This window comes from Salarias fasciatus, chromosome 14, assembly GCF_902148845.1.
Source record: "Salarias fasciatus chromosome 14, fSalaFa1.1, whole genome shotgun sequence".
In the NCBI taxonomy this organism is placed as follows: Eukaryota; Metazoa; Chordata; class Actinopteri; order Blenniiformes; family Blenniidae; genus Salarias; species Salarias fasciatus.
The window spans coordinates 9,699,587-9,827,355 of NC_043758.1; the positions used below are offsets into that span (position 1 = coordinate 9,699,587).

The window sequence follows — 127,769 nt, forward strand, 5'->3', positions numbered from 1 at the left end:
AAAAAAAATAACTCTCACTTCTATTTTCAAATTGACTTGTAAGAACATCTCTGATTTTGGATTGAATATCATTCATCCATCTTTGATACCTCTTTATCCAGTGCAGAGTCACAGGACAGTTAAATATCAGCTGTTGAAAATTTTTGTGTATCCATCCATCCATCCATCCATCCATCCATCCTTCCTTCCATGGAGATGATCCATGCAGTCTTTGGTTGCAGATAGGACACATCCTACACACAAGACAGTTTCACAGATTCACATTCCGCTACAGGGATAATTTCAGAGATTCTACCTCTAGTTCATGTTTTTGGACTTGTTAAAACATGCAAACTCCACATAGAAAGGTCCAACCCAGACTTGGAACTGGGATATTCAATAGATGGTGTCCACTACAAAACCACTTTATGGCCTTAGCATTGTCTAAAGTGTTAAGTATCTGCTGTTGATGCTGTGAATTGTAGCTTTTGTGTTGTGTTCCCAGATATCGAGGTTTATTTTAGTTCTCAGAGTTCAGATCTTCTGCTTCATTGATGATTTTGGCTCCTGGCCAGTGCACCAGACTCGCATGCATTTACATTTGAGTAGTTCTGTGTGTGTGTGTGTGTGTGTGTGTGTGTGTGTGAGTGAGTGAGGACAGGGGGCAAGTGGCAGAGTAGAAGCATCTCTGGGAAAACAGCGACTCCAAACAGCAGAAATCACTGGAGTGCAGACTGATGGAGACCCGGAGCGGGACCCCGCATTCCTGTGTAGTGGTCCGCCTCTGCTGTGCACCGAGCCTGCTAAGGAGGCGGCAGAGGAAAACTGATGACGAAGGTGAGATAAAAGAGGCAGAGAGGATTCTCTTTGGGTGACTCACTGGGATATGAATAGGATGAGTAAGACAGTGGAAGTCCCTCAGTGTGACTTTCCTGCACTATGATGGTCTTCTCAGGCCCTTCTCTGTGCATCTGCAGGATGTCCATCAATTCCTGCTTCATGACTCATCATGGTGCGTCGGTCCCAAAAATCACTGAGAGTCCTGGAACCGCAAAACTCATCTTCCCCCTTTATGACAGATAAATGCTCTGTCTATAAGCACAAAGTAGGTGCATCCCCAGAAAACAGTATCAAGGTTTATTGTTTGGTAAGTCATTTATACACTTAGAAATATATAATAATCTTAAACACTTTTCAAAATTTTTTAATTGTAATAATTAAGGTCACCAATGAAAAAGAATACTAAATATTATGCAATATGTTATTACTTTGAGAAATGTAATACACATAACCTGCAAGCTTAAATGTCAACAAACCAAACAAAAACATTAACTAACTCCTTGATAGTATTTTAATGCATTTTATAATTGATCGCATTGAAGAATTTCCATATTTTACAGAATATTCTAAAAAAACACATGAACAGATGAGAATACAATTTAGTGCCAGCTAATCTGTATTTAATTTCCCATTTTATTTACTAATTTATTTACAAAATGTCTGATAATAATGTACATTCCTTTTTCACTTTTTGCTCATGATTGCATATTCATGCAAATTTAACAGTGCACTGAATTTTCTTTAGTGAAGACATTAATTTATTCATACATAAATCCCAGACATGTATTTGTGAATTTTTCACATTCATTATTTTTGTCAGAGTTCAGAACAAATGACTGCACTGACTGAGGCACAGAATTGGTCAAAATGCATAATAACTTACAATGTACATATATTTCATCTTCCCAGTGAACTGAGAACTCATTTCATCTGAAGATGATTTGCTTATTACAGTAAGCGAGGTGGTGCATTCATTAAAACTGTAACCAGAAGCTGCTTCTTCTTTATGTTCCTTCATTAGAAAGTCATGAAGCCACTTATTGAACAGAATATTCGCCTGTCATGTTTCTCAGGGGATTTTCTCTGATAGAAAACTCCAGTAATGAAGTGGCTTTCAAAGGTCTCCCTGGGGGAACACCATGTGAGTGTAAGAAAAATCAGACGATCGAGGGGGAGGTGGGGGATGCCCTGCATAATTTTTTTTCTCTGAATTTTTGAGAAGATAAGAGAAAAAATGAAATCAGCTGAGACTCCATCTGCAGACAACAGGAAGAGAGAGAACCAGACAAAACAGCTTAGATATTTGTGAAAAGGTTTCCTGTTGCCTGGATTGAGATTTAAGTCAACAGAACATGATGTGGGTCTAATTATTCTTTCTTCTGTTGAGGAAAGAGTTTCTCATCAAACCTTTTGACAATGGTGTTCTCCTGAACTGTCGCCCATTGATGGTGGATGACGTGTCTTTATATCAGCTGATGACTCTCCTTTTCCCAGCCCATGATATGATTTTTCCTTTCGCAAAAGTATGTTGAAAAAAAAACCTTCTTGCCTGAACAGAAGAAAAGAGAACACTTCTAAATGAATTAAAGGCATAATGAAGCTAACTGAACTAGTAGGACTTGGGTTGGGTCGCTATAGGAGAGGTTGTGTAAAGTGAAGGCCAAAAACACATCGCCGATTCCTCACCGACAGCCTGTCCAGGTCTATGAAATTAAAAATGTTGCATTTTTCTGAAATTAATTTTTTGCTTATCAGACAAATTAAAATACCTCCAGAAGCTCTGGTACCAAAGCAGTGTGACAGCAGTGAGACAGCTGTTACAGCTGATAAAGACTGACCAGACAACAGCATTTGACAAGAGAGGAGTTCTGCTTTTTAGTGGCTTGGATTATAATTTTATTGTTGAACATATTTTTTTCAAGGAGGAATTTACACAACCCATTCAAAACACTGACGAACTATACTTTCACAAAACTCTTGGACAATGTGATCTTTCTCAGACGCTGGTTGAATAAACCCTTTTCTGTTTCACAGAAACAACTGGGTTGCTTTAATAGTTCTTCAGTTGCTTTTGAATACTTGTTTCTCTTAATGACACAGAGAGATAAACTCCATGTATGAACCTTTTTCATGCATGACCCTTTTAGGTTTTTCTTAATTCGTTCTCCTTCCCAGGCAGACGCTCTGCAGGAACAGGCCAGTGGGCGGGTTTATTATGATTTATGCCACTATTACATACAATCACCATGGAGAAGCAATGTTCAGCCGCCGTGCCATTATCAAAGTGTCCCTTTGTCACAGTCCTTGTTGTTGTGACGGAGTTTAGCAGAAATTCAAATTTCTCTCCCACTCTTCCCCCCCGCGCCCCCTCGCCATACCAGCGCCTGCTCAAGAGCCCCCCATCCTCTGGAGCGGCTCGGACAATGGCCGCCTCTCATTCCGGGTAGACTACCCCCAAAACAACTTGCTCCTGGGTTTTTCCTCAGTGGCTTGGAAAGAATGACTTCTTTTCCTCTCCTTCCTTCCTTCTGGCTTTCCTCGGCCCATGAGCACAGCACTGTGAGGCCTGGCGAGATAAACAGAAGTCCTGAGCAATCATCAATCACGGAGGAATGGCGTACAGGGAGCACGGTCAGGGCACTCGCGCATCAGGAAGGGAAATCTTAAAGGAGCAGGGTTCAAGGCTAAAAGTGTGCATCCTGTCAGTGGAGACGAAGCTGATTATCTTTTTTAAAATCTATATTAAATCTTACATGTTATGTATTCAACTGTAATTCTGCTAAAGCAAGCAGCTTGACATCTCACAAAAGGGAGTTTATTTTGAGTTTTACTGAAAGTTTGACGAGAAGCGAGGAGCCACTTAGGTTCAGTATGAATCTGCATCTCGTGATTTTGATTTATCATTTAAACGCTAATCAGAATGAAACTGCCAGTTTGATGCAGTTTCGTTTGGCAAACAGAGGGTTTGATCTTCCCACTAAGCTTTTTCTTTATCACAATAATCTCTTCCTGCAGCTCATCCGACGACCTCATGAACCGTCCTTCATGTCAGGGCCGCAGAGTATGAAGAGTCAAGGGATCCGGCCAAACGAATGGGCCATGTTCCACGTTAAACAGCAAAACAAAGTCCTTCACCTCTTAGCTACAGCAAAAGAAAACCCAGAACGTTGCTGTCTACTCATACATCCACTCTGTGTGTTGCAGCTTTATTGATTGTACTCACCAGAGGTAGATACACACCTAATAGAGAAAAAAAATAAGGGAAACAACAGGGCAGGAGACTTGTAACACCAATGTCAATAGTGAGGAAAACTCTTACGCTATGTTAACTCTTCCATCCCAGGCTGGTTTATTCTCCCTCTGAAGATCCAGGGCAGACTTCGGACCCTTAGAGGTGTTGAGCTGCAGACCAACCGCTTAACTTTTTGCTGAAAAGGGCTCCAGAGCACATTGAAGACATTTAAAAATGGAGCCAAAAGAATTATCCTGAAAAAAAAAATGGTATTGACACACAAGCACACACACAGCATGCCACAGCATACAGCAATTAGCCTCATTTTATGTGTGTGTGTGTGTGTGTGTGTGTGTGTGTGTGTGTGTGTGTGTGTGTGTGTGTGTGTGTGTGTGTGTGTGTGTGTGTGTGTGTGTGTGTGTTTTAAAGCTTGACATCCCTGGGAAGTCTTCTTCCACAGCTTACATTTTTTTGATTTGTGCCATAAGCTAACATCCTGCTGAGAACAGTTCAAGCGCCAAAAAAAATTATCCAGATGTTGAGTCATAGTCTTATTTCTAAATATCATAGCTCTTGACTTGATTTCTTAATAACAAAAAGTTGGAGTTCTTCAGAAAATAAGGGGGGATCGTGTAGAAGTGTGTAGGTTTTGCCCTCTCAGCAGGTTCAGTCCAATCCCTGGGAACCGTGTGGAGGAGGGGATGGTGCTTTTCCTGCTTCTGTTTGCTTCATTCCCAAACCCAGTGGCCCCTGATATTCCCAAACGCCCTGTCCAGGATGTATCATATTAAATAAAGGGTGAAAAGGGGACATTCCTGCAATTTGTCCTAAAGGAATTTCAAGAGAGTTCTTGAAAATAGACTGAAATATTTCCCCTGGTTTCGTTATGTGTATTAATACGCAGTCCCCATGCTCCCTGTGCCCCACCTGGGCCGGCTGCCCTTGAGGGGCAGAACAATGTGCTTTTTTTGAGAACGCCTACGCCTCTGCTCTCAGCATAAACCATTTGGAGGGTGCTTCACTCAGAAGGAAATAAAAGCATCAACAATATAGTTTACACCCTCCTCCGCATTGATTTATGTCCTTGTGTTGTTAGGAAGTTTTCTTTAGATAAACATGAATATCGACAAATCTGATGAACAGGAACTTATGTGAACAACACGGAGCCTCTCTGCTGTAAAGCATATTGTAGAGAGTCAAACAATTGCAATTGTGCCCTGCTGTGAGGCAGCAGTACAGTAAACCAGACAGGAAGTTTTGTCGAGTTTCTCACACACATGATTACCCCTGCATTCAGAAAACGTGAGGAAAATGCTGAACTTCTGAGAGGAAAGAAAATGGGTTTTGACCGAAATAGATAAGTATTTTTTTTTTTTTTAACAAAAATGAGAATCAAGATCCTGCATTCACTGTATATTAATGATGTCATTCAGCTGCATCATGTATAACAGCAGTTTCAAACACGAGGTCTGTGAAGTCACCACAATTACAAAGAGTAGAACTACTGCGGCAGACAGGTTTATTTATCAAGTAATTCATATAGTCTGAACATTTTCAGGATGTTCCGATGTGCGTCTTCTGCAATACAACATGACATTTTGGGGTCCGATCCTATTTTGGTAAAACTGGTCTCTATGTGTGGTCCCTCACCTATAGTTTGTTCAAAACACCTGACGTGCACAAATGAGTATTTTGTCACAAAATCGTGTGGATCACTGGCCCTCTTTGTGCACCACAGCAAAAGTTACGATAACACGAGGGTTTTCATGTTCACTAAGAGTTTGGCACAGAAAACAGATGGACGAGGTTCCCTCAAGCTCTCTCACGGCCTTTTTTATTTTGTTGCCTCCAAATAAAAATAAATGGAAAGCCATATCTAAATAGCCCAGCTTGAAATTGAGCTCTAAGATGACTGAGGATACAGCTAAAATAAATGGGAGTCTAGAAGTTCAACTATTATTCTTGGAGTATGGTAATAACCTTGATAAAATGTTCCAATAAAACACATAAGGGACACTGTACTGGGCATCGACCTCACTTCATCAAACCTCTGCAGGATAAAAGCAATTGAAATCAGAGCAGGACTGCTGCATCCGAGTGGAAATCACGGCCCAGCTGTTTATGCGCTGCTGTCCGGAGTCAGACCTTTGGCAGCGGTGACTTTGGCGTTATTGCTCTTTCCGACGCGGCTCTGCCCGGCGCTCAGAGGCGATCCACTTGGCAGCGACAGCAGATGGCAGACATGTTTTCCAACGGTGAAGGTTACAGAGATCCCTCCGCATGACACGTCCCGATATCCTTTGATCCGTTTCCAACTGCATAGAGTCTGATAGTTCACACGGGATCAAATAATCCCAAGATTTAACGTCTGCTGTAGCAACACAGACGGTCTCGGGTTTTTAGTGCCGTCTGTACAAAGTCTGCGGAAGCGTCATGTTGTGTGTAACGCATGTCGGCCCCCTCAGGTAGTCCTATCACTGCCTGGTTAACCTGACCGGTACTTTTACACTGCAGCTGCAGACAGTGAAGCAGCCCTGAGAGAAAGATTCAATCAGCAGAGTTCACAGCTGTCTTATTGCTATCAGGACTATTTTAGGACTACATGTGGCAGCAGAGCGAGTTACGGCTCGGCTGAAGGCGGGAGAGTTAGGGGAGGCACCTCTGGGGGAGGTGGCGTGAAAGAGAGTGTCTAATACGCTCAGGGTGTAAAATGGTGGTTGATACAATAGAGGAAACAATAAGTGTAAAAGGTCCAACAGTTGCATTTAATTAAATACATTTCAGATAACTAATGGGCTTCTTATGAACCCCAACAGCTGTTAACAATATCTTTTGTTTAAATGAAAATACAGGAAGTCTCGCTTTCAGCCAGAAAAGAACTAATTATTGTGTATCAAAATAAGTGTGGCCTGTGAGTTTAGAGGCAGTTGGGCAAGTTTCACTGTCACTGAATGAGAGTTGGCAGCCTTGCTTCTTGTATTTTTTTTTTTAATGGTCATTGTTTTTGAATTAGCTTCAATGGGAAGACAGACTTTATCCACCCGGAAGTATAAGGATTTTTCCTTGAATGGTTCTTCTCTCCTTGTTGAGGGGAGCAGGATCTGGGAGACCTGCAGGGTGATACACCACACCTCCTGGACCTTCTCTGAAACTCTCCTGCTGCATGCTCCACATGCTTTGTCCCATGCTAAGAAGTAATTCTTGGATGAGTGCCAGGCTTCCTGATGTTTTTCACATTATAAAATATAATTAACATCTGCCGGGATCCTTTAAAGCAAAACTCATGTTGTGTCAGTATGATTACTAGCTGTTACCTTTTGTGCCCCAAAGCCTATTTCACATTTTTTATTGTATCTTTCTGTGTGTTTTAATAAAATAAACACAATTTGTTCCCTCCATCTATGGTATGTCCCTAAAGATCATCTGCATGGTAAGCTATTTATATCTAATTTTCCCGCTGCCCTCTCCTGCCCTGAGAATATATTTGCTCTGTACATCCCACGGAGATGTACAGGGCGGCTCTCTTACAGCTTGGCAAACACTGTGATCCAAACCCCGACATTCAAAACCAGTGCAGCAACCAAAGTGCAGGAGGTCTGCCTCGCCAATATGATATGATGCTTTCTGGCTCACATTTTGTTTTTACATAGTTTGTTCAGGGAATCAGCCTCGCTGTTCTGTAGATAGCTGAATATTATCTTCTTGATGGAGAACAAAGTCTGTAGTCTGTTGATAAATGAAATGTGTGCGCTCAAGCAGAAACATTAGATAGTGCCGTTGAATGGCAAAATTCCTCCTGGACTATTTTTGATATGATTCTTGAGACTTAACCAGGTTAATTCTTGGCCTTGAGTTTGGGGGGGATTTGGGTTTGAATCCTGGTTGAAGCAGGAAGAGCATTAAAGTAACAAGCTCAGCTTCCAGCGGATGACTTGCATGTGGCAACCCCCGTAAAGAGGGGCAGTGAAATAGACATCCTCTTCCTTAGGTCGTAAATACAAGCCTGCGAGATAAATCTCAGACAGTTATGGCCTCATGCAGATGACACACAGCAGCCTTTTTACATTTCTTAAAAAAAAAAATCTGGTCATTTTTTGCATTGGTGTGAGCCTACAGTCTGTTTAACAGTGTTCACAAAGCTGGTTGACATGTTATTCCATGACAGCTTGGAGAACCATTAAAAATGATGACTTACAGATTTCAGCTGGACTGACCAGTGGTGTTGTTCTGCAGCCACTATATGACAAGAAGAGACAAAACTTTATTTTTAAAACAAAAACATTTTTGATTTTTAAAATGCATTTCTGTTTACAAAATGGACCATGAGCATCACTAATGACCAAATTGAGGAAACAACATGAAAAAATGCACAAAAGCTCAAAGGATCAAGACCCATGTGGGAAAATAGTTAATTAATAAGTGTGTAGTAGAATCTAATATTAAAGCAATAGTGTGTAAGCTGGTAATTGAATGGAGAATTAAAGCTCCTCCAGCTCTTTGTAAATGTGACTCTGGAAAAGTCAGCAAGCTTCTCCGCACTGCAGGGAAGCTCGTGTGGCACAGATCATATAATGAACTGTGTAAATTAAGTTAGTCAACACCAGACGACCTGCTGGACTGATAAACATGCAAGTCTGCTGGCCAAACCTCTTCAGCTCATTTCAAGCTCGCTTAGCAGTTGCTCATGTGTTTTTTTTTTTTTGCCTGTAATGATTTTCTGCAGCAGCGGCAAAACTTAATCTGATCCTCATGTCCTGAAGAGTTCACCATAGAATAAGAGAACATTTTAGTGTCACCAGTTAACTTCAAATGCTTGGTTTTGGACCGAGGCGAGAAAACCTGCAGAGGAGAACATAAAAACTGCGCTGAGAGGCCACGGAGGTGATTATCCCCGATACCAACATGCGACAGTGAAAAATGAAGAAATTGTTTGTAATGACACATTTCTGATAACTTTCGGTATCACGTTTCATTTTAGGAAGGCTTTAGGTGATTATCAGATGCTGAACTCAAGCTACATGCTGTTTACCCATGATGCCATTTGTGGTATAAATCTTAGTTGATCACCCACAAAAAGCCCTTTTTACAGAAACTTACTAAATCAGGCCCTAAATAGTCCAAATAATGAAAAGCGTGTCATTTATTTTTTAAAGTGACTTCAGGGTGGCCGACCGCAGCCTCTTTAAGCTGAGAAGAGAAAGCATTAAATTAACCAACAAAACCAAAATGAAGACATTAAAACACAAACTGAACAATTAAAATGTTTATTTCCACACAGTAGTCCTCATTAAGCAGACTGTAGCCTTATTATTATTATTTTTTTTAATTACTCCTGGGTGTGTCCTGAAGTTTAACCCTCTGAACTGCATCCACTGGAGTTAAGACGTGTTGCAGCTGGTTGAGGTTTGAGGTTGATTCTCCATTAGAAACAACAGTTTATACCATGGAAAAAAAAATAAAAAATAAAAAACAATGTGACAGGTCACCAGGCACACACAGTTAATTCACATCATATGATCTGGATGCTAAATTTATAAGGAGCCACTCCTCCTCCTCCTCCTCCTCCTCCTCCTCCCACAGCCCTCATACCTACATCCAAGCTTCATTTACTAAAAAGTGAAATTATCCCCCAAACCACTGAAGGTTTTCTGCAGAGAGAAGTCAAGTCCCAGCCCTGTCGGAGGGGACATGTATGTGTTTGAGTGTCGTGGCTGTAAATACTGTGTGTACAGTGTCTGTCTCTGGACCTCCGCCCTCCTGCTCATCTAAAGATCCTCCTTTGTTTTGCCCGCTGCAAATAATACACTCCACGTTAAGTTCACCGAAACTCCACACTCATATTTATACAATTAAAAAAGGCGGAGCGTCCAGCAGCAGGGGAGAAGTCATTGGAAGGAAATCTAACATGGATAAATGAAATGAGAGGTATTCCGATCTGAGTGAGAACTTCTGCTCCTGCAGAATGAATCCGACTCTTTTTACAGTGGAGGACTTCTGTCTGCCCCTCCTGCATCATCCCTCCCTCTCTCTCTCTCTCTCTCTCTCTCTCTCTCTCTCTCTCTCTCTCTCTCTCTCTCTCTCTCTCTCTCTCTCTCTCTCTCTCTCTCATAGTTGTTTCCAGGAGGTTTAGTTCCTGTCAGACTCCCTCCACACGCACACACACTCACTCACACACACCCCTCTGCAGCAGCAGCTCCGGACGGTCAGCATGGCTTTACGGGACGTTTCCTCCGCGCTGCTCGGACTCCTCCTCCTCCTTCACACCTGGGGAGGTGAGTACTGGACGCATCTCACACGCGCTTTGGCTGATGGACAAGCAGAAATCCGGCTGGAGTTATGTTTATGAATGCAACGAGTTAGTAAACTGCAGGACTGCTCAGATTTACAGACTTTCTCTCCTCTTTGCATCTTGTCCAGTTGTAGAAAACATTTGACACTTTCCTCCTTGCATTTGAACTTTATCCTGCACGGAAACTTTGCTGCAGATCCTCTATCAGCTGCAGAGATGTGACACTGCACAGTCTCCTTTTGCTTACATTAGCATTTGCTGTAATATGCAGCGAGCTGACTGCTTGGTTTCCCAACCCTCAGCTCATATAATCACACATAGAAAATGCAGTTACACCTCCATTAACTTGCAGTGTGTTGGTATTTATTGAGCAGATGTGGGATTTTCTCTCCTGCTTTATTGATCTGAATGCATTTTCTTTGCACTGCTGGTTTGTTGTTTTTGCCTCCTGTAATACATATAAATGCAGGAATGGAAAGTCCAAACATTCACTTGGATATTTGTGGCTCGGTGTTTGGTCTCTTGTTATGAATGAAGCTGCCAGATTTGTGGGACACCTATCCTGTAAAAGTTCAAATTAAAACTTCCACTGTGGGGCCAGATTGATGGGCTCTTTTCCCTGGTGTATAAAGTGAGTGTGAATACTTTTCGACATTATTTTTAGCTCCTTGACACCCAAAGCAGCCAGGTTGTAGTAAGGGAGCTCTCCTGCGTTCTGTCAGCTCTTCTGTGTGTTGCCAGCAGTGATCAAGTGGCTCAGTGCTGCCCGGGCAGCGCTGAATAGCTTGACTGTGCTTCTCGCACAGTCAAACACATTCCTACAGTGAGATTTACTCACATCGCTCGGGTTTACGTGGACATATAGCGTGTCTGTGTGAAGCTGGGGGATAGAGACTTGTTCACCTGTGCATTTTCATATTCATTGTTGGCTGCAGTCCAAACTTTTGAGTCTGTTACATGAGGCTCCTATTAAAAGTAGTTCAGATGAACATTTATTTATAGAAAGCATATCAGTGTGGATGTATATGCAGGAGAGAAGGGCACACCAACACACCCTTCACTGTCACTATAGACATGTTTATCATGCTGGTGTGTCTTCACCTGTTTGTTTGAATCAGTGTGTGCTCCCTCCCTCCCTCCCTCCCACTCCTTCCTCTCTGGGAGCCCGACTTCCCTCCTGTCTTGCCTTCAAACTCTCACCACGCCTTGAGCGTCCCCATCCCGGTGTGTGGAAGCCGCCCTGCCTCTTCGCCTCATTGTGCTGACCTCCTGGTGGAGCTCGGGCCATTGTCTGATCTCTGTGAACTCTCTGCTCTTCACATCATGAACTGGGCTCCCCGGCTCTCGCTCCTCCTCGCTGTGGTCTGAGTACAGACCTGTTCACTGTGTGGAGCGGTAAACTGTTCAGTGTGAGAGGACTGTGCTTGTATCTCATTCAGAAAGGTGCTATAGGGCCTCTCTGGATTCTGTGCAGAGAGGATGATCAATTTTGAGACGACAAATAGTTTGAAGTGTAGTAGTTCCCCCAATTATTAAGTCATAGAGCAGTGCATCTACAATTTAAGACGTGTGACCACACCTGATTGAACTGATAAAATCAACTGTTTTCATTGTTGTTGTCCTGAATCTGAAAAAGTACAAACTTCTTTTCTTCAAGCTTAAAATTTGTGACATTTTCATCAACTTAATTTCCTAAAACAGTCGCAGATAAAATAACTGTAGCTTTACTAATCAATTTACAATCAGTTTATAACTGAATCAGCTCGACAATAAACAGTTTGCTGTGAAGAAAATATTCAAATCTGATTCAAAATCTTCACATTCATTACTAATTAATATCAGTTTCAACAATCAGTTTTAAGTTCCATGGACATTTTAATTGTAGAATTAATGTATGTTTTAGCACAAAGTCATCATTAAGTGTTTTGTGTCTTTCACTAATGGAATGCAGGATGCAATAATTTCTTAAATTACCCAAAAATTTCACCCAACTGTGGAAAAAAGCAATCTAAAGACTGTCTCCTATGTTTCAATGTAGTTGTTAATTTGTTTTTTTATATTTCCTTGGTTGTGTTATATTACATTTTGCTTTTTACTACGTCATAAGAAACATCATTGTGGTGTCGTATTGTATTTTATTATCATATTTATTATCATTGCGAGTGTAAAATGTTTCTGTGGTGTTGCTCTTCCTGTATCGTATCAAACTGTACCGTGCCCTGTGCTTTGCATTTTATGAAATCGTTTTGGATGGTATTGTTTTAAATGGTATAATACAGTATTGTATATTTTATATATTCCGGTATGGTCCAGCGTAGCTGGGTATTAAATCAAAAAGTATCATATTGCTTTGTTTTGAAATGAGCTGCAGATCATTTTGACATCGGAGATCAAATCGCTCTTCGGATAACATTTGGCTGGTTAAACTGCCTCTAATCAGTTTAACTGCATCTCTCTGGTTATTAGCTGTTTGTGAAAGCGTTTTTGCGGTCAGCAGCCCTCAAACTGTTTAATGGTTATTATGTCAAGCATTCAGTGATGTTGGTGGACACCCACTCTGGCTCTGTGAAGACGCTCTGTGTGAACAGATGCACATGCATGTGCTCGTGCAGACCGAATGAGGCTGTTTGTGTCGGTGCCAAAAGGACCGGCCCCCCGATGGCATCAGGGGAAATTCAAATTCACTGCTGGACTTTAGCGTTGACCCTTCATAAGGATACTATTCACTTCCTGTGACGTCACCTAATGAAGCCGGGTCATAGGGCAGCCACATTAGACCTCGCTCTTTCAAAGGTCATCATTTTCTGGCTTAATGTGCTCGAAACAACTTGTGCTCTTCAGAAGAAGAGGGCCGGTCACACACAATAAACGTCCTTGTTGTGTCTTTGGCCACAGCAGTTGGTTCTGTGTAATCTGGCAGAGGATCAGCAGAGCGGAGCATGTTTCAGATGGAAGTCACCAAATTCAAATCTCTCTTCCGGTTCACGCTACACAACTGTGACTATTTCATTTCAGTGCTTATGAGCAGCAGCATTTGTTCAGGAGATGTTTGGTGAAGAGATTGTACCTCAGGGCTGACGTGCTTCAGTCCCCTCTGGATGTCCAGATCCTAGTGATTCCGTTCGTTTGCTTTAATTGTTGGATTTGCTCTAGTATCATGCTGCGTTGATAAATGACGCGCTCAACATTGTGTATATCACAATGTTGTCGCATGAATTTGTAAGATTTTAGCACAGTTATCTTCTTTGACTCCTTTATTTGCAAACTGTTCTTGATGTCTTGAGAGCAGGTCTTTGTCTGGGGAAAGTTTGTCATGGGCACATGGTTCCTTATCTGAGGCTGTTCAGCTGCTCTGTTTATGTGTTCCCATGCAACCGAGTCCTCGGGACACCGCAGAAAAGAAGCCCTTCTCCACTGCTTTTGATCTGGGCTGCGACGGTGCAACATCTGTCTGGAGATGTCTCAGAATGTTTTTGCTGAATTAATGGTTGTTAAGATTAGTGAAATATACTCCAGATCTCCAGCAAAAATACCGGAAAGGAAACAGCTCAGAGGTTAATTTTAGTAGGAATAACAGCATTGTGACGGGAGTGTTGGAGCCAAGTGGAAAGTAAGACACTGGATGTGTTTACCTAAGAAGACAAAAAGGTCTTAACATAAATAAACTGATCTCAGCGTATGTGGCTTTACATTGGAGTGTTTTAATCTGACACAGATGGTCCAACAGCTACCAGAAAAGTGTCCAATTAAAGCTAAACTTTTTCTCATGTATGATGAAAACGTTCTTGGAGCTCATCTGCTGATATCTATTAATAAATGACTCCTGATAAAAGTTAAGTCAACTTTACATGTAAATACAACCAAGACTGACCAAAATGCTTTGCTAAATAGAGACAAACACAGCATAATCTATGAATAAATATAGAGAGTAAAACCACAACAATAATAGAAATGATGCGTATCATGGTGTTTGTGCTCAAGAGAGTATTTAAGTCTTGAGTAGAGTCGTGAATGAATGAAGAGACCGGGATGCTCTAATGTGAGCGGGGAAGCGGTTCCTCAGACTGGGTGCAGACAGAAAAGGAACCGTCGCCTCTATTTCTGAGTCTGGATCTGGGAACTTCACGAACCGTCTGATTGGCTGACCCTGGGGATAAAACTAGAATATGGACGAGTGAAAACTCTGACAAAAAAGACGATCCCAACCCGTTTAATGCTCTAAATACAAGTAATAAAATCATAAAAGTAATTCTAAAGGAGACAGGAAGTCAGTGGAGTGATATGCTCCTGTTTCTGGCAGCAGCGTTTTGTACCAGCTGGAGTCGACAGAGAGGCGTCTGATCAAGTCTAATGTCCAGGGAGTAGCAGCAGAAGTAGCAGTAGTCTAACTGAGATGTTGTAACGGTGTACGTCTGACTCTCTGAGTGGCTGTGGGAGAGATGGGGCTTTTTTTTTTTGTGGCCAATAGCCTCAACTGAAAGAATCTGGTTTTGACAACAGAACTGATTTGTTTGTCAAATTTAAAAGTACTATCAAAAATATTGTTGCTTCCTGCTTTTACCCAGGATTGAAATTCATGTCTGTCCTGTAGTACCATTTTGTACCACTTGATGGTGCAGGGTGTTACTTTCATAACTGAATTCCACAACAGAAGAAGCAGCAGTAGCAGATGGTATTAAGGCTGGTAGATAAAAGATTAAATTTGACCATCAAGGACAGACTGGAAGCTTCAGCGCCTCACTGGGACCACTTCAAGTCCAAAATTGCACACCTGACTTTCTACGTAGTGTGTTTTCAGTAACACTGTACCGGTACAGTCCGGGCAGCCAGTAACACTCAGTTCTTGGAAGGAGTGTGTATTCAGAATAGGAATCAGACATGTTCTGTTTTCAATAATTTCCTCAGACTTTCTCCGCTGCGGTGTTTCCCCGCCGCGCCGGGTAATGGGCTGAAGCCGTACACTTGGGAGCTTGAATTGTTGGAGGAAAAGGTTTCCTTTTACTGTTTGATCTTCCCATTGATGTGAACAACATCCATTATCACCATTACCTGGGTCAATACAGCAAACCAGCCATGGAGAGTGTGGAGGGCCTGTTACCGTGCGAGGAAAGGACCTTGTGCTGCTGTCATCGGGTTGGCCTGTGTGCGTCTACCGACCGGCGGCAAATGGTTGTGTAATTTATCGTAGCGAGGAAGCCTTTTGTGGTCAGTCTTGGCTGAACGACGTGTCAACGGTGTTTGTTGTCACAGTGAGCACTTTAGTTGATGTTTACAGTGGGAAGGAAGGAAGGAAGGAAGCTAAAGTTGCAGTTTTTTCTTATCAGAAGAGGGTAAAACACAACCGTTTGTCAACTTTTTTTTCAAAACGGAAGAATCGATTTTAGATTTTTGAATGGGGAAAATACTTAAGGACAGTGAGTGTCAAACAAATGGTGTGTCTGAATGCCCCTGTTCATCCGTTGTTAATGTTTATAGCGTATTGTTCTCAGCGCATGTGTGTGTGATTTAATCACCAAAATAAACAACAGCACCCATTAGTGGCCCAACATGGAAACTCCATTATTTTCAGTGTTTCTGCCATTTCTGTGTAAAGGAACATCATTTTAAAAACGTCGCTGTGAAAATGTGAAACAATGCCAAAACAAAGCGTTTTTCACTTGAAACTTTGCCCCATAAACGGGACCTGAGTGTAACAGCTCAGTTTTAGGAGTCTTTTCCAGAGACTTTTCCCGTTTCAAAGCTTTTTGCAACACCTTTCACCGCAGCTGGGTTTTTATGAGAAGCTCCCTGTAAGTGACGGTTCTCCAGACTTAGAACAGTATCGGCTTCATCTGCAGATGTGCGGTACAGTACTGCTTCTTTTTTTTTTTTCTTTTCTAATCTATAAGTCATGTTGAACGACTTCAATATACTCAGCCTTATTCCAGGCTGCAGGGTGAATCCATTCATATCAGGCCGTTCACAGATCTGAGGGGTCGGCTCTCATCGGCGCGGAGCTGCTCGCTGCCGCTTTAACGGCCTTTGAAGTTCCCTGATCACACGGACAGCTGTGTACACCTGGTGCTCTGAGAGCCCTGACAACACACTGCCACACACATATAAACACGTACACACACACACGCACGCACGCACGCACACCGTGCTGCCACTTAATGGCGTGTTGTCATCATGTGTTATTTTGGTTAAGGAGAGCTTCCCGTTTCACTGCAGGAGACACACTGTGGAGCCCGGCTGTCTCAACTCACCGTTACTTACACAACACACACACGCACACACACACGCACACACACACATGCGTGCAGTCCGAAGGTGTTTAATTATTGATCGTCATCACTAATCGTCATGCCTCGCTCTCCGTTCAGCTAATCGTCACGGCACCGGCACAGCGGCAGGACCGATCAATCCCGTTTAAAAGTGACTTGATAAAATGAAGACTGTTTGTAAACTAGATAATGAAAGTTGTTTGTCTTTAGGCTTCAGGAGGATCCGTCTGCTAATGTCCTAACATGGAAATTATAAAGTCTTCTCACTAACATCCACAGTCTTATCAGAATGTGAGACTCAGATAAATTTAATTGACAGATTTGATTTCAGCCAGATTCCATCTGATGGCGATGTTAAGAAGTTTACCTCAGAGTATGATAGTTGCAGCTGAAGTATTTCTCCTCTTTTTAATCTCCTGTTTTCCTTTCAAAAAGCAATCTATGTCAACTAACAAGATAATGGAATATTTTCCAGAAGCGCCAGTATCGTCTGAAATGCCTCTCCGAAAAGAGCGGCTGGAAGGTTGACTTCAGACCTTCAGAGAAACTACTTCAAAAAGAAAAATAGTTTTTGAACATCAAGGCTCAGCTGCTGGGACAGTTTGCGTTTTACCACCACATGTCTGTCCTTTCAAAGTAATTCACTTCTTCACTCCCAACAGTTGTGGAATATTTCTCTCCTGCAACCGGTGTGGCGTGAGATGCCGTCTGATTATCAAATCATCAAATAAATGCAAGTAACGACATTATTTGTCAGCATTCACATTGCTGTGCTATAGGTAAATGTAACATGAGTCCAGAGGTGCACTCACCTTCAGGATCCAATAAAACTAAAGTCTCAGGGCAGAGTTTTATGGACGTTACCTGAAACTGAGCAAACACAGAAAAAAAACACCTTTTATCCTTTATGTGCATTTTGAAAGGTAACAGCATCTGTAAACTGTAGTATTACGAAAGTATCTAACATGACTTATTTCTTTCATTTCCTTTGGCCACCTCAGCTCCTTTCCGTCATGTTCATGGAGGTCAGGAGGTTTATGGCACCTGGGAAACCAAGTGATGAAGGGTTTGAAGCATCGACAGGGCTGCATTTCATTTTTCCCTCATCTATTTGCTCTCTATCTGTGTGACATGCAGCGAGCAGACCACACATCACCTCCTCCATGGCAGCTTTATGCGGTGCTTTTATCTGTCATTTGTAAGTCAGGGACTGTTTAATGAAGTTGGCAGGGAAACTGTGAGAGTGAAATTGAGAGCAGCGAGGATTTATGTCTTTCTCTTGATTATCAAAACAGTTTTACGGCCAAATTATTCACTCAAGCATTGATATGAATAATTATTAATTCGTCTTTTATGATGCTGTGCCTCCTGTGTTCTGTGTGCAGCGAATCCAGTGTAATGAACCCAGCTTTGCTCTGTGGGACGGTTTTCTGAGTTACACTGAGGTCACGGCTGGAATAATAAACCCGGGTAACAGAACCATGTCGTATTAGGCCTGAAATAAACTACAGCCCCCCTCCTGCAGGGGTTTTTTTTTTCTGTATACAGACTGAGAAAACTCTCATCAGCCAAAAACATCAAGATTACTGAGGAGGTCAGTGACGAGACTTCTGTGGTTACGTCAAGAAGTGGAGAAGAAAAGCAGAGAGGGGAAAAAATAAAGATTAAAATACAAAAAGTAGATTATGTTTTACGAACATAATCCAGTACCCATAATGCACCAGTCGTACAGCAAATATGTCATGACTGTTGGGAGTTTTGATCAAATACTCTCCTCAGCTGTTTACGCAAGAATATAGGTGAAGGAGAGGAACGGTGGCGTTTTGTTGTGTTGTGGAAACACGCGGAGCGGAAAGTCATTGATTAAAAGCCTGACAGCTGTTATCTGGCGTGATCAGTCCACAGGAGGCAAGCAGCTTCGCAAACAAAGACAAATGACACTTTGGCATAATTTTATGAGAGGAGAGGAGAAAATATCCAACAATCTCTTTGTTTTTATTGGACATTTAAACATGAAGCTTACAAAATACTTGAAAAAAGAAGAAGAAGAAAAAAAATACAACCTTTGGGTCCCACACTTGTATAGTGGTTTGCATTTTGGCTTACAGCAAGAAGTCTGTGGTCTGATTCCGGGTTGGACTTGATTGCCTTTCTGTGTGGAGTTTGCATGTTCTTTCTGTGCATATGTGTTTTTTTTCTAGGTTCTTCGGTTTTCTCAAACAGTGGCCTTAACTTTTGAAAACATATATTGTTGTTTGTAATGTGATGTCAATCAGTGAATGTAATCAAGATGTAATAAATCAAACACAAGTCTGCGTGCTTGAAAATTTCCCTCTCAGATGGTAATATGCTGATGAAACCAGAAACATAAAGCTCAAAGCTGCAGGAATATAAAATTAGCCTAGTTGCCATTGAAATAATAATAAGAACAAATGTTACAGAATGAAGAAGGGATAAATCGGAGATGCTATTGCAGCTCACACAATGAACAATGTGTGTTTCTTTTTTAAACCAGCCACGCCACAACTCACACAATCTTTCTGGAAAGTGCTCCAGCTTGTGCTTTTTGTTTGCTCTGGGTGAGAGTTGGTGCCCCTCAGACCAGCCAGCTGTTCTTTCTTGTCAGTCACAGTGACTCCAGTGTCAGAACCGTGAATTTACAGAGTCCTCCAGCTTCGAGAAATAATTAACATTCTTATGCTTTGCAGGGGTTTCGCAAAAATGTTGAAATCAACACCATTCTGTCCGTCAGAGAGGATCTGGGAGGCTTGATGAATGGCCCATGTGTGTAATGTTATAAACTCTTCTGGGTCCAGAAAACATTGACAAAACTCCTCCTTTACCTAATTTGTGACAAAAAAAAAACAGTCTCAACATGAATCAGTCTGAAGAACGTCATCTTCACTATATTTCTCCACTTACTTTGAGATGTATATCAGACTTTCTAAAGTCTCGTTTTTGGTTGAGTAACCTGAAACTGGATGTGGAAATGATCAAGGTGTGTGAAAACAGCTGGAAACAGCTGCTTGAAAGTCCTGCACATCTGCGGTTCACACAGTGAATCCACCCTTTGTCTCCACATCACTGTAACACAATCGAACCGTGTTTTGTTCTCAGACGGTTTGAGCAACATAAGGTGGTGTAATCAAATGAAATTCATGTCACGGGCTTTTAAAATTGAGAAACTAGAGTCAAAAAGTGCATACCGGGTCAGTATTATTTAAATATTTCCACACTGCGTTCCTCATCCACGGCTTTGTCACATCCTGCCTGGATTACTGTATCTCCTTCCTCCTCAGCCTCCCTCAAAAGTTCCTCCATGAACTGCTGCTGCTCTTTTATCTTTTGATCCTACAAACATTTTATGTTTTTTTTTCCTTTTTTTGTTTTGCATAGTGGCTGTTGAAAGTTGCTTTTATATGTATTGTTATAATAATAATTATTATTGTGTACTTTAATGAATGAATGAAGCAATGTCAATCAGATAGTGAGCAGATCCATGGGAATTGAACTGATTGAGTTGGAGATCCTTCAGGAAAGCAGAGAAAAGAGATCCCAGACTACACAAGGCAGGCATGAAGTCTTGGTCATTAAAAAATAACTTGGAGAGTGAAGAGGAGAGAGAAGAAAAGAAAGTTTTTGCTGCCGTTGAAAACAATATTCCTTCCTCGGAGCCATGTAAACCTTTAAGGAATTTTGATGTTATATTGGAAAGAGGTAAAGTTGATATTTTCAAGCCAAATTTTCAGTTGAACTAACTTTGGAAAATGATATAGATTTAGTCTGAGGTTATTCCTAACGTGTACCTCAGCACAGATGCTTTAAAATAGTGATAGAATCATGGCACACGTGGAAACGGTATCAAAATCACGACATCATCTGTTTCTTTCTGTTTGATAAGCACACAAAAGCACATACAGTAGTTTTTGTGTTTGTCCAATAGACATATTGATCCTAGAGAGATGTTCAATAAGTGTAAAATGTGAATCTAAAACCTAAAATGTATCTTTAGTGAGGATATTATCGGATTTGGCTCTAAAGTGTCTCATTGAAGGAGAAAAGCTTTCTATATGAGCGTCTGCTGATGTGCGTTGGCCTCCAGACAGCAAGTCTGACTCTGGAAAGCATCAGTACAGCTTTAAAATACTAATATACAAAGCAGGAGGTTAATATGAAGCAAATACCTAAAGAACTGTAGTCTGATGTTGATAAAACAGGACTGAAGTGAGTATGAGAAGGCGGCGGACATTAGTCTTCCCAGTGTGTGTGATGTGGTTCACAGACTTCCACCTGCTGAACTGTTGGAGAACTGCTGGCTTTAAAGTGTCTGCGTGATTGATTTTTATCCAGCATGTTCTATAGCATGTATGAGAACAGTTTACAGTGCCCCCCCCCCCCCCCAAAAAAAAACACATCTGCTTTAGATTTGTGATGTGAAGGTGAAGGATTTTTAACTCGCCTCTCAATAATGTTTCTTAAATTCGATGTTTAAAGACTTCACAGAGCCATCCTGAGAGAGAGAGAGTCTGATTAGTATTCAGTTCATCATTAGAAAGCAGAACGTTCTGTGAATACACATCATTGATCAGGCTGGGGAGGAATGTAGGCTTTACTCATACAGGGACGTCTCCACCATCACAGGAGGAGAATTTCTCTCTTTTTCTTCTGGATCAGGATTTATGAGCTCCTTCACCTCGTTATCGGTTCTGAGGTCAAACACACACACACAGAGCCTCTCTGTCCCCGTGCAGAGTGTTACTAATATGTGAAAAGCCTCACTGCAGGCCTGCAGGGCCTCTGCTGCTGCTGCTGCTGCTGCTGCTGCTGCTGGTTTCCTTCAGTTTTGGACATTATTTAGATGGTATCCATAATGATCCATTCCCAACAGTACTGGGAATGGATCAGCCTCATTCTGCTTCATGCTGTTCTTCAAACTTCAAAACATTTGAATAGTTTCATTTTGAGATATTTCAGTTTGTGTGTCATAAACTTTGTTCCTTTTTGAGATGTGTAGAAAAGTAGTCAGTTTGTAAAAGTATGTTGCACTTCATTATGGATTGAAAGGCTTCCACGGTGTGCTTGTTCCACTGCAGCAAGGCCGTGCAGGTACAACAGATGCAGAATTTAAAAAGCACATGGAAGAAGAGGCCCGGAAACAGAAATCCATCCGGTTTAGTTCAATTTATAACTGGCAATTTAAAAACATTATTTATGAGGGTGGCCATAAGCAAACACCACATATCTGGTCTGGTACTGATAAGTGCAGGCACCTTGCCATCATGCCACATCTTCCCACGAGAATTTTTCTTTTGTTTTCCTCAGGTTCCTTTGACTCTGCTCATAATGCACTATATTTCACTCTCTTTGGTTCACTTCCTGTGGCTTTGTTGAATAGTCTGGTGGCATTGCTCACTGTGAGCAAACTGGACCTGAAAACACTTTCAGGTGAACTAAAACCCCCACGGTTTGAAGTGGACTTGTTTGATCCATACCGAAGTGCAGACAAACAGAAATGCAGAGGACTATCTTAACCTCCTAGGGAAACTCTCGCTGTGGAGCAGCGTCGACGTCACACCGATCGCTCTGGCACTTTATGCTGGATTTCTATTGGCTGTATGGAGCCGTGGCTCAAAGCGAGACGGTGATCTTGAACTTTTATCTCAGACCGTCTTTGGCCATGACCCTGACATCAACCATCTGTGAATCTGTCTTAATTTCCAATGTAAGATCATCATTTTTTCGCCCTAACAAAAACACAGTATGGATTGATGATCTTTTGTCTGGAACAGGCCAAAACAGTGCAGAGTGTGTGTTTGCCTTCAGCGAGCGGCCGCGTGCGTGCCTTTGTGTATGTGAATCTCCATGTGATTTGTGTTTTCAGACAGTTGCCATGGTGGAAAATTATTGCTGAAAGGAATGCAAGCTTGTCTAGACTGAGGGGTAATATCATTTTAGGCTAAAATTAAACCATGTTAGAGATGACATAATCATGTGGGTAACTGCAGCCGGTCAGCTGCTGGACTATTGTTAAAGAAAAACAATATGTAACTAATAAACGCGTCATTTGTCCTCGGGTGCTTCTTGCTCGTGTGTGTGACCATGGAGATGTGGCTCAAGGGAAAGGTCAAGTGGGGATGATTAAGCTGTGATAGCTGGTCTTCGACATGGGCTTAGCTCCGTACGTCTCTGCGTTCGATATCTTCATATCCAAGGATCAGCAAGACTTAAAGCAGCTGATGCTTCAGGCTGGTGGAGCTCGAATCTCTGCCAAGCCTCTGTCATATTACAGCGCGTGGCGGTGACAGCCGTCAGAGCTCAGCAAAACGCCGCATCTGAGAAAGCTTCCCTCATCTGACAGTGAGAGCAGCTTAACAGAGTCTCACCAGGAAGAAGAACAGCCGTGTGCTGAACAGTGGTTCTAAAGTGTGGGTCAGAGTCCAGGAAGAATGTAAAAAGAAGAAGAAGGGTTTGGATCAGGAGATATCTTTTCCCAGCAAATACTGAGATCAAGTGAAACTGAAGTTGTCTGATTACTGATTTTGATTGATCCAGGAGTCCAGAGCTGGTTGGAGACAGTGTTTCCTGTTTGTGCACCATGAAGCAATCACAACGAAAATAAATAGAGGATGAAGTATCCTATAAGTGCTGATCTTCACACACTTTGAAAACTCTCAGCCTCTAAAGCTTCATCATTTGCGTTTTATCTATTTCCTCAAATTTCACCCAGTGCCGGTGTAGACGTGACCGCAAACAAGCCCAGGAACGTTCGGACTTCCTGGGTACGAAGCCCGAGCTGCTCACACTCTGGCTGATCTTTTGGACTAAACTGTCCTTCAGGTCCTCGGGGAGCTGCAGCACACTGTCAGGATCTCTGTCTTTTCTTTGTCAGTTGAAGACCCTGCTTAATAATGGATGTTGTTTTTGTGAAATAATGCTCCGTGCTGATCTAATGCACATTAGGATCCTTTTAACCTAATGCAGCCTCTCAGCAGCCGGCCCTGACACCGGGCCGCTGACTCCACACAGCAGGCTGCTGTGTTTGCTGCTTCATAGAGCTGAGTTACAGAGGATCAGTAGCAGAGGGTAACTTTTATCATTTACTCTTATGTCAGGTGTTGAGAAATTTAGTTTTTTTGTCCACTTCAAGTTTCTTTTCTTTTGATGAAACCATTTTTTTTCTGTGATCTGATTAAGTCTCATTCATTAGGGGAAAACTCTTAGTAAAGCATGTGAGAAGTAGATGAGTTCAGATGAAAAACTGTTCCTGTTTGTATTCGTTTTTGCGAGAACTTGAGATGACGCCGGTGTTGTGAAGTGTCGTGTTTGTTTGGGTCACGCTGGTTCCAGATTCCCAGTAAATCCACTTCCATTGTGTTGGAGATTTACTAATGTGCCGGCAGTTTCTAAAAAAGGTCTAGATATGTATTAGAGGATGCTGTGGCGCCATAAAAATCAATTATTCATTCATTAATTTATTCAGATATCGACAGGTGTGGGATGTATCGCTGTGAATGAGTAGAAAACAACTTTGGGAGTCATTACTGCTCCAAAAAAGGAGAGCGGATCGCACCCTGTGAGCCAGTGACTAAAGACCTTTCAGTGTGTGTGTGTGTGTGTGTGTGTGTGTGTCAGTGTGTATTTTCAGTCTATCTTTAGCCATAATATGCCAGCAGCAAGCAATGCACGCCTCATACTTGTGAAGTCGTGTCATGAGACGATCCCCGCCCCCCAGCCCCCGATCCTCCAACCGCCCCCCCCCCCCGATCTGTTTTTGTATCGTCACAATCTGCGCTGCGCAAAAATATGATGCCTGATGGCCTTTCCCATACTTCCAAGCAGCTTGTGTTATTTTATTCCCGACTGCTCAGGCAGTGGTATGGAGACCATTTTGTGTCCTCAGGACGTGGGAAAGAGGATGGAGGGGGCAGGCGTACCATCATGGGAGCAGGCATAAGGAAATGGCCCACACAGTAGTCCACCGTGTGGGCCGTTACACACACACACTCGCACACACACACACACACACACACACACACACACACACACACACACAGTCTTGTATTTCTATCCTTGTGGGGACCGTCCATTGACTCCCATTCATGTCTAGCCCCTAACCCTGACCCTTACCCTAACCCTAACCCACACCACAACAAAGCCTAACCCTAAAGAAATGTTTTTGCACTTTTACTTTTTTCAGTAACAACAACATGGTCAAGAAAACACTGTTTCTCCTACTTAGGACCGGAAAAAGGTCCCCACAAGGCACGTCGTTTCACGTTTTGCTATCCTTGTGGGGACATTTGGCCCCAACAAGGATAGAAATACGAGAACACACACACACACACACACACACACACACACACACACACACTGCAGTCCATGGAGGCATAGATCTGATAGAATGTGAGAGTAATTTTGTGTTTTTCTTTCCCTTTTAATATTATGGGAGACAGACGTGGGAAAATGACCTCATCCCACAGGAAGTCAGAGGTCATGCATAGGACACATTTTAAAAAAAAAAAAAAAAGTTTGTGTGAAAATAGCAGACTGTGGAAACTATGTGTAAAGCGTTTTGAACGTCTTGCAGCAGAACGGCTCTGGACGGGCCAGGAGGAGAGTGAACTGTGGGCGGAGTGAGGACCAGAGAGCTGCTTATCAACGAGCGGATTAGCCTCCGGTCAGAGAGACCTGAAGGCCGCCGTATCTTCACAGCTGCAGTCTGAGAGCTGAGGAAGGGGTTTAACTGCTCGTCCAGCACATCCTCCCCATGGATGCTTAAAGCAAAAGTTTGAGGTCCTTCCTGTAATGTGAGGGGAAGTATGAACCCGAGAGAATGACTGCAGGTTTTCTGAATGAACACTTCAGTGTGATAATGCACAGATGCAACTACAAGTATACATATGATTTGTTGTTCTGTCAAGTATTTCTACACTCATGACAGTTAAACTAAAAACTAAGATGCATTTTAATTTATATTCAGTTTCCTCTTGGTACTCTGGTCACTTCTCACAATCCAAGAACGTGAGTTTGAGGTGTGTTGTTATGTAACCTGCTGGACTCCAGGGATCAGCTCGCTCCTGAGTGACCTGCAGTTGTGTGAATTTCTGTCTGGACCCTGCTCAGAGCTCCTGCAGTGCTGAGATTTGTTGTCCATTAGAGCCCCTTTTCACTCACCCACCAGTTTGTTCAGCCGTTTTCTCTTCTTCCCCGAGGAATACCAGCGGATCCCTCGTAGAAACACTGATGCCACGACAGTGTCATAAAACTTTAGAATTCTCCTACAGACAGAGCAGTTTCTCTGCTGGTGGTCCAGATCTGTTTTGTTGTACCTCTTAGATGTGTGTGCAAATTCTGAGTACAACTTAAGTTTAAGTTGTATTCCAATGACGGGAATGTGTCTTCTCACATCCTTTTTTCTTTTGAGGACTCTTCAGTGTAGTTTTCCTGCTGGAATAATAAAAAAAACTCTGATTGTGACTCATGTGGGAAGACTGAGCTGCTCTCTGTCCTCACCTGCTCTCAGGCTTTGTGGTGAGTGAACTGGCTGCAGCCCAGCGTTCAGTGAGAGAGAGAAGCATCGATCTACAGCCAGAAAAGTGCGAACCCCAAAATGTCAAACTGCTTCTTCAAATCTCCTTTGACCACAGTTAAAGACTTGAAACAAGGCTGGTGTGCTCACTGATTTCTATAGGGAAGGAGTGGTTTCAGTGTATTTGGTATTCAGAGGAATTAAGTGCTCTCAGTAGGGTATGTCCACATGTTTCTGCTGGTTGGAACTGCACAGGTTGCTCAGGTGGGCTTTCACCATTTCTCCCAGAACCACCTCCATACGTCTTCTCACCTCTGTAAGCCTGTTTGTGTCGTCCTGGTGATTGTGGCATGTGTTTAGGTGAGAAGTGACGTCTGAGGAGGCCCATCCTGGGCTTTATTACCGTGCTGTTGTATCAGTTGTAAACCAGCAGAGACCCCCCCCCCCCAACCCCTGTGAAAGATGGGGCACCGGGCCGGGTGTAGCCTCGGCTGATCTCTGCAACAGGTGGTCCGTTGAAAAGGAATATTACGTCAGATCACCAGGAGCAATCACAGAGCAATGTGACTCCCCCCCCCCCCCCCCCCCCCCCCCCCCCCGGGTGTGTGGTCCACTGTGATCCTCCACACTGTATTTACATTCTTCGCCTCCTCTGCCTTTTGGAAACCGTTAATTCTGATGGCATGTTGAGTGTATACTGCCGGCACCCGGCTCCAGAAACCCCAGGGTGTGTGTTTGTGTGTGTTTGTGTGTATGTGTGTGTCCGTCTCTCAGGGAAAGTTGCTGTCAGGTCAGTGCGACAAGTTGACCTTGTTTTCTCTGAGGCATCGTGGGAATGCGCCGTGTGGTCGCCGCAGCTGTCGCTGTCCGTCTCTTTGTGTCGATGCATATAGAGCCAATAAAAAAATCACCTGAGCCCCTCACAGAACGCACAGGCACTGCAGGGAAGTGAGACACATTATGAATGACGTGTTACAGAGTAGACTGACATCGTTGATGAACATTTGATTGAAACCAAGCGGAGGCTGACACACCCACTCTTAACAAAATCTCGATATCCGATAAAGCTGCTTTTTGCAAATTGAATTCTGGCATCCAGAGAGCGGGCAAAGCTTTCCTCTCCCTGAGGACTCCAGGTTGGGAACGACTGGTCTGTTTCACATCAGCTGGTGGTAAAAGGAGTAGTCCTGGTTAGCCAGGCGGTTAACATGCCTATCAACGTGAGAGCAGTGCGGTGGCGTTAAAGCGAGCGTCCGTTTTCCACCACGCCTCTTTCTCTCACCACAGTTCCTTCTCATTAAAATCGCCTGTAAAAACGGGAATGGCTGTAAAGAGATGGTAAAAAACACATTTTACTGCAAAACCCAGAATAACTGACATTTTATCATTTTCACCACAAATGATTTGATTCCCAAATGCAATCAGAGAGAAACCGTTATTATTTCAGGTGTTCTGTTCTCCATGAAATTGTGAATTTGAGATTTTTCCCCTACATAATTTGATTTTATTTGATTTTAAATGTTTATTTTTAATAAAAACCTGTTTTTTCTGTTCTACACTTGTTGACTCATTGCTGCAGGTCTTGCATCAAACGTGAATTGTTTGAATAGTGTGAAACCACTGGCAGGATGTTTATTGCCGGGCCTGTGCGCTCTCGAACAGGAAGGAGAAAAACAATGAACTGCTTGTTAAAATATTACTGTACGGCTTTTAACTGTTACAAATGTTTGGCGATGCCCTGAAATTTGAGTGTTTATGTGAAATGTACATAAATGATCAACATCCTGTTGACTAACTTTGTCCATTTTCCATTTTGATCTACTCACACCTAAATCTAAGACCATTACTCCTCTGGGATCCAGTTTCTAGAAGCTGTTTGTGTTTGGTGCTGTTCCCACTGCTGATGGAGGGTTGTATACTATCTGTGCAGCCAGCATTTCGGGAACGGAGCCATCCGCCCAGCCCAAGGTCGCAGCAGCAACGCTAATTTTAGAGACGTCTCCCCTTGATGTTGCCTAAATTAGGTCACTAGAGTCCTCATTAATATATCGGAGTCTGGTTAGCTTTTAGGATTTAACTGTGATAAAAAGAAGCATGCATATTGATGAACAAGGAGTAAAAAAATCACTTGGGTCAAAGGGCGTGGTATTGGGGTTGGAAAACATCCCAAATGAGCAGCATTAAAGAAAAGCATGAATCCTCTGTAGAAGCATATGATTGTTAGCAGGATTTGCAGAAAGATTGCAGCACATGGTCCATGTTTATTATTCTGTGCTGCAGAAAGCTCGACTTTTATTTGCCTGGTTTATTCATGGCATTATAAACTCTGCAGAGTTTATGGAGAAATGTTCCGGCGGTGCCAGCGGCAGTGTGGGGGGATTCATGAGTCACCGGGAGTCTCCTTCCTTAAGTCCCGTGTGACGTTCGCTCCAGTGTGTGTTAAAAGGCCTCGGGGCGCGTCACGGGACTAATGTGATTGATGAGCGTGCGACAAGGCCTTCAGTGTCCCCGATTTCAGGACTTTCTCATAGCATTCTTTCGCACCATTTAGCTGAGTGGCGTTGACCCAAAATAAGTGAAGTTACTGTTCCGACGGTGGATCGTTGGAGGGGCGACTGCAATCTGTCTGCATCTGTCCGTCCCTCCAATTACGCCTGTGAAGACTCTCAGTCTTTGTGTAGATTAGACATCTTGAAGAATGAAGTCGAGGGCAATCGTAACCATTAGATGAGCATCTAACGAGCAGATGAACATCCAATATCACGCCAAATGTTCCCCTTCTGACACACTTCCAAGCTTTTGAGAATGGGCGTGATAAAACCAGAAAAATGTTTGATGAGTTTTATGCTCATGTCAGATAGATTGCACTTTCAGTTTTTCCCACAAAAACAGCTCTTTCCGGCATTATTTGGTGGAATGATTGGATAGAGCGCTAAGCCCCACAGCCACAAAATGAAATGGGGTTGGATGTGTTGATGCTTGATCACAAAGTCAGAGCTATGGGGGGAAAAAGCAACGCAGGCACTATGATTAATAAAAAAAAAAAAAAAAGTGTTTTCAGATGTGAGTCACATTGCATGTTGTACATGAACCTGCTGTCGGCATAGCCTCCTCTCATCGATGGTGTGTGTGTGTGTGTGTGTGTGTGTGTTAATACATGTCATCTGTCAGACTCGATCCTCGGCGCGTCCCGTTAGTAGATCAACTTTCACGTGTGTGTGCAATATCAAGTTAGCACCTGCTTTTAGAAACGCAAACCTTAATCATCAATCAATAATCAGTAATTAACATTTAGAGCCAGGCTGAATGATGACTGAAAACATTGAACTTTATTTATATCCATGTAGGATTTACGCATCCATAACCAGGTCAGGGTGAAAGAGTTCATCTTATTTATATGTTTTATGAAACATATAATTTGCTTGATGCAATAAAGGCAGATTGAAATCAGAAACTGTCCTTTTTTTTTTTATGGCACACGACAAAAACAACAAAGGCTTCCTGCCGCCTGTCTGAATCAAGTGAGAGGATAAAGTCAGGGAAGTTGTGACATCTCAGTTGTCTCTGCTTCTCCTCTCAGTGAGTGTATTTATCTTCAGCCTGGTGAGATACTGTAAGTGTGTGTCTGAGGGGTTAGCATGTGATAAAAGTCAACGGTTGCAGCAAAAACGGCCTCTTTTTCTTTCCACATCGCTGGCTGCCACCCTAGTTTCTCACCCCACCCTGCGACTCACTTCTCTATTTTTTTCTCACTCTTTTTTTTTATCAGTTTTCTCATGTTGACTCTCCGTTCTATTCACTTTCCACAGACCCATTCACATGCGCACAAAAGGGCGAAGTGACTGGGACTCTGTTTTCCCATGCTCCCCGTCTCTCGATTGCGTCTCACCATGTCCTAAAGCGGGGCGGCTATTTCTGGTGCCAGCTGGGTCACTGCACAGTAATTCTGCTGTATCATGTAAGCAAACAAGCTTGATAGGCCATTGTTATTCTTAGATGTGACGCGGCTGGAAACATGTCACCGAGCCGTCACTTGGGTTTACCGTCGCACTCCAGGGGAATTTTTCTGTTTGTTTGTTTTTTGTTTCGTCCGTGGCATGCTTCCTGTGTTTCTGCCAGGAAATAAAATTAAAATATCAATTCCAATTAATGGAAATACAGCCCCTGTTATTTATAATCGGAGTGCGATCGTGCTGTCATGTGTTGCCCTTATGTTTGTCAGCTGTGCTGTCATCAGACAGGTTGATGATGGCAAATAAAATTAACACACACACGCACACACATGCACACACTCCAGTGGTGCTATCCTTGTGGGGCTTTCTCTTGATGTGATACATTCAGTTCCAGTACTGGCCCTGGAGGGTTTGTTTGAGACACTCTCAGGATTTCTTCAGTGTTTCATTGTTTTAGTCTGTGCAGAACTGAATCCCACTGATTCTCTAAACTAAGGGCTTCGAAAGCGGTGAATGAGACGCAGCAGAGCTGTGAGGGTGTCATGTGCTTGTTTGGTCTCGAGACATCTACAAACCGTGTAATTTTGTGTGTGGAGGCTCAGGTTCAGGTCAGCGGTTATTAGATACAGCTTCAACGTGCGGACATGTGTGCGTCATCTGTTTCCTGACTGACAGGCCGAAGGATCTGAGGTTCGGAGTCTGTTCTGGCCTCAGCGATCGTCCTGCCAGTCGACGTCATTATTACCTGTCAGATTGAGAAATGCTTCCTTGGGGTTTTTTGCTTCGGCAGCAGTGCGCCTGATGTCCGTCTGTATATATCAAGGATATTTAACAGCATGTGGCTCAGTGGACGGCCCGGAGTGCTCTCCATCAAAACCAGAGTAAAGCTTATAGATACAGCAGCACAGTATGGCAAAAACCTTGAAAACATATTTAATCCAGCCTCTTTTCTCTGTCCATGAAGAAATTAGAGTGGTATAAAAACATTTTGATAATGGAAAAGTTCCTTCTGATACATAATTGAAGATTTTTTTTCAAAAATTGAAAAAAAAAATGGTGAGAAAGTCTGTATTATGACAATATTGGTAAAATATAGATGCAATATGATGGCCGTCTGCAAAAAAAAAAAAAAAAAAAAACTGTTAATATACATTTTAAAACCCATTTCACGTTATTCAGAACTTGACATTTGTGATCTTTGTGCATGTCTGTGCCACAGAAAGTCACAAATCTCTGAGGAATTAAAGCAAATAATTGAATCTAGTTTTAAACATTATAAAACACAATCAGATAAGGGAATGGATTCCATCCAGAAAACCAAAGGCTTGAAACATGTTTTCAGCTTTGGTAAATACGTCACATGACACTGTGGTTTGATTCGACTTGCTCAGCTTAAACTGATGAATCTACCATAAATCACATGTATCGCCTTTACTGGCATATTGTCGGAATATACAAATTATATATGAAGAGTTTTACTAATAAACCTTTTGATAATTTCAGAGACTTTTTTTGATGAAGGGTTGATAAACAACATAATCCTGAGGATTTCACTTCTGTGGCCGTATTATTTCATTCTGATATCTATATTCAGGGACTCATAACCAGCGTAACGAGGGACATGATGGCATCGCTCTATTAATTTTTTAACCAAAATCATGATATTTTCCACTGAGCCTGACTGATGTTTTCTCCCAAACCGAATGGCACACCGGATGCAGCCCCTCCCGCTGCCGTCAGGGCTCCTGCACTTTGTTTCCTCTCAAAATGCAGGCGGAAACAAGCGAACTCTGAGAGTTTAAATGTAATTTCAAGAGGACGGGGTTGTCTCGCTGGGCCCTGCGCAGTGTAATCCGAACTCTCCCACAGAACCCAATCAAAATGATTTAATGCCGCTCTTATTCGACTCTGCAGCTCGGAGAGGTGCTTGGTGAATTTATAGTGGTTTCATATACGGCGACACTTTTACACCGAGGAGAAAGAAACGCCTCATTCATGCAGTATTTACACTCATCATCTGCGTCTGGGTTTTATAAAGAGAGTAAAGAATCCGCACGTTGGTGTAGTCATTATATTGCTTTGTGTCTGTGTGTAGGTATATGAGTGTGTGTGTGGCACACAGTTTTTCCTTTGACAAGTCGTATTTTTCTGTTGAATGTTGATGTTTTGCACAGTTAATAGTAAGGTCTTATTGGTGAGAGCTGTTGGAATCCACCAGCAATAAACGCTTCTTCTGCTGTGAATCTGGAATCGATTGTCTTCAAATGTTTTCATAGATTACCCTCTATTGTTTTTTCTGTCCCTGAGACAAGGCGACCCCTGACCCCAGCGGTGTTTCACACTTTCTGGATCAGTTTTTAGCAAAAGACTGTACTGAAACCTGTAGAGGGCCGTCTCCTGGTGGTCCTGGCAGCCGTACGTTCTGCAGACGATCATCATTGTTTTGACACTGAGTCGAAAAGAGCACGAGACCATCGTGCGGTCTGAGCCCGGCTCCCATCTGGGCTTCTTGCCAGAGCGCGCAGAGCCGGGAGGGCAGATTGACGGCGGCTGTCAATAAAAGCATCCGGGTGAGAAACCGAGCAGATTTCTGTCCTTTCAGTGACCGCATGTCGCTTCTCATCCGTCTGCCGTACCTGTCAGGAGGACGGCGGCTGCGGCTGAAATACGCCGCCATAAACATTTAAAAATAACACTTCCTTGATAGAAGACGGACTCTACATTCTACATCACCTGGTAACTGTTTTCTTTATTTAGAGCGGCTTGTCTGTACATGTTTCTCAAACCGGGAGCTGTAAAGTAAGTGAGAATAAAGTCCCCCAGCTGGCAGGAAGCTTTGTTATCATTGTTCTCCACAGACTCTGATTGTTTCTCTAACAGAGAAATCAAAGCCACAATCAGGACGTACAATGACTCTGATATGAAGACCCCCTTCCACATTATCTTATCCTGTCTGCGCTTTTATGAGCACCGTTTGTTTCGTCTTATCTATGAGGGGACCTAATTTTATACCTGGAAGCAACCCGGCGTCTGCGCAGCTGAACTGTGGAGGATTCACCTGCAGCCTCGGCCTCTCGCAGCTCTTTGAAGCTGGATCGGTGCAGAAACAATCACTCTGATGTGTGTGTGCAGGTGAGCATGTGACCCGGAGTCAGCCAGCGCCATCAATCATAGGAAAATATTCCTTTCAACCGGTCGGTGTCTCCCGCGTGTCTCTGTGTGTGAGAGAACACCGAGTCTGGTTCTTGGAAGGATTTTCTTCCCAACGCTGAACGTCAAGCCCATTTTATCGTACTGTATTCAAATATCTCGTTTTTGTGTTTGTTTCCCAATTTTCTCACTTATTTTTGAGACGGTAAACACGGGCCAGTGTTCTAAAAAGCTAGTATTGAGATGCTTGTCTAACTCAAGTGGGCGCTATTACACACATAATGAAATATATTGTTTCTCCCACCTTTTTCTCCTGGGTGTTTTCAAAGCTGCATCAGACTAAAATCATGTCACAGTTTTACAGTAAAGATAGACGTCGCTGTCAAACAGTGTTTTGAGACTTTTCACTGCCAGGAAGAGAAGCATCATCAGTACTGATCCAGTCATCTCTTTTTAAAGGAATCAAGCAGAAAGTTGGTGACAACTTCCTTAAGTCAGTGTTTTCAAACCAGAGACAACAAAGAAAACCACTGAAACACTTTGAAGAACCCAGTGCAGGTCCAGGACTCGATCTAATGCTTTTATCTTGAAGTGTAAGTGTGTATGCACGCATACGTTCCTCTTCACTGTCATATCCTGGCCAGTCAGAGACCGCAGTGGGACTGTGGTGGTTCTTCAGTGCAGCTCCAGGGGAAAAGGGTTGGGAAGCAACGGCTCGAAGATGATTTAGCTGATTCTGATCTCGACCGAGGCCTCGGAGTCACACCCAGCCATTGTGTAACCTGCGGTTTCCTCTTTCCAGAGCTTGTTGTTCAGCTTTTGTTTTGCATCCTGTGTGCCGAAATAAGCAACACCTCATGATTTCTGAAGAAGTGACTGTGCTTCTTGGTTCTTTGTCTTCTTACAAACGAAACTCGCGTTTGAATCTATTAGCTATTGATTGCCAGAGAGGTTGACTTTTCCTGTCATGCTGCTCTCTGAGGGTCCCACTTAGCCCTTTTTTTTTTTTTTTTTGTCATACTGTTTTAAAACTGTTATCCAACATTCACTGACTCCCATATCTACTCTCTCATCAAGGATCGATCTGTGGCCCCGCAGGCCGTCCTTCCTGATAGATTAATCACTGGTCCGGTCACTAATCAGACGCGATTGATATCCCTCTGAGAACAAACCCTGACGCTTTGGGACGGGAGGCGGGTCGTGTGGGTTACTCTCCTCTAAATCCCGGTTGCCACTGCAGCTGCATCCGCAGGTGGGGGATGGGACGCCGCGAGTGAGTCAGCGATGTCCTCCCATCGCTAATGGCCAGGAAATGTCTATGTTGGGGAAACTAATTGGATTTCTTTAACAGGAAAGCATCCGTCCAGCTCCATTAGAGAGTAGTAAACAGCGCAGCGCAGCACAGAGAGGGGCAGGTGGGACGGAGCAGAGGGTGAGAACTTCAGGGAGGGAGTCTGACCAGGATGTGTGTTTGTTGTTGTGGATTAGCTCAGTGTGTATGCACACGGTGGTCGGACGGAGCAGCAGGAGTGAAGCAGGGCTGCGTCTGGATAAGGAGCTCATCAGCAGGAGAGATGATTCATTTTCTCTGCCAGACTTCACATCTGATGAGCTTTTCCTGGTTAACCGTGGGTTTGGATGGTGAAATCAGTGAAGAGATGTTCCAGTTTTGTCTCACACTTCTCTGTATATCTTTTAAAAAGCATTCCATTTTACTAGTTTTCTTTTTTGTTTGTTTTCAGCTTAAAACGATAAAGTGAAGTTGTTTTTTTTTTAAACTATTTTGAGCACATCTGGCTGGATTTCTGATGTGAACTCACTTATTCATATACATTGACAACATTAATGGAGAACTACAATATATGAACTGTTAAGAACGAATACAGACCACTACGCCACTGTGCATCCTGTATTTAACTTTCTTCAATGAATTTCACCGCTGAATGAACCGAATTTATTAATGTATTTGTAACAAAAATGCAGTGTGATAGTTTAACATGCAGTGAGAGAAGCTGATGAGAGAGTTTTTAAACTCAGTAAAAGCCTGTTTTAAAATTCCCATCATTCGGAGTAGAGACATGAGCATCATTCGGTGGGTTTACAGTGAATCTGAGAAAGGTCAGCGCAGGACGCAGACGGGCCACATTTACATTGTCTTTAGCATTTTTCACATAAATAGCTGCAGCGTCTCGGTCCAGAGCTGAGCTGACAGACACAACGGCCGCCACCAGCGGCCTCCAGGCTACGTCTACATCTGCTTGTACGTCTACAGAAACACTGCGAAGCGCAGTAGAGGGTCCTGCCTCGTAAGCGAGTCTCATCGAGAGACCCCGAGAGGGGAAAACCAGTCGTTCCTTAGAGACGGAACATGAAGGAACAGTGGAGCTACTATGCTGCCTGTAAATTGAGCCTTTCTTCCTGCGAGAGGGTGACATGTCGGAATGCAGCACATTAATGTGGACATGGGTGGGCTTCTCATTCCTGCCATAGCATCTCGCTCTTCCCTTTGACCCGCCACGGCTCGCTCCCTTTTTTTCCTTTTCTCGCGTGTTGATGTTACAGTGCTGTTTATTCAGTGTGTTACAAGTAAAGATAACTTTCAGACACAGATTTTGATGCTGAGCCTCCGTCTCTGTCTTTTTGCAGGTTCAGATCAATAAGGATTTATTGGCAGGCGTGTTGCAGATACAGCGTACGGGCGGGGATAGTACAGTATGTGGGGTCCAGGAATGTTTGAGATACTTTGGAAATATTATCTTCATTACGTAGATCTGTGACAGATTTGTTTTTCAACTTCAAGTAGTTTGTATTTTGCACAAAGCGATGCAGAGGAATAGTTTGTATTCTACAGTTGACCTGAGGTACTCATACAGCCAATGAGGAAAAACAAAACAGTGTTTATGTTCTTAGGAGATATATAATGATGTTTTATATTTATTCGGATGCTGGAGAGGAACAAATGAGAGCCAGTGACACTAGCAACAGCGAGCAGTGCAACCTGAAACCGAAACAGCACAACAGGAAGTGCAGAGCGGCGAGCTGCACCCTCCACAGGGAAACTGACCTTTTCAGACCACCGAGGCTCATCTTAGCTGAGAGGGAGCAGGTGGGACAAATTCAGGCTCTCAGTTTCAGTAGTCGGACTGTCGGTGAACCAGCAAACATATTTCTGTCAAAAAGTCCAAATGTTTTGAAGCTTGACTGCAAATCGGAAACCTCTGAGCATTACCTGTGTGTCTGAAGCTGCAGCATTAAGCCTGCTGTCTTTTTCCTCCTCCAGGCTGGGCGGACGTGCAGGTGAACATGGAGGACAAGGTGGAGGTCAGCCTGGGACAGACGGCTCAGATCACCTGCATGTTCACGTCAGATGACGGCATCGGCGCCATGATCATCCAGTGGTTCTACGTGAGTTTCCTCGGACTCTGTTCCACACACGAACACGCTTCGAGATGTCTGAGCAGCCTGACCTCCGTCCCGCAGGTGAAACGGTCGAATGAAAAGGAGAGGATCTACTACCGGGACGCCACCACCAGCGTCGCGGACCGAGGAACGCCGTTCACGGACCGGATCAGCATGAACGGCTCCGTGGCCACCGGGGAGATGGTACTGACCATCAGGAACGTGCTGCTGGAGGACGAGCTGGAGTTCATCTGCCTCGTCAAAAGTCTCACCGACGGGACGGCCGAGGGACGCACCAAGCTCCAAGTGTTTGGTGAGATTCCAGCGGCCTCGGTCACTGAGAGGAAACCGCAAAGTCTACAGTCCGGATTCAGAAACACAGTATTTACTGCACAACAGGTGCTCCAACTTACCCTCAGAGAGCCTGAGGACTCTGACAAAACAGTATAGAGAAGCCAAACACTGGTAAAAGAAATGCTCCCAATAACGTAGAGCAGCTTTCGCTCTTTCACCACACACACATCCTCCTCTCAGTGAACTGACTCTGTTCAGAGCTGTTAGGACTCCTATATGTTGCTCTTTCACTGTCATCAAGCTCCTCTACCGTCGCGTTTCATTTGCTGCACAGAAACGCCGAACGCTCCGACCATCGAGGCGGCGCAGAACGGGATCTCCGTGAATGAGGACGTTCTGTCCAAGGTGAACAAGCTTTGCATCGCGGAGATTTCACTGCATCAAACAGCTGTCAGGTTCATTTTACTCCTGAAGACTTTCTCTGGCGATTTCTCCAGATTGGCACTTGTGAGGTGAAGAACGGCCACCCCAAGCCAAACATCACCTGGTACCGAAACTCCACTCCAGTCCGCAGCGTCCCAGGCGGTAAAACGGCTCAACAGATAGCATTCACGCACACGTTCATCGTTCCACAGTGTTGAGTTCAGGGATCAATCCCGCTTCTCACTGCTTCATTGTGCTGTACCTCCTGTGTTTGTGTCCTCCAGAGCTGCACGTAAAGTCCACAGTCACGTCCGAGTCCAGCGGTCTGTTCTCGGTAATGAGCGAGCTGAGGATGAAAGTGGTGAAGGAGGACAAAGACGCCCAGTTTTACTGCGAGGTCACCTACTTTGTTCCCGGAGCGACTCTGATGACTGAAACCAGCCGCATCAACGTCACCGTGTACTGTGAGTTCAAACGTCAGATCCAAGACTCTCTTGGTTTTCTGCCAGTGTGTGTTGATTTTGTCGTGAAATAGTTATATTTTGAGATCCTCTTTTTCCTTATTTAACTCATCTATATATGAGGATCCTGTTTGTAGTTACTGGTGTGTGTTTTGTTTTTATGTCTGTTAAAAAAAAAAAGTTCAAAATTCATAAAATCATTAAAAAAAAAAAAAAATCAGTGGCGTGGCTCTTGTCTCTGTTGCAGACCCCCACGATGCAGTGAACATCTGGGTGGCATCACCTGCCGGCAAAGTTAAGGAAGGGGACCGGCTGGAGCTCCAGTGCGAGGGCAACGGGAACACTCAGTCCTCAATTTTCACAATCCGACATGTTGAAGTAAGAGAATCATCCAGTGGCTCAGCTGGAGCCGACTCTGGGGGACCGATCGCATCTCAGCTGTGTCGTTGGTGTGAAGCTGAAACGTTTGGTGTTTTTGTAACGAGGCTGTGACGCGGATGTTCGTAGGACGGCCGCTCCTGGGAGAGCGATCGGCTGGAGCTGCAGAACGTGTCCCGTCTGGACAGCGGCGTCTACGAGTGCGAACCTTTCGACCCGGAATTTCTCGCCGACAGCATAGTCACCAAAAACACCTCGGTGTTTGTCCATTGTGAGGATTCCTTCTTTATTTGATTTCAACTGTTACAGCATACATGTCTCACTTTGTCCATGTCCTCTATAACTTCATTTTTTTTTCTTTTTTTTGTAGATCTGGACTCTGCTGTCGTGACCCCTGGAGCCATGATGGAGGTGACCAAGGGGGGTCAGCTGCAGGCCTCATGCAACGCGTTGTCTTCTCTGCAGACCAACACCGTCTGGTTTAAGGTGACCGGCTCACGATGAATGCAGCCATCTTTGATTGTTCTGATCCACTGAAATGTCGAACTGTGTTTCAAATGTCCTGTCTGTGCCGGCCTGCAGGACGGAGTCGAGGTTTCAACGGGACACAGGCTGATCATAGACGACGTCTCGTTCGACACGTCCGGGCTTTACGAGTGCGTCGTGACTGTTCCTGAAATCGAGGGAATGTCAACCAGCAGCACGCTGACTGTCAAGGTGGTCGGTGAGTGCGCAGACACACACCGCTGAGTTGTTGAAAGCATCACAGATCTGCTCACGGTCGGTGTTTTCTTGCTCGTCTGCCTGCAGGCGCTCCAGAAATCGCAGAGGAAGACACTGATCTGGAGACCTACGACAAGTCGGTGCAGCTGAAGTGCCATGCCATCGGTTACCCTGCTCCCGAAATGACCTGGACCACGTCCGATGGGAAGGTATGACGGAGGGAAGCGATATTTCTGCGGCGCACTGTAGCAACAGAACGATTTAAAACAGGGACTTTTCAACAAAAGCAAGGAGAGCAAGACACTTCTTTGACTGTTTGCTCACGGCAGGTCACCAAGACGACTCAGACGGAGACCGAGAGCGGCTTTGAGAGCGTGATCACCGTCCAGGTCTCCTCCAACATCACTGCGGTCTGCCACGCCTCCAACGAATACGGCAGCGACCTGGTGACCTTCACCATCACAGCCAGTGAGATCTGCTGTCGCGCTTCCTGCGCTTCCTGTTTGTGTCTCCTGGTCTTCTGTGTGTGTGTGTGTGTGTGTCGCCGTCTGTCCTCCTCACGTCCCCCTTCCCCTTCTGGTCTGTGTCAGCGCCTTGTTTGTTTTCGCTCCGTCTGAAAGCCCGAAGCTCCGCCGCGCGCCCCGGAGCGCCGCTTCTGACTCCTGACATCTCGATGTTGTTGATACTGTGAAGCAGTGTTGGCTGTTCAATGTTTTCCCCTCCTCAGTGTTGTTACAGCGAGTGTGTTCCTGTCTGTGCCTCTGCCTGTTTTTAGTAACACACACCACCACAACAGCAACCACCACAACCACCACAACCACCACAACCATTACCCCCTCCGCAGGTAAGACACTCTGCACGACGCACCTCAGACTGTTTCACTTCGTCCAGCTACGTTAACCAGTTCTGTCATTCCTTCATTAGTCAGAGAGGTTGATGGAATACAGGGATTGTCTCTGCAGACGGTTCAAAAATAGGTGCTTTGAAAAATGGTGCAACATGGAAAAATAAGCCTCAATTAGAGATGAAAAAGTTTAGGGTTTTATGGGTATAATCTCAGACCGCAAAGTGATTCATCGACTCACTTGATGTTTTATTTTCTGTTGTCACCATGTGATTAAAGCATTAAAAAAAAAAAAGAAAAACTCAATGAGTATTTACAGCAGATTAGTATCAATAAAATGTTTTTGATCAGATCGATAAGTTTAGGTGTCTGTGTAAGTGATAAAAAGCAAAAAAAAAAAAAAAAAAGAGCAAAAGTACTTAAAAGTACTTAATGAAAATATAATGAATGAGTAATAATGGTTACAAAAGCTAAAATCGGTGACTTGCTCATTCACGCTCACTCTGCTTTCATTGGACTGAGTATTGGACTGAGTCACTGTGGTGAAGCAGCCAAAGAAACGTAAACAAATACATTTCATTCATTTACAGATTAACACAAAGTTCTTCTTGAAAATTTACAACTTTACACGAGGACGTTATGAATCCATCTTCAATATGTCGATCGATAAATGTTTGTGGACGTCAACTTGGTTTTTAAAATTCATGAATGAAGCTGTTCAGAGGGTACAAATGAAAACTTTCTCTTTAAATATGAACAAATTCAGCAGATTTGCAAATCACACATTATGTTTTGTGACTTTTGTGTGTCTGTATTTGCAGATTTTGTTTGAATTAATTCAGTTTTTTTTAGAATTACAGCATAGTCTGCTCTGAACTTTTTACACTGATATAAAATGATGTCTGCAAAACATTTATTGAGTCATTAGTGATCTACTCAAATACAGTAAATCTAATGAATACAGGATTATGTGTTACGTCTTGTGTTCAACCACACGCACACACACCCACACATCAGTGTGTTGCAGCTGATACTTTGAATGCACTCCGAGCGGATCTCCTGACTCCCATTACGACTGCTGTCTTGTGTTGCTTTTCTTGTGTGTTTCTGCCTCGACGTCACGCCGGGAAGTGTGTGTCCCCTCAGAGGAAAGCTGTCCTGTCTTCATGTGTTTTTCCCCAAACAGTGTTTTTCAATGAGATAAAACAGAGTGGCTTGATGATAGCTCTTTTTGCTGCGTTCAGACTGATTCGACTGGAAACATTGCTCCAACTTACAGAAAAAATGACTCGTTTGTTTTGTTTCCTTGGGTCAAAGTCAGGGCTGTTCCACACACACACGAAGAGAAAGAGAGAGAGAGTGTCCATGTGGGATACACAGATAAATATCAATATGAAGTCGTGTTTTAGGTTTTTTTTTGTTTTTTTTTTTTAGTATCCGTGAAATGAATGTAAACTATTGTTTTTGCTGATGTGTACCTGAGACCTGCTGAGACTCGCACGCCCCGTCATCCACTGATAATTGTGCACGTTTGGTTTTTCTCAGTCGTAACAGAAATCGTTATCCCACCAAAGAAAGTCAAGAAAGGTTTGTATGCTTACGCTGCCGCAGATTCTCTCCCACCTTCCCGTTTAAAAAAAAAAAACGGCGCTGAGCTTCTTTGGGTTCCTTCACCAAAGACCCCCCCCCCCCCTCACCCCCTGCCACTCCCCCCTCCTCCCCTCCACCACCACCACCACCACCACTGCGCTCTCGCCTCCCAGCATTCATCACACACTCCTCCCGATGAACGCCGGACTGCGGCTGGACCGTTCATCGCCTCCGCCTCCTCCTCTGCATGCTGTCATGCTGTTTGAACGCTCTGCACCTTCCTCTCTCTCTCTCTTGGTCCAGGTCACGTGAATGACACACTCTCCAGTAGATGCACTGTAGACGAGAAACGCTCTCCACCTCCAGCTGAAGCACTTCTCCACTCTCCACGCCGCCTCCTGCTCCCTTCTCCTGATTCTCACCGGGGGGTGTCTGATTCCTCTGCTTGTGCTTCTTCTCCACCAGAGAGCAACGGCGTGATCATTGCCGTCATCATCATCTGCATCCTGCTCCTGGCCGTCGTGGGAGCCGTGCTCTACTTCCTCTACAAGAAGGGAAAGATCTGCGGCCGATCTGGGAAGCAGGACCTGTGAGTGTGATCCGTTTGGGTTGGGTTTGAGTCTTTGCTTCCACGTGAGAACTTCTGGATCACAGCAGCGAAACGCTGCTCCACTGAATCTGTCCTGCTCCTGCAGCACCAAAGGGAAGTCCAGCAAAGATAACATCGTGGTGGAGATGAAGAGCGACAACACAGAGGAAGCCATTCTCCTCGGGGTCAACGGAGAAAAGCAGCCTCCCAACGACCAGGTAGAAAAATGACCAAATATTCCATCTTTGCTTCAGCGCCATCAGCTCCAGACCGTTACTGAGGTGTGTGTTCTCTCTGCAGTAAGGCCCGTCGTGTTCCTGGACGTGCAGACTTGAGGAGGTGACTGCAGACCGACGCAGCGGCCTCCGCCCCCACCTCCACCCCTCAGGCTCAGACCCGTCGATGCCTTCAAGCCCCCACCGCAGCTCCTTATTCCAGCGTTACTGTCCTGCAGAAGCTCCGCCCACCTCTCAGCTTCTGCCCAGCGTCACTCAGCATCGCAGCGTGTTTCTGTTGCCGTGCAGCTCCAGAGCTACGCCTCATACCTCTGCTCAGAAATGCTCCACCTCCAACCCAGGACTGCTTTGGACTGTACCGTATTTACTGTAAGCCTTTCATCGCCCGTAGAACCAACCTTTAGAGCACAAAGCTGACCAGGGACTCTTTTATATCCAGCTAAAGCATCACCAAGGGCGACCACTGAAGAGCAGCCTGAAACACTACAAGTGTACATATTATAGTCTATGTATATACATATTTCTTTATTTAAAATAACACAATAGAAAAAAAAAAAACGATCAAAAATAAATAGTGTATTTCTTTGTTCGTTTGGGCGCTCTTTAAGGGGAGTTTAGGTAGATGTCTCGTTTTTATTTTGTCTTTGTTTATTGTTGAGCTGAAGTCTGTACACTGAAATTTTGGGGCTCCACCGATGTTTCCGCATCACCTCCACGGCTTGATTCACTCCGAAAACAACAGATCGGGGGTCTGCAGCCTTCTGCAGTCAAAAGAAATCCTCAATGTCTGCAGAAAATATATAAAGAGAAATTTGGTCCGACAAAGCAACGCTGCAGTTTATGTTGCAGTTCAGTAAAGTTGAGAAGAACTACAGTTCAGAATCACAAAAGTTTTATTTTTCCAAAACAGCCAAAACAAAAATAACAATCATTGTTGTCTTATACGCAGTACAGAAAGACAGTCTTAAAGCATGCAATGAAAATGTTATTTTTTCCTAAGAAGAAAAATGCATCGACTTAAAAAAACAAATGCTAAGATTTATCACACTTTTTCATTCACATCATGACTTATGAAGCAAAGCAAAGTAGCTGAAATGTCTCACGATGATATAAACCAGCTCACGTTTCTTATTAGTGGGTGAAAAATCAGACGATTGTTGAATTGAGCCGAGATCGAAGGATCAAAAATCGACCTTGCTGTGAACACCCGGTTGAAATACCAGGACGGTAAGGTGAGCGCGGCGCGGCGCGCCACGTTGCTGCAGAGCTGGAGGTTGCAGACCCCCGTTTCAGATCATCTAACAACAAATTCTTCCTACTGACCGTTTTTCTTCTCACTACTTTCACCACTGAGCTTCACTCTCTTCTGTTTTTTATCCAGTAAGGTGGGAAACTTGGCGAGACGGGTGACATCGAATGGCTAACACTGTTCTAGTTCTCATTCATTTTTCATTCGTTCACCGTGTGTGTGTGTGTGTGGTTGCGGTTGTGTGTGTGTGTGTGTGTGTATGTATGTGTGTGTGAGATACAGTTCAAGCATTGCCAGCAGTCATGTCACAGACTTGCAGATGCCTTAGAAATTGCGATCAAAGATCCGAAGCCATGAAAAAAAAAAAAACTCCGTTTTCTACTGTTAGTCACAGTGATGTTTAATGTTCAGTGCACTGATTTCTTTGTTGTTGTGTTTGTTTAATGTGAAACGGCTGTTTTATTTTTTGAGACTGTGTGTTAATGAAAGTATATTTCAGTTTGTTTTGTTGTTTTTTTTTTTTTTTTTTCAAGAGGAAGGCCGAGGGTCAAACAGATTATTGGTCCATGGTAAATATGGCTCACGGCATGAAGTTGCCCTCGTTCTATGGGAAGGAGACTCGTTCCTGTGAAACAAACCAATGAATGAAACCCTGTGTTGACTGAAACTTGAAAAAATCCGTTTTCTCCCAGCCAGACACAGACTCCCCCTCAGCCTTAGGTTGACCGCCGCTCCTCATTTACATGCAGGCAGAACAGCTCTTTGCGTTCCAGCGCGAGACGCCTGAGGAGGGAACGGCTGTGACGCCGCCGTCGCGTTCAAGCTGAAGACAATCAAGCTGCTCCTGCAGCCTCAGCTCCTCTCTTCACCCCGTCCTGCCCTCAATCAGTTCTTCCTTTATGTCTCCTCTGGTGTTTTAAAGAGCCGCCACTTTGTGGAGGATCTTTGAATGTTTCAAACCTTCAAAATGCCTTCAAACAGCTTTGGGGATGTAAAATTTATTTGTGATTGATGACATTCGGAACGATTCATCAACAAACTCTTTGTTTGAAGTTTTTAAAAATCCTGCCAAATAAAGATTGACCGTGAAAAAAAAAAAAAAAAACAAGCTGTTGTCTGTATTCACTTAATATTGTAGTATAGTGATTAATGGAGTCACGTTAGTGCGATCACGTGACACGGCAGCCATCCTCACTGGTGTGTGTGTGTGTGTGTGTGTGTTTGAATGTGATCATGTGACATGCGTGATACGATCAAATGCACGATAAAAGTTAAGTCCTTGTACAGCATGGAGTGCATTAGTGGTCCTAACGAGCCCTTTGAAGGATGCTCTGGGTCTTGAATTCATTTTCTCCCGAGTTATTTTTGCTCCTCTGAGGTTTCGTCCGACGGAATGAGGCTGAAATGGTTTGACACATCAGAATGACAAATTTAAGATAAATAATTAATTATTTAATTTGCACACACACAAAAAGCATGGTGGAAAATTAATAATCCCACTAATTTCCACATTAACACGACTTCTTGATGGAGCAGTGTGAGTTTAGCCTGTGAAAACCAAAATGTTTGTGAATGTTTTGGTCGATCTCTGCCTGATTACTCTACAGCGTGTCTGTGATCGATCTCATGCAGCGAACCTTATGTTTATTTAGGGTAAAGATTTCTCCAGCTCAAGGTTGGGAACCACGGAGCAGGAGATGATTTATGTACGTTTTCTGGGTTTTCTTCCAACATGACCATCTCTGCTTCAAAAAACCCCACAACTTTCTTCTTCTCCTTGACGTGCTTTTCGAAAACTTGCTCACATTTACAGTGTTTATGAAAATGGAAATAAGAGAAGAGGATAATTTTAATTGTTGAAACATCGACGTCAGAGACTCAAAAAACAAAACAAAACAAAAGGAACCATTAAAACTTGAGTTACTTCATTCAGGGTTACAGAAAATTATAGTTTGTCAAAAAAAAAACCTGTTGTAATAGTTAATAAATGCACATTAAAGATTGAACAATTTCTATAAAATGATTTCACAAACAAGTATATACCAATGGTTGGGTGGACAGAAATGTTCAATTTGCACACTTATTTATTATTCTAAGTGATTAGAAAGTTATTTTCTTAGGAACGGGTGATAAGAAGTGATGAAAGATGACGTTAAATGAGCAAAATATCTCCTTTCATTGATCATCTCAGAGTGCAGGAAGCAGGAGATGGTTATGGTGCGTAGTCTGATATCTCTGATAGGTCAGAGGTCAAACTGGCGCTCTGTAACCTTCAGTTCTGTACAGCTTTGACATGTAGTTTTGTTGCAAAAACTGTGTTTTATGTTGATTACATTGAATTCAAGTTTTTAGCTGCTCACATTTCTGCACTGATTTGACCTTTTTATGTCTCTGTTGGTGACTTTTCTGTTTGTTTGCTGATCGCTCTACAGAGATACAGTACAGGCCATTTAGAACATCTTTCTTTCAGTTAGGTTTTCACATCTGTCAAACTGAGGTACGATTCCACTGAGCTGGACTCCACTGAACCATTCAAAGCACCAAACTAAAAAGTCTGCAGAGAATCAAGATTTATGTATTGAAAAGGGGATTTGAACTGATACTAAGATAAATTGCTCCTGATAGAAAGTCTTGGAGGAAGTTCCTGAAAATGAAGTGAGCTGCTGTATTGTTTCCCATCATCCTCTCTGCTGCAGGCATGAATGAATGTGTGTCTCCAGCAGCCCCTTTCTGCAGGCAGCAGACATGTTTATTAGGTTACCTCAGAGTTTTACAGCGCGGTGATTTGATCTACTTGACGGAGAGTTAAATCACATTTCGCTTGATAATGCAGTTATGAAATGCATTTCAATGCAAAGACTATGAGCTGCAAACAAAAATAGAAAAAAAGAGAAACAAAAAAATAATCTAATCTGCTTGATACTTCGACTTCAACATGCACAGCTTAGATTACTTTTCTGAAAGTCGGCTGTAATTACCTGTGAGAGGCTCACATGCGGTTTTAAATGGAGGTTTAATGATCTCTCAGAGCGGGTCCCATCAGTCCATCGTCTTCACTGCCTCATGCAGCTCAGGATGGTCAGAGGGAGCTGATCCCAGCGACTGACCAGGCCAAGTCAGTCACCAGTTAACCTCGGCTCAGGACTGCAGGTCAATCAGAAAGGCCCACGAGTCCAGAGTCCAACCGGAGATAGTCTCACTTCTCCACTGTGCTCCTTTCTGGCAAGATGGATTTAGAATATAATAAAAAAATAAATAAAAAATAAAAAATCAGCTGCATTAAAGTAGAAAAGTAGAGAGATAACAGTGAAAGAAGTAGATTTTAGACTTCCTGTTTCAAAACAGAATGCAGTAAAGTGCAGACGTAACTAAAACGTGGATACACACAGAGGAGACAGCGATGGCTTTTGCTTATTTTATTAACAGCAATGTGCATACTTCCAAAGTGATATGAGCCTGAAAAACCACCGAGAATTGAACGAATGCCTTTTACTGATGGGAAGCGGCGCAGCTGGGTGAAACAAGGGCTCCCTCTTCTGGCAGAAACCTGAAGTACTCCAACAGGGGGGGATCTGGGGGCAGTAAGGACTGGGAAGGGGTGGGGGGGGGGGGGGGGGGGGGGGGGGTTAAATGAAGCTGAAGAAGCAGAGCGGGGAGATCGGATCGCTCTCCACATCAATACCTACAAACTGTCTTTAAAAACAAGGCCGTCCTCCTAAACGTGACGAGGAAGTCTAAACATATGGCACTGCTCACAGAATTATTCACATCAGTAAACAAAACCTTTGGAACAAAAATACATGTACAGGAATGCAAAATGAAACAAAAACAGCCATCGCCTTTTTTTTCTTCTTCTTCCTCCAAATCACTGAGCTTTACACATCTTTTTTTTTTTCTTTAGAGTGACAGTATCGAAGCACAAATTGGTATCCTGTGCAAAAACAAAACGTCAAAGGTAAATAATACGCCACAATGACAGGCTGTCCTTGAAACGTCAGCAAAACATCGGTACAGTATTGAGGATTGAGGACCTCTTCGTCCATTACCCATCATTCAACAAGGTTTCTCAAGGCAACTAGGAACAGAAAAGTGAGAGGCTGGCCAGACAGCGAGGAGAGAGCTTCCAGTCAACACACAGCGAAGAAGCGAGCCGGGCCGATTAGCTGCTGACATCCTCCCTGGAAAAAAACCAAAACATTCTTCATATGCTGGGAGAGGCTTCCAGTCCGTGTACCTAACAGCTCCTGGACCACGAATTCATCCCGTTGCTTTCATAGTACCTGGAAATTAAGCTGCTGTCTCTCGTCCTGCAAACACTGGAAATAATACAAATCAAAAAAAAAAAAATGTGCAAGTTATGTGAAATAAAGTTACTAGGCTACTTGTGTGACTTCATTAAGCGGATACTTTTGGCTGCTCGTCACCTGGAGGAGCAGACGACTGCAAACCGAGCCGCCGCCTCCCCCGTGTGACAGCCACTCGTCTGTTCAAACCGTTTTTTTTTTCTCTTTTATTTTCCTGAGTTAGTTCTTACAGTTGGCCCAAACACTGATTTTTTTTTTTTCAATGTAGGCTTGGGGGCGGGCCAGTAAAACCCATGAGCCTACAGTTTAAAGAGCCTCAGCAGCCCGAGAGGGAGCTGCTGCGAAAGCCTGGATCTATTAGCAGGTGGCTGGTCTCCAAGCACTAAGCGGTTTGTTTGCTTCATTATTGTGACGATGCAGAGAAGATACAGTACTGTGCAAAAGGTTTCAGGCCAGAGTGGGAACATTCTGCAACAGCAGAACGCTCTTAGAGAGTGAGATGAGAGTTATTTTCTTTCACTTTGTATTTAGGGCGAACATCCTCTGAACCTCTAGGTAAACTTTTTTTCAGGGAACTTTTCAGGAAAATTACGGAAAACTCTCTTCATGATCATCTTATTTTTCACATTGGAAATGCAAGTGGGGTTATTCATACTCTGCTGCAGAGTAAAATCTGGGACCAGTCGGATGGATTAGTAACCTGTCAGACCTTTCCACAGTACTGTATATAAAGAAAAACGTTTCCAACACTGAAGAGTGGACAGCTTGAGAAGGCTGCAGGCTCACAAGCTGCTTGTACTTTCAAGTATGCTACATTACGGACTGGAGAAACAGGTGATACTGTCACTTTAAAGAAACAGGATGACGGTTAAACACATTATTCACAAATGTACATTTAAGGCTTAAATTGTTTAGCACTAACAATAGTAGCAGCAGTGAAGCACTTCTGAATTATAACAATATTTATGATCATATTACAATAATATATTATCAAAGTAAATCAATGAGTTTTCTTTTTTCTTTTTTGTTTCACAACGTTGGACCGAACTGGAGACGGAAACCGATCGATGGACCAGTTCAGTCATGAAGCGGGACAGAGTCTGAACATTTCGGCCGTCACAGATCGCACATTAACACGTTCACGAGTCATCCGAGCGCCAGCTGCGCGAGGCCGAGGGAGTCCGAGCAGTAGTACGGTTTGACAGAGTCCGAGTACACCGACTGAAAATCCACATTCATGTTGTACAGGAGTTCATGTAGGAGCAGGCCATGAAGCGCAGGTCTGGCAGACACACACACACACGCACGCCAACACACACACACACACACACACACACACACACGCACGCAGACACACACACACACACACACACAAACACACACACACACGTACACGCACGCACGCAGACACACACCAGACCAGACCTGAAACCGTCGTCATGCTACTTTAAGAAAAACACGACAGAACAAGCAGGTTTCTCTTTACGAAGAACAGAAAAAAGTACCGAAGCCACGTCGTTCACCAGAACAGACCGACGCCGTCGAGAAGACGCTCGACTGCTGCCCGCACACTCCTCCAGGTGAGGAAGATCTCCTCCTCTTCCTCAAGTTTCCAGTCTCACATCCCTCAGTCTGACAGAGGAAAGGGGGGGGGCAACACCCCCCCCCCCACTTTAATCTGGTCCCTGTCTGCACATATCGCCTGTACCAACAGCGACCCTCAGAGCTGTAATCACATACGATATATGCACGTACTGAATATATTACACACATTTAATATATATTTACTCATATATTAAATTTTCATATAGACATACACTTTTAGTTTTAATTGTGAGGTGTTGGTTACATTTTCAGCAAGAGGCTTCAACATGACAGGTAGGAATCGGTCGTCCCAGGATTCCCGTGTGAGTCTTGCGCTGCGGCTGCTGCTCCCCTCCGGCGCCGTCGGTCCCGCAGAGACCTTCCAGAAAACGCCCGGGCAGTTTCAAACGGGCCGCATGGGGTGCAGGGCGCAGACTCCTGCAGGTACCGCGAGCGCGCCGGAGATACGGCCAGGTAAAATCCACGGGAGGAGGAGGGAGGAGGGAGGAGGGAGGGGGTGGGCGTAGGGCGTCAGCCAGCACCAGAGGGGGCGCTGCTGCTGCAGGCAATGGGTTTGGCGCTCCGGGTCGGTCAGTGCCGACCTACAGCCAAACCAGGCTGGGCCAAGCTAGGGCGAGAGAGCGAAGGCGAGAGCCGGGGTGGAGTGTGCTATGTGAGGATGTGAGCGGTGGAGGGAATGGAGACGAACTCGCGCAGGATGTTCTTGGCCATTTCCACGTTGTTCTGTGCGATCATCAGTGCTTTCTGGATGTCCTGGTAGGAGTAGCCCAGACTCATGAGGTGCTCGATCTCGCTGCTGATCTGAGGGTTGGCCTCGCCCCCCACCGCCCCGCCGCAGGGCGGGGAGGGGGCGGGCGGGACGGGACTGGGCCGGCGCTCCGAGTTCATTCGTCGTGGGAGGGGCTTCGGGGGCCTCGCCGGCGCTTCGCCTGGCTCCGAGAAGGCTGAATGAACAGGAAGAGGAAGAAAACGGTGAGTGGAGTTCATCTCAACAGCTTCCTGCTGCAGCAGCCTCGTCATCATCACACGGCTGTTTAGTTCAGAGTGTTGGTGCGATTCCTCTGCACAGTTTAGGATGAGCGGCTAATTTCACAGAAGAACTGCTTCAATAACGTGTTGCACCAGTTAGAAATACCTAATGGTGATAAACACTGGACTGGACTCTCTGGTGGACCGCAGCTTTAACATCCCCCACCCAGCAAACGTGAGGAGCACTGTGGCATTCTGGTCATTTCGCAGTGAGAAACTCTCCCCGAGCTCTAACACTTTGAAAACCTCTCCACCAAAATCAATCTGTCCGCCCAGCGCCGCAGAAACATCACACACTCGGAGTCTTGTAATACCCGTCTTTTCCCCTCTTTCACGCCGTCGCTGCACAGACCGGAGCAGTAATCAATCTGCAGCAAAGTCTATCAAAGCCCAAATCTGAGTCTCATACGGCTCTACACCACACAACAGCAGGAAGACTTAGAGGAATTTTCTGGATCACAGAATTTTAGTAATCCAGATATTGATTCATCAGAAAGTTTAATGGATTTCTGTCTGGCAGGAGCCGGAACATGAGGGCTGCTGCTGTTTAATACGGTACGTTCAAGTGACTTTGAGAAACAGATGTCCAATTTCTCATGTTCAAAAAAAAAAAAAAAATCAAGATGGTCTCACAGATGTACAATTCCTAAAGGATTTCAGTGTTAATTTGCACAGAGGCCCATACTCTGAAGGGCCAGTCGACTCGGATGAGACGGAGCATTTCCAACTGAGGCAGATGGCGCCTCCTCATTCAGACGGGCTTATTTTCATTTTGGTTAATTGAAAGTGTAAAGCCAGCAAGAAATATGACCATCTCAATGTGGATCCATCACAATAACAGTGTGATCTAACAGGGTTAAATAAAATGTGTTTACATTTGTCTACCAACACTATTCAACCGGATAATAAATGATGGGCAGCAGGGAAACGCGTTATTAGGATTATTATTACTGTCAATGAGTGAGTGAGCTTACCAGCCACGGCGCCGGCGTCCGAGTCTAATGACAGGCGGTTGAAAGCAGCGGTGGAGGACGAGCATGACGATGAAGATGAAGAAGAGGAGGACAGGGAGCCCCCCATCTCCGAGAGAGTCCGCCGGGCGGGAGGCATCGGAAGTCTGGGTTTGGGGAAGTCGTAGCCGTTCTCCTCCTCCTCCCTCTCCTCCACTGCCTGGCCTCTGGGGCCGTTGGTCATCGCCAGGGGGGGCAACTCTGAGTAATCTGGAGCAACAGCAAGGCAGTGAGTCAACAAGGGAGCAGGCGGGATTCAAGTTACTGAGCAGAAACCATTCATAAAACTGCTCTTCGTTTCAAACATATCTTGAGAAACTTATTATAAATGATATAAAGAGAATTTAAAACAAAACAACAGCTTTCGTTACAAAGTGAAAGTTTCTACGAAGCAGGAGAGGAGTTTAGCTTTTTGTTTCTGAAGGATTCTGGGAGACATTTGAAGTCTGTTGATGAACCAGACATTAGACATGAGAGATTAGGTCTTTAATGTGATTCAAGCTGTGCGTGGGCGTTCATCCTCCCACACATGCATGTCTGCCGCAGTCTGAGTGAAAAATACCTGAATCTCTGGCTTGTTGTGACCTGGACTGGATGTGGTACATGGCTTCATACATTTGAGGTCCATCCTCTAATTCAGTCAGCGTCAACCTGCAGCAACACGACGCAGCAACAACATCAACAGTGGCAGAAACCAGAAAGCGGCACCCAACGCCGTCCCACGGTAGCAGGAGTGAATTTAAAGAGCTCGGATTACCGTGAGCTGAGCGGGGAGGCCTGACTCTGCGTCTGGAGTGAGGACGGGGGTTGAGGCGGTTGGGGCCGTGGGACAGGGGGGATCTCCCCTACCGCCGGGGCTGTGATCGGGGGCAGGACGGGGCGAGACGAAGGGATCATGTACTCCGACTCCTCCTCGCTGTCACGCGCCTCGTCTCCCGCCACTGACCTCAGAGCGGGAGATGGTCTGGGGGCAGAGACACGTACAACTGAAACTGTAATCACTCATTTATCAAACATTACTATTTGAAAAGTAAAAGAGTTTCTTAAATATTCATTAACATCTTCATACTGACAGTGCTGTGTACCTGTTTGCCAGAGCATAGATGGCATTGGCGGAGGCTGAGGGCTTCACTTTGGGGTTGTCGTACTCTTGACCTACTATAGCGGCGAAACTCTGAAAATGACACATAAACATACACATCTGTGAAAATGAAGGAAAAGCAAAAAGACACAAAACAAACCATAACTGAAGAAATTAGTGACATTATTGGTGGCTCTTTCTAGAAGTTAATAATACCTAATAAAACATCCCCAAGTAGATGTAAAGCCCATTAATTACAGGTGCTACAAAAAAAAGCTTTATGTCCATTCACCCATTCATTCATTCATCTTCTGTATATTCTAATTTTTAGGGACACGTCTACATAATTCTTCACTAAAGCTTCCATTTAAACAGCAAAGCACCAAACTGACAAGTGGTTTCATGTCTTAAGTGCCAGAATATTTTCTGGCTTTATATCACTTCTGTTAGTCATATTGATAATTCACCACTATTCAAGTCTAGAACACAAAGAATTATGAAGTCGGTCAGTTCTTGTTTTAGGGTTTTGCTTGTTAAAACGTAACAAAATGTTTGGAAAGAATTTAAACCACTCTTTCCAAATGTCTGAGATACAACTATTTTGTCTTAACTGTCAAAACGTACTGATTGTTAGGACAGGTGAATGTTTTCAGAATCACTCGTTAAGATTTGAAAAGTAAAACGTCATTAAAGATATGGTCGATTCTCTGTTGCTTCCCTAACTATTGTACTTAAAATTTTTATGAAACAAAACAGTTCATCCTTTCATGAGCTCTTGAAGTCAGTTTCACTCTTGTTTTCAGTCTCTTTGCTGAGATAAACAAAAGCCTGGAGACTAGTGATTTTTGTTTTATGTTCTCTTCAACTATCAAAAACACGGAAAAAAATAAAATAAAAAAATCTATAAATCCCTACATAAAGATAACAGGAACAACGCAGATTGTTTAAATGTGTACAGAGTCTTTCAGCTGGATTCCTGCGGTGAATGGGATGAAACTGTGGCGGTACACAAAGCCCTTCAGAACCAGCAGCTGTTTAAACATATCAACTGTATGCTGGACTTTTTAAGTACACCTCGGAGAGTCCCGCAGAGCTAAAGACTGTCTTTATGTGTTGTTTTGGATCCAGTGAAGCCAGTGTAGTGTGCTGTGTTTTGTGCTTGCTCTGACCAGCTGGTGGTCCAAACTCAGAGAGCTGTTGTTCTTCTGCGAGTCTGAGCGGGTGTCCAGGGCCGAGGGCAGCGCCAGGGGCAGGGAGTGTCTGTTGGACAGCTCCCTGACACCTGCTCGGAGGTCCCCCCCTAAACTGGAGACCTGGGAGGAGGAGGAGGACGAGGAGGACGACGACGACGACGAAGAGGAGGCGGGGGCCTTGGGGACGGGCCTGGAGTTCCAGTCGGCCAGGGGCCGGTTCGGGGGTGTAGGGGGGAGTTTGTCTCGGGGGGGCTCTCCGGGCGTGCAGGGTAGGGGTCGCCTCTGCAGCCGTCCGTCGGGGGCCGTCCCGGCCGAGTGGGGGCGGTCCGGAGGTGGAGGAGGGGGCAGGTCCCGCAACGCCGGGGGAAGAGGAAGAGGCTTGTCTTTGTGGTGAGATGCTGCCTGCAGAGAGGGAGAAGGGAGCGCTCAGTCAGTCTGCACACAACATTGATGCGAAACAGAAGAAAACTCTGCGCCTTTATTCTCTGCTCTGAAAATAATCCATTTAGTGGGAAAACCGCCGTCTACCCATTTGTCACCATAATCAGCTGCGTACACAGCACAGATGAATCACACCGAGGGAAAATGTTCATCTGCAGACAACTCAAACACAGTTTCCATCTACCTGCGTTTAAACAGAAATATGCAAAAACGTAGACGATGGAGCGAGAGGAAAGAATGACTTATGTACAGAATATAAAGTACACTGACAAACCCAGAAAGTCGTTTCAGCACCTTGTTAGCGGCTACAGGGGAACCGAGAGTAAGCGTAATTCAAATCACAGAGCTCAGTCAGAGGGTGAATTATTTTCAAGTCCGGGATGGTTTTTCACTCCACTTTGACTTTATGGAGAAGCGTTTCAAATACAAGTTATAACTGGAAGAGAGTAAAGAAAGTAATTTAGGTCTAAAAATGAGAGGGAGAAGTGTTGTAGCACCTCAAGATGAGAATGAACATCTCTGACTTCCTGTGGCAACATTGTGTTGATCTGACACAATTTTCCCCACACACACCGAAGCTTCTTTCCCACTAACTTGTTAAGTTTTGTCATTAATCTTTTCTCAAGACTGACCACAGCAAAGTGAGACAGATACATTACACCACAGAAGACTGGCTGAGTGTGTGCAGACTGACGTACTTTACTCGTGACGCCCGGGCTGGAGGCTCCGGGAGAGTTGGAGGGTCTGTGGGGTAACAGATCGAGTCTGGGCGGCACAGGGGGGAGAGAGGACTGAGGAGCCATGGACATGGGGGATGGAGGCCGCTCCACCTGAACACAAAGAACAGCATCTTGACTGGTAAAAAAAATTTGACTTCAATTCAATTTTCAATGATAAAAAAAGAAACAAAACAGCTCTCAGAACATTACCAGACGTGTATACATTTAACCTACAATGTATGTTTTAGTTCACTGTACTGAAGCAAAGAAGTGTTTTATTCACCAACTCAACAAAAAAGGAAAAAAATAAAGAACTTTTGTTCAGTCGCAGATGAAACAAGCACAAGTACACACTAACGTTTAAAGAAACCATCAACAATCGAAGCCAAAGAGACCGCTTCAAAGTGTGTGTGATCTCAGGTGTTCACCTACACTGTAAAACCAACTGACGAGCACACACACACACACACACACACAGCTTCTTGGAGGCAGATAAAAGATGTAAGATATGAGGGAGGAGGCTCAAAAACAGCCGTTACCTTGGCACCATGAAAGATGAAGATGAAAGACTTTTGATACAAGAAGTGTGCTTGCAGCACGAAAATGTGAAAAAGGCCAAGGCATGCGGCATTTCATCTGAGCAGAGATGGGTCTCTCAGAAAAAACAAAAAAAACAAAAAAACAGGAGATAAGAGGACAGTAGGCCCACGAGGAGCACTCAGGGTGTTAAGTGCTTAAATGTTTCATCGATGAGAAAGAGCAGAGCTTCTTTCAAGTGCCGAGACTCCAACCCGAGCTGCACTGAAACGACTCCTGCTTTGGTTAAATCCAGGCGCCTTTTCAACCGTACCTTTGTGCAGGCGAGCTTGCTCATCATGAGGTGCGGGTCTTCGAGCCGGTCGTCGTCGTCGTCGTCGTAGCTGGGCGACGGCGCGCCCTCTGCGCCAAACGTGCCCCTGCCGCAGCCCCCGCTGTTGTCCTTGGGGTCGAAGGGGTCAACAACGATGGGCTCCGTACCCTTAATCTCACAGCGGCAGAAGGGACAACCTGTTCCCTGACCTTCAGACTCCTGCAGCAGAGGGAGACGCAACAGCACGCCCAGATGAAAGGAGGCCGGACTCTTTAATGTGCGCAAAGAAGAGCACTACAGATGAGTGTTCTGCTCTCAACAGGTGTGAGTTACCACACTTAGCCAACCCACACAAACCCCTCTGCATGCACACACTCTCATACCTGCCAGGCAGTGAGACAGGAAGTGCACATGAGATGACCGCAGGGCTCAATCTTCACATCCTTGTCATTCTCGGCACAGATCTTACAAAGCTGGAAAGTGGAGCCCATCTCGCAGTACAGCTCGTATTGCTCCTGAGGGGGGAAAACATGATGAGACAGTAACATCAGACAGTAACAACACAACCTGAGATCATTTTGAAGAGAGCCTCGGAGGATCTGGAGCGTTAAGTTGAAAACGCGGGGGCGTATTTTTAGTTTCAGTCCTGTGCTCAGGCAAAATCAGACTTTTTTTGTTGTTGTTATAACCTTTATAAAACTCCAGTGAACATACGTGAGACAGAAAAAAAAACAGTTTCAATCTTAAGGATAACATTAAAATAAAAACATCCTGTTTATAACAGAAGTATTTTTGGTTCACCTGCATGAAAAACTTGTACATGAAATATTTATAGTGTGGAAAATTCTTGTGTAGAACTGTCTGATTGCAATTACAGGTTGATTCAGACATCCGATATTCAGAATGTTTAGAGCTTTAAAGTGAGATAAATTCAGGCATTATTCAGTGTAGAATCAAACCTAAAATCACAAAAAGTCCCAATGAGAAAGAGTTGCTAAACACGCAGAGGCGCACAGCTCTGACCTGTGTGACTTTGATGTGGTCTTGAGGCGAAGGCTCACACAGTCCTGTCAAGTCAGGGTTTTGCGTCCGGCCATCAGGGTATAAATAGCTGCGATGGCAGAGGGACGCATTATTACAAAGTACACATTAAAGTCCCCTCAAAGCACAACATCTCTGTTTTAACAAACACTTTTAATCCGAAGCCTGTCATCATTATTTATTAGTATGATCACAGTGCACGTATACCAAACCAGCTGTGGCAATGAAAACATCTGTTCACTCTATTCATGCAGTACGTGACTATTTTACAAATGGCTTAAAAACTGTGATCACTCCTTGATAAATGTTTTGTAGATAAAGTTGATTTATGAAACAGGTTTTCCCAGCTCTAAGTAGTGTTTGATTACAGGCTGGAACAGATCAATCATTGCTTCTATTACATAAAAAGAAACATCAATGCTGGCATGAAAAGCTGACTTTTACACAAGCTGTGCACACCACTAAATGGGGCGCGGGTTAGAAACCAACGCCTCTATTCTGTTACGGTGACACTGGAATGATGGGAAGAAGAAATATGATTGCTTCGGTTCTGAAAAACAGGTTCAATCACTTTGTGCAAAATAGGAACGGCATAGTTTGCATGGAGGTGTATGCGTGGTGGAGAGCGGGATGAAGAAAAAGCGAAATGACAGTAAAAGAGAAGCCCTGTGGATGAAATTACATCAAAAGATGACAATGAACATGTCGCAGTGACAAACAGCGGCAGACAAAAGCCCGAGAGGAAATGACAGATGTATGCAGGACTGCCACCAATGATGCCTGCTGACTTACAATCCTTCCCTGAAGCCATCGATGAGGGCCTGGAAGAGGGGTTTGTTGTGGGGAATGGTCTGGAGTATGTTTCCATCTGCCGTCACGTAGCCGATAGCCCACTGGCCAAGTCGCGTACAGCTCAGTCTGAAGATATAGCTGAAACAAAACAAGGTACAACTCTATCAGCAAAGTCCTCGCTTCATAGGTCGAGTTCAGAAACACACACTCCCAAAACACAGATCCTATACTGTAAATAGATTACATATACATTATCTGCAGTATATGCTTTAATGGAGGGGATGTGAAGACATAAGAGTGCAGCTTCAGTTCGACTATCAACACTGGCATCAGTGAATCTAGGTAAACATCACCTTTAATTCAGTTTGGAAAAACAGACATTGTAGCCTCAAGATAGATTTTGGTGCAGGAGGAGCATCCACAGACGAAAGACAACCAATCAAAGCCATTAAGCAAGTTAAGACTCACCACAGCTCCTCAAAACAAAAGATAAGTGACACAGTATATTTATACTAATGGTGCTTCCAAGTATGACAATATTGAGATACTCTTTTATCAATAGTTTGGAGGCAAAGCATGAGTTTGGTTGCGCCTGCTATGCTAGGCTACTGCACTGTGCGCAGGAAAATAAACCGGCTGGAAAAAAAATTAAAAAAAAAAAAGGTAAAACACAGCTGCTTGTGCCTGTGATGCAGACAGTAGAAATCTAAAGCTCGCTAGGAGGAGCTGCCTGAGCTGCCAGGAAATGAGCGTCTCTCCCAGCGTTCTCCAGGATGACAGGACAGCGCTGTGCGCCCAGCCGCTCTGGTGACTCAATGTTTAGCACAGGAGAGGAGCAACTGTTTTACCCGTAGTACGAACAGGACCGTCCTGACAGAAAGTAGTAATATATAGTGTGGAAAAGCGGCACTCGCATCGACCGGCAACTGCTCGGATGTCAACGTGGCCGCGCACGAGCCGGGCCGACACGGTGACATCAGCCTTCAGCGTACAATGCACGCCATTGATGCAAGGTACCAGTGCCATGCTGCTCTGGGTGTTTCTTACACACACACACACACAAACACACTCTGTCTCTCGCAGTAGGATGAGCCTGTGTTCCCTCAGCCTTTTTCAGTTCTGTCCACTCTGTTGTGATAGCTATTTAAAAGTGAACACTGGTAATCAAACTTTAAAACTGCCACTTTGCTGTTGTCCGTGAAAATAAATACACGACTATGCGGGGACTCTTAAGTACCAATAAAAGAAGCAGTGTGTTGCTCACTGCCTAAATCTGCTGATGGAGGCTGACGACACAACAATGAGCATTTCCTCCCGTTTATCCTGAAGCCACTGTGATGACTGCGCAAAATTCTGATGTGCTGCGAATTTAAAAAAAGTATCTCGGCACTCACATCATACCATTACGTCTTCTTTAGTGAAAAATCATGACGACTCTGCATCAGCTTGTGTGGTTCTTTTGTGTGTGTGTACGAAGTGCTGCGTTGCCTCTTCTCACCTGCCAGGCTTGTGAATGAACTTCTGTAGCCGTGCTTTGACCTCATCGTAGGTGAGGAAGGCCATGTACCCCGGGTGAGTTACTGCCAAGCTGTTCCAGTTCCGCAGCAGGGACGACCAAGGCTAAATACGCACACGCACACACACACACACAGGGGAGAAAGAGAGCAGTGAGTCACACGGATGTGTGAGAGAATGGACATGACTAACATCATGAGGAGAGCAGTAGGGGAACAAATGGCATTATGGATGATGCTGCACCAACTGTTTACAGAACCTCAGTGTGATATAGAACAGGGGTTGCATTCGGGGTTAAACAAGCTAAAAAGAAAGCCTCAGCATAATTTGCTATATTTAAATCAGTGTGGAACTCATTCTGTGCCATCTGGAGCCACAGAAAGAGGAAAAATAAAACCCCCAACTTATCTCAGTGGGGGGGGGCAATCTCTCCAGATTAGTTGGAGATGGAAAAAAATGTTAATTTACCAATATTTCCTTGAATTCACACCACATTGGTACATGGGCATGTAGAACAAATACTACAAGCATTTGCTGCAAGTTTATCTGCATGTCACCAAACCTTTTACAAAAAATACGCTTCTTGTGACAGTCCAGCAGTGAACATGTACACGGTATGCGACCATCTCCAACGTCACCAGTTGGCAAAATGAGTAAACGCTCCTCCTTTGCTGTCAGCACCTGAAATGTTAGTTGGACTAAGTTTTTGTCCAAGGTGGCTTTACTGTCATGCAGCTGGCTCCCCACTATTGGGGCTAAAAGCGTTGTAAAACCAGGAAATGAAGAGATGTCCTCTGGTTTGCACTACTTTAATATATTCACTCCGATGGACTGACGGCATTGACATTAAACTCCAGCAATCTGCATGGAATGACCGAGATATGTGCGAACGAGCCATGCCAGCCAGAACATTTGACATCCTAAACCTGGAGGCGCTGTGATCCCACCTGGACGCTGCTCATCACAACAGTGACTTTACCAATTCTGCTTCCACTGAACTTTGCCGAAGGCTGGATTTATGGGATAATAATGAATGCAACCACTTTCGCCCTGTTTGTCCTAAATATATATTATTGTTTTGATTGTCTTTGGCTTACAATCATTTGATTTTAAATTATCTGAAGACTTAAATACGAACCATGAACCATTAGACTCATTTTCTTAGCATTTTGAATTCTCAGGCTGGTCGACGAATCCAGACTTTTTGTTTAGTCAACAAATAAATTAGCCAGGAACGTCCTTGATAAAGACAAGTTAGTACTGACGAATATTTAAATACGGAGCCTCTCTTCAGTCGGCAAATCATTCCTTTCATTAGGTGTCAAACGAAATGCAGTCATAAAATAAGTGAGGAGGACTAGAACGTGGACGAAGAGCAGACTGATTTACTCAGGGCTCATTTCTCACGCTTTCTACGTCACGACGAAAACTGGGCAGGGAAGGATCCGACACAGCTTGAGTCACAACAGAGACTTTCGTTAAGCAGCTTCTTCAACATGGTTAAATCTCAAGTGACACATTGGAGAAGCTCCGACACGTGCATGAGGAAATTATGGCAAACTGCATTTCAAGATACTTTGGAAACTCCTTCTGTCAAAGGCTTTCATGAACAACGCCGACCGGCCTCTGATTCTGTGAGTAAAGACACCGAGTCAGCTTCTAAGGTTATGTTTGTAACCATCTGACTGGAATCAAGCTCTGCGATAAGTCATGAGTAAAAGGGTGGATTATTCTCCTCTACAAGACGCTGACTGAGTTCAGTGGTGAGTGGGAGGGTGGTTCCGCAATTGTTTATCACCAGTGTGTCTGCTGTGTGAAAGGAAGTTAAAATAACACATACAACACTGAAAATGAGCTGCAAAAGTGATGAGCTGCAAAATGTCAAGAAGACATCTTTCTCCTTTTGGCTTCACCATATTTTTCTAAATTAAAATCTGTCTCTCGTGTTTTATAGTAAACGAAGTGGCGAGTAAAAACTGCTTCCTTAGTCAGACTCAGTATTTCACTGTAATGTCAGCAGACTCTCAGGGTGAATAAATACGACTATAAAGGGTTATAGAAACATCCAGTGGATGTGCATTTATTTCTCGGTTGTTTGATTCTGCCATTTAAATGTCATCTCATCGCAGACCAACGCTGCTTCCTCTTCAGTTTAGCAGAGCAAGCAGGCTTTCACATGTACAGTGCTTCACAATCTTTCAAGTTAAAGATACGAAATGAAATGTGACGTCTGAAAGGCCCTAAATGTAATATGAAAACAGTGCATGACTGCCACTCTACCCCACATCAACGACGGAGCTTAAAATGGCCACGGGCTCACTTCCTCTTCTGACTCTGCGGACATTTAGAGCAGGACTTTTTCTGTATCAGAGGAAATGTTTGTAATGTGTTTAGCTTTAATTAAGTCTGTGAGTGCTGCATACACAAGTAGCCAGAGATAAAGCCACTCGGACAATAAACAATATCCAGTATACTGTTCTTTATTAGAGGGGAGCAAGCGGGTTTAGATAATGCAAATTAAAATGAGTGCACTCATGAGATCAACGATTTTCACAACGATAATGCCGACGGAAAAAGCTGCCACTATAGAACACAGAAAGGTGTGAAAGATGATGACTGACAACTGCCCTCTCTCTGTTTCTAATTTAACACACTCTCAATTTCTTTTTTATCCGGTCGCCTTCTGCAGCTTCAGTGTATAGAGGCAAAGAGTAGTCTTGGCAATTTCTAGAAGGTACGGGAAAACAGTAACACAAAGTAAAGGTGAGTGTGTGTGTGTGTTCAGTGTACTGCTTACCTGGAAAAGCCTGGTGAAGATGTCGAACTCAAAGACGGAGATGTAATCGTTGCAGGTGAGGTCAATGGTGGACTTGAGGGCCATCGCCTCCAGACCGGAGCTGATGGGATGAAACTCATGGAGAGACTGTCTGAACACCTTCCAAGGCACAATGGTTCTGAAAGACAAGAGCAGCACTCGCACATTATGAGTGTTCACAGTGGACAAACTTCATGCACCATAAAATAAAACCCAATACTCAACTGGTAGAAATAAGTTAAAAGTTGATCATTTAAAATCACAGTCCCAGTAAAATATACTAATAGTTAAAACGGGAAAATCCCAGTTATCACTGTTTTCTTGTAATTTCACAGTGGCTGACTGTCATGTTAAAACGGGGAATGTTTAACTTGATGTGTCAACCATTCATTAGATAAAGATTTCAAATTCAAATGTCAAGTTTCCTTCAAAACCATGTTTCAGTCCAAACATTTCTTTAATAAACAATCCAAGACTCGCTGGAACGAACAGCAGAGAGAGAGACTCTGACATTACTGCTCTCGGATATGTTTCATACATTTCCTGTAAATGTGTGAAACACATTTACACTCTTAAAATAGAAGGTCGGGCCTGCATGGTGGTGTAGTGGTTAGCAGTTCCACCTAAAAGAGACACGATTCTCAGTTCAATGCCGGGTTCACATGGATGAAATGTGTGTCTGGTAGGGATGCACATGGTTAACCGTTAACCGATATCAGGAACTTTGACCGATTAATACTATCGGTTAAGTTTTTTTTTTTAAGCCCCAGCTGGAGCGGAGCTCTCCACAGAGCCGTGTGTCTTCACGCACGCTGGCATTATATTACAGATATCAATGATGGCGCTGCAGATGACACCTTAATTCACTGATTAATTCCAGGTGCCTTCATGTTGTACAATAGGGGAGGGTGTGTATCTTTGTGCGCATTTACGCATGTGGCCCAAAACCGGCGTTACATTGAATATTACTTTTTATCTCCAGACGCCGCGGGTCGTCCAGATTTACAGTGAAGTGTTTCGGTATGAAGCCGCATCATCCAGATAAACATGAAGCGTCATCAGAACTGTTTAAAAATTGGATTTCAGAAGCTAAAACTTTATTTTGGAAATTAATCAGAACACACAAATAAATCACCAGCGCGCTCGCTCTACCCCCTAATAATTTAAAAAGCAACAGGAGATGATTGAAGCCTACAGTACTGTTAATTATATCTAAATCTTGTAGTTTTTTTTACAGTTTAGATGTCATTGTAAATCTGCAGTTAAGCACCGGACAGCGCTGAGTCAGCCACTCACTCGGAGTAACACACATTTCCTGGTCGGAATGGTGAGATGTCTACGTGTCGGAATAGCGGTATTTCGGAATGGTGATATGTCTAAATGGTGGTGCGTCGGAATGTCGGAGCGGCAGCATGTAACCACTCAACAGGGCGTTTAAAGGCTCGTCCATGCTTCCAATGTCTGCACCCGCTTTGGAGCCTCCGCTCCACCGATGAGCAGCGCTCCATTCCATGCAGGCGCACTGATCCTCCAGAGGCTTTTCCGGCACTACAGACTGTTTCTCTGCTCCTTTATTACAGATCATTTAGAGAAAATTAAGCACACACATGGTCAGTACGTTATCATTTAATATCAAAGTTTATTTAGCCTTTTTTTTTTTTTCCTGTTTCTCAATTGCGGGGGCGGCGGCCGAGAGATTAGCTAATTTCACTTCTGTCAGCAGACCTTCTCCTCCCTCCAGACAGAGTCTGCTCTGTCCGTCCACGAGTTTTCCACTCTGGGTGTGTTTCTGTGGAGTCATCAGGCTGCATGTTTTGTTTGCTGTGGCGCTCCGGTGCGACCTGTGCGCAACACGGTCACAAAATCCGCTGCTGCGCGGACGTCAGTGGATCGGTCGTCACGCGGACAAATGCGCAACGCGCACCCACACGGACATGTGAAGCATGGACGGGCCTTAAATGTTATCGGTTAACGGTTGTTAACCGGTTAAAGGGCGTCGGTTAACGGTCATAACATTTTTTTTTAATGTGCATCGCTAGTGTCTGGATATCTGTTTCTGTGATGGACTGATGGCCTATCTGGGGTGTAATCCACCTCAAGAACAATATAGGTGACTCTGAAAACACCAGTGTTGCCATAGCAACTACAGATGTTAATTGGCATACATCTCTCTAAAACTGGCAAGTACATGTTGATTATTTAGTCCTCTTGCTATATTTATGAGCTGAACTTAAATTTGTCGTACTGCATGATTTTCAATGAGAAGCTTGTGTGAGGAAACAGAAGTGAGGGAAGTCTAACGCCATAAAAAAAAGAAAAGCATTTGGTCAACATGTGCTTTGTTTCACTTCAGTGTAATAAAACTTTCAGCAGGAGTGAGAAATGTGGACTTTTCCACTGCCAGCGCAGTCTCACTCAATCCAAGCTGGATGCAGCCTCATCCTGCCACAGCCTTCTGTTGGACAGAGCCGCGTACAAGTTATATAAATGGAATAGAAGTTACTTTTCCTCAGAACATCTTGTAAGGATTCACTGGTGTTTCAGGATGCCAGCTTGGACACATCTGGGTAATAAAGTATTCTGTGTGTAGACTGGATCTGATAACCGGGGCTTACTTGTCGCCGAAGGCGCGCCTCCAGAACTCTGCAGCATCTGCTTTGGTGATTCGGAAGTTGTCACCCTGGAACAGACCGTTGGGGAAGATGGCCTTTAGCTCGGCCAGCATGTGGCTGAAGATCAACGACAGCTTGGTGAGGTTTCGCCTGTGGAAGCCAAGCACAGAGGGAAGAGTGTGAGATTTCACAAGTCTATGATTGGGATTTCGTCACAGACAGAGCCAACATGAAGGAAGCAAAAAGCAGACCGACATCAGTCCTTTGTCATCTTTCATGTGTTGACAGATTATTCTGTGTAATAAATGGTTCAATTTTTTTTTCTTGATTCACTGATTCAGTGTGGTAATGGAAAATGAGTGCATGTTCCCCTGATTTTACCACATAGAAATTTACTCTGTGTCTTCTTCAAAGAGACTTTGGCAGTTGTGAACAGGCTCGGCTCAGACCACAGATCACAGCCATGACCACGTAATGAAATAAGTAAACCGACGATTTTTATAGTCTTATTCATGACTGGGCCCAGTGCCTGCATTCTTTTATTTTTTTTAGGGATGTGCGAGTACCGATACCAGGTATCGGTATCGGGCCGATACTGGCCTTATTTCAAGGTATCGGGTACTCGTGAAGGCTACCGATGCCAGCCGCCGATACTCACGGCAATAAAACCCCACGCGTAGTAAGCCCTCCTCACCAGCAGTTGGCGGTAGTGCAACCAAATGGGATGCAAGCTGCCGACAAACATGAAAGAGGAAGAAGCTCCTCTCTGGAGCGCTGACAGGCGCAGGGCTGCACTGCAGCAGGCTGACTTCTCCATCATGAGTCTCATCCAGAGCAGAGACAACAGGATGAATCCAGAACGGCTGCTCGTCTCACCAGAACTCCGCCGGTGTGGAAATTCTTTTATACAAGTGAAAACGAGCCGAGCTTTGTAGAATGCTAACTCTGCAATGCTAAAATTGCTAAAGGAGGTGCGCGATGTTGTTCATTTACCACTAGTAATTTGTTTAAACACCTCAGGGCGAAGCTTGTGGACGAGAGTCTGACGCTGTTGTGCTGGAAAAAAAGAAAACTCCGGCAGCAACTCGACGGCAAACTCTGCAGAAGACCGAGAAACTGAAGAGCAGAGATCCGAGAGCAGCACAAATAACACGAGCAACTCTTTAAACTCAGGGGTTTTTCTATCTTTGACTTTAGTTCATAAAAAAATCATTAAAATTAGTACATTTAAAAACCTTAGTTTATGTAAAGTGTAAAACTCAGATAAATTGTTTTATCTTGCACTTAATTTCATTTAAATAAGTGCAAACTCAGAGTTGCTTGTTTTATTTTTCAGACTATTATTTTGGACTTAAACGTAGTGACTGGGCTGCCTTTTTATTGGAAATAAAATTCATTTTCAAAAATAATCTCATTGCATTATTTTACATTTTATGTATATAAAGTATCGGTATGCAAGTATCGGTATCGGTGAGTACTGAAGATGAAGTACTCGTACTTGGTATCGGTCTGAAAAAAAGTGGTATCGCACATCCCTAATTTTTTTAAACATGAAGTTCTGACAAAAGGGGGAGAACAGATAGTCGCATAGAAATATTCACCTTTTAAATGCAAGACATGCAGTTTCATAAATATAAATAACCTCTTAATAGGTATCATTGCACAGTTACCTGTAGAAAGCAAACATGACTGAGTGTTAACTGTACTTTTTCCCAAAATTCCTACTTATGACTTTACAAAACAAAAATGAAGGGACAGTGAAATTCTTTGAGTTTAAAATCATCATTTTAAAAAAAGTAAAACCATTGACTCCCTCTCTGTTTGTGCCAATGCACATGACCGAACACTTTGAAATAAAGATGCCAGTCAAACATGAAACCCTCACAGCTCTCTCTGTGCGTGCGCTCCAGCCACTCTTCATCTTCAGCATTTCTTCCAGTCACAAGATAAAAGAAGACTACCAGCAGTCAGCTGTCAGGCTGGATGACAGTCCTCAGAGACACAGCTCTTTAATCACGCCTTGCTGGCCGCCCGGGGAATACATTTAAGTCGTGTGTACAGTTTGACCTTCAACAATTTTTTTTTTTTTTCTCCAGCCTCTACTGAGCTGATCAGCATGGCATATAAAAGCAGCCAGATGGCTTCCGGATCGAGATGGCAGGCATTGATCCTAAGAACATTCAAAAACGTTCAGTGCTGGAGCCAGTCTCATCCAACGGAGGGCGAAAAGCTTCACACACCTCAGGTTGATATGACAGCTCTGACAGTGTTTAATGTAAGCCGGAATATAGCCTACTGACTTGAAGAAAGTTTTCAGACAGTTGTATTTTGAGCACTGGTTTTCAGTTAGTATTGCTCCTCACTTTTTACTGAGACACAAGCCACAATCCGAGAAACATTTTCATGCTGTTTCTCCCATCTTTACAAGCATAATGACAATAATTGCACACAGAGGTTGTTTTTTGTTTTTTTTGTTTTTTGTTTTTTGCTGAAACACTGATTACTTAAAGACAATGCTTAATCCACAAGAATAAACACTTTTTTTATAGAATAAATTTGACATCAATCTGTCTTATATCTTGGCCATGAAGCATTGTCTGGGTAAACAAATCACTATGCAGGCTCTAATAATTCTTGTGCGGGTAATGCAGATAAGCAGTGATGTCATTTCTGCTTTTCAGCCGTTACAAAAGTTCATCTTTCAAATAAGGCATCTAAAGGCATGCAAATGAGGTCTTCAGGGAAGTTCCACACCTGAGTTTCTCATGAAGTGTGAAAATTTGGGCTTTTTCTAATTTCAGTCTTGCCAGTTCAACAAAAAACTATTTTCTCTGTTCTTGCAGAGGGTGAAGCCACCTTAAGCCAAAGGGCTCCCGTCCATTGTCGGGTGCTGAGGGTCACACATCGAAGCGCCGATGCCTCCAAACTTAACAGAACTCGAATTTGGCAAACCTTTAACTTAACAGATAACTCACTGCACAAGTGAAGGTTTCACGATTTATATGATATGAACTAGAGGCAGTTTTCATAAAAATCCTCATTGTGGTCTCCAGGATGGAGCGAAAACATGAATATACACTGAATTGATTTCCATTACTTTTTTCCAGGCTTGATCTAAACTTGACTATAACTATTTCTATAACTCTAACGTTGAAGCACGGCTTCTCCTCAAATTCTAATGATTCTTGTAATGTGACTTGATTCATGCTATTTTATTCGAATGTTCAACAACATGGACCAGAACAAGCCACTCATGTACACTCATCACATGGAGGTTTTTACTAAAATATTACAAGGAAATGAGATGTTTTAAATGAAATGAGAAAAAAACCCTGCAATGTAGTGAGGACAGGCTGGTATTTTTTCCTTGCTACGCCAAAGCCTATGCAGAAAGAAGAGAAGACCTCCTTTGAATGATATACTGCAGACTAGGCCCCAGTACACCAATCTCTTGGGTTGTGTGTGTGTGCTACATGTAATAGCAGAAGTCAAAACTGAATTTGAAGATTTCTGCAAAGTTGCTAAATCACTGAAAACCGTTACTTCTCAACACCTTTCTGACAGTGCTAAACAATCTTCCTTCACCAAATGTCACATAGAACATTTCGGAGATTAAGATTTAACCTTTAAAATTACCACTTGGTGGCAAAAAGCAGGAAGTACCAAACATTTTTCGCATCCTCATGTTGACAAACATGTCACTTCTGAGTAGCAGCATGTAGCCAGACAATACTGTACATACATTTACATTACATTTGCTATATTGGTCAACTGAGAGAAAGAGTGACAAGTTTTTTTATTTGTTTTCCACAAACTACATCCAGCAGGATGTAATATGAGTGCAAGAGAGAAACAGACGTTTTATTGGAGGCTTGATTCCTGCTTGGTGTTTCCTCACACCGAGAACTGTCCTCAGTTTCTTCCATGATCCAGAAATAGTTCCAGGTTCGGGGGGGGGGGGGAAACGCAGCAGCTCAAAGGGTGACTCAGATTTATAGGCCGAGACATCCTAGCATAGAGCTCTGACTCCAGCTGCAAAGGGCGGGCCACCAAGCAGAGAGCAGAGGGGGGGGAAAAAAAAAGACACGCAATGAGGAAAAGGAGATGAAGAGGACAAGCGAGGAAGATAAAAGTGGAAGAGGAAGGTGGGAAGAGAAAAGACAGGAGAGAATCGATCTAGTTAAATTCACCGTGGCCCTGCATCAGATCACGGCATTAGAGGCGTCACTCAAAGACAGCCATGACTTACGAGGCAGCACAGAGGGAGACTGTGCCTGGCTGCTGGGTCGGCTGAATTGACATGCAGGGGAGAGGGAGAGAGCGGTGAAAGAGCGGCTCCACTGCAGCTGCCCCACACTACAGTACACACCCTATGAGCGGAGCGAGGGGAGGGAGTGGAAGCAATGAATGAGGAAGGAGGACACACAGTCGGGCTGGCTGAAATAGATTAGTGTACGTCGAGAGCCCACCGCTTGTTAGGATTGTTTACCTCAGAGGGAGTGGATGTGAAGCTTGAGGAGGAAATGCAATATCTAAACTGTAAAGAGAGCATTAGACTCACACTGCGCTTTACTGTCTTTAGACCGTCTGTGTTGAGCTGCTCACGCTGTCTGCCGTCACCTGCTACTGCCGGGCTGACTGTGTGTGTGTGTGTACCTGTACGACATGTTTTCGTCATGTCCCTACAGATCTTTAACCTTATTTGCTGTGCTCCTGTTTTGCATGTGTCACCGACTACCAATGCAAGTACTACACTAAACACAAAATAAAGAATTTCAAAACTTTCTTTCTTTATAATAGTAGTCATTCATTATCAGAAGCATAATTTCTTAATGTTTTATATTAACCCTCAGTCATAAATATATACTTTTAAGAAACTTATAGTTTTTATGGCATGACTACAGAAATAACTGTAAAAAAAAAAAGGGTCTCAAAAATCTTTGCAGACACACCTGTTTTACTGCATTACGAGCCTTGCATTTTTCAAAGTTAATATATTCTGTCATGTCTTCATTTCATCATTATATTTGTGTGATAACCGACTCTCATACTAGCTTTGAAGCTTCAAATTCATATTTTATGTAACAGGACACGAGAAGGAACCCCTTTTTTAAACTTCATGCCCCCTCCACAGCTCTGCCTACAGCAGACTTGAAGGTATAAGCAGCATTTGCTGTTGTCTTTGAAGTTGAGCTAATATTTCAAATCAGACCTTTAGCTTCTCAAAGCTTTCCCCTGGGGAACTCGTGCACCCAAGACTGTTTTCTCTTTCTTGTGTAGTCTCCTGGAAAGTGGCCATTTGTGACACTGTATTTCTGTATTTTCCTCAGCAGCTAACATCTCAGCGGGAGTCCGCCCTCTGTGTCTTCCACTTCCTCGATGCACCGACTACTGAGCTTAAAGCTGCCGTCTCATCCCTTCCCCCTTGCTCCGCTCGCCGCTTTCATCTGAGTTACAACCGAACCTCGTCTACTCTGCTTTCATCTGCAACGTAACCATGTGAAGACGGCTTCCATGGCTCTTGAGTTTATGAGAAATTAATCTGTTCTCACTCGCTCCTCTCATTTCCACATCTAGGTTGGTTTGAACATTCATAAAACAGCAGTCTGGCTCTTCACAACTTCAATCATTGATGGAGGCTACTCCTCGCTTCAAGATTTCAAATTCCTCTCTTCAAACCCTTCATTTCATTTAATTTCTAATTCACAAGCAAAAGTGATATGTCTGAAGATTCTCACTTGGGGCTAGCAATTCATACGGGCACAATGCACTCTTAAATATGGTAATCTGAAGAGGTTAATACTTGACGAATATTATGCATGAATTCAAGAGGGGGCAATTGAGAGAGTCAGTCAGTCCTAACCTCCAACGAGTGAACATGATGTGGCAAAGTTTGCAAGTAAAACCAAGCCGACAGTTCAGATGATCTCGCTGAAGATAAACTCAGAGCGAAGGCAAAGCACTCTTATGCAAAAGAGGCAAACATAAATCTCACATGAGGCATTCAAGTATTTCCTCCATGCAGTTTTAACCTGCTCGGTGGCAGGGGGCCAGTGCTGATCCCTGCAAAAGCAGGACACACTCTGGACCGGTCATCAGTCCGTCACAAGGAACACACATACAATCTGTCATGCACAGGGAGAACATGCACTCCTCTTAAACAAAGCCTGCTTATCCAAAGGGGCAGAGCACACACACACAACAAGCAGTATAACCAGGCTGTTAACTGGTGAAGACAAAATAAAGACTTCCGACTTTCTGCGATGAGACACTCATTTATAGTTTATTGAATAAATATATTTGAATGAGCTTTTCAGCTCACACGAGCAAAAACACACTAACTTAAATCCTTGCTTTTCATCATCAACATCAATTTCACACTTTCACTCATCTTTCAGCTGGAGTATTAAAAATCAAGATAGCTGGAGAGCAAAAAATAAATCTCCACAGAGCTCAAGACGTTTGTTGATATCGCGTTAATCTGGCCGATGCAGCTTTAATGACCCATAATTTTTCCTGCTCAAGCCTCTGAATATTTATAACTGAGTCAGAAGTGAAATACTTTGATGTTTTTTACACTTCCTTAGATAAGAGCTAAGGGGAAATAACTGGTAAAAAGACTCCACTTTAATAGTGCGTTTCCACACCAGAGAAGCGTCAATGCATATTACATGATCTGTCATCTGCATTCCTCCACACACCAGTGACGCTTGAACACTACTGGAAGCCACTTGGCCAGGGTAAGATAGAGGATCAAACCAACTTTGGAATTGGAGGATAACCCGCTTGACCATCTGAGCCACAGCCGCCAAGGTTCTTCTTAAAGCCCCAACTTTTCCCCCTCAGTTTTCTAAGCCTCTATCTCAGGCCCCCCGCTGCCACGGGGACGGGCTTAGGCATATGCAGAGTGGATAAATCAGAATATGCACACTCAGTGTTTCCGTCTTTATGGGGAAAACCGCTGACACCAATGTCACGCCTCTCTTTTAATCTGCATGTGGAAACCCTTCCTACCAACAACAACGGTGGATTACATGGCTACGTTTGGGCTTCAGTAGCGACTGAGTGTACCATGGTTTTCGCAACAGATTTTCTCATTTTCTTGTATTTTATTAGTTTGATAATGTGGTGTGAACTGAAGCTGAAGTTGTACTTCATTACTGGTCAACACAAAATGACTCTTTTCTCAATTGCACATCCAGAATTGTAAAATGTATACATTTCGAGTTTCATGGGTATGAGTCAAGCTTCACGTGCATATAAACACATCTGTTGATGCCGTTTTGCGTGATCTTTTGTAAACAGACACGTTTGTCTCCACATGGACAAGGTCAAAGATAATGTGCAAACCCCTTAGATGAGGCTGATTGGAAAATAGCTTCACTAATATGATTAACACTGGAAGCATGAGGAATCAATGCTGTCACATTGACCTCTTCATCCAGAGTTACTGAGTGATCTGAACATATGCAACGCTGCCCTTTTCAAACCAAGTGAAACAAAAATGTATGAGTTTCCACTGCTTTTTGAGCATGCAAACGTTACACATTTAAACTATGTTTTTGTTTTTTAAATTTTAATTATGCTGTTGTGTTTCTTTGAAATATGCCTTGTCTGATGTGCTATGAAGTTTTACAACAACACCAAATGCAATCTTAATAATGCTTGAAAATAAATCAACCAAAAACACAGATTTTTTTGGAAAATGTAGAAGAAGCTGTATGCAAACAGTGTAAAGATACCTATAGTTTAAAATCTTACTCATGTCTTCAAATCCCTCCGTTCCTGCCGTATTCAAGAGAACAATCTTGCAACAAGTCTGTGATTCTTGTTTGTGTCACAAAAACTGACGCTGACCGCCGCCTGGATATGATTTTCAAAAACTACTCCAGATAAATTCAAATCTAATCTCACACAAACGAGGACAAGCCGCTATCTGCTCCAACATCTCTCAGTCCTTCTCTGTCCTCGTCTTTCTTCATCCTACAAAAGCAAGCCTGTAGCGTCTGGATGCTGGGCAGAAGCACTTCAGTCGCCTGCTCCTGCAGCTGCGACTGCTACTCCTGCCACTGTGCCAACAGTGACACTGCAGAGTCAGCGAGACACAACGGCACAGCTTTGATTCTGACCTATGATTTTCATTTATCTATGGTGTGTTTTACCTTGTGGTGCTTGAGGCCACAACCAAAGCAAACAGCCAAACCTTCTTTTTTTTTTTTTTTTTTTTTCATAAACACTGGGTTTTTGTCCTCCATCCCCCTCATGCTATAGAGTGACCTTTGACCTTGCAGCTGGCTGCTCCCTTCCTGTTTCCTGCTGCTTGTGATAAAGTAGCACAGCTAGCCAGCCAGCACCGCACTGCGCTAATACACCGCAGCACAGCCAGTTAGGGTCAGCCGGACAGAATGAGAGTCTGTCTGGATTGGCAGAGTCACAAGTAGCTGTAATATCATCTTACAGCTGTATTATCTTTTCGCCGAGAGACTGGAAAGGAAACGAAGATCAAACACAAACTAAGGCCCGGCGACAAAGCTACTATATATGCTCACAATATCTTAAAAGACAAACTAGGGAAGATAAATAGTGGACATGTAGAGAACAAACAAAGTCGAGAAATTAATAAGTCCGAATTTCCTATTGCTAGACATTCAGCTATCAGTAAATTATTTGCAAGAAATTTCCCAGAAAACTCACAGAGGAAGGTCGTGTTTCTGTCGTTACTTGTTTTGGTCAGTTTCCACTATTGCATTGAATCATCGCTGAAAAACAAAATCACCACACGATAATGATTATTTTAAGAGCTGCGTGCGTCGGCATGGTGAGACCCCCGACATACTCGCACAAGAGGAGTCACACTTGGCACATAGTGCGGCTCCAGTTGTATGCAAAGCACTCGAGTTGAAACCGGTACAAAGGTTTTGATCACGGATGCTGATGATTATGGAAATATTGCAGATGCTTTTACATGTACAATGTTCTATATAAACACACGAGCTAAATTCATTAGTAAAAACAACTGTCTAAGACTCAAAAAAAGCAGAAAAACACTCAATACGCAAATGAAGGTCGGATAAAAGATACACAAAACCAGGAGCAGAAAAAAAAATTGGAGAAAACAAAAGTACCGGAAACATTCAAGCTTAAAGTCCTTCATTCAAAAACATATTCTTTGCTAGACTTATCACACTGTGGTCTATTCATGATAATTCCGGAGAGAGGGAAAATCCACTCTGTCAGACCAAGGTTATTATTTTGGACATTAAATTGAATAACGTGGTGAGCGGGTCCACAAAAGTATACACAGGCATTAAAAATAAATGTCCCTCTTGTACTGGAACATAGGAGACTATGTGTTTGAAATTCTGGCTAACCACTTTGCTTCGGTCATCACTTTATAAATTCAAACTCTCCGGAACTGGCTTAACGCCAGATCTCCATCAGGAAACAGCCATGACAGCACACCACACATACCCACACAAACACACTTAATGTCTCCAGACACACACCCCTGAATAAGAAACACAAAATTAAAAAAAACATTGGGAGGGGGGTCAACAGCTTCACAAATTCAAGTCGAACTTCTTTATTTGTGATATTTTAATGAATCTCTCTCTGGTAAGCACTTAATCACACTGATAAATTAGACAGGATTAAAGTCAGATTAGAGCATAAAGAGAATGCAGAGACTGTTTAAAAGAACTGATCTGTTTGAGTTTAATCCTCTCAATACAGCTGGATAACCATATCTGAGCGCATATCTGAGCTCATTTAGCACTGTGTGCATAAACAGCAAGTGCCTGCTGTACCCTATGGGGCGTAGAAGATAGTGGGTTGCGTCATACTAATCACCATAATCTAATAGTGTGAGGGATACACAAGTCGGCTGCTCACTGATACTGCTGTGACATAAATAACCATGATGCTCTGCTATTTGCGGGAGTGTGAGTGTGTGTGTGTGTGTGTGTGTGTGTGTGTGTGTGTGTGTGTGTGTGTGTGTGTGTGTGTGTGAATACGACTGCACATTCAGAGCAAACCTGCAAGTGTAGGAAAATGTAATTGAAGCAGAAACACCCGCAGCTTGTGAAGTGTGAACTATGTTTTCCATTCCTTGCACCAATGGCCATTTGGCTGCGCAAACCGCTTTAAGCTTTTTTTTCTCGCTTTACTCGCAACTCCTTCACAACCAACTCACTAATTGCCAAAACTTCCTGCCGGAGCAGCACAGCGGCGGCCAACTCTTTCTCATCTTGTTCATCGCAGTTTGTAAAAAGAGCAAGGCACTCACTTTGATATCAATAACGATGAAAGATAAAGAGAAAAGCGGTAATACGCTGCAGTAAATCACCTCGATTTTGAGATACCGTGGCGAAACTGCATTCAGTTTTAGGTTGTCTACGTGAGGTGAAAAGTCTCGTCTGATTCGACCTGAGCTATAATTGGCTCAGTGCTGTAATCTTAAAAAGGGTTCAGTACAGTTTTACTCATTTCCTTTCTGGTAACGCAGACAACAGATAAGTGACCTACTAACAAAGCACTTTCATTTCCACAGGAAACACACTGGAACAGTAGTTCATCAGTTAAGGGACAAATGTGCAAGATTTAGAAGAATCTATTGGCTTAAATCAATAGCAATATTCATAATTAAAAATTTATTTGTGCAGGGTCAGCTGAAACCAAGATTGTGCTCTTCCTAACAGTGAATGAGCTTTTTATACCCATAGTGGAGAGAGTCCACTGCTACGTTCTCAAGTACATCAGATGAACTAAACTGTGGATCTAAATGAAGACTTGAAGTGGGAGTTTTGTGGTTGCTCTCTTACACAACTGGAATTAGACAGCAAAGGGAGACGTCAATATGTCCGGACACCTTGGATTCCTCCTACTTCCGGGACGGCACCTGCTTTGGGCTATCTGAGCAGATTCCCTTGTGATGTGTGTGCCTGATGGATACGCACATGCATGTTTCACCTCCCTGAATGGCTTTAATAAGGACGCATTGCGAGGACGTGGGGTGTGTGTGTGTGTGTGTGTGTGTGTGTGTGTGTGTGTGTGTGTGTGTGTGTGTGTGTGTGTGTGTGTGGGGGGGGGGGGGGGGGGGGGGGGGCATCAAAAAGAGCTATAATCACTCTTCAAGCCTGCATGACATTTGAGTTTCTTTACTCTGCTGGAACTATTTATATTGATGGGGTTCCCACAGTTCTGATGGCTCATGCTGCCTTTTAAGGTACTTTTGCTCAGTGCAGAACATGGTGTCGCATGATGCTACTCCCTTTAACAGCTTGCCATGTTCTGTCTGTTCATTGTCCCAATCAAACTGTAGTTTGTGAGGTTTCTCTGTCTTCAGATAGTAGACTCAATGTTAAACGGAAATGTCTTGAACCAATATCTACTTCTGGCACCCTTCAAAAAATTTAACAACTTTTTTCTGACTGAACGCCGATGTCCTGTCATGAAATCGTTCATCTGAAACTTGTCTGAACTTATCAACACGTATTTGAAAACATGAGTCTCTGCAGCGATATAATGAAAGCATTCCCTGGTGCTCCTGATAAAACATGAATGCATAACACTCCTGTCTCCTGTAATCAACCTGACATCATTGTAATGCATGGCTGCACTTCCTCACAGCTCCATTCAATACTACAAACAGAAACGTTTCCAGCAGTATTATGGCTGCACTGATAAGATGAGTTTCCAGATAGTCAAAGTTAAGTCAACGGCATGCCTTTGTTTCTCAGTCAGGTTCAGAAAATAGGAAGGCATGTATATGAGCACAGCTCTCCTGAACCAAAACAGGAATTGGTGAAAATGACATTTGCAAATACCACAGCTCATCTACCATGCAATGCATTTTTTTACAGGTGCAAAAACACTTGGCGTTACTGTAAACAGTTGAATACATTTGCTGATGATATTTCACATCCAGGTTTGATGGCATTCTCAAGCTGCTCATGCTGCTTACAGTGCTAACCAAACTCAGGCCAACGTGATGCCATTTAGAAGACATCGTACACACTGTAGGTCTGAGAAGACGGCGCTGCTCACCACAGCACTGATCTCAGAAGCTATGCTTCCACTTTGGTGACGGTTCGGTCTTCAGGAAGTTAATGGATTAGGTTTGAACTACCACGACTTGTGAAAACACAACAGCCAGAGAACAGTTTGATGCAAAGGGCCTCGACACAGTCGCTAAAGTTTTTGAGGCAAGGCTTCAGAGGGTTCTTGATATCAATAATATACACATTACTCAATTCTTTGAATTGTGTGACATTTTTCAGAGCTTTTTCCCTGGTACACAAGTTGACTAGTTCCAACTAAAATATTTGCTCAGTTGACAAAAAGAACAGTCATCAAGAACATTCCTACAGCAGCAGTAAGTGAGAATTCTCAAAGAAAACACTGCCGAGCACCTGTCCCCGCGTCTGGCATTTTTCAGCCCTAGTGCTGCTTTTGCTATTCTATTAATGTAACAGATATTCACCTATACTGTAACTGAATGTTGTTACAATATGGGAACACATTCATCCAAATCACTGTTTTAAAAAAGGTCAACAACAAGTTGTCCAGCTGCATATACAGCTGAATGAGGCCAAGTTTGAGGAAGCTGTCTCAAACAACTATTGTAATTTTGACACTGAAGCATGTCTGGAATGCATTTTTCTATTGTGCACAGGATTGGCTGCTGTCAGTAAAAGGAAGGCAGAAAAACTATAAGCAAATTCAAACAGAGAATGTAGAGGGAACAATGTGCATGTTACTGCTACAGGCAATCATGTAACAGTATGACAACTACAGTTATTTTTTTTTAATTCAAAAGCTAATAATTATCTCAGTAGGTTTTCTCAGAGTGCGGAGCAGGCCACTGCTCGTAGGGGGAGAAGAACGATACAAAACTGTGTGCTTGATGACAGGACACAGTAACATCTTAGGATCAGGGTTTTTTTCTTTCATACTTTCTTTTTAATTATTGAGCAGAAATCATGATGAAACGAAATAAGCCTGTGGCTAGCATCAGGCCTCGGGGTTGCAAATCTTGTCGTCTTCTCTTGAGCTCAAAAACCAGTGACGGTCACATCTTCAAATAATAAAACAAGAAATCGAGCATTTAAACACATATCATTATCTGGCATGAGACATAACATACACAAGTTTGCTTGTGTGTGCAGGTGTTTTATCAGAAGCTACATGATTTCCAATAAAGTAACTCAGCCAGTGTTGATCAATCCACTGTACACTTGTGGGGGCACGATAAGAGAAACGTTTTCTGATAAAATCTGAACACTCTTCAGTTTTGCCACTGATCAAATAGTGAGTTTTTAATCAGTGTCCTTGATTAATATTTCCACTCAGGCAAAAAAAAAAAAATGAACATACCATTCTCAGTTTACACATTTATATAAACATCACAGCCCTAAATTTCATGGAGTCGCCTGAGGACCATTTGCCACTCAGCATGTGTGTGCCATCTGTTAAAGATTATTATTCTAATAAGTTCTTTTTTCTTCAAAAAAAAAAAAAAAAAAAAAAAAAAAAAGCAAGATGTGAAAAAGTTAACATTGCGGAGCATTGACTCGGGAGCACTAACAGGGCTTCAAACCTGAGACAGTAGCCTTAATGCTTCACCAGCAGTAGATCAACTGAGACAAGATAACATGTGAGACAAATTATCAGATAAAAGATAAACTCCCAAACTACAAATGTTCTTTTACAGCATGCTGGCCTGAAGGCCTCACTTTCTGAAGTGTATGCTGTCCCACAGTGCAGTTGCATCACCCCACAGCACATAAGCTCCCCACTTCCTGTCACCAGCTGGACCTATCAACGGTGGTCAGGATGCAAAGGCAGCTCAGCTCAGGAAGACCATCAAACAGACTCTCACACAGGGGTCAAAGCAGTTTCCGGTTAGACCCACGGGGGGAGGGCTTTTTTTGGAGGACACGTTGATCAACGCTTCTACTGTATGACTCTGCTCAGGGAGGGTTTGATGTTCAGCATATATGTGGGTTTCCTATCCGACGGTGTTTATGTTAGCACTCACACGGCCTCCAACTAAACAGCTGTGCTCACCGAGAACACCAGAAAGAATCCCCTTTTGCAAAAGAGAAATGATCTACCCATGTTATCAAGAGACCGCAGTTGCAACTGAATCACTTCTCAGTTATGCCCCTCTCATTGCAGAAGTCAAAACAACTGCTCCATTCACCCACAACACACAAAAAATGTTTTATTCTCCGACTTGTGTCGCTGTACTTCTCGGCTAAGTAATCTGGTTTAGATTATGACAACCTAACCACCTCGTCGTTCAAATATGAGTGGGGAAAAAAAGTATACATCAAATGAAATGAACTTTCTTGACGTAGATCTCTTTAGTCTTGAGGTCATGGAGCATCTTGGCTGTGTTGAGTGAAGCCAAATGAAGAACCAAGTGAAGCAAACAATGAGGAAGTGTTGACTACGGTGTGTGAATTCTGACCGAATATGGGCTGTGACCGTTAATAATTAAGTCGTGCTCACTCTCTACTGAATTCCCTTGCTGTGAGCTACAATGCACCTTTTCATCTTTAATCTTCAGTCAGTGGGTAAACACTGTAAATATAATGCACCAGATGCACACACGCACACATACACAACTCGGCCTCTGCTAAAGCCAAGACCAAGATCAGCACAGTGTTGCTCAGCTGAAAACACACCCAGGCTTATGTGTCTTTAGGTCCACTTCATCGCCAAAGCAAAACAGTGTGTGTGTCTCTTAAGGCAGGGTGGGGGGGCTAGATAAATAGAGAGGCTGAATCTCTGGGGATGACACTGCGGGGAAGTCTGCATGACACCACAACGCAGCTTATCCACCCACGCTACATTTGGAACTCTCATGACACACAGGAATTCGTCACTGCGACTTCAGTGCTGCGGTTAAACCACAGCAGTGTCCTCATACTTGTCGTTTGGGTCAATAATCATCACTAAAGAAGAGAGTGGATGAAATAATACATTTCATTGTCCTAATTTCTAATGGTGGGTGAAATCAAATTATTCCTTCTGTACTCAGGCAGTGCAGATTATCTTGCTTCCTAGAGTTTGACTTCTCAGTCAGAGCCATGTGCTTCGCTCAGCTGCAGCCCGACCACCTACTGGCCTCCCTCCAGTGACTCAACGCCATTGGTCGATTCTAAAACATTCTTAAGTGGGCTGATACTCATTGGTTAGTGTCGCTGCCACTGCCTTCTCCATTCAGACAATAGCCGGCTTTGTGTGTAATGCCTGGCGCTACGTGTGTGTGTGTGTGTGTGTGTGTGTGTGTGTGTGTGTGTGTGTGTGTGTGGGAATTTCATTCTGTGTTGTCCCCTTGATGCAATTGAAGAAAAATGATTAACAATTCCAAAGAAACTGTTACATGGACAAAGAAAAAAAAAGCAGCCCTATTTGGTCAGAATGGTTAAAAAAAAAAAAGCACTTCCTCTTTAATCTTTCTTTCAAGTTGCATTAAGTGCATTTTTTTTTTTGTGTGTGTGTGTATCTGCAACTTTATGGTCGGAGCAGCTACAGACAGACACTTTCAAAGAGGAACTAAGCACCAAGATGAGGATATGTCTCTTTAGACTGGTTTGAGACAATACCTTTAAAATGTTCATCATCAAGTTTGTAGGGACTAGGCCTGGGCGATTATATGATCGTGATTGTTGATCGCGATTAATTTCCAGTCGATCACGGTGATCAGCTGTGAGCACATTTTCTCGATCAGACAAGGCAGAAATGTGCGTGACCACAGCCAATGAAAGTCGGCTTTTTCCTGCTCAACTTCCGCCTGAAAGTTGTCTGAGAAGTAACCAGAGATGGACCTGAACGTGGAGCCGAGGGCAGCGAAGCAGATGAAGTCAGCCATGCCACGGCGTTATCCTCTGAAGATGAGGCTGCTGCTGACAGGAAAGGCTGCTCCACCCGCACCGCTGCTACCGCTCCGCTGCTAGCACGCCGCTGCTAGCACACCGATCCGCAAAGAATCTGGTCTTTTTAGTAGGAACTACTTGTGATACAGTTTAACTAACGATCGTTCAGTTCTTCTCTTTTACTGAAAAAACGGTGCATCGCATCATTGAACATATCTCCACGTCTTGCCGATAACGCTCTGTTTCTAACAAAACAGCAGAGAGAGCCTGCAGCGCTGGTCTTCTTCTGTGGTGTCTGTGTAAAATAAGGTTGAACATGCAAACAGCACCCCTAGTGGCATGAAGTGTAAATGCAGTCATGGCGTCGTCTGTGGCCGTGGTCTGAATGAGGATCTCCCTGGGGTTGTTATGTTTCAGAAACCAGAATATTTATCTTAACACGAATATTGACTGCATGTAAACGTAGCCATTGTCATCTTTTCAGGCCACTGCGCCATACGAGCAACATTCTAAGAGGATAAAAACAATTACTTTTGTCTATTTTTTTTGTGTGTTATTGTAGTTTTGTACTGCTACATTTTAAGTCTAATCTGTCCAATCTAGATTATTTAAATTTTGTACATTTGATGCAAGCATTAATGATGGCAGCAGCATATTTAGCATCAGAACTTGAAAATAATGTTTATATTCTAAAGCACCTTCATTATCTCCAGGCGGTTTCTTTAGTTTTTTAATCTTTTATAGCAACAAAAATCCTCAGGGCTGTAAACTGTCACACTGTAACTAACGACCGTTCAGTTCTTCTCTTTTACTGAAAAAAAAAACGGTGCATCGCAAGATTTTATTATCTTGGTGCTAGATTTTTTTTTTCCATTTACTGCACTGTTAAGTGAAATTGTTCTTATTTTTCTATGTTTATATTATTTAATTTGCATTGCTATTTACTTAGTTTGTTAATAAAATGTTTAACTATTCTATACTTCTAGTTTTCAGTGCAGATGCTTTAAAACTGGTTTAAAAACAATATAACATATCGTGATTATAATCGAGATCGAATGATATGAAAAAAAAAATCGTGATCATTTTTTTTGCCATATCGCCCAGCCCTAGTAGGGACTGTCAGGGAATGAGCTCATGCTAAACAACGAACGGAAAAACCAGCTACATTACAATAATTTGACCTTTGGAAGGCAACAACACTATATCTCGGGGGGCGGGGACAACAACACCACTCAGATTTAAACAAATACAAACCATCTTTGGAGACATTGTAATGACGTTCTTAAACTTCAGGAAGTTTTCAAGTGTTTCGTTGCAGAGTCATGACGTTGCGTGTTTTAAGAAAAGGCAATACTGGAGATGAAGCGGTCCACAGAGAGTCACTTTTTGTGCCAATTCGCTACACATTGACTCTGTTCTCACCTTTATCTTGTCCCTGTGTTGAAAATAAAGGACTTTCCAGACTAAATCACAGCCGAGTCCTTTAATAATTCACGTATTTGTCATCTCTTGGTATTATTTCACTATGCGCTTGCCTTGCACTTATATAATTTATGTGCCAATACTGTTTGAAGGGTTGAGTTTAATATAATTTTATAGCAAGTCTCCCTATTCTATAGGCTTTCTACAAGTTCTGCAACAGTAAATTTTGAAAACACTGAGATGCTCATTCCATAGAGAGTTGAACAACAATAAACTCGGTGATGCACCTGGTTGAGTGCACTTTAATCAGGTCTGCTCAGCCGAAAGAAAGCTTAGATTTTCTCATGAACTGACCCAACACTACGTCTTTTTTAATTTTTTTCCTGTCAACAACCTGCTGTCGGCACAATTCCCCAAACGCTCCGTGTCACAGTTGGGCCAATCCTAAAAGCTCCTGAGGACAGCAGTCAGATATAAAAAGGCACCGGTAATCACACACACCCAGGGTTTGAACAGAAAGTCTTCTGCATGGCAATTTGCCCACTGCCAGCAAGAGAAATAATTGAACGTGGAGGCAGTTCTAGAAAGCTCCTTGGGAAGGCAACATTTGATACTGGTTCAGATGTTTTAATCGCTCTCAGGGGAAACCGCAAAGCCAGGCTTATTGTTTTGCAACATAGTTTATATAAGGTCTGTTACAACTATGTACAATGGCATTCAGCAAATCAAAAGGGTTCAGTGAGGATAGAAAGCAGAGGAGCTTAAAGCCTGCACCTCAGAGAGGTTGCTCATCAAGACGAGCATTATTCTGGGCTGGGAAAAAGCTGCATCATGTCTCCAGGTGTTCTGCAGCATCTGAAATAAAGATTTTACTTATTTATAGGTTTTAAACTAGGAAAACAAAAGCAAGGCCCGATCAACTACTCATGTCAAACAAAAAAATAAAGTACTGAAGATTTTCTGCGTACTATATGGGCTTATTTGACATGAACTGTGTTCAGCAAGATGGAGGGTGTTGGGCCAATCTTGCACTGTAACGGTTCAAGCTATCCCAACCTAGTTTGCACTGCTTATAAATGAGTTGGCCTGTGTTTGAGCAGCAAGGAGAGCCATTAAGGATGTTACAATCCTCAAATATACTCCCATCCATCCATCCATCCTTCCTCTTTATGTCCAACTCCAGGTTATGTGGCACTAAAGTCGATCTGAGCTGCCTCTTGGTGATAACAGGGTAAAATTTGGATGGGTGACCACGCCATCAGTGACTGACTGTGATTTTATATTTACAGCATTTACATTTGATCAGCTATATTTCCCCACAAAGCACAGACGTTTCAGGCTGCCTCCCACCAGTGAACAGCCTGAACCTCAGAGAGTCTGCTGATTAACACCACCATTGCTTTGTTCTGATAAACAGATGAAAAACTAAAGAGAGGTTTTTATCAACCATGCTGCATGAAAAAATGGACAACTGTATACTTCTGGTGCACGGTAAACTTTTGTGCATGTCCAGAAAGAAATTCTCAAATAAACGAAAGGCAGAAAAGAAGAAAGTTCATATCTAAGTGAAAACAAAGCAGCAAGAGAGCAGCATGAAGAGAGCAAGTTGAAGTAGATCGTGGAGATAGGAAGGCACGGAAAACAAAGTGACAGGCAGACAGCTGTAGATATAGGCGCTCTTTTGACCACAGACACTCACATGCTCAGACCGCAACACATCTCTCCTCCTGCTTTGATACGTCTTGAGCTACAACCAAGCCGGGTGGCTGTAAGTGGGAGCAATGCCTCACACTGTGGGTGCACTCCAGATTACTCAAAATGAGCTGCAGCTTTAAGAACTGCTCGTACTCACACCTCGACTTCTTTCACGTCATTTACAAGAAAAAAAAAAACCTGACGACCACAAAATTCAACATTGGCAAAAAACTGAAGCACAGTCATCACACCATCCACTGCTTTAAACAACAACTCATTCAAGATGGAGGTCTTTTGCTCACTTGACTCACCTGGGTTGTGAGTTCTCCTCATACATGCGCTCCTTGCCTTCTTTGAACAAGCTGATGGTCTGCTTGGTCTTCTTGGTCAGGTTCTCCATAAAAACCCGGAAGTACTCGTTGTCCCCCAGAGTCTCCATTTTGCCCTCGTAGCGAGACAAAATGGTGCGCAGGTGCTGGTAGGTGTCTGGCAGCAGGTCCAGGATGTAAGGGGGGCTGTTCTTCAGAGCCAATTTGGGGTTTTGGCAAAGGCGCACCACCTGCAGAAAGGGAGGATATGAGGGGGAGGACAAGATGTGTTCAGAGACAAGAAAAAGGCGCGAGAGACAAAAGCGTTTGAAAAGGTGTGCTAGAAAGTCAGTGGTGAGGAAGACGTTATACAAGACAGAAACAAAGTTGGACAATTGTCTCAATGTCACTATGTTCTTTCATTTTTTACATCAGAGAGGCATCACTAGACAATATCACCATAACGCAGCTCCTGCTTCTATTAAGGCACTTAACATGAGTACAAATTTTTCGTCAATAAGCTGAGACAGGAGACTCACAAAGGAAAATGCCAACAAAGTAAAAGACTGAGGAAAAAGCCCTTAAAAGCCTCCGTTGAGCTTGGAGCTCTCAGTGTGTCCAGACATTATCTAATGGACCTGAAACAAGAGTCTCCCACAAGAAACATTTATTTGCATCTACTCACAAAATAAGCAGAACAAAACACCGAATTCGGGCTGCAAATATGTTGAAAATGACATGATTTTCAATGAGAACAAATACTTAGATGATGTTAAAGTCTGTGGACCTTTCTCCTAATTTACACCACTAGTAACTTTGTTGCCACACTTTGCGACCAGAGACACACACATCGCCTGAGTGTGTGGGTCTGTGGCGCAGGTCGGCTTCCTGAAGGAATAGACGGTGCACTGAACCATTATTTAGTGCAGTTCAGCCGGCCTCTCATAATATGTATATTGTACTCTTGATAGCACAATAACACTTCGCAATATCATTTGAGTAAATCAATGCAGAAGTTGGATGGATTGAATTAGCAGGGTTACTCAATCCTGGTCCTCGAGGTTTGGTGTCCTGCATGTTTTAGGACTCTCTCTGCTTCAGCGTGCATCAATCTGACGTTGATGTCTTCATCGTGCTTGTAGAAGAGCCCAGTAAAGAGTCCTGATTGCAATCAAGGGCGATGCAACTGGGAGAGAACTAAAATATGCAGGACACCAGACCTCGAGAACTGCAATTGAGTAGCCCTGATTTACAGCAGTAAAAGCCTCACTGATGACAAAAAGATGAACACATTCAATGAAGTTGAGAAGCTTCATGGTTTGAGTCAAGCCAACTGTGGCAATTGGCAGTTAGCAATATTAGCTTTGTTCTAACTACGAGCACAAAAGTTGCAATATACACCAAACTGTTGATGCTACCGAATGAAATGACAATAGAATGGCAACTGAACTGTGAACCCTTCTCACAGTTCACATCTTCAGTGCGTTTAGAGAAGCTGCTGAGCTGCATGCACTTCCTCATTTCATGTCGCCCAACACCACTTCTGCCTTGAAAAAAATACCTTCTCTTTACTTTACATGTGAATGAGATGGGTTTGCAAACGGGCTTCAGCTGTGTGCATGCAAACTTCATCAACGTGACTTCAAAATACACACAGGAATACGTCTTCAGAAACCAAATGAGGATGCTGAGGACCTCTCGCTGATGTGTGAGTGACACGTGTTGGCAGGATGGCATGAACTCATGTCTCAGCCTCAGCAATGTTCACCCGGGCCTCACCCGGCTCGCTGCGCTGCAGTCCCGTGTCTGAGTCACTGTTTGACCATCACTGGCGGACAGCCTGGAAGGCTCCGTCATGAAGCGCCGCTCGGCTGCTGTCATTCACTGCCGGACACTTCATGTCACACACACTTGTGAGACCCAACCCCTCACGTGTGTAATCAAAAGTCCAAGCTGCCGTGTCCTAATCTGAACCTGGGCCGAAGCTCTGCGTGGCTCTGAGCTGCGATAGTGACCAAACAACTGCATGTCAACAAGAGGACACGGCTTTTTCTGTGGGGACCAGCAGCCAAATGATGGTCTGCTAATCACATATAAACGCCAGAGAGAAATATGACAGGAGCCGCTTTAGAAGAAAGCCAGTCCGAGTTTCCAAGCCTCTTCTTTCACTGTAATGAGGGTGTCATTATGTTAATATGCCACTTCAAAGGGGAGTTGGCTAATTAATTATTAACAGTCAACATTTTTTATTTATGAATGAATATTTTATGACATACAAAGAAAAAAAAATCAAAACCAATGACATTTCTACAGTCGTGACAACACAAAAACAACTTCATTTCCACAACGCCATTCAATCTACACTTCATGAACATTACACATGCATTAGTATCATCGGTTTTGTGTCACAATTTAATAATGAAGCTTCATAAATCATTCTATGAATGTACTGAATCAACTTGATTTGCAGGGCTGCACAATAACAAGTGAACATGCAATAATGCAGAGTATGACAATAACTGATATGATATAAAACAAAAACGATAAAGAGAACGTATTAGCTTATTTGTGCCTTTGTCCTTCAAAATATAAGTGCTTGTTTTTCATCAATCGATTGAAGTTTTTTTTTATTTGTTTGCACAATATTTTTAAATAATTTATTTGCACACTTTTCTTTCTTTCATTAAACTCTGTCCTTTTGATTTTAAAGTGCATGAAAGCATAATATGATGGTGTTTTGCAAGGTGTTCATTGTCACTGAAAATGTGCAGCCCTAGTTTCCAGCCAGTTAATCATAGCTTTCATTTGTCATGTGCAGAGTATTAGATAGTAATGCATAAATAAAACTGTGGATGTTCTTACTGTGGGGCAAAGTGCTAAACCACCACAGCGATAAAATAATCAGCTGTAATTACCGTTCCCAGGATTGTGGTCACTTTCCCATATAAAGCACTGAACATGAATGGATGAATGGAATCACTGAAGAAGCCGAGCCTCACATAGTGAGGGATTCAGCGTGTTGGGATTATTTACATCAGGGAGCACCGTGCAGAGAGCAGCCACTTTATCATCACCCTTTCAAATGCCTCGCACCAAGAATGAGGTCACACTTGACCAGGAGGATATTTTAAGCAGGACAAATTTCACAATGTGAAATATTTTCAGCCTGCAGGTCTTCATTAGTATCTGAACATTAAAAGGTCAGCTTCCTGCTGAGAGAATATAAATATTTCAGTGCAGCGGCAGCGTCAAGCCGATATCAATAACTTTTAACTCCTGAACTGAAAAGATGAAAAAAGCACACACATGGTGGGTTTTGACAGACGTGAAGGATCCTGAGGGGGATTTAAATCCTACAAGCCTAAAAATGTTGAGGATTATCCATATTAACATTCAACTAAGCGGCTAAAACTAGAAATATCCTGATGATTTCATCTCCTGAAATCATTTCAAGCTGATGCAACTGAAGGCGGAAAAGAAGTTTCGACTTCTCTGGTGGAAATGTGTGCCGATGTGTGACAGATCTGTACATTCTGAAGATGAATGCTCTCTGTCTGTTTAGGTCTTCTCCATCCTCCAGATGCAGGAGGTCTACACTGAACCCAGGTAAGGCTGTTGCCAGGGTTACGGCATTACACTCATCTGCCACGTGTGCACTTGTACCTGATGCTCGGTCAAACACACGTCCGTGCACGCACACGAAGAACGTGAGCGCTCCTGCACATTACTGTACGTTAAAGTCTACAAGTAAAAATGCAGGCTGCCTCCGAGCCAAACCGCATTCCACTCATCATTCTCTCTTCTGTTTGTCGCCATTCGCACTGCATGATTCTGCTGTCAGGTTCCACTTTTGACTGAAGGAGTTTCGAGGTTTTTCCAAAACTCCATGAGACCTTTAGATGTCTTACAAATGAAGCAATTAGCAAAGAATTCTACATTATGGGTGTGTCTCTCTCTAAATAAAGTAATATGACTGACATCACTGCAATAATCACAAAAATAGAAGTGCTTCAATGTTTAAATTCACCAAAATGCTCAGAAAATAAACTAAAGCAGTGTTGGCTCATTATATAAACTGTGATCTCTGTGCATCCTGATCCAGAAGATATTTTAAGAAAAAGAACAAAATTCAAATTTCAAGAAAGGTAAGACTTCTGTCTCTTCCCCCAAAAAACTCAATTGATCAATACTGTGCTTTAGATCAGGGGTTGAAATTCATTTTAGTTCACGGGCCACATATACAACAGGGTATGTACATGGACAGAAACTTTTTCTCTGCATTGAATCCATCCATAAGGAGCAGGTAACCTGTCCACAGTGGGGTTCGAACCTGTAAACCTCGGAACACAAGCTGGAATTTCTTATAACTAGTCATATCCTCTAGTGTCAACACCAACTGTTACCTTCAGTTTTGGAGCAAACGTGATAGAAATGATCACATGAAAAATAATTTCCGCAAACCAATGTATTAAACGGTGATCTAAATTGTTTCTCTCAAGACTGACACTGACAAAACCCTCACTTTCTGCAGTTTTTTTTTTTGCATACGTTTTGACAAATATTCCCTCACAGATTGGATTTGTGTTAAATGTATTGACACCCTTGCTTAAGATGCTTCAGATGCAGCCGTGATAAACATTTCCCTTTACCTGCAATATCAGGTATATGACATTAAAGCAATGAAAATAATTTCTGGCACAGTGGAGAATTCAACGTGATACTCCTATTTAAACTCCTACAAGCGTCGCAGACAAGCCACACTGTGATCATTCACAACATAAGACTCCACTGGCACAGACTGCCGTTATAAAAACTGACATTGTAAAAAACTCCATCAGATTAAAGACAGGGTTCTAATATTATATTACACATGTGATTAAATTTCAATGATTGACACTTCATGCGGAAACGTGACAATGAAAATGTAGCGTGTTAAACTGTAACTACTTTAAACTTTGATCTGGAGAATTATTGTTGGTAGCTTAAGTGTGAAAACCGTGCAATTGGTCAACACACTTGTTCTGTGAGGAAAGCAGCCTCACAGTTTTGATGGAATGTACATGAGTATCATTCGGGAGCTGCACTAAAAGACATCAAGCATAATAATCCTGCAGGTGTTAGTTTATCTTGGGTTGCGGTTTTACTTTAGATGACACACAGCGATATTTCTGCTGCTGTTTCAAACAACCTGACGTAAAAACACATTCTAAATGTAAGAAGTTTTGTTTTTTCATCTTCCACCTCTCAACTGTTACACCATGTCAGATGAACATGGCAAAATATTCTCTTATAGTAATCTACAAAAACTAATCATGCTTTGAAGACATCCTGCATCAGTGACACTTTGGAGGGAAAAAGCCAAATTGTTTCAGTGTCACTTCTGTTTTCTGTTTGGTAATAAAGACATCTGTCCTCTGGAGGAAAGCAACAGAGGAGTGGGGTAAATTGAAGGGATGGTCTTTAAACAGCACAGCTCTACAGCCAGGCCTCACATAAGAAGAGGAGAGGGAAGAAAGCTGTGAGGAGCTCACAGGAAACAGAGGGTCAAACTATAAGACGCCTTTCCGAGAAGTGAAGCAGAGAAACGAGTCTCCTCATCAAAACTGCATAATTGACCTTGGTAAATTAACGTTTTGGTTTTATTTGCCTCGATTTTAGTTTCCAAGAGCGAAGACGCTGTGGACTGGTAATCCCTCAGGAACTACTTCCAGTGTCAGTTGATGTAGTTTACTCTAGTTTAAGCGCTGTGTGACACGTTGTAGGGCAAACTACTCTGTTGATAAATGCTTAAGTTTGAGACACAGCTTCGTGTTTAAACATGCTAACAGTGGACCAACTAACCAAGTTAGCCGGCAGTGTAAATAGCATTAGCAAACAGATGGATCAAATAAACCCGTTTCCTGTGAGGAAGCTAACCTCGTTTAAGTCCTCTTTGAAATGTGTGTGTTTCATAAGCTGCTGCTAACGCAACTTGATAAATTAAAACTGTGTGAGACTGAGTGAAGCTAATTAGCGTCACTTCGCTGTTCCCCTGTCTCCTCTCAGCTGACTGCTAACTACACGTTAGCATCAGCAGACCGGAGATTAGCTAGCTCATCGCTAGTTAGCTGCCCTCAGCTAGCAGTCGCCCCGTGCAGTGCACCCAACACGTCAGCTCACGTTAGCAGCTCGTTAGTGTCGGTCACCACCAACCTTGTCCATCAGCTTCCAGCATTTCTCCACCGTCTTCTTGTCCACGGCCCCGGGCTGGTGATGGGAGTGGAGGTGATGATGGTGTGGCTGGAAGGCATCCTTCATCATGTTGATGAGACCCCCGCCTTTCTTCAGGTTCCCTGCCATGGTCGGGCTCGGTGAGGGTCGGCCACAGCAGAGCAGGGGGGGTGGCAGGGGGACCGAGTTAGCTGGACCGGGCGGTGGTGATCCGGTACCCCCCTGCGAGGACAGCGCCCGTGCGGCGGATCCGAGCCAGGGTCCAATGAGGGGAGTGAACGGGGATGGGAGGGAGAACTATCAGATGAAGGCTCCCATCAGTACACCTAAGCTGGGTTTGAGGGATAAATGCCCCGAATGTGGATGAGAGCAGCCCGGCGGTCCCTCACACCCTGCGCCTGCCGCTCCGCCGCAGCAGCTACCGCCTCTCCGCGGGGACCCACGCAGGCTAATTATCGGAGCAGCAGCAGCGCTCCGCTGGAGGACAAAGGCTGCGTTTCTCTGGGCTGGAGCGTGTCCTCTCCTCCTGACAGCCCCTGCTGTCGTTCCGCTTTTTGTCGTCAGCAGCAGCAGCAGCAGCTCGTCTCTCCGCGTCCTGACGGGAAGTTGTGCGTCCGTGTGACCGAGGAGTGAGCCCTCCTCCGCGGGCTGGCAGCCTGGAGACGCGGGCCGCTTGGCGGGCACGGAGCGGAGCGGGGCGCGCCGGGAGCTGCCGGGTGTTCACGGCCACACGCGGGAACGGGGATGAATAAATAATTGTGGGAATTAAACATTGCCCAGTGTTTCTTCTTTTTCTGTTTCCCCCCTCCCCGTGACGTGTGAGTGCGGCCCTTTCCTTTCCTGTACGGCCCCTTCCGCTCCCCCCTCGGCCCTCCCCCTCACAACTCCACGCCTTCTTGCAGCGCGTGCACGAGTCATGAATGTAGCCACGAGCGCGCCTCCGCCCGCACTGCATTCATAAAATGAAGAGATGCTGAAACACGTTTTTATCAACAGAGTTGATTCCTAAACTCTCATTGTGATATAAATTTACACAGCATATCAATATATCTATATATCTAACTATAATAAAAAGTTTATTCAGTGGTTATACATAATTATAACCCAATTCCCAAAAAAGGTTGGGTCAATGTTACGTCTTCTGTGGACAAAAGATAATCTAACGTAATCTGAGTGTTAATGGAAGATAGTTCTATTGTCAGATGATACAAAGTGCGCAACTTTTTTTTGGAAACAAATCGTGACATGTTGTGGACAAAAAAGAAAAGGGAGCAGCCAGCTTGTTGTCATCATTAAGTTAAAAAGTGTCTCAGTTATTATGAAGGGAGATTGGCCTCCCTGAGGAGTTGCTGACAATTTCATTACGTAAATGTGGATGTATATATGAGTGAACATTAAAGGATTATTACAAATACATAAATTATGTAGAAAACAGTCACATGTAACAGCCTTTATTTTAACATAGTGCAGAGATGAGGGGTTCTCCTCACATTCAAGTGTGAAAGTCTAAAAAAAAATCCTTCAGTCCTGCAAAACAGTTGAAGTTATTACTGCATGGTGACATGATAGTGGTTAGCAGCACTCTCAGTCTTGGGCTTGCTTCCTCCAACAGTCTTCAATATGTATATTGGGTAAATCTAGATTACTACGTGTGTGTCTGTGTTTGTTCTGTAATGGACCAGTGACTTGTCCAGGTGTGCTCTGCCTTCAGCTGGGATCTGCTCCAGGCCCGCACCACACAAAGATAGATGAAGTGGAATTGAACAGGATTAAATATTTTCTTATCTTGGCTTATCTGCTGAGTGATAGTGAGAGTGAGAGTGAGAGTGAGAGTGAGTGATGGTTTTCCAAGCGAGTCTTAAACTTTGTTCTCTGTATCAGATCTGGAAACCTGAAGGCCTTGATTAATGACTTCAGGCTTTCTGGTTGTCATCATGGGATGGTCCAGGTCCACCCTGCTGAAATGCCTTTTCATTCCACAGAAGTTTTTTCTTACTTTAATTATCAACAATACAATAAATGATAATAATAATAACATGACCAACTTATTAGAGTCAGGAACCAAAAAATCTGATCTTGGATTTTTCTGCAATGTTGTGTAAAGAGAACAATCATTTCAGCAGAAATAAGAGTGACACTGGTGGATAATGAGCTAACCTGCAGCGAGATATGATTGTGTGTGGATTCTGGACTGAGACTAATGACCTCAGGTTTGTCTGTGTTCAGCTGGACAAAGTTGTAAAACATTGAAAGGATGCTGAATAAAGCCTTGAATTCCCCCTGGAGCGCCTTGGTTGCCCCTGACTACAAAGCACGCCCTGACATACACCCGCTGAGGCCGAGGATCCAATGACACGGCCTGTGTGCGTGAGCAACAATCGCAGTGGTGCCCCAGACCCACGGTTACTGGCTGTAACAAACATCTATCAACTATCAATCAAGCCGGACACTGAGCACTATGGCTACCCCTTAGCAACTGGCAACAAAGACTCATCCCTATATAGTGTGTGCATGCATGTGTGTGTGTGTGTGTTTGTGCACTGCAGAAGTTTCACAGCCAGCGAAGCATGCCTCCAAAGAAAAAGTCAAAGAAAATCAAGAAAAATCCAGAAAAAAGTAACTTTTTTTTTTTAAACTCATGGGGTTTGTCTTAGTCGATTTGTATGTATGTGTTGAATTGTAAATTTCTTCAGTTGTTAATAATGTCCATTTGATTGTCTAGGTGCAGATGGAAATGACTTGGAGGAGAAGTACAGGCGCAGCGTCCTGGATGTGGCTGTTTTGCAGGATTACATTGGTGAGATTATGTGATGGTTTTGTTCATAAATCCTTTCTAATCAACACCAGAGAAGGAAAGACTCTTGAAAAATGTGTACAACTGAAGTTACCAATATCACTGTGGCTAAAAATACTCAGAAGTCAAATGTTTTTCCCTAAAAAACTACTGTAATATTAGCTCAAATAAAAATTATACTGTATTAAATATTTTTTCTCAAAGCACATTTTTCATATTAAAGTGTGTAAATATTACATTGTGACAGTTTGTTGAACAAAGTAATTAATCTGGAATATTGTCTCTCTTCTGATGAAGAACAATCAGAAAGGGATTTTCTTCAGCTTTTACACTTGAAATATCTCAGTAGTAAAAGCTTGTTCACTGAATAATCATTTGAACGTCAGTCAGGTATGGAGGAGAGAGGTGATGGATTCCCTTCACTGGGAGAAGTGAGACTTCTGTTACTTTAAAAATACAAAACATATAATGTGATTATTGCACACTTTTATACAATTGAGAGTCGCGAGACACAGGAAACGATCCCAGCTCACAATGGGGAAAGGCAGGTTACACCTTGGACAAGATGACAGACCACCGTAACACAAAGAGACACCCAATCTAAACACCATATACTGTACATCTACATTTTCTGGCAATTTCAGAGTCACTAATTATCCTGAAATGCATGTTTTGGCTTTGGAAAGGATGAGCAGAAGACTCTCTGGGTAAAAGTGGATAAATCCGCCCTTGGTGCTCATATGTCTTTTAAATCTTTGATAAAAGCGTGGGTGTTATGTTTTCTTTGATTGATCTGAGTAATGTGTTTGATTCTGTGTATTCAATTCTTAGTATCTGTATGTGGCCAGTTTATTTTTTTTGTGTTTTAAATTGCTGAAAATACAAATTCCCACTAAGAACAAAAATGTTTGTCACCCTGTGTGACATGAAATCACGGAAGAAATGTGGCAGCTCAGCTCAGATGTGGATCTTTTAAACAAAACGTCTCTGTTCCACCTGAAACCTGTGAAATATATTTTTTTAAAGCACACATTTGTCTGGAACACACATATTATTGTACAGTGTTTTTTGAATCCTCACAGACTGAAAAAAATGTACAAGTTAATGAAAAATGTATGAAATTATGTAAACCAGGGGTACAGCAGTTACACTTTAATTCAGTTTAATTAACATGTATACATTTAGTGTTCAAATATCACAGGTTAAAGTGTGAATGTTTCAATAAAATAATTATGAGTACAATATATACAGGAAATGTAATTGTTTCATTAAAACACTTAAAACAAAAAAAGGGATGTAAGAATCATGTTGAACTCATTTTTTTTTCATCAGTAAATTTGGCATTTAAAATGTTGTTAAAGTTCAAGCTGCAGCAAGAAAAAAAAAATCCTATGAAATGTAAGCTTAAAAACAACACAGGAGGAGGCCTGGAATCGGTTGTGAGTTCCGGACTGGAAACACATTCAAATCACATCAAATAAAATCACTCAGCATATCGTGCTGTGCTGTTTCATGCTGAGTTGTTTTTGTTTTGCAAAAAAACTCAATTTGCACAAGTTTGAACGGAGTATTTCATTATTGCTGCAGCTGAGCGAAGAAACCACGTCACTTCCCAGTGAATCTCGACAAGCACCCTGTGTACGAGTAACTTATATGTTAAACAGTAACTCGAATCTTTTAATCACATGCTTGTCTTGAACAAAGCACTGGTGAGTTATTTCTGCCTCAGCACATGAGAAAAAGAGGAATCTGAGTCTGCTCTGTTCACTGATGTTGGTGTGTGTTTATGTGTGTGTGATCTGCTGCAGTGTTTCAGTGTGAATCTGCGAGAAAGGTCCAGTCTGACCGGAGTGACCTGCGGAGACGAGTGAGAGACATGGAGCAGCGGCTGCAGCACGAGAGACAAGACCTCAGGGACATCAGCTCTGGTACGGACAGGACGGGATACGAATCACAAACCATGATCTCTTTTAAGTAAATTTAAGCAAAGTGTGAAGCCCCTTTGGGAGTGAAGACGAGGAGCAGGTTTGCCAAGGTTCGGTTAATTTTTGAGGTATCAAACTGTCCAATAAGCTGCTCGTCAAAACTGATTGCTGCATTAGCATTACAGAGTGACTCAGGTACGAAGTCTGACATTCCAGATCATTCCAGATCTCAGCCGGCAGTACAAAAGCATGAAGGCAGACCTGACCGGTAAGGTGAGGACGCTGGAGGAGGAGGCGATCCAGCTGAGGGAAAAACTGGGTATGAATACGCTCAGTTTTAACAGTTTTGTTTAAATAAAATGAATACCTGAGTGGCAGAGAACGGAACGACCGGACTTTGTGTTTCTGTCCAGCCTCCTGTCAAGAAGAGCTGAGAAAAGAGAAGAAGGAGCGCGAGCGGGTCGAACAGGAGAAGGAAGCCATCATTACAGACCTCCAGCATAAGCTGGACAGCATGGAGAGCGACTGTGAGAAGGTCCTGCATGTGAGTCAAAATAAGAATGATATAAACTGATATTTAGAGGAGCTGCTGGTAACTAGTCTCTGGTGGTTAAAGCTCCTCTTGGGCCTCATTTACCTGCATACACAAGTACCTTCCATACAAATGAGGCTGAGACTGTCAGATGTGTCTCCTTAAGGGCAACACTGTCCTCACTCAGTTTCTCAAACTTGGCTCAGTATTTCTCTGTGAGCGCAGTGTTGAGCGAGTTACTGAAAATTAGACCTGGATTACGGCTGTCATTTCTGTAAAAGGAAGATTCCGGGACTAATTGTCCCTCTCAATTAGGCTTTCTGTGAAAATGTTTGTGTGAAATGCTGCTAATATACTGGCTCACAAACTAAAACTCACAAAACACAAATGTATTTTGAGGGGATTTTATACAATAGACTAACTCAGTGTGCCCCATAATTGTGAAGTGGAAGGAAAATTATTCATGGTTTCAATATTTTTTACAAGTGAAAAACTGAAAGTGTTGCACTTGTGTGCAAAAATTTTCATTCTCCCCGAGTCAGTTCTTTGCAGAGTGACCTTCAGCTGCAATCAAATCTCAACTCTTTTGGGGTATGTCTCTACAGACTGAAACTTTTGCCCATTCTTCTTTGCAAAATAGCTCAAGCTTAGTCAGACTGAATGGAGAGTGTCCGCATACAACAATTTTCAAGTCATGCCAGATATTTTCAATTGGTTGAAGGTCTGTACTCTGACTTGTCCAATCTAACACATGAATCTGCTCTGATATGAAACCATTCCGCTGCAGCTCTGGCTGTATATGATTCGGGTCATTGTCCTGCTTAAGGATCAACCCTCTGCTCAAGTCTCCTGCAGACTTTAACAGTTTTTCTTCTGAGATTGCCCTGTATTCTGCTCCATCAGCTCTGGCCAAGCTCTCCTCCCTCCTGAAGGAAAACATCCCCACAGCATGAAGCTCCGGGCAGATCGTCAGTTCAGCTCGACGCTCACACAGAGAGATACATGATCACGTAGTGGAGAGTTAACCTAACATATATGCGTTCCGATTATAGGAAGTAGAATGAAATAAACACAGCTTGAGAGAGAACATGTAAACATCACAACGGCTCCATCATTAAACCATGTTTCTTATGTCTCATCATCATGAAGTAAATGCTCACCGCTCTAGCTCTACAGCTCTGTGCGTTTTAGTTAAAATGAGTTAACAGTAGCTGTTTCTTCAACTCAGGGACTTGTCCTTGGTTGTTAGGCAAGAGTGTTCTCCAACATCCGGAATAAAAATAATAAGTGCAGTTGTCCGTCCTTCCTCTCCATTAATTTACTGGCAAACTGCAATCAGGCGAACCATTATCACCACCTACTGTTCTTTTATTATCAAGTTTCAAGGCGACATAAACAACAGACCACATCTTATTCACATAAAACACACAAACTTCACTGCTTGGCAAGTTTAAGCAGATAAGAAAAAGTTTTAGAAAAATAATGACGTGTAAAAGACAGTCATTGAAAATGAATTTGTTGATGGCAAACATTACAAGTGTGACATGTTCCAGCTGTTTTGATGAGCCATTTCCGAACTAAATTCTTTGGAAGAAAACTTGACTGTAAAATCTTTACCTTTCTGAAATATAAAAGGCCTCATTTACACATTTCAAGTGAACATGCATCATTTTTGGTTTTCGTTTTAGAAAAGTTTCTCTTTCGCAAGGCAACATTTGGAAAACGATAGCAGTTTACATGGAAACAACAGGAATGTTGAAAACCATGTTGTTTTCAAATTGGGCCACTAGGGGGCGCTGCTGTTTGAGAACGATATGTTACAAACATTAACAATGGCAAGTACGCAGACATTTCTGGTGACTTTCAAACTACCAAGTGAAAGGAGAATCTGGACGGAGACTCATGACACCCGGAAGGCCGCCACTGCTGTCATTGCCAAGCTACTGGAACATGTGTACAACAATTATTTACTATGGCTCTGGTGCACATGTGCAGAAAATTGGCACATTTTCAGAAAGTTCCATTTTGGGAACTATTTTCAGTTGTATTTAGACAGGTGTTTTTTGGTTGTCTGTAAGCAACAAAAACTCCAAAAGCAACAGAAGTTCTTCACTTTCAATTGAAAACATTGTTCTGTAAATAGGTCCTCAGATGATTTTCCCTCAGACATTCCTTCCAGAAATCAATTAATTCAATATAAACATGAGCGAAAACAAATGAAGTGCATGTTCATTGTGCATCCACTTGAACACAGATAGCCTCCCTTAAAATCATGACACTACACAGTCGATCACAGCTACTCTATTTATGTTGACTTTTAAAGAACAGCAAAAGTTCATTAATGTCCAGAATATCCAGTTGAATGATTCCTGTTAAAAAATCTGCGAGATGATTGTCATTCAGAAAATGGTAACGTCTGAGGGTGAAAACAACAAAGACAGAATAAAAAGGAGGAGGTATTAGGGTGCAGTTAGACTTCTGTCACATCTGAAGCGCTGCACTTGTAGCCAAAGTGTGGTGTTTTGACTATACTGACGACACACCTTGTGCATCCTCGAAATCCCTCTGAAAGAAAGGACTGTTCTCACTTGAAAGCATCACTGAGATGAAAGCAGCTGATTGGAGGGATGACATATTAATGGCATGATAGAACTGCAACAGATCTGCATGAAGAGACCTACAGTATTCAAAATTGAATTAAATGTTTAAATTAAAACCATGCAATGGGCATAAGAAGAGTTCAACTTTTATGTTTAAAAAAAAAAAGATTAGGAAATCAATCAAACAATAAAACTGACTGAGATGCTGAGGGGACATAAAGTGGTTGAAGGTCTGTGACGGAGTGCTCATCTTTCCACACTCTGAGAACCACTGAAGGGAAGAGCAGAGAAGATAAACGATTAAGCCTTTCAAATAAACAGAGTTAGGAGTGAGAGACGTACAGAAAACACCACCTGTTTGTGAAGACAAAAGAGCTAATGAAGGTCATGATTTGAGAGACTGATTATTCCACAGAGACGCTCCTCTGTCATTCACTGACTATTAAGGGAGATAATTCTGTTGATATGGCTGATAAATGTCTTCAGAACGCCTTGTGGAGTTTATTAGGTGAAAGGTTGGCTGCATGTATCATCCAGCTGCTTTGCGTTGTTCTCACAGTATAATGACTGTTATTCCAAGCTGTAGGGACGCAGGCTGGTGAAGGACATGCATCCAAATGTAATGGATGACCTTCTATAGGGGCAACACAGACACCGCATGCAGATTTTCAGAGCTCAGAGCGCCAAAGGAAGGTGGCGGAGCGAAGCTGGAGGCCTCCGCCTGTCATTGTATAAATAGGGTTATCATATGTAATTAATGTTGTTTCTCTCTCGCTGTCTTCTGGTCTAATTAAACCTCATCTTCTTCAGCTCACTCCCAAAACCCATCAGGGATGAAGCTGCTGAGGAGAGGAGAGGGTGATCAGACAAGTACATGATCTGAAGAGAAAAAATGTCAGTGTGCATTGTAATTTCACTAATGTTTCCCGCAGGAGACTCTGGACAGCCTGACCTCTCGTCTGGCCGCGGCCCGACGAGGACGGGAGGACGCGAGCGGAGCCCTTCATCGCAATTACACGGAGCTGCTGAGCGAATTTGGCCTGAACGCGCTGGACGTGTAGACGACGGGGTCCTCACACAAGAGAGCAGCTGCTCTCCTCGGTCAGGCGCGAATCGTCTGATGCTGCATCTGCAAGTTGTTTGCGTTTGAGCGGGGCGCTGCGTCCAGCTCAACTGGAAGTGAAGTCCACGACAGCATCGATTTGCCGCTCTCAGCTCACTACACCCGGCACACAGATGGATGCGGCTGCATGTCTTTCTATTAGAGATCAAAACAGCCTCAGTTTTCCGGGCATGGACTTTGTAGTTTCTCACAAATTGACTGTAATACTGCATAATGACCACTAGATGTAGCAAATGACTATTTAAGGTAGATTGGCACTCTCACAGCATGGATCCTGTGTTTTACACTTTGTAGTCTTTGCAGGGAAATACTTCAAATAAAGTCAAAGGATGTGCAGGTTAGACTGTAACAGTTGTGATTTTACAGAAACATGAATGTAAACATAGATGGTTTCCTCAGTCTGTGCTTTAGAAGTGCAAAACAGCTCAAAAACAAACATAAAAAGTAAACTAGAAGCAGTGTTCAGTGTCACCACCCATAGACATAAATGACAGAAAGGCAAAAATAACAGTTAATGATGCAGGAAATATGATTTAGCTGCCAAGCATCAATGAAATCTGACTCCTCCCTTGAGGGGGAGCGAGATAAACAGATTTCATTTCCAAAGCTGTCATTTGTGCACCTTTTTCATTGTCCAGTATATATATATTTTTTAGTCTCTTGTCTGTAGAGTAATGAATGATTTACTCTGGGATGAAGATAATTCCGAGCTCTGACGGCCAATTAACACAAACTCACAAAGCCTTTATCTGACAAGCGATATTTTCTCTTGAAGTCGCTGCTTCAGATGGTGCATGTAGGGTTTAGTGGGACTGACTTCAAATGAGATCAAATCGGTGCGCTTGTTATGGGGGTGTGTGGATTATGTACTGCGAGTAAGCCTGTTGGTAGCATTGTTGGGAAATGAAATGATTGTATTTACTTGAAAGCAATGCATAATCAAAGTTAAGAGTAAAAACTGATACATATGTATCCAAGTAGCAAAGTAAGTCGCTATTTGTGTCCTTTTATTTAAAAAAAAAAAAAAAAAAAAAAAATATATATATATATATATATATATACACACACACACACACACAGAGTATTTGATACTTTGAGTTTGCGTGTATAAAATAACATTTTTCAACAATAAAGCTCTAAGAAAAAATGGGAACACACCAGGGTTCATGCTGCTGGGAACTTGGAAAGTTACAAGACGGTGACAGCAGGAAACCAACCAGCTGGCCCCTTGAAGCCCTGCAGAGAAACAACACGGTTGTCATCACACATGCAAGTTATCAAATACATTTATTAAATGAGCCTTTGTACAGCATAATAACCAGTATAATCTACACTTCATGTCCACACAGAGATAAGGTTTCGACAGAGAGTAAACATGAACTAAACTGATAAATTACACTTTTACATCAATAAGAAGAAGTGACGGCAGTTTGATGTTTCTTTCCACTTGAAGGATGGGAACTTTCCCACTTCTTATTTACTCATGAAAGCACCGTTAATGCCAAACTGTCTCTTGTCCAATCAGACTTCTGTCAAAACGTATCTGCAGAGGTCCACTTACCTCCCTGACAGGCTCTCCTCCCAGCAGGCAGAACAACACAACAGTGTTTTGACATTGACGATTAATGAGCAGATTTTAATTCACTCAGAGATAAATGAAGCTCAGTAAATAATGAAGCCATTATGGAAATCGGTGACTGTTTACTTCAGTCGTTGAAACTTTAATCAAAGGTCAACAGGGACTCAGCAGTCTCGCTGAAAGTGACCACGACTGAGATTTGTGAAGGTTCAGGCCAGAAGAAGTAACCCACGGCTTGGCTGTGAAGTTCTCACAGAGGGATTTCTTTAATGAAAGCTGTCCGCTTTCATATGTCTCATGAATATCCGACAGAAGATTTCTGGCTGCTTCCACTCCACTGGACTCTGACTCGGCTGTCTGCGGCGTCTGTCCGGTTTTTAGGTAATAATGCAGCAAGATGGCCTCCCACTGGTGACAAGATACCCAGACCGCGATGTCCGACAGGGGCAAGGGCACGAGAGATCACACACACACGCACGCGCACATGCACACGCGCACACACACACGGAATCGATGCTTTCTCAACTCCGGGCCATCGATCAAGGCAGGAAAGAAAAGTGAAGGAACGAAACGCCAAATAAATGAAGCTCCATTTTATTTCTCTGAAAGACAAACAATGTCAGGATGTTTTGGTCAATATGTTCAACAACTGTCAGCGAACAAAAGGCTGTATAACAGCATTGACAGCATCTCACCTTGTGGAGAATTCTCTACACTCTGAATACCTTTTCTTTCAGCACACAATAACAACAGCAACAACAACAACAAGGGTTTTTTTCTTCTTTTTTTTTTTTGCAATTAATTGCCAGTAAATCAATAGGAAAGCTCTCATTGAAAATGTGCACCAGTCTCAGTGTGGATGGAGTCTCTACCGATTGCCTTCCATGTCTTTCACCTGGCATCCTCAGATCCGCTGCTCATTACAGGCTGTTATTGGACACACATGTTTTTAACCTTGTAAAATCAGCTGTCAGAGAAAAGAAAGCAGTTTCTTCACGAATCGACACAGTCCCAACAGGAGAAACATGATCGAAAGATATGATGAAAGCTGCCATTAGAAAGCAATGAAAACAAATTTTAACAGTTCAGCTTTAGCAACACAGAGTCATGTTTTGGTCCAAACGCATAATTTTCAATTCGGGAGAGTGCCAACAAACACCACAAAATACATGGAGTTAGCAAAAAAATGTTCAGGTGCATCTAAAAAAAAAAGAAGCTTGAAATCTGCTTTTAGCAAATTGTTTCCACATTCATTACACATTATTTCATTTTTATTTGTCAAAATTAGGCCCAACAGTAAAAAAAAAACAAAACAAAAAAAAAACCAAGAAAAAACTTTCTGACTGTGACATATTGGGTTATCTTTGGATAATTTATTTTGATTTTGGGACCTATGCACTCAATTCCAAAAGAATAAAACAAAAAATGCTTGAAAAAAATCGTGCATGATGAATTTTTAATCAATATAAACTCAGAAAAAGCTTTTGTGGTGCACCTGTATGTAACAAACTACTGGGATTTGAGCTGTTAACGCACCTCAATGCTTTGAATTCACCAAGTCACCAAGCCTTGCACTATAACAACGACAAATAAATCTGTACTGCTATGTGCTACAGCTGGATGAGGCTTGAGGAGCGGAGTAGATTTCCGCACACCTCTGCAGGCGCTCAACGCTCATCACGGCCTCCATAAATCCCCGAGCAGCCAGGCAACAGAGGGTAGGGACGCACTTAATTTATGGACCCGAAGCACCAGAGGCGGCTGTAAGGTGTCACAGTCTGAAACGTACGCAGGTGTGTTTGCTGTGGATGTGACGAGCAGGATGGTGACACACTGAGACAGGGAAGAAGAAGGAAAAAAAACTAATCTTTTAAGCTGCAGAGAGAGAGAGAAGAAAAAAAGTAGGCAGGAAAGAGTGACGGGAGGAGAGTGAGCGGGAAATGAGACCGAATTAAACGTGTAAATCAAATGCTGGATGTTATGTGGCGGAGAGGAGGCAGAAACACCCCTCTAAAAATCACGGTGATGGATGGACCTGGGGCGAGCGCCCGCTTTATATGGCGCATGAGTGAGCCGTTAAACTCATTAGCCTCCGTTAAGCGTCCCACGCGCGCCGGGCCTCCCCGGCCGTTTAAAGGATTCGCCGGCGCGCGGGAAACCGGAGGTAGACTCACCGCATCCTTCTGGTTCACTCAACAGTTGTTATGTGTACTCAGCCAGAAAGCCATACATCTCCGCGCTGTGTCACAACAAAGCAGGTGCACACTTTGAATATTTCTCCCTGATGAGAAATAAAACTTGAAAAAAAAAAAAAAACACAAAGTGCACTCAGAAGCTATTTAGCATGACAGCACAGAAGGTCAAATACATACAAAGCAAAGAAGCGAGCAAAGCAGAAACCCCACAAAACAAATGGAGGCTGTTTAAGGAAATGTATTTATAAAAGGGAATAAAAATGTCAACATAAGAAAAATAATGGGTTTAAAATACAGCAGCCAAACCCTGTGGTCTCTCTCTCGCTCTCTCTCCTGCAGAAGGTCGTCCAGTGTTTCAGTGGGAATTGTTTTAATTCTTACTTTACTACTCGCCGTGCCTTCAAGGTAATTGGCAATCTCATTCCAACCACGCTTGATTTAGCACCCCTGTAAATGTTTTTTAGTGTTTAAGGAGCGAGCATGGAGAGCGGCAGGAGCCGTCAAACTCTCGTGGGCTCCTTAGTGACATTCAGCAAATGGATAAAAACTTAATTTATTAAACTGTAATCAAATGCGAGTTTTTTGTTTTTTTCTTTTTTCTTTGCTTGGCAATTTGGCTGTAACAAATTATTACTCGAAGAAATAAAAAATGTTTACATTTATGGACCAGTGTATAGGATTTATCTGGGTCACTAGTGGCCAATATAGATTATCCATTATTCCTCCTTCTGCACCCACTTCATTAAAGTTTCAGGCCACCATTGGGGGGAAGCGGAGTACACCCTGGACACAATCACCTGTGGCCAATTGCAAATTAACCCAACAATTATTTCTCTGGCGTATGGGAGAAAACACTCGCAGCAAAGCAATCTCCTCTCAGAAAGGCGACTTGCAGCCTGTCGTTGTGAGATCGCAGCTCCACCACCGCATCGCTACACTGCTCCAGTTATTTGTATTATTATATCTCCTATTGTCAATGTATATTTATTACCACGGAGAAAGGATGGGCAGCTTCCCTCACTGTGAGCACCAATTTTATCAGAAGTGACCAGGCATTATTACCCCGAGGATAAATGGAAAATTCAGCTAATTCAATGAAAAGCGCTAACAAGCATCCCTATATGAACTTTATTAGCTCAACATGAATCCATCCATCTTCTGTACGTTTTAATTCAGCTGAAGGTCTCAGGGTGCTGGAGCCCGTCCCAGCCGACTCTGAGGGACGGGACGCAGGATTACCAATTTATCAACACATGCACACCTATTTTTAGAGGGAATATTCCACCACAAAGTTTGTTTTTCGACTCCGATAGAAAACTCAACCTGGTCCCAAATCCTTACTTCACTCCAAGGCATACATTTCATCACTTCCAGCTTGTGATGCATTTAATTTCACAACATTTATGGGACTCTTATCACCAATAATGAGTTTAAATGTGGTTAGCTGGCTTTCCTTTCATCACCATCATCACACATATAACACAAAAAAGGCCGTCAGGCTGAAGTTATCATGCCTGCTGTTGAATTTCATGTCTGCAATCGGTTTTCTCATGACGAGAAGTGGTCTGTCCTGGTGGCATTCCAGTTTACCGTGAGAGCCTGCTAAATCTTACACACTGGTTCTTACAAAAACATTAGCTGTGTACACATCTGGATGTTTTCATACATGTAGCACTCCTTGCGGGAGGATTGGCACAAGAGAAACATACACAGGAATTATGGGTAATACTACAATGCAAAAAAAGGATTATATGTATTGTTAAAACATCATAAAATCAAAATAAAAGGTAGTTGTGCTAATGATGAATTCGTACCATTCGTGCATTTCAGCACATGAAATTACATAATAAACAATATTAAATACTTAAATACATAAATGATGCCTTTGTAAACCCATAAAACCTTATAAACTCAGTCTCTTTATGTTGTTTTTTTGCAAGATATACTGGTGGATCCAATAATGGGTGCACATCTTAAAACGATAAATGAACAGCGTGCTGGACGTCTGCTTGGCACGGCCATACCCATCAGCGCCTGCTCTTTCAAGGAGCATATGCAAGCAATTTCTCACTGTGACAACCTGCAGGTGAAAAGTGACAAAGACGGAGAGAGGAGGTGGCGAACGGAAAGCACGAGGGAGGCTGCAGCAGAACCTTCAAGGTGTGTCGAGTGCGGCGGCCTAGTTCTGAGAGCCGGTGACTGGCAGTAGCTGATGGGCAGATAAACGTGAAGGACATATCTCAGATAAGGAGGAGTGGAATAGACATATTGATGACCGAAGTCTCACTGGGCAACAGCTGGGCTGTCAAACAGCTACACTTTTAAAGCAGATGGTTCAGCAGGGAAAGAGAAAGTTGTATGTGTGTGTGTGTGCAGAAAGGAAGTACAAATCAGAGGTGGGCACTTCAGACTTCAGATGCGTCCCTAATCCAGCAGTGCTGATTGTTCTGAGTGTCCAGTTATCAGGCTTTCTGCAGTTTTTCATGATGACAGATTCATTAAATTCAGCCGCGTGGGAGAATGAAAACACTGAAAACCTGCAAGAGTGTGAAACTCCAGGAGTGTCTATCTCTGATATTATAGAACTGTGTCGCTGGTGAACTGTTTTCACATCTTAATGGAAAATAAAGGCAAGTATTCCCTCAATAAATGCAACCCAACAAAATTATTAAGTTTCAAACGCTGAGTGAAACGTGAAGTCAGCCGTTTGTTTCTAACGAATCAATTCAACGTTATTCTCCACTTAAAATACAAAACAGAGCAGGAAAGCAGCGAACTGACGGTTTAACTTTTCCTGTGTCACCCTGCATTAAACATCAGTCTCCTAAAGAAAGACTAATATATTCCGGGCTTGGTTTGGGCTTTTACAAAAATAAAAGTATGAAAATGTCAGAGCATATCTGGGCTGATCTGAACTGAAATACTCCTCGAAGCAGCGTGTAAAACATCACATTCAATAAAGGTTTAACTGCCTTGACATTTAAAAGAACTCAAGTCAACTGCTCATATAAAAATGCCTTTACTTTGAACAGAGGCTTTATGTTTTTTTTTTTTTTTTTTTTTTTTGGTTTTAACACTTGCTTCATTCCAACATGGACTCTTATCTTTCCTGAATATGAGAGCTGGAGAAAACGACCTTTAGTTCAGTGGAGGAGATCTTTAAGAAGACCTGTGACAAGACTATAAAAAAAAAATATTTCTGGGGTCAAACACTGAGAACAGACAAGAAAGAAAGTGATGTAAAAAGATGCCGAGGAAGAAGGAAATGATCGATGTTCTGGAAAAGTGTTAGTTTGCACCACTTTCAGGTTTGGAGCATGAATACAACACCACAAAGACAGAAAACAAAAATCCCCCTTCAATTGATTTTCAGCCACCTTCAAATGGAGACTTTAACCATTCAGTGAGCATTTGCCAACACCTCTGGACGTGCATTGCTGTCTTTCAGAGAGACCAACAGTTAAAACATTTTTTAATAGAATATCACTACTATAAAAGAAGTCTGTATGTTTGCTTTCTAGGTTCGGTGGAGTTTTGTTTGTCTTCACAAGGCTGTGGTGCTTTCTTCAGCCACAAGGTAATACTCATGGTTTTTTTTTGGCACTTTCAAAATAAACGGATCTGAAGGGTGACCTTACATTAGTCTTTTCGTCTTTGCAGCTCTTCAGAGGCAATATATGCTCATACAGTAAATTGTCCGATAAAAAAGGGACGTGTTGAAAGTGTTTTTTTTTTTTTCCTTTTTAACAATAGAATAACAATATTGAGTACTGATAATCCAACAAAGGACAGAAATAATTTAAAAAGGGGAAAAAAAGAAACGGCACAATGATAAATGACTGAAAATACTGCATAGTACAAATGCCCCGTAGCTGTTTTTGTCCGTCCTGTTTCACTTGGTACAGAGGGCCAACAGGGACAGACCACAATGAGACAGACTCATCAGTTTTTCCTATGAGCAAGGAAAAAAATGCACCCAAGGAGATTCCAAAAACTGACTGCTGGCGGTTGCCTCTAGGGCAAAGCAAAGTCCACAACATTGTTCTGCCCTTCGAGAACGAGCTCTGAATGGCTGAATCAACTCTTGGATCCTTGATCCCCGGAAAGGAGGGTGGCTGCTGGGAAAGTCGGTCCGGTTGGAGTCGCCGGCCGTTATTCAGGTTCACTGCTATTTGTGGTCTTGTCCCACTCTATGCTCTCCTCGCTGTGCGTGGGAGACGGGAGGGCTCCGGCGGCCACCCCGGGCCGCATCCTGAGTCCCTGGAAGCGCCGGCACTCGGGGCAGATGCGAATGTGGCTGCAGCCCCGCGCCACCAGCGCCGCCTCCTGCGCCAGTCTGTGGGACAGCGGCTCGGGGAGCCCGGTGCCCCCGCACAGCTTCCCGTTGCTCAGGCTGACGGCGGCGGCTCGCGCCCGGCGCTCCTCCAGGGGCAAGGGCCGCGGCCTGAGCATGGACGCCGCCCGCCGACGCCTCACCTGCAGGCTGTCGCGGCACAGGACGATCCCCTGGAGCTCCCGCAGCATCTCCTCACACACGGACTGCTGCAAGCACACACACAGGAAGACAAGGAGAGAAGAGGGAAGAGGGGGATAAGAGAGGGAGAGAGAGAGGGAGAAAGGCCAGACAACTCACTGACTGACTGACTGGATCAGAGCAGATTTATAGACATCACACAAGCACACTTACAGCTTTTCATGGTTTGCATAATAAGCTGTGAACAGAAAGGACGCCACAGATATCGGCTGGAGTGAGACCAAAAAACACATTAGAATAACAAACATAATTCATACGAAATGTCACACTTACATCTCACACAGCCTGGGCGGATGATGGAGTGCCCTGCTGGGTACGCACAGTACTGTACGCTCACTTAAGTAATGACAATCAAACATGACACTGCGGCTTAACGAAGGACAGGAGAGGCGCTTTACCAGTCCACACATGCTGCACGCGAGCACAGCCACAGCTATATCAATACAGACAGGTACGGATTCACACGTACCCATGCACACACACATACAAGACACACGCATGGTCGACAAGACATGTGCGTCTGTGCAGCTCAACAAGAAGAAATCACGAGTTTGACTTTCACATTCTGAATGTTTATTGAATTGAAGTCACAGTGCTGGAGGCCAGACAGGTATCAGGTGCTCTTTAAAGGAATCACATCAGAAATTATTTACTCCCTGCATGCACATCTTTCCACGATCAATTCATTTTCTGAGGAGGGTTTAACGGCTTCCTGTCTCAAACAGAGAACAGCACAGCACTCAAATAGACTTAATCCTGCTCCAAATAAACTTCTCATATTGTTTATAGACCAGATGAAGCTTTGTCAAAATTGATATGATTACATGTGTACGAGCAAAGATAAATTTAGCAACAGTTTTTAAGATAATAATAATAATAATCACACACAATCAGAGAAAACCACTATCCGCAGTGAAAAATACTTTAAATGCTCTTCCTCTGTTGAAAAGTAGAAATATTTAATTTAAAAACCAATCTTTATTTAAGTTTACCACGTATGGTTAAACTACCCTGTAGACAGTCTCATTTAATTAGCTGTACTCTGCAGATTATCTAACAAATCCATACTGACACAGCTTTCGTGTTAAACAACAGGACATAAGTTATGGAGAACTGAAAACATTGCTGTTCAGTCTTTTTTTTTTCTGAGTTTCAAAAAGTTGGACCCAAAAGAGACTCCAGAGCTGGACATATGTGTACATTTACGTAAAGGATTGGTCAGTGTCTTGATGATACGGTGTACATTTTAGAAAGCTGATCTATAATCACAGTTTATTAGTTATACCCTCGGTCCGTCTGAAGCTGGTACGTATGAGCGAAGTTCCTTTGTTTTACTGCTTGTTCTCGTGATCACAATGTGCCGAGGTATGAGTGCACGTGGCTCTTAAAACAAGTGAAGGACAATACTTATTGGTTCACTTGAAATTATCCACAAAACAGGCCACATATTGCTGTAGAGGATAGGTTTTACACCTTTGCAATTTCTACTAAGATCCCTCAGCGTAAAACCAACAAAAGTGCCCTAGAAGTGGATAAATGTACTTGCACCTTGTGAAAATAGTGGCTGAAGTCTCTGACAATAAGTGATCTGAATACATTCAATAATCTACAGTACTGTATGTGCATCATGTGCATGGTGATATTCCACTGCTGTGAATGAAACAGAATACATGTGAGCATGCACTCAGTGCGAGGCTACAGTGAGGTATATCTTTGGACTTGTGCTGATTATATCTGAAAGGCCGGGCAGAGAAAGGCTGCGTGAAGACGCCTGCTGTACTTCCTGTCAGAGCTGTGCACTGTGGGTAAATCTAGTGGCTCCGCGAGGGGGGAGGTGCCAGGGAGGGGAGAGGGAGACAAAGCAGATGCAGGTTAGATAGCCCTCTCTCACCTCATTTCCTGGTGTCTGTCTTAACATCCACACAAACTCCAGCACTGCCATGAAGATGGCCACCAGCAGGCCGCACACCAGCACCACGAAGATGCCGCCGATGTTCTCCATGCCCAGACCTGGGGGGAGAGAACAGAATAGAATAGAGGGCTTCATTGTCATCATACTGAGCATGACGAAATTAAGAGCAGCTGCCATGTCAGGGTGCATACAGGCATTAATAAATAATAGGCACAATATAAAAATAGACAGTAACATTAATACAACACAGTGGAATAAGGGTGGACAGTCAGGCAACAGTGGACATTTATACTGCGTTCAAGAACCTGATGGCCCAAGGGTAAAAACTGTTTCTCAGCCTGTTAGTCCTGCTCTTATGGGACCTGAATCTCTTCCCTCATGGTAGCAGGTTGAACAGGTGCTGAACAGAGTGGGATTTGTCTGCAAGAACCTTTTTTTTTTTTTCGCTTTGCTAAGGCAGCGTGAGCTGGCGACTCTCTCAAGGGGCAGCAGAGGGCTTCCTATGATGTTTTCAGCAGTTCTGGTCACCCTCTGCAGAGCCTTCATGTCAGCTGCAGAGCAACGGTGTAGTAAAAGGACACCTGCAGCTTCCTGTCTGGGTGGTTCCTCCGTAGAAGACGGAGGAAGTGGAGTCTCCGCTGCACCTTTTTCGCTTCTTTCTCATGACAGCGCCTGTACAGTGGCTGATGTAAGATAGCACAGCATCAGTGCGCTCATCTTGCTCCAGATGATCAAATATAGACCATTCTGTATTGTGGAAGCAGTCCTGCAGTTGGTGTAGTGCACTCTCTGGCCAGACTGTGATGATCTTAGTTTCAGGTTTGCTTTTCCTCCCGATGGGGGAGTATGCCGGTACAAGAAGCGAAGAGAGATGATATTATTATATTATAGGCATGCTTCAGGTTGGAGCAGACCTTGTCCAGAGTGTTCTCCCCTCTGGTATTTGCACATAGCAGGGGGGCAACGGGGATGAACGGATGAGGTCTGTCATGGAGGATCAGATAAAATCAGCACTGAGTGGAGACAAACCTTTGGCACGATGATCCTCCTCCTTTGGACACTTGCCACCATCCCACCACTTCCTCTTGAGGATTTCCAGACGATTGTCCTCCTGCAGTTTGAGGATGGCGAGGTCGAACTCGTCACGGTACACGGACCCTGCAGCGGCCACAAAAACAAAATTCACATTTTAAAATGAACATGAAATTAAAGAGAAGATCTTTCTACTGACTGCACACTGTTCTGTGATGTGAATGATCCTGAAACGCTCCTGATGAAACTCATAGCTTCTGAACTATCAACTGTTAAGCATGTAATACATTCAGAATATGATATTTATAACTTCTGGTTAAAAAGAGGAGGATAAAGAGACTTGATGAGCAACAGTAAAACAAAAAGACTTGAAACATTTCAGCTTAGAGGTACTAAATCCAAAATATATTGAAGACTTACTGATTTAATGAAATTTTTAGAACTTGTCTCCCGACTCTCTGGAGTTACTGTAAAACTGTGTCACTGCGTCACGCTTTGCTCCAACCAAACTTTTCAAAAATCAGATATGGGAGCGTGTTGTAGTGTCGCACAGGTCACACCACCCTGTGCGATTTGGAACATCCTCCTCTAAAAGAGGAGCTTTCCAACCTTTAAACATCAAAGGAGTAAAAATTAATCTTGTTTACTTTAAGGTGTATTCCCTCGTCTGTAGTTTGTTTCGATGTGAGATCAAAGAGAAAAGAAAACCCGGTGTTTATACTCTGGAAGCGGCGCACAGATCATACAGAAACAGTTTCACATTCCACGGAAACGAAATTTTAAATTCCCTTTCTCTTGTCCTCGAATCTCCCATCACAGCAGGGAAACAGCTGCTCGATTTAAGTCGGGCAGTAAGTCTTTCACTTTCACACTTTTTGCATCATTTTGCCACACGATACCACCAGCTCATAGTTTGCAGAAGCTTTACTTTTCAATTTCCTTCTCCAATGTGACTTTTATGGCGCCTCCCTGTACTTATGCCCCTGCTTCTCCTAATAAGATATGCAATAAGTTATTCAGCATGCTTAAATGAAACCATCAGTATCCTCTAATGCTCTTATTTTACACTGAACTGTTAATCAAAGAGAGGTCCAAAAGGGCCGAGGTAGATTGTCTTTTTATCTACTGAGATGATGCTACAAACGTGTGGAATATTGCTGAATCTATTCTGTGTTCAGGGCCACTGGCCAGGATATGACCGCAAAGCTTTAGTTCTCTGTTTTCAACAGTCGAGGAGTTATGAGTTTAAAATGTAGATACACCAAACCCTGTCAGTCGATAACAGTAAAAATGTTTTATGAGGAACAATAGAGATGTTTTTTTTTTCCCCCAACAACGCTGTAGTTAAAAGTTAGTTTTAACATTCAATACTTGCTTAATTTAAAACACAACTTTGGCACTGACAAAGATATTGATTTTCTGAAGAAAAAAGAAGAAGCACATCTCACTCAAGTTTCCATTGTGAGAAATAACACCATGCGTTGATGTGAGATTAGAGAAGCGTGACGGGTTTTTGCGGGGAACGGATCGCTCGCTGACTCGGTGGTTGCTCTCACCCAGTGGCATCCCGATGCCGTAGCCCTTGGTGTCCAGCAGCCCTCCGATCTGGGTCAGGTTGCAGTTCCTCTGGCGGTAGTACTCGTTCATGGTGCTCTCCAGCAGGTACGCGTAGTTGGAGTTGAGGACGCGAGCGATCCCCTCCTCGGTGCTCTTCACGAACACGCTGGGCTTCTTCGAGTGCATGAAGTTCCACATGCGCTGGTACGTTTGGTAGCGGGAGTTCTGAAGTGAGGAGACATAATCAGAAGAAAACAGTCCATAAACATTCTCCATTTGGGAAATCGAGACTGCTTTTCACTTTCTTTTCCTTTTTATTTTCTTGAAAGATGGCTTCATTTAAACTCCAGAAACGACTCAGCTGTTAGTTCTGAAGGCTTCTTCTTTTATCCCTTTGTCAAACTAAGGAAGTTTAGAACAGAAACTTCACTTAACATCCCCACCTGTCTCCTATTTTCTACTGGACTGTCTTCTCTGAGTTATTCAAGGTCCAATGGAAGTAAAAGTGCCAAGAAATACAAGGATAATGTCTTTCTTCTCCGCTCTAATATCATCCCTCACTGTCTCCCTTTACTGTAACATTGGCTTTCTCTGGTTCTCATTGCCTTTTTCTCTCTCTCTGAGGTGAAATCTTGGAAAGATGAAAGAGGATCGTGTGGGACCTGGACGGTGCCCCGTCTCCCTGAGGAGAAGGATATTGAGTGGCTGTGGTGAGGAGCGGACAGGAAGCAGATAAAACCTGTGGTCAGAGGAGGAAGACTGGAAGGACGGAGGTGATGAAGAGGATGGCATCACTGATGGCCCCATTGATTTCATCGGGCGTCGAGATGAGCCTGCGCTCCTGTGTGTGTGTGTGTGTGTGTGTGTGTGTGTGTGTGTGTGTGTGTGTGTGTGTGTGTGTGCGCGACTGGGGTGTGTAAACAGTATATCACACGGAGTGATGTGTATGACCTCTGACCTGGAAGAAGGTCATGGTGGATCCACCGTGCATGGTGCCGTACTCAATCGCCGTCTGATCTGCCAGGTCGTCAACTGACTCTATCGGCACCTCCATCCTCTGGACGGTGAGGAAGGCAGCCAGGTTGGCAGTGTAGGATGAGATGATGATTAATGTGAAGGCCCACCTGTGCGGCAAGAGCAGAGAGAGAGAGAGAGAGAGAGAGGAACATATGTATTACCTCAAAACATATGGAAATTCGCAGCCTGATGTATGAAGACAGATGATCTGGGTGGAAGTGGAGGAGGATTAAAACAACTGTACACCTGAGATCAGGAGGCAGGACAGGACCGTGGGGCAGACGGATGAATGGGTGGGGTGAGAGGTGACAACGGTTTACACACTTATTTTAAAGACTTATGTTTAGAAATCTATGATCAAACTTCCAAGATCACATGAAGGATGAAATGCACGTTGCCATATGTACTGACTGAATAAGCATGTCGCTTTACAGGTTTGAATACTAAAAACATGCAAATGCACATCTGTGCACACTAACCACACTCCGCTGACACAACGTGTGGACAGAGCCCGGGGAGCGATGGTGGATCCCTGCTGCATGAAGCCTCCGACTGGGAACCAGAAACTGTTGCCAAGCGAGTACTGGTTGATCAGCAGGTTGCAGCGTCCCTTTAGACACGGGTGGGGATTGTACCACTCATAAGGTGTCAATCTAGGGGGGGAAAAACAGAGAGAGTCGAGAGGGAAAGGAGAGAAAGATTGATTTGGTATTCTGATAAGAGCTAAACTCAAGAGAGCAGGGTGAGAGAAACCGAGAGAGACGGATGAGCGAAGGACAAGTAGCAAAACAACTCCAACAGTCAGCTGAGAACAAAGTCACCTTGGCTCTCTGGAGAGAAAGCCAAGCTGATTTTCACTCCCCATGAGCTGCCAAATGAAACCACGGGAGTGTCGGTAGGCTAACTGGTGTCTTTAAATGCCGTGGCATGAAACCAAACTATGAAAACGCTGTTAGGAGCCAAATTGAGACAACAAGTCATTTGTGTCAAGCTTAAAATGTCTGTAAAATTTCTGTCCCTAAGAAAAAAATCAACACAACTTTATTCCCTCACAGCAAGAATCTACAGCGCTGGAGATTTATCAATAAACCAATACAAACAAAGAAGCTTGGAAAAAAAACCCCCAGAAAACTGAAGTATTTTTGGCCTGAAGGACCATTATGAGACAACAGCGGCACCATTTAACCTTTGCATGACCTGTCTGATTAAGCTGTGCTCGGTGCTGCAGTTCGCTCCTTGGATGAATTTTTGTTTAGTGGTTCGATGCCTCATTTGAAGGAAGGTATTTGTTTTTGATTGCTCTATAATATATAGTTGTGACTACCCAAGAGTAGTATTTATGTAATGATTATTAAGTGATCAATAATAAGTTTAGATGTCTTTACGATGTTTGTTAATTTAATGTTTTACTCTTGCATTTTAACCCCGATTTAGTTTTTCAGAGGTACAATATTTTGCCTCACTGTGTGCATTCACAACATAATAACAGTTTTCAGAGAGAGCGCTAACCACTACGCCTTTGTGCACAAGTATGAAAGGTATTTATGTGTTTCCAGCACCTACTTAACCACATGCGCTAACTTAGATAGTTGCGGTTGTTTTTGCTTGACAGTAAACTTTATTGTACTGAATCATAACCCCTAAGTGCATTTCAGACATAAAAGGGCAGAGATGACAAAGCAGACGAAACACACCAGAGAGGGAGACCTGAACAAACATGTATTGGATGTGACAGGGAGAACTAGTAACCCCATGGCGAAAAGAGAGCCACTGATGACTGAGCAGTCACAGAGAGGCAACACATTCCTCGCCCATATTTCTGTTTGGAAATGTCAGCGCAAAGACAAAGAACAGAATCAGCTTGTAGAGAAGTACTTCAAATTGTCATTTTACAGTTTCATACTTGGTGTAATTTCAGGGTTTTTTTAAATTTTATTTTATTCTGTAGTTTTTGCTGAGTAGAGCTTTTGAATCAATATTTCTATTCTTTGAGAGCACGCTTACAGTACAAAGTAAAAATTTCAAACTGGTGGAAGTGGTGGGGTGTGGGGGTACACACGCGCTTTCTAAAATTAGGTGTTAATGGTTTGTTGTTGTCACTTACAGGAAAGCAAATCTGCAGCAGAGAAATACATATTTGTGACGAGGTTCCTCTGCCTTGAAAGTGGCTGGTAGTCCAGTCCAAAAGTTACCAGAACAATAAATTTGGCTTGAGCAGAAATGATGCCTCTGATTTTTGATTGTTTATCCTCTGATGCAAAATAAGTCTGCAGCCAATCAGACACTGCCGTGCTGTTATTCCATGATGGACAAATAGCATTATATCATGCCAGTGTGGAATATTAAAACACAGTTGTATATTTGAAGCTGATTAAAAAAATGTGTGCGTTTTGTTACAGTAATCATTAAAAATGTTCAGGCGCAGGTGTGCCAGTTCTCTCCCTGGGCAGCAGGTGGCACTGTGAGGCTGGAGACCCACCACTGGGAGGAGAACGACTCATTCACCGTGATTTGGAGGATCAACTGCAGAGCCTGATTAAAGGCGAGAGAGGAGCTACCTGCTTTCCTCTCAGTATGGGCCCCAAACAAAAATGTTGGTGCGTTACCCCTCTGCGCGTAAACCCCTCCACCCCCACCGCCACCTTTGTTTCTCTCTGTTTTGTAAATGGAAGCTCTTTTACCTGGCCACGAGGAAGAGGACGCAGCTCACAGCCAAATAGGCCAGAAGCATGAAGAGCCAGACACCTGGGGAGAAGGGATCCAGGAAGGAGAAGTAACCTGGCCTCCGTCCCTGGAACACACACACACACACACACACACACGCACAAACAGACGAGAGCAGAAATTAAAGCTTTATGAGACAACCATTTCATTCCATGATCAAAATCACACAAACCACGAGCGAGGAGTCCTGATAAAGGAGGGAGGTGAAAGGAAATACAGTACGTTCGTTTGAAGATGTCATGCACCATTGAAATTAAAAAAAAAAAAAAAAAAAAGAAATCAGTACCAAGACTAATTCTAAAACATTTTTGTGCTGATTTCTTTGAACCGACCTGATTTGATCTGCGTTAACCAACATTTACTGTTGCCTGTATAATTTGGAGGAGATGAAAAAGGTGACTGTGACAGCAAATAATGGGATTTCTCTGTGATATGCATATATTTTCCTGTCCTAAACTGATAGCACTATAATTATACGAATCACATTTGCATGTAAACATTCGGATCAACACTGTGTGAAAGCGCAAACTCAGTCTACCATGAATTGTCAATAGAGCTTCGCAGGGCTGTATTATGATCCAGCGGCACAGATAAGAGAGTTTATTTCCCAGATTTGTCAACTGAAACAATAGAACGGCCTTTATTAAGTGGCAACTTTTCAATTGTAATTGCCATCATTTGAAACTGTGTTAGGTGTAACAGTGAAGAATAATTAGAGGTCGAAATTATTAAAATCAATGCGGACAACGGCTATTGTTTGTGCCTCCCACAAGGTTTCACACTACAGAGAGAAAAAGGTCAAACAATCAACTGCACCATTACTGCTATATTAAACTGAAACTCATTTTGGTGACCTATGGTTGACTTCCAGTGTGACTGGGAGCGCACGTCGCCCCAGCTCGGAGGGGAGAAATGGGAGAAAGATTAATAGCTTAGGCTTGAGCTGAGCGGGAAGCGGTTATGGATCAGTTTGGACTGGTAACCGGGACATCAAGTGGCTGAAATGCAGTTGGCAGCCAGTAAGGCCGATGGGGATATAGGGGCTAATTCCTGGTGTTTCATTATCCAGCAGCTATTGTCCTCTAAATGAAACCAATTACTGATGAACCAGTGTCAGCGTGGCTGTGCGTGCTTATTTATGTGTGTGTGTGTTTGTTCATTTATGCACATGTTCAGCTTATAGCTCATCAACCTGAATGTCAGCCAGGGAATATTAGCCATTTACATCCAGAAGCACGTCCGCCATCTGTTAATGACGATGAAATGGAGGTGATGGTCCGGGCCAGCAGGACAGCGAGGAAGTCAATGTGATAAAAAAAAGAAAAAAAAAAGTTGTCTTGCTGTGGAAGGGAGCGATATTGTCCTTTCTCCTCTCTCTCTGTTTCAACAGGCTGCAGCAGCATGGATCCCACCTGAACAACTCCAAATCACTTTTTATGCAAAGAATGCTCAGTCAGGTGCTGGTGAGAGACGTCATGCAGGCTGAAACACAGCAGGAATACATGTCTGAGGCCCTCTGAAATTCAATTTGAGGCAAAGAGGGTGAAATTATTTTGGTAGGAATTTGCTATGATAAACGAATCCTCATTTAGGCTTGTGCCGAGATGAAAATTCATTAATGTGTTTGTAATCACTCGCATATTAGTGCGGCAGAGGGAAATAGCAGAAAGCAGCCAATGAGAGTGAGATTTACTATCATTCTGAGCAACGATTCAAATCTGCCTGCCACTTCTAATGAATGACGGTCTATCTATAGAGTATGAATGATGATAATGACGACTGTCTGAAAAGAGAACAAGACCGGGCGAAAACACACAGCGGCCTCCTCAGAGGGGGATCATGTAGTAACAGAGAGTCTTTTACAGAACTATTCTTGTACTAAATCATGAGTAAAGGTAGACAAATGTAAAGGCATCGATGCGCGTTAAGACAGAAGTTCAAGTTCTTCTCTTAAAAATTACTCAACATATTAATTACTTTTAACTGCATTCAAATGCATTGTCAACCACAAGCATTCAATACAATTTACAAAGTGCATTTGTCACACAAGCAATACATAAAAATGATACTCTGATAATAAACATACTGCCTATGAAGGTGTAGACTAAAAAGTACAATAACAATATGATTGCACTTAAGTGTGACTAATAATGAGATACTCAGTTGAAGCATATAAAATCGTAGTCTTTAATGAGAGTAATGCTGGTATTTGTAGTCTGTAGCAGGACTGGGTGCTGACACGAGTCCTCCGGTTTGGTGCATGCTGAAGCAGCGTTCTGTGGACTGCTGGCCCCACATTTACCCACATCTTAACTTTCCACCAAGGTGCTATTATTAAGATGAAGAGAACTGCAGAGAATCGGGAAACCCTTCGCAAACAGATGGTGGAGAAGTGAAGGTGCAGAAGAGCAAGTCAGAAATAAAGGCAGAGAGAAGGGGAAGAGGAAGATTAGAAGGAAGCGAGGGGAACGGTGGGAGTCACGGCTGCTCAGAAAACCCGACTCTGGAGCTGTAATATATATACTTAAAGAGTCAGAGACAAAGTTATGTTTCTAGAAGTTGGAGGGGAAATTAGCCGTAGCACGGATGCGGCAGGCACACTAATGAGAGCCTGAGATTCAGACAGGCTAAACGGGAGCTGCACAAAATGTATTGAAAATCTGTGTGCATATATTCAGAATATGTCGGGGCGTGTTGTCTGGGAAGGGAAAATTTCCATTTTGCAAACATTTCAGGTCAAACTGAGAAGCAACTAGTTGGCCTAATGAAACCAGACATAAGTTTAAGAACGCTGTTAATAATAAATATTTCACACCTCTGCATATCAAATGACAATGTGTAATGTTGATATACTGTAGTCACTCTAATTGTGGGTCACCTCTACTGCTCTTCTCACCTCTCTCTAAAGTGTTTCAACACCTTTTAGTTCATTGTCTTGATTTTATTGCAGCAAATTTACAGTTTTAGTTTGCTCTCTTAGTAGCTCCTAACAGCCTAATTTACACTTTGCTCCACTGAGCTCCACTTGCTCAGCACCAAGCTGCAGACGCACAAAGTTGGTGAGAGTCCGGTGAACACGCTGGAGAATTTTGCTGTTAAGGAGACGCGTTTTACCTCACGGTGTTGGTAAATACCACAGAAACAACAGCAAATACTGAAATTACACTGAACGGGTCGATACACAGAGAACGGTGATGCTCAAGTAGATGCCCAATGAGTAGAAAGCAAAATGCAGTAAGTAAGTAGGGAATAATGGTTCACAAATACCCCCAATAACATAACTGAAAAGCATTTTATGGTACTTTCACAGAAAGAATATTTTCTGTGTGGAATTTATTTTCCTTGTGTATGGGGTTATTCCCTGCAAAAGTCCAAAAACACGCATTGGAGGTGAACTGACGACTCCAAATTGCCTGTAGGTGTGAATGTGAGTGTGTGTGGTTGTCTGTCTTGCTGCGCTTGCCGTGTGATTGACGTGTCCAGGGTGTATCCAGAGCACACATGAGATGGGACTCAGCTCATTGACTCCTAGTTGGACAAAGCAGCATAGAAAACAGGAGGAAGTAGTTAAAAAAAAATAACTCTGCATGATGGATTTTCCACATGTCACACATTTACTCACGATGACTGACCCCACATTGTAAGGTGTTGATTTTGAGAATGAGGAACCCAGGTTCAAATCCCAGTTGCCAAAGGAAGCTCATAAAAACCAGCCAAACTACAGAGCAAATTGCAGTATGTCTCAAACTATTCCTCAGTTTCAAAAGAAAATATCTCTCCTCACTTTTTGAGGCATTAAATGTGACTGCAGGATGAAGTTAACCTCATTGGAAACTCATAAGTGGGTGAATAGCGATTGAAACGACTCCAGCGTCCTTCCCTTCTGTGACCATAAGATGCTTTCAAAGACGACTGCAGTGCCTCCATCCTTTTCACAGCAATCCTGCGTCCAGATTTAGGAAAAAGCTACTTACTGTGTTAAATAATCTGAGTGAGTGACTGATCAGTTAAAACGCAATCTGTTGCGCTGCTATTCATAGCACCGGCTGTCCGACTCCTGTTCCCTGTGACGTCGGCACATTTTATAATGCTGCATCTGTTATTCACGGCCATGTGCCTCTGGTTCATTCATAAATAACTCATACATCCAAACGCTGGGCGCGCTGAGTATTTCAGCAGTAATTCAGCAGTTGATGCGATGACTTATGTTCGCAGCTGAAGGCAGCAGAAGTCCGTCACCGTCCACCTGAATGGCTGGGAGACATAAACATATACATACAGGTGGCCTTCCTCCTTTGATTTGGGATTGTAAGTTTGTGTCTGCAAGACAGACTGTCAGCAGCTTTAAGTTTGTGTGTGTGTGCCTGTGTTTCAAATCTTGTCAGCGGCTGTCTGTGCTGTCAGTCATCCTCAGCAGGGCAGACACGATATGTGGATGGACGAGCCATTGCTCAGGAAAGCAGCGCTGCTGAACGCAGAGGGAGCAGCTAGCTGAGCGCCACGCTCTCACAGTCATGCTCTGTTTTATGTTTTAATTTTTTTTTCTATCTCATGTTTTGGTTTATTAATTGCCAGGCTCGTGTCCTAGTTCGTATCCCATGTCTGTTTTCTTTGTTCACTATCGCTTGTCTTGTCTCAGGAGTTCTTAGCTCTGCCCTTCAGGCATCTCACCTCATTTTTCACCTAAATTGTTTTCACAATTTGTCAAATCCTAACTCTGTGTGTGTCTATACACTGTAGGTCTCTGACTGTCCTTTGTCCTTTGCTTGCTCTTCTGTTCCCCATCACTGTTGGACTCCCAGTGCTTATTTCCCATGTGAACCTGTCCAGTGCTCGTCTGTTTTTCCCCCATTGGTTTCTGAATTTGCATCCTCACTGTGGCTCTTTCCCCCGCCGTCAGTAACAGGGGAATCTGCTATCCATCCTTCTTCAATAGCGCTTTATCCAATTTAGGGTGGGAAGATGATTCACACTTGAAGAACAGAAAATTGTGTTTGTTTTCTCGAGATGGTAAGAACAAGAATGATGTTAGATCTGGTCAGGACATTCAATCCTGCACGAGAAACTCAATTTCTCCTGGGAGGGAAAAAAAAGAGTGAACAAAAGGGACATGTTCATTTTTTCTGCATTCACCACACCCACTTCAGTTTCCCATTTCTGGCCAAACACACAACAGTTGTCGGACACTAAAGTTCTGCTCAGATGATGTGTCCACAACAATCTGTGACAGGGAAAAAAAACGATACCCTGGAAAGAGAAGAACTCTCTCTGTCCATGTTGAGTAGGTAAAGGTGTTTCAGTGGGAGGCTGGAGCCAATTTACAAGCCCACCGCCAGTCCGTCTCAGAGAAGGCCCGAAGAGACAGGCAGGCATGGGAACACACATTCACACTGGCAGTCAATGCACTGACAGAAATTCAGCTAAAATGAAGAAAACCCACATATTCACAGGGAGAACATGCAAACAAAAAGCTAAAACGGGTAATATTCCTGTTGTAAGGCAATTGTGGTAATCATTAAATAAACATGTTGATCTGCTGCTCACTGTTAAATATTTAAAGTCTGAACAAGTAAAATACACATCCAAGATTTTTTTTTTTGTTTGTTTATGTTTGGTGGATTATTTCTTTGCGGTTTGTTTTTTTTAATGCTAATCTTCTACCACTGGAAAGTCTGAGTATCACTGTTTTGATTTGTTCCACAATGATTCCCAGAATGCACCTGACTGTCAGCATAAAGCAGATTCTGCCTGTGACTCTTGGATCTGGGTGTCAAAAGACATGAAAGAGGCTTTGCTGATTGCTGCACCGGCCGCAGGACAAACAAAGCGTGTCAGTCGTTAGAGGTCATCTCAAAGCAGAGATGAATTGGAATTGTGCAACCGGTGGCGGTCCGACAGAGGTCAGTTCATCGGAGACAGTTTGAAAGTGGAGAGGATGACATGACGTGCAGTCAGTACTGACCACTTGTGGGGGTCAGTGGCGTGTGGCCTGGCAGGTGACATTGCAGTGAGGCCGAATCAAAAGTTCAGATTGAGTAAAAAAAAAACCCAACATACTGCGGCCCGTTCTGTGCGCCATCTTCATTTTAGACACAGATGAAGAGCTCATTCACTTTACCTTGTGCCGTCCTTGTTCTCCCTCAACGTCTCACTGTCCCCGCTCCGATCCTCTCCTGCCCCCTCCGCCTCTCTCCGGGGATTGCCTGCCTGCCTGCCAGCCAGCCGGGAGGGTGGCTGAAGGAGCTGGTGAGGTTATCCAGTCAAGGATTTCACCTAGTCATCCTGCCTCTTGGTATTCATACCACACTGTTGCCCCCTGAGGCTGCCTGCCTGAACACTGACTCAGTGAAGGAGACTTCCCATTGTCATCTCAGCTCTCACACGCTCCTGCTCGCTTCCCTGCTCCCCTTTCTTCATCTCCTCTCTCCGCCGCTTCTGCTTGCCTTTCTACCTATTTCTTGCACATTCCCTTTTATGTTGCCTTTCCTCCGGTCCCTCCCTGTGTCTCCCTCGCCGTCTGTCTTTCATTCTGGGGTCTTTGATACCCCGTGCATTTCTAATTGTGTCAGAGCAGATGCTGTCAGCTGTAGATGGCCGCGGGGGCAATCTGCAGAGAGCCGTTGATTTGGCGGAGGTCACCGGGTTATATTCATAACAACATCCTGCTGCCTGTCGGGCGCGCCAGGTTGTCTGGCTTTATGTCTCAGTGATTTGTGCGCGCGTGCAGCTGTGTGGTGCATTACTGCGAGCGCGTCTCCTCTGTGAGAGCATGAAACTGTGTGGGTGTGTGTCTATTTGTGTAATGCCGCTGTGTAGGTCTGTCCGAGGGCGTGTGTGGCCAGAGTCAATAAAGCTCTTTATACCACGCTCTGCCCTCAGGGCAGCTGCTGAATCTGACACTGCGTCCACACAACCCTAATTAACTCCTATGTCTAATTAAGCAGCACTCTGTCTTTCACACACACACACACACACACATACACACACACACACACTTTGTACCAAAGTCCCTAACATAATGGAAACGTTTAAATGATGGCAGCGGATTAAACTGCCTCCGAGTGCTGGGATCCTGGGATGCACCGTATGTTTTATTTTGTTGTACAGATGACGAATGTATTGGAAAAGAGGATTTTTATGACACGAGCTTGACAGTAGCTTTAGGTTGTGTCTGGGCTCGCAACGCTGACGCCTAATTTAGAGTAGAGGTGATACACACTGCAACCGGCTCTTTGATTTGTGTGGAGAAGCAAATCAGTTTGTCTTTTATGGCCTCAAACAACATGCATGTCAGAGAGCACACCAGATAAGACTTACTGTATAGAGCAACTAACAGCACAGGGAAGGCCAACCAGCCACAAAACAGCCATTTAAGACAGTTTAAAAATATAGACCGACACTGCTTGTCTTCCACAAACAGGATACAAGCTGTCTGAGGTTTGTTCTTATCTTTCTTTTATGCAAAATCATACAACTGAGAAGAGGAAGATGAGCAAACAGCTGTGCCTCCAGAGAATCGCGTCCCATGTTTTTATGTGTAACAAGCCGATGCAAAATCAAGTGACAGGTAATGAAGTGCTGTGAATTGAAACGTTTTTGTTCTCAGTGTTTGACATAAAACTTTTTTTTTCTTAAATAAATGGTGGAAGAAACGATTTTAAGAAATGGAAAATATAAAATTGGAGCCAATATATCTTGATTGCCTCTAAGAGGCTGGTTACAGTCATTAAAGAATGGGACATGAGCCAAACAAAAGAGTGAAAGTGCTCTTCAAAGATTTGCCAAAGATGGTTTCTGTCCTTCAGGCCATTTTCATCATTCCCATTGTTGTTTAAGTGCCGATTATTCTGTTCAGTTTTAGCTCAAATTATCGCATTATGTTAAAAAGACCATAAAACGTCATGACTGACAGCTGCTACGATTGAAGAGGTCACTTGTGACTGATTCATGTGACAATATGCATAGTATCTCATGGTATAAATATTACAGAATTATTTTTTCAACACTAGAAATAAGCACAGAAGTATAAATCATCTTTATACCAACCAACCATCTATCCAGCTCAGGGTCATGGAAGAGCTGGAGCCAGTCCCAGCAGATGATGGAAGAAAAACAAGGTAAACTTTGGACTAGTCGCCAGTCCATCAGTAAGCAAAAACAGAGAGACAGGCGATCACAATCACACGCGGCGGGTGTTTTCACAGCTGTTACTGCAGACCAGAGTGCTACACTGAAAACGTTTCTTCAGGCAGGTCCGAGTGTGAGTGTTGTGTTCACAGCTACCCTGCAGCCCCACGCTCTGACCTTAACTGGGTCAACGTCGAAGCGGCGTGAGGTGTGAAAACACCTTCACGATCTCCAGTCAAACTAACACGTGTACCTTCACGTTTCGAACATGCAGAGGTCTTTTCTGATCAAACCTCAGTATTTTCACTGAGACGAAACAGCTAACGATTACACCTCTACATTACTGACTGCCCAGGGAGGAACCACTGGAGCTAAAACCATGTGCCTCCAGGTAACAACAATAAAAGAGAGGGAAATAAAATAAGCGTGTTTTTCTGACACAGAGCTGTAAAACACATGGAGTATCCACACTGGGACAAGGAGAAGAAATGCATATTAAATGCCCAATACTATCAGAGTAATTAATACCCAACAGGCACCTTTATTTTATTGCATTCACTATTCCTATTGATTAGACAGGATTTTTCATTTAAAGTTTGGAATAAGCAGCCACCCCCCTTGTAGAAATCACTGAGCCTCAGATCAATAGTCAGTGGATTAGTACTAAACAAGTGCAGTCACAGAAATTCAAATATTGAATTTTGGAGCATGCGGAGGGACCGCTCTGAATCAGATCTAAGAAAGTGCTAAGGGGCACCAGGAGAGGAGGGAGAGAGAGAGAGAGAGAGAGAGAGAGAGAGAAAGAGAGATACCTGTCTTTCTTTTCCCTTTCTACATTTCTCACACACGTCTTCCCTGAATATTAACTTATTCTCCCTTTCTCTCCTAATGACTTCTTACACAGAATTTTTCAGCACAAGTCCGACCTAATTCAGCTGTTTGACTGGAGGTGCCTGCCCTGTGGGACTTCAGCTCCATATCACCTCCTCACGCTGTCGCTGGCCTCACCGCTGCCCACTTCAGAGGTCGCACGCCGCCCAGCAGCCCATTTAACACAGCACCTGCTGTGAGCATCGATCGATTCTGCCCAACTGTAGGAGTTCAATTGAGTCTCTCAGTGCAAAACCAATTCATACTGAGCACGGACTATAGAAGGCTTAGGAGGAGGAGGAAGAGGAGGAGGAGGGAGGTTTACAGGAAGGGGAGAAACAAGCAAGCCGGAATAGGAATGTGAGTAATCGGCTCTGTGGGACACCGCACTAATGTTCGCGCGTGCACAAGCCAGAATACTTCTGTTTGGACGGTGGCCGCTGCCACATCGAGCCCTCCAGTGTCACCTTGGGTTTTGGGGGAGGACTGATGATTAATGGGCCACTGACTCTGCAAACACTGGCTCATTTCCACCTGCACTGCTGTTGTTTCTTGCGCAGGGTAGCTCTCTGCAGAGCATGGAGGGCATCGGTGGTGTGAATAAGACAGCCAGACACAATCAGAGAGCGAGCAGAAAACAACTGCGAAACTGATACATTCCACAAGAAGCTCAGGGCTTCAAACAAGCCATCTGGTGCTGGCGGAATGGGGGGGCAACACAACAGAAGGAGGAAACGAGCCAACACAGGAGACATGAAAATAACAGGACACTGTTGAAAAGTTTAGAATACATGGAGAGGAGTGGGAAGCAGGGAAAAAAAAGATTAGTGGAGAGGAAAGAGAAGGTGGCGGAGATTAAACTCCAGAGATAGTGAAGAAGAGGAACAACTTGAGAGGTAAAGGTGCAAAGCAGTAGGCAATAGTGAGTCATTTACAACATGCAAGAGGATGGTGAGAACCTCTCTAGACTACAAGAGGAAGTTGATCCTTTACAGGCATTAGACATAGCTGACAGCCTGCTGTGGGATGTCTGCAAGGAGTGTGTGAGTGTGTGAGTGTGTGTTCCCCCATGGAGGGGGGGGGGGATATCAAAGAAGTAACTCACCAAGTGGACGCGGTACATGATACTGATGCCGAGGGTCATGAAGGGCTTGGAGAAGTCGATCACCTTTTCACGCTCAGCTGTGATGGTCAAGCCAGCGACTGCCAGGTCAGCTTTCTGCAGCACAGGCAACACCACAGGATCAGATAACACACACACACACACACACACACACACACACACACACACACACACACACACACACACACCCACACACACACACACACACACACACACACACACACACACGCTCAAATGCACACGCACACATGTACACACAGAGCACAGCACAGAGGAATAACGAAAAGCTTACGAGATAATCTGAGTGCTGAAAAAAAGAAAAATGACAGGAGCCATAGGTAGGTCATGTTACAGGAGTCATTCGCTCTGGTTTTGTGTCAAAGTTCTTCAGCAGGTTCTCGTTATTGTGTCAGAGATGTGATACGTACGATCACAGCTTTACAGTTGTATTTTGACATCCAAGTCTTTCTGGTTGCTTGAGCGCAACATACATGTTTGGTGTAACTGTTCTTATCATCTCAACAATGGGAAACATAGAGTCAAATAGGAATTGCAAGAGTGCTGCCTGGCAGTATGAAGTATAGGCACTGCAGACAAGGCTCAAAAGAAAGGAAAAAATTCCAAACGATGAATGTATTTGTACATGCTTCTTGTGTGGGTATATTCTCGTGTCTGCAGGCGACCTTTGCAAAGTAAAAATGGAATTTGACTAAAATTGAAATAGATTTCAAAGCACCCTAATCTTCTTGGCATTTGGAGGACGTGGCTTTGTCGTACACACGGTTTGCTCTTGTGATCTTAGGACTATGTCTTCTTCTTATTGTTGTGACTTGTGTGTATCCCTCTAGTTCTTCTAGGTGTGTACTGCCCCACCGTTTTGTGCGTGCACGCCTTGGCTCCTGATTGTGTGCAGCTATTTGTCACTATGCATCCGACATAAGTGTAGTCTTCTGTGTTTACCATTGATTTGTCACAGGCCTTTGTTGTGTTTGTGTTTGGAAGAAAGAGCGTGCACACACACACAGAGTAATCTCTGACCTGATAGTGATTTGTCTTCAAGATGGAAGAACTCCGCGCAGCTTTGTGAGTGGTTAGAATGTGTACCGTACCCAACTTAACACCATGGTCAGATTATTGTAGTGCATTTAATGCTTTGCTTTTCGGCATACTGAACCTTTTCCTGCACAACCACCCAAGCAACTGTTTCAATCTTCATCGGAGTCTGAGAGGTGTGATTGAGTCCTGAGTGGAATCATGTCAACAAGGAAGACATGAGATGTGGGCTGCTGGCTGTTAAATTCTCAAATAATGCCCTTTTGGTATCCCACTGCCTCTTTGTCCAACAACAGCACTATCTGTGGCGGGGATAATCTGCCACTGGCACTGCATGTAAGTGTGTGCTCGTGCGAGAGTGTGTGTCGGTCACGAGAGAGCTCAGGGTGACCATTGTGACTGTCCGAGGGAGCGCTGTCAAGACAAATCACTTGACAAAGCTGAGGCTGGTAAAACAGGCACTTAGAGACACGCGCTCACACATAGGACTGGTGAATGTAGCCGAATACTGGAAGTCTCCACACCAACAGCACGGGCCAGCAAAGTGCAGCTGCAAGGGATTTTTCATCTCCCCGAGGAAAAAAAGAGTGAAAGCAGCAATGCATTGCTTTTTGTCTGCTGCAGGAGGACTAAGAGGATTGGGGAGACGGAGAGGAGCAGGAGGATGGGGAGAGCGAGGAGAGGGGAATCTGCTGCAGCACTGCAGACGCCACTCCAATCCACAACACACTGTTTTTTGTGCCGGGGAAAACGAAAGGGCCATCGTACATGAAAGAACATTACGTGCTTCAACATCCATTCTGATGCGTCGTTAAGAGCAGTCGAGGTTTTTCCTGCAATCACTCCAGCAGTCTCACGGTGCTTCGTGTAAAACCAACATCCCTGCTCTGCCTGTGCTTCAATTACAGCGTTACACTTGAAATTTCCACCTCTTTAACCTCACCTACACTTCACACTGAGGCCCGGTGTGTGCAGCTCGCCCCATACTGAGCCCGAGTACTTTGACCCTCCATCGTCAGCCGTCCCCAGCTCGCCTCTTCCCTTTTCTCTCTCCCCGTCGTTTGAAAGTCTGATCGCCTGCCACCAGCGCCGGAAGGAAGCCATGCACAGGGAACGAGCATGCAG

At 43.4% G+C, this 127,769-nt stretch overlaps 4 protein-coding genes across 6 annotated transcripts in view; 2 read left to right on the top strand and 2 right to left on the bottom strand.

Annotated features, from left to right (window-relative positions):
- Window positions 1-10,184: 10,184 nt before the first annotated feature.
- On the top strand, window positions 10,185-44,092 carry LOC115400291 (cell surface glycoprotein MUC18-like). 3 transcript variants are annotated; one of them, XM_030108075.1, is made up of 17 exons: window positions 10,185-10,323; window positions 36,516-36,640; window positions 36,716-36,947; window positions 37,263-37,333; window positions 37,426-37,513; window positions 37,636-37,815; window positions 38,060-38,190; window positions 38,320-38,461; window positions 38,561-38,676; window positions 38,773-38,914; window positions 39,001-39,122; window positions 39,243-39,381; window positions 39,689-39,757; window positions 41,303-41,344; window positions 41,813-41,936; window positions 42,043-42,154; window positions 42,237-44,092. In XM_030108075.1, exons 1-17 carry the CDS (start codon window positions 10,260-10,262, stop codon window positions 42,237-42,239), a joined length of 1,902 nt encoding a protein of 633 aa, XP_029963935.1. In that variant the 5' UTR covers window positions 10,185-10,259; the 3' UTR covers window positions 42,240-44,092. The 3 variants fall into 3 exon arrangements, with proteins under 3 accessions (XP_029963935.1, XP_029963934.1, XP_029963936.1); XM_030108074.1 differs by lacking the exon at window positions 42,237-44,092 and having other exon boundaries at window positions 42,043-42,166; XM_030108076.1 differs by lacking the exons at window positions 39,689-39,757; window positions 41,303-41,344.
- A 2,822-nt stretch (window positions 44,093-46,914) lies between these two features.
- Window positions 46,915-90,076, bottom strand: cbl (Cbl proto-oncogene, E3 ubiquitin protein ligase). Its single transcript, XM_030108072.1, has 16 exons — window positions 89,930-90,076; window positions 83,741-83,988; window positions 64,432-64,578; window positions 61,799-61,955; window positions 58,985-59,106; window positions 57,487-57,624; window positions 56,677-56,764; window positions 56,037-56,168; window positions 55,654-55,872; window positions 54,783-54,914; window positions 53,620-54,045; window positions 52,455-52,543; window positions 52,127-52,333; window positions 51,932-52,020; window positions 51,334-51,579; window positions 46,915-50,274 (listed from the first exon to the last, which is right to left on the bottom strand). Exons 1-16 carry the CDS (start codon window positions 90,074-90,076, stop codon window positions 49,979-49,981), a joined length of 2,883 nt encoding a protein of 960 aa, XP_029963932.1. The 3' UTR covers window positions 46,915-49,978.
- On the top strand, window positions 90,075-98,859 carry drc12 (dynein regulatory complex subunit 12 homolog). Its single transcript, XM_030108725.1, has 6 exons — window positions 90,075-90,267; window positions 92,670-92,744; window positions 94,550-94,669; window positions 94,893-94,985; window positions 95,080-95,210; window positions 98,731-98,859. The coding sequence occupies exons 1-6, from the start codon at window positions 90,075-90,077 to the stop codon at window positions 98,857-98,859; spliced, it is 741 nt and encodes a 246-aa protein (XP_029964585.1).
- Window positions 98,860-106,435: 7,576 nt separating this feature from the next.
- Window positions 106,436-127,769, bottom strand: part of grik4 (glutamate receptor, ionotropic, kainate 4) — a 283,909-nt gene continuing 262,575 nt past the window's right edge. Inside the window, exons 13-20 of the mRNA XM_030107939.1 lie at window positions 125,574-125,687; window positions 115,429-115,538; window positions 113,227-113,400; window positions 112,689-112,854; window positions 111,730-111,955; window positions 110,171-110,299; window positions 109,121-109,239; window positions 106,436-107,237 (exon numbers count right to left, since the gene is read on the bottom strand). Coding sequence (XP_029963799.1) covers window positions 106,848-107,237; window positions 109,121-109,239; window positions 110,171-110,299; window positions 111,730-111,955; window positions 112,689-112,854; window positions 113,227-113,400; window positions 115,429-115,538; window positions 125,574-125,687 — 1,428 coding nt within the window. The 3' untranslated portion in view covers window positions 106,436-106,847. The remainder of the gene's footprint in view (window positions 107,238-109,120; window positions 109,240-110,170; window positions 110,300-111,729; window positions 111,956-112,688; window positions 112,855-113,226; window positions 113,401-115,428; window positions 115,539-125,573; window positions 125,688-127,769) is intronic.

Excerpts from the sequence above, each read along its gene's own strand:
- LOC115400291 (XM_030108074.1), top strand. The coding sequence starts at position 10,260 with ATGGCTTTACGGGACGTTTCCTCCGCGCTGCTCGGACTCCTCCTCCTC. Across the intron at positions 37,514-37,635 it reads AGTCCGCAGCGTCCCAGGCG|AGCTGCACGTAAAGTCCACA; the intron begins GTAAAACGGCTC and ends TGTGTCCTCCAG. Across the intron at positions 37,816-38,059 it reads CATCAACGTCACCGTGTACT|ACCCCCACGATGCAGTGAAC; the intron begins GTGAGTTCAAAC and ends TCTCTGTTGCAG.
- cbl (XM_030108072.1), bottom strand. The coding sequence starts at position 90,076 with ATGGCAGGGAACCTGAAGAAAGGCGGGGGTCTCATCAACATGATGAAG. Across the intron at positions 64,579-83,740 it reads GAGGAGAACTCACAACCCAG|GCGAAACCTCACCAAGCTGT; the intron begins GTGAGTCAAGTG and ends TGGCTTCCACAG. Across the intron at positions 51,580-51,931 it reads ACAACAAGCCAGAGATTCAG|ATTACTCAGAGTTGCCCCCC; the intron begins GTATTTTTCACT and ends CTGTTGCTCCAG.
- drc12 (XM_030108725.1), top strand. The coding sequence starts at position 90,075 with ATGGTCGGGCTCGGTGAGGGTCGGCCACAGCAGAGCAGGGGGGGTGGC. Across the intron at positions 92,745-94,549 it reads TGTTTTGCAGGATTACATTG|TGTTTCAGTGTGAATCTGCG; the intron begins GTGAGATTATGT and ends GATCTGCTGCAG. Across the intron at positions 94,670-94,892 it reads CCTCAGGGACATCAGCTCTG|ATCTCAGCCGGCAGTACAAA; the intron begins GTACGGACAGGA and ends AGATCATTCCAG.